Source organism: Pithys albifrons, chromosome 4 (genome assembly GCF_047495875.1).
Source record: "Pithys albifrons albifrons isolate INPA30051 chromosome 4, PitAlb_v1, whole genome shotgun sequence".
Lineage (NCBI taxonomy): Eukaryota > Metazoa > Chordata > Aves > Passeriformes > Thamnophilidae > Pithys > Pithys albifrons.
Genome location: NC_092461.1, coordinates 96462846 through 96607024, shown reverse-complemented (window position 1 = coordinate 96607024; position 144179 = coordinate 96462846). Strand labels below are relative to the sequence as shown.

Sequence of the window (144179 nt, the reverse complement as noted above, 5' to 3'; positions counted from 1 at the left end):
ATGCCCTACCACTGGATCAGAGAGACGAGATCAGCACCTTTCTTCTCTTTACTTCCCCTCCTCGGGAAGCTGTAGAGAGCAATGAGGTCAGCCTTCAGCTTCCTTTTCTCCAAACTGGCAATCCCAATATCTCCAGTGCAGAGAAGCACTCTAACTGGCCACAAATCATCATTGATGGCATTTGTTAAGGATAATGTGCCATATTTTACCAGTTTAGGTAGCCCAAACTGTGCCCAGAAGACAAGCTGACAGGTAACCTTCCTGAAGCAGTACCTTTGGCCATGCACAGCCTTTCCTCTAGAAAATGTCTGCTGAGAAGATTTTGGCACTTCTTCAGGTATCGTGTAACTGGCATAACTTTAATAAGTGCTGTACATCCAAGAGCTGCTATATAGGCAATTTTGCACGTAGACTACCAATTCAAAGAACCTTATTCATGTAAAGTTCTGGAACACACATTGAAGAGATTGTAAGTGGAGAAGTATATCCCACACACAGGAAGAATAAGTCATATTTTTTCTTGACTTCACATTTCATACTTCTAGAGGTTGACAGAATGTAAAGATGCATTGAAAAGTGCTTACAGGTAATTGAGAACTACCTGATAGTAATGAGGAGAGTGAGTCAGTGAATATTTTATTTTTAATCTAAAATATGAATTTTGTAATAATACTAAGGAAACTATAATCTTCTCACTCATATATACTAATATTCTGATGTTGGCAAACTATGTGAAATGTATTTTTGGCAGACAAGGCATAGCAGAGATTCTATGAATGGATGGTTGCAGAAACTGCCTTAGAAGATAATAAATGAATCTAATTTTAAAGAGATGCTGAGATGATCCTAAGTAAGGTACAAGCTTAGCCTACTTCTTCTCTCACATTTTACTTAGAATGCTTTGTACTAGCTAATCAACTGATATTAATCATTCAGGTACCATGAAATACGTACAAGCCCTAGGGGCAGTACTGTTACATTTATCTTATTATGACAGAACTGGTGCAGAACTGCCTTAAGATATCTGTATTCCTACAGTGTGTATAATGTCACCTGGAGCTACCCCATGAACATGTGGCACACTAATCAATTCTGTGAGCTTGCTCCTTCTCTACTAGCTGATGCAGTGACTGTAGAATGGAGACAGGAAGAGAGGAAAAATTATGACTTTAAAGTAAATGTCTCTGGAAGGGCGGAAAAACACAGAGAACTCTCATTTGTGCTGGGACTGTCATATTTCTATTCTATGCCATAAATGAAATGCTATGGCCTGTTCTTTCGTTCTTTTGTTCTTTCTTTTGTTCTTTCTTTGCCTTGCCTTCCCTTTTTTCTTTCTTTTTTTCTTTTCTTTTTCTATTTTTTCGTTTCCTTTTTTTCCTTATTTTTTTCTTTCTACTTCTATTGATCATCAGGGTGTTCCTGTAATTAATTGCGATCTTCTATTTTTTTCCACTTAAGGTCTTTTCATGAAGAACAGGCATTTAATATGGATTGTATTTGCTCAATGAGATTGACAGCAAAAAGATTTCACTATCTGGATAATCCATTTACTATTCTAATTCATTTTATTTGGATAGTCTTTCGCTTCCTATGTATTGATTGCACCAGAGTATGGAAACCACTCCTGAACTACAGTGTCTTAAAATGCACAACCTAACTTGAAATAATGCACATGAAAACTCAATTTTTAGTGGTGTCTTGATATTTGGCTTGTTTGACTGTTCACTCCATTTAATTACTATTCACAATAACAACATGCAAGTACATGGTATTTCCCAGGCTTTTGCCAGATGAAGAGCTATGGCCTTGTTCATATCAATTCTAGGTCGATATTATTCTATTTAGTTCCTGCCAAAATGCTGGTTTATGTGATGTGATCTTCATCAGATGCAACAGTGTTTGAACCCCTCATGAAGGCTGTATGTATTCTGTTCTTTCAGCACAATTTATTGTTTCTCAATGTATTTGTTCATAGACACACATTTTAGTAATTTGCCATCTTTTTCAATTCTCAATACCACTGGAAAACTGAAGATGGATTTATCTGGAGTTTGGTTTTAACATTCATAGCTTTTAAACTCCTATAACCAAAATCTTATATATTCAGCTGGTCAGGTCTGCACTGCTTGCCAGCGCAGTCCTCCTTCAAGGTCCATTAAAGTGTTTTCCCTCACAAGATTACCCAAGATCTGGAATACTGTGAGTTTGCTCTTGCTTGGATTTGGAACAAGACTAGCTTCTACTCATCTTTCTCCTTCACTGCAGCCTTTTCCCTCAACATTTCTGGTTTTAGTCCTACTCTGGATAAGATGGCTAGACACAAATGGTAATCAGAGCTCTGAAAAACAATTTTATTTTTAGTTTTCTGATTGTTTGAGGTGGGGAGGGGGTCGTTTGCTTTATATTTTAATACAGACCTCATAATTTGAAGTATATTATGATGCAATATAGTTGCACAGGTGGAAGTGAAAATGCTTTTTTGTGTGTTAAATGAGTCCAAATGAGTTTATGAAGACTCTAGCCTCTCAAGAGAATGTCACTGATAAGGAACATAAGAAAGATGGCAATATAAATGTCTTCAGACAGAAAGGCAAAGTGCTGAATTACTTGGTGGGTGGTTTTCTTCTGTCTGATTAAATCAAAGCTGTATTTACGAGAGCCTTTTAACTCACAGGGAGAACAAACAAGAAGCCTGAAATACACTCAAAAGTTTATTTATGTAGAAATATTGAAATCATTGCCTAGCAAAAAGGGGCATGGCTAAACAATACAGATGAGTCCATTTAGCAGCTTTCTGACACAAAACACAGAGATTTTATTCTTCTTAAGGTTCTCCTGTGCACTTCCTAAAATTCTGCAACATTCTTCCACCTCCTACATGCCACCTCTGACACTTTGTTTTGGTTTAGCTTGGCAAAATGCCAACTGCCCACTGGTATGTCAGAGTCCCACCACGAGGGAAAGGGGCAGAGGAGGGGAAAAAACTGAAGAAGAAATAAAACAAAACCTGAAATGGTAAGCTTCTTATATTTATACAAAAGAGCAAAAGAGAGACAATTAAAACCAGAATATGATATAAGACACATATATATATATATATATATATATATATATGTATATATATATATATATATATGTATATATATACAAATGTGGAAAACCCAACAACTACTGTGTCGCCCACCCAAACAACACAGGCCTCCACCACTTCAGCCCACAAAAACACTCCAACAAACTCCCCAAAAGGATACCTGGCAAGAGAGGAGAAAACCAATGACAAAAAAAAAAAAGTACTTCCCAAACCAAACAGCTGTGAAGTGGTGATGAAGCCCAATACCCCCAGCAACAGTGATACCAGATCTGCTCAGCACCCAGACATGAGCAACTGGAAAAGAATTAAACAGAAAAGCAAAGATGCTTTGCTTTTGTTGTAGGAAAACCTTCAATAGCAGACAGATTGTGTCTGAGAACAGTCATATTACGATGACTTCAGACCTGAGATAGTAGCTCAGCATAAGATGTAATGCAATGTGTAAATACCCAGTAAATATTTCAGATATGTGTAACAGAATGTGACTCATTAGGAGAAGAAGTAAGCTTTTCAAGAAAAAAGAACCACTAAATTTCTTGAGCTTATTGTATGTTTTTGAGTATTTCATTTTTCTCTCAAAGTGTAGATAGGGCAAAATTTTACCGAAAATATTTAAGCATGAAGAAACTACACAAATTGGAATTATAGCATAGAATGTGGCAGACAGGATTAGGATGCTTTGACTTATTCCAAGCCCCATCAGAAGAATTTGGAGAAGTTTTTGCATGGTTAAGATGTCTGCATCAAGCATTAGAAAACAGTCATTACCCCTTATAAGTCTGGTAGGGACAACTTTTCTTTTGATATGTAGAAAAGTAGCACGTTTTAGCCTTTTGAATGCAGTTCATTTTAAGCATCATCTAATGAACAGCCACACTTTATTTTTAAACTCTGTTTTCATATGTATGCATTCATACAATTTCTTTTTAAATATATCTTAGCATACATGTGTAAGAGAATTCAAATACTCTTCTATATATAGTATTTATACCTTCTGCATTGATGTCACAATTAACTTAGAGGCTTCTTTTTTGTGGTCCGCTCTTCTTTTCCGCTCGACTGATTGCAGGTATTCACTCCACCAAAGAACTCCTTCCTATGTAGTGTAGATCCAAGAACAGCTATGAGATTATTACATGGGAAAGAATCTTCAGTTTTCCACTTAAATACCTTAAATTAACAGCATATAAATATTTCCCAGAGGCATTAATCTGAGTGTGAACAATATGCCTAATTAGAACAGGCAAAAGAGTTTTTAGTTTTCATCTAATTGACACACATTATTTGAGTGAGAATTAATTTTCATTTCCCTATTAAATATATACAATCTTTTTAGCAGTTTAAGACTTTAGTTTCCAGATCTTTAATTGCACAAAGCTAAGTGAGCCAGACTGTATCTTTGTCAGGTTGTTCTTTGAAATGATATCTTATGACTTCAGGTGTGTTCTTGCTTACCCTTAAATTACTGTATGTAAGGATTATTTCTGCTAAAGATAACAATAAAAAAGAACAGTGTAAACCTGTTGCAAAATAAGTCAGTTTCTTTGATTTTTTTCAACTCAGGTTTCATTCTTGTGAACTAGGTCTTAAATTTTTTTTCTTCAAGTTTTTTCTATTACTGTATGAAGCAAGAAAAAAACATAGAAGATATCATAGGTTTGGTTTAGTAGCCAGTGCCAGTGTGAAGAATTTCTGTTGCCTCATAATTTGATGCAATAAGTCCATATTATTCTGACTAACAAATAGGTAAATAAATAAGAGAAGGAGTGTTACAGAACAAAGTAAAGTAATGTAAGTACTTGCCATATGATTTTACAGCCTCAGAGGACAAAGAATGTGTTTTCTCTGTATAGGTTTAGGTTCAGACAGCTTTCTGTATCACCCCACACACACACTTCCTGCATTGTTGTCACCACTCCTCCTCTTGTCTTCCTCAAAGGCATTGTTCTTTGATTAATCATCACTGATGCTCAGACACGGGCATTGTCTCTCCCATGCTGGAACGGCTCTGCCCGAGGTGGTGGGGAGACCCTCCCCCCCACACTGCCATGGTGGCAGCACCCAGAAATTGAATGGAGCTGGAGTGGCTCTGTGCCAGGATCCTCCTGCCTCGTGTCGCCCATGCAGTTTGTGGCGGCATGGCCACAGCTCCTGCCAGCCTCCGCTCCTGTCCTAACCCCATTGGTTATCACATCTGTCTATCCCCAACCCCTGGGTTTCTGTTGGCTCTGGTCCCTTCATTTTTCCCATTTGCTAGTCAGCACCTAAAGCCCTCCCTTCCACTCGATCCTTACCCAATCCAGTCCCAGTCCCAGCACCTTCCCCTCAGGTCCCTATAAAAGCCTTGTGATTTCACAATAAATGAGTTCTTGCCATGTGTTTCCTGAACTGAACAGAGGTCTCTGCCTCTGCACCCACCCTGGCTCAGGAGGGCCGACAGGGACCATCTCTCCTACCCCCCAATGCCACATAATCTTGGGCAGTAATAATGTTTAAATGAAAGTTGTGGCAAAGTGTTTAAGAAAATGCTCTAATTTCATGTGGGATCTGGAGCTGTATGCTTTAATACATCAACTGAAGCACTCTCCTGGTCCACTTATTTATTTGTAGCTCCACCTCTCTGTGTTCAAAGAGCTATAACAAAGAATGTACAGAAAAAATGTGTTTGTCACCAAATCATGTGCAACTGCCTGATGTAGTTGTCTAATTAAAAAAAATAAATTATACTTTTGAACTTCTATTTATCTAATTATGCTGGTAACAGTAGCTTAATCCACATTGTGCTTTTTTAGACAGTGGTGCCTCTATATGAAGAGAAAGTGGAAAAGGTATCTTATGCAATTTTAGACAGTCCCAGCACTCAAAGTAATAATGCTCATCATCCACATGGATTTGGTATGGCACATTATTGCCAAATTTAAAACAGTTATTAATGTTTTATTTCATATTTTCCAGAGATAATTTTAAGAACATTTTAAGATATATTTTTAAGTTGGCATTTGGACAATTTTGAGGATACTGCTTGTGTGCCTGGTCAGTTAGGAGGCAGGCACTTTCCAAAGGTAAACAGGAAAGCACATAAAGTGAAAAACAGAAGCAAAGTATAATGAGCTAAGAAAATTCATAGGGCATGTCAGGATTGTCTTTAGGATCCTCGAGTACAATGTTGTAAGTTAAAAATGAACTAAGACAATTCTGAGACTTAATCCTTGAAGAGATATTTTAGAAGGTTGCAAGTTATCACCATACTTTTTTTTTTTAATGTGAGAAGTACGTGCATGAACTGGCCCATGCACGCTAACTTGCTACATCTGAAAGGAATACCATCACCAAATGGCAGACAAGCTTTGCTTGTAACCCTAAATAGGTAAGTACAGCTCTATCCCTCTCTGCTGAAAGGTTGCTCACAATTGGAAAAGCAGAATGATGTGTAAAGAAGGGTTGGAGAGACAGGAATCACACCTGGAACCTGAACAGTTGGAAGACAACCAAGCTGGACTTGGTCAATTTAATTATGGAGTTACTTATGTTTTATACTTGTGTAAGGTGTATTTTTATCAAGAGTTATCAACAACTTTTTATTAAGTAAAAAACCCAAGGGCAATCATTAAAGATGGAGCATTTTTACTTATAAACAAAACTGAACCATAGAAGCCTTAAGGCTGGAAAATACCTCCAAGATCATTGAGTCTAAATCTTTGACTGAAAATCAGCATGTCAACTAAACCATAGCACTAAGTGACATGTCCAGTCTTTTCCTGAACACCTCCAGCGGTGCTGACCACCATTTCTCTAGGCAGTCTATTCCAGTGCTTAACCACACTTTCAGTGAAGAAATTCTTCCTGATGTCCAACCTGAATCTCCCCTGGAGCAGCTTCAGACCATTTCTTCTTATTCTCTTGCTAGTTTCATGGGAGAATAAACCAACCACCGCCTCACTACAATGTTTTTTCAGGTAGTTGTAGAGACTGGTAAGGTCTTCCCTGAGCCTCTTTTACTCCAGGCTAAACAATGCAACTTCCTCAATAGCTTTGCATAGGACTTACTCTCCACACCCTTCACCAGATTCTTTGATCTTCTCTGGGATACTCTTCAGCATCTCAAGGTCTTTCTTGAACTGAGGGGCCCAGAACTGAACACAACACACAAGGTGAGGCCTCATCAGTGCTCAGTACAGAGGAACAATCACTTTCCTAGTTCTGCTGGCTACACTATTCCTGATACAGGTCAGGATGCCAATGGTCTTCTTGTCTGCCTGGGCTCACTGATGTCTTATGTCCAGCCACAGCCAACGAACACATCCAGGTCCTTTTCCACTAGGCAATATGCCAGCCACTCTTCCCCCAGCCTTCAGTGTTGCATGAGGTTGTTGTGAACCATATGTAGGACCTGGCACTTGGCATTGCTGAACCTCAGTGCCGTTGGCCTCGGTTCAGTGATCCAGCCTGTTGAGATCCCTTGCAGAGCCCTTTTACTTTCCAGCAGATCAACACTGTTGCCCAACTTAGTGACACAAGACTTAATGAGTGCATGAGTACACTGGTGACCCACTCATCTAGATTATCAATAAAGATATTATACAGGACTGGCCTCAGTCCTGAGCCCTGAGGAACAACCACTTGTTTCCAGTCACCAGTTGGATCTAACTCCTATCACCAGTTAGGCTACATCCACAGCCTTTCCTGTATCCACCAGACAGTCATGAAGTTTTGTTTACCCAGATTACAAAGTCTTCAAATATCTGTTCTAAACATTGTCAACTGCAAACAATATGTTGCAAGCAATGTTGCAAGATATATTTTGTGGGAGTTAGTTTGCAATAAATGACCAAGCTGTCTACAGTTTAGAGTCTCAGAACATAATTTGTGCGTAAATAATAATGACCTACGTTTTACATTCCTGTTGTTTCCCTCACACCTCCCACTCCTACCCTGGAAAAACAGGAACAAAGTTAACATGAATCCCATACAATGACAGATGTTTATATGAGGCCTCTGGTCACAAAATATTCCTTGTCCATCAGCTTAGATGACACTGTGTATAATCACAAGTTAAACAAAACCTCTCACAAGAGTATTGTGGTTTGGCAAAAATATGTTTGGAGGAAACATTTTGTGTTTTCATTTATGCTAGCATTGTATGTCTTAGTTTGAGCTGGCAAAACAACAACTGTTCAAAACAGAATGAAAAAGAAAGAAGAGGGAGAGGAAAAAACCCTCCAAACTAGGTTTATGCTTAAACTAGCTACATATATTTACACAGAAAAAAGAAAATTAAGAAAAAACTACAATATAACACACACTTACAAAAGTTATATATAACTATATATAACTGTGGGACTGAAGGCCCACACCAAGACCCTGAATCACCTTGTCCATGAGCTGCTTTTTGCTGATGATGCCGCCCTCGTTGCTCACACAGAAGCAGCTCTGCAGCGCTTCACATCCTGCTTTGCAGAGGCTGCTGAGCTTTTTGGGCTGGAAGTCAGCCTGAAGAAGATGGAAGTTCTCTACCAACCTGCACCTCAAGAAGTCTTCCATCATCCTCACATCATAGGCAATTCAGAGCTTAAGTCAGTTCAGCAGTTCCCCTATCTGGGAAGTATCATTTCCTCAGATGGTAAGATCGACAAAGAAATAGACAACAGGCTGGCAAAGGCATACAGAGCCTTCAGAAAACTCCATAAAAGAGTCTGGTCCAATAAACACCTGAAGAAAAGTACAAAGATCAGTGTCTACAGAGCCATTGTACTGTCTACTCTTTTATATGGGTCTGAATCCTGGGTCATCTACCGCCACCACCTGCAGCTTCTCGAACGCTTCCATCAGCGCTGCCTCCGTTCAATCCTAAACATCCACTGGTCTGATTACGTGACCAATGTGTCTGTTCTTGAACAGGCAGGGGTCACCAGTATCGAGGCCATGCTGATGAGAACGGAGCTGTGCTGGGCAGGGCACATCTCCAGGATGGAGGATCACCCACCGCCTTCCAAAGATTGTGCTCAATGGTGAACTCGCCACCGGCTGCCTCAAGAGAGGAGCCCCAAAGAAGAGATACAAGGACTCCCTGAAACAACACCTCAGCCTTGGCCATATTGACTGCTACCAATTGTCCACTCTGGCCTCCAATCGGGGTCCATGGAGACACACCATTCACGATGCTGCTGCTTCCTTTGAGAATGCACGGAGAGTCAGTCTGGAGGAGAAAAGACAACACAGAAAGAACCGTTTCTTGCCAATGTCACCCAGGGAGACGTTCTGCTGTGCCTTTTGTGACCGGGCCTGCCTATCCCGTATCGGCCTTTTTAGCCACCAGCAGCTTGCAGCAAGCGTGGGTAGTGCCCTTCTCAAATCTTCGTTTGCGAAGCCCAGCCATGATGATGATGACACAAGTTATACATAACAAGAAATAACCTTCCACTACCCAGTTAATACAAAGTCTATTACTCTAGATTCATCAGCTCTCTAAAAGACACCCCACAAGAAAGAGAAGGTATAACAACAAAATATTTCTACTTCCCTGAACTCAAACAAAAGGCAAGTAGCGGCAGCAGCAGGAGCAAGGCCTAGCACGGTAGAAGAGCTGCAGCACGTCCTTCTTTTACTTCAGCCATGGTGGAACTGAGCTAACATCTCCCACTGCTGCACTCATATCTTAGGTTTGTGTCATCTGGTATGAAATATTTCCTTGGTTACCCAGTCAGGTGAGAGCTGTCTCCCAATCCACATAGATTCTCTGATCCTGCTAATTTGAGGCCTAGCTAAAACCACCACGGTATGTTAGTAGATTCCACATGCAGTTTATCACACTGTTCAATTCTTAGGTAAAATCTACGAAATTAGCAAGAGAAAAGGAAAACAGCATGTAGATATTCAAGCCTTGCATGACATCATGCATAGCAGTGAATGTTTCAGGAAGTCAGAGTTCAGGTTTTGACTTTCACAGAGAACTCCTCCCGCAGGGGATGATGTCTTTCACTTTATGGTGCAAACCCTCACACTTTGCTGGGAAAAGAAGAACTGTGAAAAATGTGTGAAATAAATAATTAGCATCAATGTAAGGAGCAGTTCATAGGTATAACATCTTCAGAAATAAACTGCAGAACACTTTTTCAGAAGGGTTATATAAAAATAAAAAAAAAGATCACTGCTTTTCAAGTAAAACTGTTCTTTATTTTTCCCCTACTACTTAGAATTTTGTTAAAAAAGGATATTTAAAGAAAAATATTCTCAAGTTGTTATTTGAAAAAAAGCATGCAAAAACTTGATTCTTTCCTATTAAAATCCCAAAGAACTTAATTGAAATGTACTTACTCTCCTTCAAAATTTGCATGGAGGAATATGAAATCAGTTTCACTGCTATAAATGTTATGAAGGCAGAAGCTGAATTGGCTAAATCAGGTGGTTTATTGCCATGTTTTAGAAAACATTTTAGGAAATATAAGAAGCAATATGAAATTACATTTTTTCTCATCCTGAAAAATATGTGTTCCATAGCTTACAACAGCTGATCTGTCTTCCTTGGAGAACTTATATGGCCTTTTTTTATGACTGTGAATGCCATCATAAAGAATGTCTAACATTTAATAAGAAAAGAGATAAGGCTTCAGGAAAGCTTTGAACACCATTACATCTTCATACCATATTATTTTAAAAAATAACCCCTTATACATTAAGTGAACCTTCACAGAGGTTTTTCCACGACAAGAATGAAATAGTCATAGTCTCAGGAATCAGGCATAGGATCTGGCTGAGCAAGAATATCTCCCAGTTTTGAGCAGGATGACATTACCACCTGAAAAAGAGCTAAACTAATTCTGAGACTTCAACCCAGTAAAGTTGCTAAAGAACCACAATTTTTGGCTATGCCTAAAATTTATGTAAAATATAGTAATATGTTCTTCATAGAATTCACTGAGGGATGCACTATGGGGGTAGGACTTGAGATTTTTTTTAATAAAGATAATATTATTTTAATATTAAGAACAACAATATAAATTTAAGAACATTCTTGCAGATATTTCCTTAGTATGTGAAACCACTTAACAAACATCTGAATTTTTCTAATTCTTCCTAGTATTTTATGTTTTTCATTGATAATGTTACTACAGGACATCCAGTCTTGAGTATTAAATAAAGTCTTAAAATAATGTATTTAATAGAACGTTTATTACTGCAATATAATCTTTCATAGAGAAACAGTTAATGCCATCATTATGTGATTGAGCTCAAAACATTAAGGCGAAAGCAGTTTGGCAGCATTTTTGTGTAATATGCCTTTGCTTGAAACATCACTCCGGATGGGAGATGAAATGAGCTGGGAGGGGGTAAGGCAGATAAAAGGCCCATAAATCAAAATAGGAGGATTTGAAGGCCATTTAAGAAAAGGGGAAAAAAAAGTGTTTTGATTTCTAAATACAGAGCATTAGATTAGGTTGTGATTTTATTCCTTTGCTTTGCTTGGTTTAATCAATTGGCACATCAGTTACACTGAAAAAGACTAGAAATGTTTCACCATGTAGTGATTTGTTATCTTAAAGCAAAACCTCACCAAATTAATTAAAAGTACAATAACAGTTCTTGGATAAGCTAATATATACATATTTTTATACTCAATGTAACTTTTTTTTCTTACATGAAACAGTGTTGAAATAAAATGTTATAATTGGGAAGTTGCTCACCTGGGGATGATGATTACTTTAATTGGTTAATTTGTATTTGTAAAATTATTCTGTCTAGAGAAGATGTTCTGATTCAGAGTTCCTGAGCCATTTCCTATACATCTCTTAGTAAGATAATAGTATGTATGCCATGTGTACTCACAAATCTACATGACATTTTTCTTGAGCTAATCCATCTTAGAGGAATTGATACTTTTCATAAAGGGCTGATATGTGAACTAGATATGCTTCAGTTGAGAGAGATGATCAGAGCCCTCTCTATCACAGAGGGATGATATACCTATATAGTGGAAACGTTATGACATACACTAGTAATTGTGAAAAATAATTTCTTATATTCCTGTACGCTTCTAAAATGTATCTTGCTAAAACATGGAATGTAGTTAACATGGGAGTCAGGAATTTGTCCTAGTTCAGCAGGAGGGACCAGTTGACACTGTGTGGGGGTGATCAAAGCTGTGTATTCTACCCCCTCTATTCATTCCCCAAGGACAATGGACCATTAGCAGCAGCTGCCCAGGGAGCCATTATCACCTTCACACCCAGCCTGAGGGGGCGGAGCTGCAAATGGGCCATCAACAGTTCAATACCCCCTGGCTCCCAGAGTTAATCACCCATTGTGTGAGTCCCCGCCCAGGGGAAGGGACTGGGTGCTCCCTGAGGGTACATAAGTGGTGGGTAAGAAGACTTTGGTAACTTCTCGTTGGATCCAGAGGAGCAGCAGGACCTTGACAGGAGGAGATCACCGCTCTCGCCCAGACCACAGCCCTCGCCTGCACCAACAGGTTTTTCATTTCCTTTTGCTCTGGACTTGGGGGAGCCACAGGGGTCTCAGCACAAGGGCAAACAAACCCCCTTGGGTTTGTGCCCCAGGACACTGGGTTATACTGCTGGGGTTTTTGTGAGTTGAAAGCAATTTCCCTTTTGTGTCAGTGTTTTTATTGTAATATTATTATTAAATTTTAGCTCTGACTTATAATCTCTCTTGTGGTGAGTTCATTTCCCCTGCTGGTTTGCCTTTAAACCAGCACAAATTGAAGTTCTTGACAATATCATAATACCTAACATTTAAGCAGTTTTTTTTTTTCATTTTTTAAAAATATCATTGTTGCTTATTGATTATTTATTTAAGTCTACTCAAAATGATATAATGGAAATATGTTGATATTTGCATTTTCAGGAAAACAGATGATATGTTGTAGAGACAGTAGTGATGACTAAATTCCTGCAAAATTTCTCAAAACAACATTTGCAGAGATAGATAAAGAGGCCTTTTATCGGAAGCTTCCGGGTGCACACCAAAAGTATGTTCATGTGCATCTGTTTGATAGAGTTTTTATGGCTTTTAGTAATTAACATATGTGATACCTATAACCAACTCGTGGTACCCATTTCCCCTGGCACCCACCCTCAGAACTCTTCAGAACTGCCTCTTGGATCCCCTCCAGGGCTCTGAGCTTTCTCTTCTGTTTTGTCTTCAAGCTATTTATTGTCACAGTCAGAATTCTTGCAGGTGCTTCTTCAGAACAAGACATTCTTGGAATGTGTGAGCAAATGTGTAGTGATTTCTAACACCACCTAATATGTGAGCAACCCAGAAAAATCCATTCAACCTACATCATTCTAAAAATCTACAAAATGCACAATAAAATCCTTAGGCATCAGTTTAAATGTAGAATTTCTCACTGAAAGGCAGAAATAATTGGTCATATAGAATGTGTTGTAGACAATTGTATCTTGAATATCTCCTGAGTGGCCTAGGTGATATTTTTGAAATGTACACATTTCAGGAAGAGCACCAGTAGAGACTGAGAAATGGAACAGGTTTGTATTCCTCTTGCCATTTTTTGTAAGTCTTCTGGTTAAGATAATAGCAACTTGTTACCAAATATATTAGAATCAAGTAATAGATGTGGAGTCATATTAGCATATAGATCTGATTCTTAAAGAAATTATGAAATATTAACAGTGACATTTTCCCTGAAATAGGCAGAAAAGAGATATAGGTCCATTTCAGCCATAGTAATGCCAGCTAGAGTTACTGATAATCTTTGGTCTTAGTTTTCTGAGAGTAATAAGTAAAAAATAAGTAAAAAATATTGCTTCTGATTCTTTGTATGAATCAGGGAAGGATCACAGACTTTGGACTTCTATTGTCTTTCCCCTAGTCTTGTTTTTCTCCTTATCCACCTGGAATAGATGCCACTAAAGTAAATGAATGGTGTTTCTCTTCAGAAGTACACCAGGATACAGCAGTAGAACCTACTACTACAGCTTTTCAAACTCAGCCCCCCTCGTGCCCAGAACACAGGTTAGTTTATGCCCTCACTGCTGAAGAAGAGTTAAAAAATCCATAGTCCACTTTTTCTTTTTAAAACTCCTGTTCTTCTGTGTTGAAAAACAAATGATGGAATGGTAGAATTTCAGAATGAATAAACTAGTGGTTTTTTCCTTGTACATGTTGGTTTCTCAGAAACCATTTATTTTAGTATAAAATTTTTTTTATTAATTTGATTTTTTTATTGGCATGTTCTACTTGCTTGATCGTGCATGACAAAACCCACTATAGTTATGAAAGAGATGAAACACTTAGAAGTCATAAAGTATATGGTCCCAAATAACTCAGATTAGATGCTGCTGAAATGATGTAAAAGTAGTCTCGTGACTCAGGACTCTAATTTCTTTAACATCAGCAGTGGAATATCAAGGCATCAGGAGGAACAAGGGCCTAAAAACTTTCAATTATGCTGTGAATGACTCTTTTATCTTTATTAGAACTGAACAGAACCTGTTTGAGGTACATCCACTGGAAGAAATAAAGCCAAAACCAACCAAGGGAATATCAGACATTTTTGGAAGTAGTAAAACAATATTTTACCGGTACATTATTTTAATATTTTTCCTGTAATAACTGCACAAAAATCAGTAAAAATCATTGTTCAGTTTTCACTACTTTAGAAATAGGAATGAACTCATATTCAACCTCCTGTGGCAGCACAAATTGATGTTAATTAATTTCACAACATTTGGCCGTTGGGCAAAAAGAAGAGTGTTTCCATCTCCTGTCTGACATTTTCTTTTTAAACACGAATTCCTTTTTCCTTATTATCTTATGTAAAATAATTGTTTGTGCATTAAATAGCTTAGAAATATATAAATAGCTGACAGTGACCAGGAGGAATTATTTTCAGTAGGCTTAAACAGACTTTATCTGCATGTATGATTGCTGATTACTACTGCTTTTACTTGCATTAATTAAATTAATGGATGTAATCATAGAAAGATTTTGTTTTCATTGAAATGGCAGTGCTGACAAATTGTTACAAAACTGAAAATTAACTGTTAGATACTTGCAAGCTCTGTGAGTTATTTTTTGGTTGTGTGTTGTTTTCTTTTCTTACAAGAAACTTTGAAAAATATTTCCCTTGTTCTTCCTGTTGAAGGTCTTTAAACTTACTCTCAAGTGCCATTTTAGGCACCTTCAATAAAGGTTGCTGGCATGCATTTTAATACTCTTAAGGCATTCTGGAGATATAGATGGGCTTCAGTTGTTTTGTGACATGCTGTACTTGATGCTGTAAGAACTAACATCCTTTTGTAATGACACATAATCAGGTAGCTTTGTAGTTCTGGAACTCCAAAGATTTGAATTTAGAATGCAGATACACTGAGGATGGTTTCTTTGCTGTCTTAAAAAAAATCCTGTTTCAGTTTGTAAGCATGTTTTACAGCTGTAGAAATGTTGAGTCCCGAACCAAGTGGAGAAGACTACAACACTTTATGTGAACAATTGCAAATTAAATATTTAATGTTGTTCCGATAGTTCTTACAAGTAGAGTGAAGGCCTGTGGTATTGGTCAGAACATGCTTGTGAATAAAATGACAACAATAACACATAGTCTTATCTGAGGGTTTCTTATTGTGCTATTAGAAAAGAATAAATACAGCAAATTTTGTAAAACTACTTTTAAGAATACTTAGAATTTATTACTCAATCATGTTTTAACCTATGAACTGGAATTTTATGAAATAGAATTTGCTTTCATATCTCTGCTGATAGGAAGGCTTCCCTTTTTTAATGTTTTATATTTGAAGGTTTGGGGTACTTTTTTTTAATCCTGCTATATGGCAGATTAAAACTCCAGAATCTTATTAATATTAATAGAAGATTCTGTCTTTCAGGAAACAATCATCTGGTAGACCCTTATTTACATGAAACAAAGAAACAAACAAATTTGCCTTACATCAGAAATAAACTACAATTTTTAAGAATCATGAAAGTACAGGGGAATCTTAGACCAGTCACATTTGCAAATCTTGCCTATGAAATGGTCCCTTACACATTATAATACTAGAAAATCTGAACTTCAGAGGAAAAATCTGATTATCACATGCTAATGGCCATCATACTCAAAACCAATATTAGTATAATTAATATTGTAATGGCAAATCAGAAAATGCTGTTATTTAGATTGTGCTTACTTTATTTTATGTGTATGTTATTGGATAAGTTTCAATTGTGTCTTGTTCAGGTTTCTTTTACTAAAAGAAAGCTCACCTGCACTTTGTTAGTAACTATTGTCCTTATTGTTTGGCAATTGATTTAGTCATAAAAATCCTCATGGCTTAAAAGGATTACTCATATGTCTTTTTGCAAATAAATGCTGAAGAAGAACTACTAAAGGAAGAAAACGCCTTCTGTTTGAGATTGTAGCTGTGAATTCTTGGTCTTAACGATTGATGATTTTTGCACAAGCTTGAAGCTCAGAAATTCAAAGCTATATAGGTTATGATTCCTAGTATTTATTCTATTTAAAGACTCCCTAGTTGAAGTAGAAATAGAAAACTTCTGCTTGGAAGTGTTAGTTTGTGTTGGAATATTTTCACTGCAAATTACAATCTCTGTCTGAAATGAGGCAAATCCCTACCCAAAACAGTCATTATACAGTAGCCTCAAACCATTCCCAAAACAAGTCTGCCCAGTGTGTAACTCAGGCAAATAGAGCAAGATGAACTAAGATAGTGGACAGTAGGAGTTACCATAATACTTGGAGTAAATGGAAATTTACAACTAGGAAGAAGCTTTTTCCTCTCTGTCAAGTGCGCTAGTGTGGAAGAAGGCCAGACCAAGCCCTGAGCTACAAAGGACCATTTTTTTTAAAGAACTGGTTTTTTTGTTGGTTTTTTTTTTCCAGATTATATATATAAAGGTCACAAGACAAACTTCATGATTTTCTTTTTTCTGTCTTCCAGCCTCATTTACACCGAGTCTGCTCAGGTCACTGTTTTGAGATGGGGATGCAAGAAGTTTTATATATCCTTGGTGTAATTGTGCATAGTAGTTGTCTGAAGTTTCTCTGCTGGGAGTGTCATTTAGAAAGGTTACTGTGACATTTCCAAAAGTGTGTCTTGTTAATAGGAATGAAACATGTTTGTTTCCCTTTTCCTGCGTGTACATTGTGTACATGTTTGTATATGTTCATTTAGAACACATGTGTATATATATGTGTATATATATGGAATATCTATGTTAGAAATAGTATTTTCTTTAGATTCTATTTTGCCTTGAATGCATCAATAAAGAGTAGCAAGCAAAACAATGCTTCTCAAACATGAATAAGTTTGAACAGAGAGAGATGAACAACAATTTCTTTCCAATAATGGTTTTTATCAGTCTCTGAGTTATGAACCAATTTTACCACCAACTTCTGTTACTAAATAAAGTGACGCTTATGGCAGCTAAATTAGCTATAATATACTTTACTATGTCTGATGGACTTTCATACAGAGTGAAATATTTTAAATGGAAACTTAAATTTAGTTACATTAAATTTAGTGTTTGCTAGCTGTTATGCCAGCAATGTCTTGAAAATATACCCATCAAATTTTCTTTGAATAAATTTGCATTTTGACCCCATTTAAATTAAAGTGAAACTGTAGAGAAGGGAAGGTAAGTTTAGCCAAGTACAGGTAAAGTAGAGTCTGTAAAATAGTGTTTTTCTACCAATACCATGTACCATTTTCTTGCTCTGCCTCTCTTCTGGATACTGTTAAAACTTTTTCGGGATAACAATCCTATGACAATTCAGCAGCTGCAGAGAGAAATTTGAACTTAGAAGCTTGTATGCTCAACCCAGTCTATGCAGAAAGCAGCAAAGCCTGTGTCCTTGAGATAGTTTCAAAAGAAAAGAGACTTGCAGTAAGCAGCAGCAAGCAGAGACCAATTTAATTGTGTTGTAAGGCATGGACACTAACAATTAGCCAATAATGTGCTTGTGTTATTCATGTGCTTTTAGAAGTATGAGATTTTAAGTATGTGTGTGATGAACAATAAATAAGAGCATTGACGATACTTCTGTGAAGGCGACGTCTTTTGACTCTCAGGTCAGACCCTTGGGAGCTCAAAAAATTGACATTTTTTTTACTTTAAGCAGCATTTGCAGATAGGATGTCAAGGATTGTTGATCCATTTTCATTAAGAATTATATTGTGGGATTTGGTTTTGATGGCAGGAGGAATGTCATAAAAATGAGAACGTATTAATCATTGTACCAGAAGGTCGATAGAGCCTGTCTTTGTGAGTGGTTAGGAGTGTAAGCATAAAGTAAGTGTATAGCGATACTTACATATATAAGTTACTTCTATGGTCACTGTCAATGTAAAATTTCAGGGCTTCTTATGATTATAACTTACATGGATGAGCTTTTGAAACATTTCCTTCAGTCCATTTAAACAATTAGCATCTACAAAATCTTGCAGCAAGGAACTCCACAGCCTTAAGTGACTTCTGTATCTGAAAAATAACCTCTTTTTCTTCTTTTTGTACCTGATATTTGTTGTTTTTATTAGAAGATTCCTGATTCTGTTATTGAAAAACACAGTGAACAGTAGATCCTCGGTATCATCCATGTTTTCATAGATATTCTTCTATCTCCTGTCAGGTGGAGAATCGTAGCCTGCCTTATTGTTCCTTGTAAAGAAGCGATTTTCTGGCTTTGATCCTCCCTTATCCTCTTTATCTTTGCTAGAAGGAGAATATCTTGGCTGGGGGAGAATATGCTAATGACAGAAAAGAAACATTCTATATAAGGACATGGCAGTCCGTAGAAAAACTTTTTTTGTTATTTTTCTAATAATCTGTAATCTATTATTTTCTTTATATGCTTAACACTGAGCTAAGGTTTTCCCCAGATTAGCTATTATAAGACCTCATTTGTGAATAACCCTGTTGTATCACTCAATCTCTTCACATTCTTTCAAATAGCCTTTTTATTAACTAGTCTTAATCTCAAATAAGATATCTAACCCCATTATCCATCTCTTTTTCCAGATAAAAAGATCAGATCATGAAGAATTTGACTTTTGCACTTCCTCTACTAGGATTATGAATATTTACTCTAATTGATTTTCTGTATTTTGTTGAGGAGAAGACTTTCCAGTTTAATTTCTTCAAGAGTGTTGCTGGCAGACCTTGTCAAACGCCTCTTGGAAAGATAAGCAGACTGAAATTCCCTCCTCTACATGTAAAAATTCTGATTGTTTTGATTTCTGACATGTAAATGAAACTCCTGTAAGTGGTCAAATCTTCTGACTTTCTGTCCTTGTGAATGCAGAAACCAGCCAAAATTACAAAAGTTAATTACTTCTGTCAATTCTTACTATTATGAAACTCATGTGAGGAGATTAATAGAGACTTACATTATGATGGAGGTATTGTTTATGAACCAATATTAAATACACCAAAGTTCCTCTGTAAATTAAAGTTTGTCAACAGTATTGTGACTTCCCAAACTTTTCAGCCATTACTGATCAATTGATTTCCTCTGTTTGCTGTTCCTTCTGTGCCCATAGAGCTGCAAGTCATGATACGGTGGCATCCTATAACCTGTTTGGAACATAAAAGGAAATTTCTAGATTTATCTGCTGACTTTCCTCTGATCTTTTAGCGAGTATAATAACTTAGACTTTATTCTGATTCCCTCAACAAAGTGTTGCTAAATATTTTCACACACCGATCTAATCATAGATGTAAATGTATTTAGTAAAGGCTTTCCTTCCAATGATTAATCAATAATTAAAATACTGTTTTGCAAACATTTATGGAAATGTACAGAATTATTTTTTCAAAGTTCAAAATATGTATGATCTCTGCTTTGTTGTCAAAAATCAAAGAAGAAATATTTCCTATTTCTTTTCACATAGATTTTTATTTTTTATTTTTCACTAAGGTTGACATCAATTTAAAGACAATGAATTTTCTCAAAAGGTATTTTTTATGGGAAAAAAAGAGAAATTCTCATTCAGAAAAATGTTGGTTTAAAAACTATCATTTTGATTTAATGGTTGACTGTATTCCTTTAAAATGAAAACAAAAATAGCTGTGAAGAAAAACAAACAAAAGCATTAAAACAAAAAATCTGTCTGGGTTATTTTAGCTATGAATTCTCATGTTGTTATTTCTATATTTTGCATCTTCTGTCATGTAGAAATGACTTTTCAGCCAGTTAACCATATTACTATTGAGTTTAAACAAGCCTCTGAAAAACTGGAGAGACAATAGAGAAGCCCAGGATATTTTGCTGAAGAAGAAAAAAAAAAAGAGTAGTCATGTCTCCTTATATTTATTATTATCTCCTTATGTTTACTATTTACATGATGGTTTTGAACATAATAGATAACACTGTCATGAATAAGTGAAATTGTTTTAGCTTGAACATCTATCTGCGCATCTTGCTGTGAAGAGATAACTGCTGTGCTGTTCAAGTAATAGTGTTTGAAGGCTTCTGGTAACCTTTATTGTCAGATGTCTACTTTACTTATTTGACAAAAAAGTAAGGAAACCTAAACTCTATTGTTGATATTTTATATCAGATATATGATACTAACTATCTTCTTTTAAAAGGTTAGTTATTTTTCTTTTCAGTAGTTAGTGATGGACCAAAAGACAGTTTTTACTTTTTCCCAAATGTTGGATAAACCTGGAGGAACAGTCAAAAAATTTATTTCTGATAGTATAAGGGCTAACAAATCTGGAGCAACTTGAATCAATGACTGGATTTAATTTTCTTCTTCATTCATGATGATCCTTGTGGGTCAATTCCAACTCAGAATATTCTGATTCTGTGATTAGTGTAGGGAGCAGCTCTGTAGACAAAACCAATTTTTTTGTATTTAATCCAACAGAAGGAAATTTTAAAGAACAGGTTTGAAGGAGAATAATTTAGCAAATTTCGTTCTCCTTCTTCCAACTTTGTTTGACAGATAGCATAAGAAGGATTTTAAAAAATCATTATGAGAAACTCTGATTCAAAGTTAGTAGAGTCACACTAAACAATGAGTGAGAGGAATGAAGCATAGACTTTTGAGAAACAGTAATATAAATGATAAATAGTTTGTCCTGGAAATAGTATTACATATGATTGAAGGATAAATGGTGGGGATAGGATGCCTTTTAAGAGTGATTTAGTGAAAAGACATCTGCATAGACAGAGCTGGCAGCTGGTGAATATTGACCTGATCATTTGCAATGTCAGGATTTTGTTGGTTCAGGTGTTTTATTCTCTGGGATTTTTAGCTCTGCTTAGAAGGTTCCTACTATCAACCTTTTCCCTGAAGCCCCGATGAAATACTACTATTTTCATTGATGTTTTTAACAGGATCTTGTAAACATCTGCCTCCATAAAATCTGCTTAAAAAAGAAGGGTTTTTTTGCAACAGACTCTAAGAACTCACTGTCTCTTGGGGGGCCAGTGACTGAATTTTTAAACATTCACAATGCTTGTCTTGTAAGTAATTTGTAAGTTCCACCTGAAATACAATATTAAAGTATTTTCTTTGTTTTAGGTGGTCCTATGGCATTTTTGTCTTAAGAGCATGCAGGAAAATTCATTCAGATTAAACAATACCAGGATCTTGTTTACTAAATGTTATTAAGTTTAAATTTCATAAATGTCATGTGGCTAGGCTTAGGATGTACTCCTTGGGAAGCAGGTATCCTATTTTACATTGTCTTCACTTTGAACTGTCTGAGAGTTTCACTTTCCAGTTCTCCACTATTTTAAGGGTGTAAGAAGGCATTGCAGTAGTGCCCTTGATTGCTTTCTCCCTTTCCATGACATTTGATACCGAAAGGCAAATCACGATAGTAGAGTCATATTTGACATTTGCTGGTAATACAAAGAGTGAGGGAGCTGTGTGCTTTTTTGTTTTCTTTTCTGAAAAAAAAACGCAGATATTTTTACTGATTTCTATGTGGAAGTATTGTCTGACCCTGTTTAACCAAAATCTTGGTTTTAGCAGAGTTAAAACCACAGCTGTTTTATAGCCTATTTTATTTTCTGTCCTAGTACATGCTTAGTTAAAATAGCGTGTCACTGATCTCAATGTTGCTGCAGACAGAAAGTAGTTTTGAAATAGTATTTAGTGGTTGAATACTCTTTATTTCTCTCTTCCTATTACATGCTGTTGAAGGTCTAATGGAGATTTGGAAGGAAAAAAAATAGATCCCATTCACTAGATAATTATAAAGCATATCAACTATTTGTATCACCTGTAAGACTTGTACAAAGCTTTGTAATGCTGATATTGTAAGATATTTCTTAATATTCTCAGAATCATTTTAAGAAATATAAAAAATCCTTGGTTAATGAAATTATTATTGAGTGAAATGAAGAAAAATCCATAATATCACAGCTTCTTAATAGATCAAATAGTTTATGTTGATATCAAGTCAATAAAAATTTGCTCTCCATTGCACCAAAATAGCTTGCATAATGGTACTTAATTCAGCTTTCAACTTCATTGGATTTAATCAGTCCATTAAGGAGACTGAAATATCCAACCAAATGGGAATGCAGCATTTCACTTTTCAAGGGACTAATATATTTTCAATATATCTTGTTTTTATGCCAGTAAGCACAGAGAAACAGAGAAGGGATTATCCTTCAGATGTATTTCTCTCACAGTAACTAAGTAAATACAGACCTCATGGCATCCTGCTTTTGCTCTGAAATTATTTAATCTCAGAAATGTTTCAAAATTGAAGCCCTTGTTTCCTACAAAATTTGTGTAACTGAAATATTGAAAGGAAAAAGGGAAAAGAGACATTTGAAAATGTTTTTGGAGACCTCCTTTGGCTTTTGATAGCTAAAGTATAATTTGGTTACAATTGGCTAGTTGGTCAGGTTTCTTTTTACTAGACTTTTCCAAGATATTATAAAGCTCAGGAAATTGAGTGTGGGCTGTGCTACTCTTACTGACACTTTCTCAGTCTTCGTACTGTGAAAGAGATTAGGTGATCCTCAGGTGGTTGCGAGGCAACATGCAGTGGTTTGTCAACAGATTATTTGTCTTTGGAAAAATAGAGCTTAAAAATGATTGATTAAACATATTTTTACCCTTTACCTGCTGCAATTATATATCACCTCTGATGATGCAATTGTGATTCAAAATAAAAAACTATAGAGCAAATACACTGACATTTTAAAACTAATTTTATATATGTGGATAGATTACTTGTACCAGATTTTAGAACTCAAGTTAAGACAAAATTGTAAGTTGTCTTTCTAGACTAGAATATAATTAGTTGAGTGCAAAAATAAAGTAAAAAAAAATCTCTTAAATATTAAACTATAGGAAGTAGCATTTCTAAGCAAGCAAACAAGTCTACAGCTTGACTCTCTCCCAGCACAAGCACTTCACACTGTGTTGTATGTATGGTGAACACTGCCACCCAAAAGTACTAGCACTTGGCTTTGCTATCATAGGAGAAATTCCACGTTCTCTTCAAGCCTGAGATTCATGGCCAGAACAGGCAGGCAAGTAGCAACATAGTTGTAAAAACTGGTTTATTTTTTAAAAATAAATACAAAAATATAAATATAAAACATTGGCAGATAGAATTTGATGAAATGAAGTTGCACAAACTTTTTTTTTTTAAACCAGCTGCATATTACACTTATTAACACCACGTGTACATTTTGTTTTATTTTAATGTACAGAACAGGACATATTGGATTTTTTCTTCTTTGCCATCTTAAAAGCTGCACTTTCAGGGATAGGACATGTACCTAACAGAAGCGGCTTGTACATGAGGTTGCTTAAGGGAATATCACCCTGTTCAAATTTCAGAAGGTAAGATATTGTTTATTTTATTTACTAAAATGAACAACACTGAATTTCCATAGCTTTGGCTCTTGGAAGTTAATTAAATAAAATGCTGTATATTTTCCAAGTGGCATCCTACTAGAAAGAATGAATGACATTAATGGACAAGTTTAAAACAAAGTTTAAAAGGAAACCATTGTGCTGAGTGGCAGGAAAATTTTCCTGAATGTTAAATACTCTTGAGTGCAGAAGGTGTCTGTAAAATTACTTCCGCTCAAAGGAAAAAAAACAACGTAGCTACTGTAGGTTAAGAAGTGTCTTTGTCACTTTCTCCTCCTCCATACATCTCAGCTAGCTTATTAAACCGAGGGCCCCATTCTCGGAGGTAATCATAGTTTTGGTCTCCTTCGGTAGTACCTGACTCCAAGGAGCTCAAAGATTCAGCTATTGAATCATTTCCTTCATAGGCATAGGTTGCAAGCGAGTCATACGGGGGTGCGGAAGGATCAGTATCATGCTCTTTTAGCCTTTGGTTAATGAAATCTCGGACATCTGTGTTGTCTGGTGCCGAAGGAGTCCTCCTTGGTACAAATAATGTTTCAGGGATAATGTCTCGTCGAAGCTTCTTGTCTTCAATAGCTGCAGGATTCCTCAGTGTGCCAATATCAAAGGCTTGTGTGTCTTCCTCTCCACCACCTTCATCATTGTAACTTACAATGTTGTCTCTGATGTCCTCTTTAGAGAGGATCAAAGGCTCCTTCTTTCGTTGCCTCTTCAGAGCAGCAAATAGCACCACTATAACTTAAAGAGAGAAACAAAGAATGGGCAAAGATCTCCATTTAACCATTTCTTAGCAGGAAATTCACCAGGTACAAGAGCTATGTTTCAGCTACATTTCAGCAACTTGTTTCTCTCTGGTAACTGGATAAACTTATCAAAAAATGCCATTTTGCACACACTTTATGTGCTCTGCTTTACAGGACCATGAGCTTGTCTTCATGCTACTTCTGTAACTGTAATGAGTTTTAAAATAGCCACGTCTATTCTGAAGATATTTTTCCTTTTACAAGCTCAAAGTATACTGTTAAAAACTGGGTTTGAGGTGAATTATAGGTCATTAAGTGATATTGTGAACACCATAAATGGAGGTTTCACAAAACTGTTTTTTGGGTTTTTTTTTGTTTGTTTGTTGTTTTTTTTTTGTTTTGTTTGTTTTTGTTTTTTTTTTTTAATTCCAGCACAGAAACTTCTGGACAGACAGTGCTTTAATCTAATAAAAATACTGTTTGCTATCATATTATGTGTGAAATATATAGTGGATGTTGACTTTAGATATTTATATAAAAAAGAGTCATTTCATCCAAAAAAAATTTAAAGACATGAAAGCAATTTTTGATATATTATTCCTCCTCTCTGATCTTTCTCTTTTTGGACAACTTAATGAAAACACATAAATGAGCTTCTGGTTGCACACTGATAGTTTTAACAGTCTGGGTCTTGAATTCTTATTTACAGTGTCCAATTAACAGAAAAACAGGATTAGCCTTTGATTTTCTTCTTTTTATTTTAAGTTGCAGTTAAATTCTTCTTGCAGAATCCATGATCATTGATTTTATCAACCTGCATAAATTTGTGAAATGAATCAGGCCTAAAATATTTTTTCCTGGGTTGGGAAAGACGCATTTCTTTTCTTACCTAGCAGGATAATGATGCAGAGGAGAATGGCAACAAGTGCCCCTGTGCTGAGGCCAGCAGGGAGGAGCAAGGCCTCAGCATTGCAGGACTGCATATTCCCCCGGCTGTCGCAGGCACACACGCGAATGGTCAGCGTGCCCGTGCTGCTCTGGATCGGGTAGTCGTTGTCCGATATCACCACTGGTAGAAGGTAAGTACTTATTTCATGCCGACTAAAGCCATTCCTTCTTGTCAAAATTCTGGCAGTGTTATCTAGATTGATTAAAATATACTGCTGTAGACTATGTGAATATAAAACACATCATTTACAGTAGATGCAAACAACCATATTTTACATTAAGGGTTGCAATTTGAAATAGTTCCTGATATCACAGTGATATCTCTCTTTTTCTAACATTTCCATTTGATCAGAAAGCTAGTTATAATTTTTTAGGTACATCTGGCCTGCTTCTCTGTGCCTCTGCACCACTTTTGCGTGTGATTTGAAAAGAGGATTTTTCAAAGCTTAAAATGTTTTATAGATTAATGCATGTGGTGCATGACACAGTTACAGTTCAGGGCTGAAGCCCTGAAATGCAGCGGCCAACTGAGAAAAAATAACCCTCCACTTCATGCAGTTCAACAAACACTCTGTCCCGGAAGATTCTGTCTATGGATCATCTGTGACAATGCCCGTGGGAATGCTATCTATCAACTCAGTATGCAATTTGCTACACCGAAACCCTTTCCAAACTGTAGAAAAATGAATTATGTACCTTAGCACATGAAGTAGTTTGGGATTTTTTTGGATAGAAATTGTCTTAAGAATTCAGAAAATGTGAAAGATGGTAGGTTTTCCTACACATTTTTGAGAAGTGAACTCACTAAACTGTATCTATAGGAGACAAATCTTAATTGTGTGCAATACACTTCAGCATCAAAAGTTGCTCATTAAGTGGCCAGAGGGAAGGAAAGGAATAGAAGGAATGAATAACAGGGAGACTATTTCTTCCATTGTTAGAGCCACAACACGAGAGTGTCAGCCAACACCAGAGTTGTTAGCTTTTTATTCCAAAAGAGAGAAAATACAGGTTTATTCTCCACTAATAGGACAATTTAATTTTAATTGTATTTTGGATTGCTTGAGCTCTATGGTTAGCCATCTTGACTTCCAGCTTCAGGCTGAAATAAAATAATCCCTGTACAAAAGAAAGAATATAATTGCAGATAGCAAAGGTCTATACCTCTCTGCACCAGGATATAACTTTTGTTTAAAATACTAAATTATGTATTTTTTCATAGACTTCAAAATGTGAAATACAAAGTTTTCCTTTATTGCTTCCCTCCATTGATTTTTTTGTATTTTTATGCTATTTATTTTCAGTCAACATCAAAATTATGCCTCTGATGGACATTTAAATACCTCTCCTGCTGGGGATTTTAAAAGGTACCCAAACCATCTGATTTCAAGTCTTAACTTTCCCTACTGTTAGAATTTTTAATTTCTGGTGTTGTTTGAAGCCTATTACTTCCTGAAATCTTCATCAGGAACAGAGAATTATTCCCATTGCCTTTATGCCTTTAACACATTTGAAGATTTGCGCCATGTTCCCCTTCGTTTGCTTCTTCTGCAATCCAGAGTCCTCTCAATTTGTCGTGCTGATAATGAAAACCAAAATGCATAGTCCTTCCCCAACAGAAGCTTCTGAAAATTTTCTCTGATAAAGACAGATCAAAAGAAAAGCCAAAGTGGCTATGCTCTGAGAACTATTATTTTCATTAATGGTCAGAAAGAAGTAAAACTGAAGGCAAAGGGAGTCAAGACTATGTGACAAGACTAAAGTAAAAAACTCTCAACTTGTCAGCTGAAGACATTTTTGAAAGCTTTTCTTCTGTCAAGCATTTCGTCTATCTGTTACCCCAAGCCAACACTTTTACTGATTTTCTTTATGTTTTAGCACATTTTTACCTCCCTTAAACAGATAAAAATATAGAACTCCTAAACCTCAAACATTCTGGTAGAATATTCTTCTTGCTAGCAGTAACCTTCACAACTTCTCCACATATTGATAGACACCATGATCTAGTAAATGGACTAGAGTTGGACCAAGGGTTGGACTCGATGATCTTGGAGGTCTTTTCCAACCCAATTGATTCTATGATTCTGTGATTCTATGAAAAGCAAATACATTTCAGAAATGTAGCAAGAAAGCAAAGATAAAACTTCTTCCTTGGAACAGGCATGGATTTTACCTTCATTATCCTGAACAGTGAAGTTAGGGTTAACAGCAGCTAAACTGAAGAAAAACTTTTGTCCACCAAGAGGGTCATCTTTGTCTACTGCACTTATGGTTTGAATAAGCTGCAGGGAAAAAAAAGCAATCAAACAAACAACAACAAAAAATATATATCTAGGTTTTTTATGCAGCAACTGATCAAAGAATACAAAAGGAGTTAATATAACAATATTTAAACATATTGACTTAATGTATTAACTGAGCAAATGTTAAACAAGTGCACTATATCAGTTTTTCGTACAAGAACATGGTATCTTTCATGTGGTAGTACACATACACTTATATTTTTGTAACTACATAATGGACAAAACTTACTAAAAATAGTTTTAGCTGTAGCCTAGGTAGTTTTTATTTTTCATCTCTGATTAATAATTTTAAATTCAAATCATAAGACAATAATTCACAGCAAGTTTTCTATTTTTGTGATAAAAGCGGTATTTTATCAAACAAATATTTCTGAAAGGGAAAAGTTTAAAGTTTCAAATTAAATTTAAAAATTAAAAAAAAAGTTTTCTAAACATGATTTTTCTACTTATTAGTATTGCAAAACACAACAACATGATTCCTGAGATGAAAAATGCCAGGTATGTTATATGTATGTCTTTCAACTTTTAAAAAATGTAGCACATCCTAGAGATGCTCCACCTCAGAGTGGGATAAGAATCTGATGTCACAATTCTCATGGTAAGTTGCACCATGTCAGTTCAATACTTGCATTCAGTGCCTTTTGCCTACAAATAATTTGGGATTTTTTTTGGAAAGTAATGGCGAGTGCTTTATCAGCATTTGTTTATCTGTTTGTTAAGTGAGTATGTGGCTTTTTTAACTGAAGTTTCTATATCTTAGTGTGGCAAAATATCATTTCCCAGGCAAAATACATTTTTTGGCATAATTATTGCTTCATTTCAGACTCGGAGTCTTTTTAAAACACAGCAATAAATCTGATTTTATGGCTGGACTTTTGTGCACACATGCTTGAATGTTCAGTTATGTTCTTAAGTTTAACTTCCAGAAGTAGATTAATATTTAGTCTAGATCATTTTTATTCTTCACTTCTTATCCATCATTTTAAATTGCACTGTTTTTTCGACCATGGAATCATATCTAATTTTCAACACTACTCATTCCCAGTGGCATACTTGTTAAACCCTGTTTGTTTTCCCTCTTCCAGTTCTTCCAAATACAGCCATTTCTCTTCATATCACATCTTTTGTCAGGTCTGATCATCTCTAACATCAACAACTGCAATGTACTCTTTTTTGCTTTAAGAAATGCATGATTAACTCCCAACTTCTCTACTGTCCATCCAGAAAACAGCAGTAAATTTCTTCATGGGGCAAGGATCAGATTTCTTTTAATACAGCAGCTTCCTTGCTTTCTTGGCTGGAGTTTTGTCTTTCTCTAAATCTGTTTTCTTACATAATCCTCCAATAACTTACTAAAAGAACAAAACAGATAATACCAGCATAGCAATATTATTTATTTTTAAAGAATGAATATTTTCATTATCCAGTGAGTAATTAGCATATACATCTTCAGACATATTAACAAAATGAAGTCAAGAAAACACTAGTCTACTTTACTCCACAACTAGAGACCATGAATACATGTTAGGCTGATGAAAATCAACTGATTTATTGAGTGTCCGTGTCCATAGTTCAAAAAGAGCATGTGGAATGGAAAGCATTATGTTGCACAGTTTGTTAACTATTTCCTGATAATGTTGGTTATTTTATTAATTTCATATATCCTGGTTTACATGTGGCTTCAAACAGTGTTTTTATCACTTAGGTCTGTCAGTCATAGGAAATCCCTATTTCACCCACTGTAGGTTGTCGCTGCTTGCTAGTAATGCTGCAAAGCAGTAACCACAGGGAAGCCAAGGATGTTACTTTATATGATAACTGTCAGGAAATTAAGTAGTCCTGAAGGTTGTTAGCCACTAAAAGACTGATTACACAGTGGTAAAAAGTTTGCTGTATAGTCTGCTTATTCCGATAAAATTCATCTTTCTGCTTGGCAGGTCATCTTTGAGCATTAGTTCTATCGAATGGCTATGTATTTTTTTTTCTAAAATACACTATATATTTGCTTTTAAAATCAGTGCAATGAGCAGAACAGATAATGTGCTATTAGGACACACACAATCATAAAAAAAAGCAGAATTCCTTAGAAACCCCTGTGTCGATATGCAGTTCAAAAACTTTCTTTTGCCATAGTAAAAAAAAAAAAAGTAAAATTTTGAGAAATTTGTGAAAAAAGTAAGGCAAAAGGAAAATTCTGATGCTAGAAAAACCCCTGGAAGGTATCAGATCAATGGAAATATACTGAAGAACCTATAGTAAGAATAATCAGGGGACCTGGAAAAGAAAGAGGGAAAAAAAAATCAAGTAAATGGATCACAAATTGTAGTGTGTCAAAAGAAAAGAGGGAGAAGCAATAAACAAAGAGTAAATAAGGCTTCAAGATTGAAGGATACAAGAAAGTTCTATAAAAACATGAAAATGGAATGCTAGAAAATGAAACCACATGGAATTTATTTTCAATAAATATAAATTTTAGATATTTTTAGAAAAAACACTTGGTGAATCTAACAAGGAAATTGTTGGAAATATAAGGATACCAAAAGCCATGTTTAAGCAAGGCTATCATGAAAAAAAATCAAACATCCCTGATAAAGATTCTTACATGGGTCTAATGAGTTGATAAGAAGGTGATAAGAAGAGTTGATAAGAAGAGCAACATAAAAAGAATTAGTTCAAGAGACCTAGTGTGTTTATGCAATCTATACTGAAATAAGTTATAGGAAAAAAGAATAAATCATTCATATTTGAAAATGTCTTTAAAAGAGAATCCATTATGAGCTACACCTCTTTATATAACATTGGGACATGTGAGAAGAAGAGAGCACACATATAGATTAAGTAAAGTGAGGGCTAATAACAGTAAGATTGTAACAAGCATGTTGGGAGACACAAAGAGATGGAAATATATCCTTCCTCCTTACTTTCATGGTTTTGAAAGCTGCAGGAAAGGAACAGAAAGGACTGGATTACCATTATGCACCCTCTTTGGTGCAGGTCTGTACATATATACATGCCTGTGTGGTTTGGTATATTTTAGGCATATAACCCCCCAGACACACATGGGGAATAACAATGACCAGTGCAGAAGGTGGTGAATTATCAAAGAGAAGTTAAAGAAAACCTAAGCATTTTCCCATTTAAACATAACAAAATAGTTGTGGCAGGTGCCCTCAAATGGGGCCAGTCCCACTGGCTCCAGCAGCCTGAGAGCAGGGCACGGCTGGGCCCCTCAGCCACGGACCGGTGGGCGAGAGCCCTGGGGAAAGACTGGGCAAGGCAGGGCAAAACACTGCCTGGTAGCCGGGGCTGAGTGAGGGCAACCGGGGCAGAGACAGCCCTGAGAGCACTGAGGGCAGAGTGGGAGGAGAGACCCCAGCTGGGATGGCCCGGTGGGGCAGGGGTTTCCTGGAGGGGATCCCATGTTGCAGGAGATTTATCCTGAAAGACTGACATCAATGGGGAATATTGACATTGGAACAGGGAAAAGTATGAGAAGGAAGGAGTGTCAGAGAAGAGGAGAGGCAGAGCAGTCAGTAGTGAAGGGGTGAAAGTGAACCTGGGAAGAAGGGGGGATGAAGGGAAAATGGTTTTTTTTCTTTTGAATTGGTTTCTCATCATTCTATCCTATTTTTAACTGACTTTTTTGCCAGTGATGGCAATTTTTAAGTCTGTCTTTGTCTCAAGCCATTTCCTTTTTCATATTTTTTACCCCTGTACAGTTGAGGAGGGAGGAAGTGGCTGAGTGGGCATCTTGATGCTGTCCAAGGTTAACTCCTGCCCTCTTTCATTTTGGCAGGTCTTCTAAAAAGACAAACAAAGGATATCTCTTCTGACCATTACTACAGGGAAAATGAATATATAGAAAAAGCATATGCAGCTTAAGTGCAAAAATTGCTCTGAAGCAGGACTGACTCCTGATTTCTACATTGCTTCCTGTCTTTCACACTATAGGATCTTTGGAGGCTGGCTGCTGATCTGCCAGACGTGTGACAGCTGGGAGCTGACAAAACCAGTGGGATTCCATCTGTCCAGATGCCCAGCTTCTGGCTCTTCTCACCTGGGGGTGGAGGACAGCTGAACTTCTTTGGTTACAGGGCTGCAGCAGTCTGAGCATTTTGCTGCTTTCTTTCCCTGAACTCCTACTGAGTCAGCCTTGTACAGCTCACATGAATGCCTGTGTCCTCTTTATGCCATCACACCAAGGCTGTCCTCATTTTCAGAGGGTCAAAAGAACAGCAACCACCAAAATAGCATTCTGCCAGAGGTGCTGCTTGTGTGTAGCTTGAGCTTTTTGAGATAGGATATTCCTACTGTTTGTAAGGTCATGGTACAATCTGACATATCAGCAGTAATGGCAAGCAGGAAAACAAACACAGGCCCTTTGAGTCATTCAGACTACAAAAGTCACATTTCTCTTTTGCTATATATTTGCATGTATATGTATGTGTGTATACATCTATATAAATAAACATCCATAGGTATTTCATGTGGTATGTGTCTATATATGTAAGTGTGTATATATTCTATTTACACTTCTGTAAAAATTAAGTAAATGGAAAACGATAATAGTCATTACAATGTTTGTCTTTAGTAGATAGGAAATATTTAAATGAATGCGAATTTTTCACTAATGAAGCATAATTAGTTTTAGTGACCTAATGGAAGATACAAATTTGATCATGGATCAAAAGTAATTAGGAAGACCTGAAAGGGAAGAAAAATAGCATAAATGTAGGAGGAATCAACTCAGTTTGGATTGGTTAGATTCAGTCTCTCAGGACAGACTGAATTAGAAAAGAGCAAGTCTTATTTATGATCTACCAGTAAACAAGAAGAATGTAATTATACTCAAATAGATTATTCATGTTATCCTGGATTGCATTTTTTCATTTTCTGGGAATTGTTTTCTTTAAGCAATCATTTGCAACTTGAATTTATTAAAAAATATTTGCATTTATGGCCATTTTAGTAAATTTGGCAGGGTTTTTTTCTGATAAAGACACTATTGAACTCTATAAGAATTTAAATGAACATTTGTGGATGCGTATACTTATTTCACTTCTCATTTATTAGTAATAGATGATTAATGCTATTCAACTTTTTAAACTGACAACCTACTCTGAATATAACAGAAAAACAATGTAATGTAGAAAAACCTTTTATATTTACTTTTAAGTTATACTGACCTCAGTGGTCTAGATAGCACAGAAAAAAGTTTCTCAAATACATTTACATGGAAATATAACTGTTCTATTGACATTTCCTGTACCCTCTACTATCAGTAACCTGCGTAAAACAAATTCTGAAACCTCAGATGAGGAATATTTGCGGATTAATGCTTTTAGACAAATTTTTTTTTTAATCCAGGAGGTTTTTTTGGCGAAACTGGAAGAGGAAAATTCAGTGTTCTTTTCCAATTCTTATTCCATATGTCATACTGAAAATTATTAAAATATTATTTCATCTTTTATAGAAGACACTACAACTCTCAAAAATTCTACATTTTTACCCATTGATTTCCCTCTATCTAACAGCATGAATTCCCTTGCAACTGTCACACCAGGCAAATGCCCTTGCTCAGTAGATGTATGCATTATAAATTTGGGGCTTAAATACTTTGTTCTAATTTTCAACTGACATCACTTTGGAAAGAAGAATGGCAACACAAATTTGAAAATTGTAATACAACCTGAATGCTGTACCTGCAGGACTCAAACAGTTAAGACAAACTGGCACTTCTCCCACATTCTATTCAAAGCTACTGAAAGGGTTGCACTGAGGTACTACTGATACCATTTTATTATTGGCTGATTGTGCTCTGGGACATGTAATAGGAAAACATTTCTTTAACAATTCTAATAATCAGCTGTTTATTAGGAATTAGATATAGCAGCACAGTCATTTCACTTAAATTGAAGTACACATTGTGTAGCCTCTAGAAGACAAAACAAAATGTTATGCTACAGGTTCAAAAAAGTATGCTTTGTTTTGTTTTTTTCTTTTCAGAAGTTTTTAGTGCAATAATGAAAGGTAAATGTAACAATGAAAAAAAAAAACCCATAAAAATGTGGCAGATGTAATTGTTTGTAATCCCCATCAGCATGGATTGAAATATATCCAAATTCTGCTATTTGACAGTTATTGAAAATATTGATGAACTTTTTAGCAATTGCATGTAGTGTTTTAATGGCAAATCAAATTATGGCCATCCTGACATATCTGATCAGAATTTAACAGTAGTACAGGGTTAGGTAAAAAAAAGTTGTAATTAACAAACTGATGCTGTTGGTAATACATTGAGATTTCATCTAAACCTCACCTACAAAACTACTTTTTTTCAATTTAACATTTCAGAAGCTATTTCGGATATGATTTCTCCAAATCAACAGGCAAAAATGATCTACAGTTGTGTTCTGTAGCAAAATTAAATAGTGGGAAGTTTTTACCAATATCATACCTGTCCAGCTCTTGCATTTTCACAGACAAAAGTATCATAGAACACAGCAAACTGTGGGGCATTGTCATTAACATCCAAAATTCTTACATAGACTGGAACACGAGTAGTATCTTTGGGGTTGTCTGACAGCAAAAGAGAAAAGAAAAAATAAGATTATTTTCTTACTAAGAGTTTTCTGTTTTCTTCCAAATTTCATAAGCAATATTCATGCAAGAATGGGTTTGAATCTGCTCAGTATTTAGCATACAAACTGGTAGCAAATAAGAATCAGGTTTTCTGAAAAATAAGGAAATTATTTCTTTACAATAGTTTAGTGAACAAATAAGAATTTACATGAAGATAGGGGCTCCAAATGCTAATGTATTCAAATATAGTATATCAAAGTATTCCCATTACTACTATAACATATTTGATTATTTGGTGGGATCAAGGTTTTGTAAGGCTTTGATTTTTAACCTTAAAATAATTTGTTATGTGGTTTGTTTTACAGACAAAATATATTATTTACTTTATGCATTATGTTGAGTTTTGCTGGGATAGAGTAAATTTAGTAGATGACGTGCATGCATATTTTGAAAATTTTTCAAGTGTGACTTTCCTCTATTGTGCCTAAAGAAATTCTAACAAAACAAATGAAAGTAACCCCCCAAAAGCATCTGGCAACGAATTAATTAGTATAAGAGTTTTTATATTTAAATTTCCTTAAAAAATATGAATGTAGATTTTCAGACCTTAGGTTAAGAAACAAGAACAGTAACCACCACCTTGCTAAGTGTCAAACCTGTAGTATTATCTAGGTTAGCTCAAGAATACAAGTGTTCCTGTTCCCATTTGCTGATCTTCCTGCCATATCAAGAGCATGAAAAAAGGCCTGGGTGAAAGGAATAATATCTGTTTCTTGGAATTCTGCTGGATGGTAGCTAAACACTATATGATTTTCCAACATTAAGGGAATGGAATAAGTAACAGTGAAAGGTAATTCGAAAAGACTGATTTCCCCCTCTTTTATTCTGCTTCAAATAAAGTAGTAAATGTTTGTTTAGGAGCAGCTGGAATTTCATTCACTTGTTACCAGTTAACGCCTTTGCTAAAGAGTATGATGCAGATCTTTTTGACATTCTGAATTGTTTAAAATGCCAGGTTTAGGACACAGGTTTTCACAGCCTTTTCCATGTTTGTACTAATGTTGTAGTTTGGGATTATTATGTAAATTCTCTCCCCTGCCACTTAACTGCCCAGGCCAGCGGTTAACAAAAGAAGCAGTTAACTGTTGATCGCTGGGGTGGGGGCAGGTTTGTCTCTTTTGGTTTTTTTTTTGGATATTCTCCCCAGTCTTGGCTCGGCGGAACGGGGGAGTGGGGGCTCGAAGGAGGCAGGCTGCCCTGCTGGTTACTGCTGGGGTTTTCCTGGCTGTCTTGGTGCTGCCTACCTCGGACTACTTTTCGTGCCGCGCTGCTGCTGCTGCCTGCCTTGGATTTGCTGCTGGTTGCTCGTACCTTTCTGCTTCTTGGACGGGGAACACAGGGGGAAGAGACTGAGTCCATCTGAAAGCCCACTGCTCGTCTGTCTCGCTGGAGAGGGACTGAAACTCACTCTGCAGCCAGCCGGGCTGTGACAAGGACACTTAAGTATAACCTTTTTCTCGCGGAGGAAAACCTGCTGGGTTTTGTTGTTGTTTTGTTTTTTTTTTTTCTTTCTCTTGTGGTGTTGGGGAAGTGGGTTGCACTAGTCTGTTTACATAGATAGATAGATAGATAGATAGATAGATAGATAGATATCAGTTATCCTTCTTGTATTAAAATTCCTTTTCTTAAATTTGATAAAGAGTGGTGTGATTATCGTGGAGGAGGCCCCTCCCCTGCTTGTGGGTAAAACATTTTGGTTTTTTCCCCTCAAACCGAGACAACTAACTTTTCAAATAATTACTAACCTTAACACCGCTTTTCCATTGTGTCATGATTCACAGGTAAAAATTTTCAAAGATTTTAAGACCTAAATCTCGGCCTTCATTTATTTCTCCAAAACTGACACACATCTTTGGAGAATGTTAGCTACTCCAAGTATGTCCAGAATGACATTTACTTAAGTTTGCTAACAAGGAAATAAGTTGAGCATTAAGATATAATCATACCAGAATGCAAAGGTTTTCATCATATAAACCTGAAAAGCATTGATTCAACATCGGACAGCACTCTGAAGGATTGCAAGCTCAGGACAGAGCATCACAAGAGAAACAAATGGGTTAAAAAAATCCAAAAAACCAGAAGTACAGGGGGTTTTGGTTGGTTGATTTTTATGTGTAGGGGTTTTGTTTTGGTCTTGGGTTTTTTGTGTGTGTGTTTTTTGGGGGATTTTTTTTTTCAGTGTGTTTAATTAGCAAGACCCAATGTTGCATTTAGTTCTCTGTAGTGTAGCTCTTGACAACCACTGCTGGCCAGACACTGCAGGTTTCGCTGCTGATCAGTACTTTTTTCTCCTTTTTTTCTTTTATTTTAGACTGATACAGAATTAACCCTAAATGATAAGTGACTTTGAAAACAAGTGATTCTCAGTAGTTGATTTCAAAGGTCAGACTTTTATCCCTTTGAAAAGTTTTTGTCCATAGATTAGAGCTAATCTCAATAATGTAGCAGGCTTAGGAAGATCTCTCCTTTTCTCTTTGTGCTCTTAATATGAAAATATCTACAGAAAGATATTTAAATAGCTCAAGAAATACCACAATTTGGGATCAAATTGAAGGGAACTTGTAAGATATATTGATTCCAAGAGCTGTAAATGTAGATTCTGTAGGAAGAGATAATGAAAGTATTTCTAAAGAAATGAATTTTTTTCTTTATTTTTGACTGATACAGAATTAACCCTAAAAGATAAGTGACTTTGAAAACAAGCGATTCTTAGTAGTTGATTTCAAAGGTCAGACTTTTATCCCTTTGAAAAGTTTTTGTCCATAGATTAGAGCTAATCTCAATAATGTAGCAGGCTTAGGAAGATCTCTCCTTTTCTCTTTGTGCTCTTAATATGAAAATATCTACAGAAAGATATTTAAATAGCTCAAGAAATACCACAATTTAGGATCAAATTGAAGGGAACTTGTAAGATAAATTGATTCCAAGAGCTGTAAATGTAGATTCTGTAGGAAGAGATAACGAAAGTATTTCTAAAGAAATGAATAAAACAATAAAGTTGTAGATTACCATCCATAACTCAGTATTTTAACAGCAAAATAAAGTTGCCATCCTAAAGGAAGAAAGCAGAATTACTCGAGTGTTATTATTTAATTGAATAACATTTCAGAAACAACTTGGACAGTAAAGGTCAGTAATGGAAACAGGTGAGAAAAAAAGCAGTAAGGAGACAGCTGTTGTTAGTTCCCTACAATTCACTTTGCCAGAACATCGAGTAGAAAGGGGCAGGTGGTAAGGAAGGGAGGGGTTTTTTTCCTAATGATATTATAGGTGTAACTTTACAGGCTAAGAAAAACTGAAAGGAAAAAGAAAAAACCAAATTGGCTTACTGATCTCAGAGGCTATAACGCTAAGATTGTGCCACTGTGATATTTCACGGTCAAGTGGCTTAGAAGTGTAGATGGACCCGTTTCCAGAATGAATGTTAAATATTCTGTCAAGGTCAGTGTGTCGATCCAGAGAAAACCTAAATATGGTAAAGGAATAAGAAGTGTCAAAATTGTAGAAAATGGAAGAAAGCCTATATTTCACAAGTCAATTCAGGATTTATGTTCTATATGATACATTACAAGGGTTAGTTTTGAAAAGGTTTATATCTGGTTTCTGAAAACACTTCTTAGCTGCATAGAATAAGGAATGAAAATTAGAAGAATTTAAAAAACATGAGACAGTGGTGCAATATTTGATAACTGGAGATTTTAAAGACAGATATGTGAATCATAAAACAAGGGTCAGAATTTCAATCTCATAATTACAGGATTATTTTAATCTTGAAAGGACATTTGTCTTTGATATAGTGTCTTTTCTGACTGAGACTGACAGCTAATTTATGAACTTTTCAAAAGTATTGCTATAAGCTCAACTTCTACACTTCAGGATATAATAATTCACTAGAGATCAAGTTAAAAAAACCTGTATGCAGAACTTTCACTTTCGTGAAGAGACATTAAAGGATTGTCTGTATTGCTATAGTTGTTATACATCTGCAGGCAAAAAGTCTACAATGGCAGTGTCAAACTGATATCAGAAAAGTGCTCTTTCCTCTGTCTTTTTTTTCCTAATATTTAACACTGTTTTCAATTAGGACTGAACCTGTGATGTGGAATTAAATGTAGGATTTTGTCAAATACAGAACATTTATCAAACTATGTAGTAGAATTGGGCAAAATTTAGGAAAAAACCCCAAAACATTAGCTAGTACACTTTTACAGTGCAATAGGACAATTGTTCGTGTTTCTATGAAATTTTATCAGTACTCTACCTAAGTTTTTCAATAGGCAATAACCACTAGCTAACAAAATCTATTCTACATTGTTTCATTAAAACGTGAGATAAGTACATATTTTACCCCATCATATTACATCTAATGGCTTGCAAATGATACCAAAATGATTATTACCAGAAAATATCTTTATATTCATTGAACAGAAATAGAAATTAGTTCAATGGAAAGCTATTTGCACTCAATTTACAGGAAGCCTAACTTACATATAATTTTAATAAATTAATAGAAAATATAAAACCAAAACCTGAATCAACTCCACATCCTGAAGCTTTGATTTTTTAAAAAAAAATAAACATTTAATACAAACTGCTCTAATTTCAACACGTCAGCCTTCAGACAACATTTGTTTAAATGTTAGCTTTTCACTTCTGGGGTAAACACATTGTTCTTTGTATTTGGTATTGATTTTATGGAAAATAAAGTTTGTAAAAACTTATCATATGGAGTTATTGTTTGAATGAATATAAGGGTTGCTTTAAAAGAACAGAACAAATGCTATTAAAATTGTGTTAAAGCTCTTTTTTTCAAGTAGATAACATTAAATGAAGCTACAATTACTGTAGTATGAATAGCAATATCAAAGATATATTTCTTTCCTTTTTTTTCTTTTTTTTTTTTTTTTTGTTCAAGAGAACTAATTCTAGGTTCAATGGTCCCTTTCCACTTTTTAGAAATTTCTTTGCTCTTATAACTGTTGGTTTTCTCCACCTTCCTCTTCTAAATTATTCCCTGTGGGAGAATGAAAAAAAAAATCAACAGGATGTAAAAAAATTATATAAAATAATCTTTAGGTTACTAGTCTGTGGTAAGGGAATGCCTACAACAATTCTTCAATTCAAATTGTGTCAGAAACAAATGAGAAAAAGCTCCAAGTTTTTTTTCTTTTTCAGTCACAATTAATGTAATTACTAAAACTAGAAGTTTTCTCATGTAGGGTTAAAGTAGCACTGCTAAGTTATTTATATATTCCTAAATTTTAAACATCCTGTTATGTCTTACCATTTCTATACACATGAATCACCATAGGAGAAAATAAGATTCAGTTTCATTTCCTAATCCACCTGGGCTTTATGAAGAAATATGTGGCCACTGTCTACAAAGTCAGTAAATAAAGTTCTTTTATCACAATGTAAATTTTGAACTTTTTTTGGTATTTCAGACAGCACACATCGAACTTGGACAGTGTTGTCTTATATTTTTCTTAAAGCTTAAGCATTATAGAAAAATAAACTAATACCCTTCACCCAATAGTTTGCTACAATTAGCTAGATGCAATGTAGCAGATAACATCTAGTAATATAGATAGAAAAGGTCTTTAAATATATTAATATTTTAGTGTCTAATTTCTTAGGGTAATTGAGTACACACAAAGATAATTTTATTCTGCATAGAAATCACTTCAAAAAGGAGGCATCACCCAGAGCATGTTGAGATCAGCACTGCATACTTTCCAGAAATGACCAGAGGAAGCATTTGAAAGCTCTGAGCCCTTCCTGCCTCATAGACTGTCTTGGCACTTTTTCAGTGTGAAGCAAGAAGCAATCCTGAAGAACCTACTTGAAATCAAGGTGTAATTTTTTTAAGTTTTCTGTGAACTGAAGTACTGGAAAATATTTCACATATCTCTTCTGGCTGTTCCTCGATGTGTTTGGAGGTTAGACAGCATCATTCTCAATTCTGTCTACCTATGAGACAAAAACCACTACCATCTTATTCCTGTGCATCATATGTATGTGAAAATTCATGTTGTATTACTATTTACCTTAATGTCTTTATCACATATTATGTTTACAGAGTCTGAAGTATTACCTTATCAGACTTGAGGCTGAATCAGGATCCCGTGCCATTACTGTTCCTATTATTGTCCCCAACTCAATATCTTCATGCACCTCAAAAAGGTAAGAAGATCTGCTGAAAATGGGAGGTTCATCTACATCATCTACAGAGATTTTCACAATAGTTGTATCTTTGAAAGGCCCAAGATAATAGAAGCGTGGATCCACGTGGGTATTCTCAGCTTCTACTTTCAAAGTATAAAGTCGTCTTGTCTCATAGTCCAGAGGCTAAAAATAAAAATTGTGAAATAGTTTATTAAATTACATTTACATACTGATAGATGTTGACCTATCTACATAATGGAAACTGAAGAGGACTCAAGCTTTATCAAGTACTGCCCTGCATTGTGGGAACACCAACACAAGTCCAGTTTTCTCCACCACAGGAATAACTTTGTCTAGTAAGACATTTCCATTTTTTTAGAAGTGTCTCTTCCTAAAAATTAGTTGAATTATCTCAATGCCATTGACAAAATGATTTTCAGTGCAAATAAGTTATTTAGGGAACTTCACAGCTGTTCCACGAATATATGGATTTGAAACAATCATATAAGCATTTAAAATATGTGAAATACAAACTGGAAATTATAACGTTTCAGAAAAGGTATTTAACACTAGTATTTTTCAGGAAACTGTAAAGTCTTGAAAAATAATAATGGCCAGAGTATTCTTATTGTCAAAACTGTGTAGTTGGTCTTAAATATTGGGAATGTTTCAGGTGTCTTTTAAAGAAGGTGTGTCTGTCAAAGATATCTGTATCTAGAGAAACAGTAAGAGTTCAGTCTTGTTCCTTTTTATTTAATTTAGTGAATCCAACACTAGAGTTCTTTTGCAATATAGAGTTGACATTTTTGTCAGCAGTTCCTTTTTAAAATGGCAGGAGGAAGAGTTCTGGGTTATAATTAGAAATCATTTTGGACAGAAAAGAATTCTATTCCTTCAACTTTTTACAGCTGTCATAGATGAAAAATGTTAGCTAATTAATGATTCTGAGGAAATGAGCAAGCTGAGAATTTACCTTTCTGACACAAAGAAGACTTCATTAACTCCCACACAATCTCAGAGAGATATAGAACAGGTGGTTTTCATTCATCAAAATGAGTGGTTGAAGACATTTTTTCCCCCCTGCCTACTGATTTTAAATACCAATTAATGTTAATGAAAGATGCAAAGTGAGATATTTAAATACACTAGTCAAGAGTAGAAACATGCAGTCCAGTGAAGGAATGAGTTTCCTCATCGCCCCAGAGTGGCTTTAAAGTAGTTGTTAGAGGAGATGGGAGAATACGAATACAACTGAGAAATGTGCCATAGTGCTACTATTTAACCTAGATCTTAGACTGTTTGTAAGTCTATAAAGTGTAGCATGCTGCTGTTAAGGGATGCTGGCTTCAAAAAAAACAAAGAATAAATTCTTATTCTTCATGCTTTATTCTAATTAGCTGGTTTAATTTGCCAGAATGTGCACAATGAATACATAAACTTTCTACTACAACATACACATCCAATTTTCCAGCTACATTGCAAAACACAGATATGAAACCTGTGGATTAGACAGGTATTTTAGCACACCAACAGTAATGAACTAAAGTGTTGCCCAAATACATGAAATTGTGGCAAATCAATTACTATGTCTGTGAGAACTTGTAAAGAAAAAATAATATAGAAAAAGTTCTTTTACAGCAGATGTTAAATTCAGACAATAACTTAATGGCTCAGTAAAGGAACACCAGCCATTTGTAGGTATTCGCCACTGCAAAAACAAACTACAATCAATGGGGATAAATAGTAGTAATAAAAGGAATATTTTAATAAATCAATGAACTCAGCATTCTCATGTTATTCCTTGATAGTTAATGTTGTTGTCTATGGTATTGAATAAACTACTTATTCATCAATATGAGAAAATATTCTGAAAATTGCATATTCTGCCAGACTGTTAATGACAAAATCAGAAGATCTTGTTCATCAGTATTTATTAGTGACATTTTTGGAACTGCTGTATTGTAACTTAGGATTTTTTTTAAATGCTTGATTCAGCTACTAGAATATTTTTTCAAGACTCTATTAATTTAATATAATAGTACACTGACCCCAAACTTTGTTCTCTCATGCTTTCCCAGATAAAGTACTACACTGACTATGAACACAGAAGAACATAGGGATAAAAGAGGAACTCTCTTATCTTCTCAGAATTTATCTTTTCCTTGGTTGCCATTATCAAGAGATATGGAGATGTATTTAATACCACTATTTAATTCATTATTCTGTGCTTAAGGAGATTTGTTTGAAAAGCTACATGCTTTATGTTAAAAATGATGCCTGAACTGTTTAGAAGCACATCTCAAAATCCCAAAAATAAGGACCAAGACACTTCTGGAAAGGAACTTGAGGAGCAGGGGAGTGGCATTTCTATATGTGAGATCTTACACTTAGAAAACAAGCATATGAAAGTGCTCTGACAATGGGAGACAGAGGGTAGAACCAAAGCTAGCTCTGAAGCAGGAACACCATTATTATGTACACGCTGCTTATGTGGGAACCATCTGATATTTTGGAAACAAGAACTAAACAGTATAACTTGCAACTCAACTTTCATGACTGTCTGTGTTGTGGCATACACTGGTCACCCAAGTAGATGAGAATCTCACAGATAAAGAAAACCTGTATCTCCCAGTAGTGAGTGAACTGCTGATTGCTTGTTGAAGAAAACAGGTTACTTGAATACAAGAGAAGTCTGCATTTGAAATCACAGAGATAATTAGTGCTAACACTTGGGACTGGTCCATTTTTTCATACTTTCATATTTTTTTCATACAGGTACCAACTTTTATTTCCAGTTCATCTTAAAAGGAAATAGTCCCTTTCAGTCACTGACGGGGGATGCTTGCAAATGTCAAGTAGTTAGCACATATCATCACATGATCTAAGAAATTAATACTCATGACATAACATTAACACAAAAATCATTTAGTGAATGCAGTTAATAGACACCTTTCGCACAGTTATGATGCCTTCCTGTGTGTCTTTCTGTGTCACAATATCAAACATGTCGGTCCCGTCCCCATCTATAATTCTGTACTCTACTTCTGCATTTTTTCCAGTGTCTGCATCTGTGGCTTTAACACTGCCAATGGCTGTCCCAACTGGGGAGGACTCAGGAACACGGAGGTGAATGGTACCTATTAAAGAGACAAAGAGCCATTTAGGATCCCCAAAACCCCCTATACATGAATTAAGTAACATGGTGTCACACAATAGCTGATAACACTTTTTAATGTATATTCTATTCTAGAGAATTTGCCACGTAATACTGAGGCAAGGGACAAAATATGAGGCAGAGAACTATGAAGAGGAAAGCTTCAGATAGAAGAGTACAAACAAAATTGTAGGAAAACAAATTCATTGAAAAATAAGCTTGAGACTTACCTCTATCCTATCTCAAAGAAGAAGCAGCTATGCCTGTACTTTTCTTGCCTTTCTGTTTCTTGTAATTTCTTTTCCTTTTTTGCCCTTTTATTTTTTTTTGTCTTTCCTTCTTGAAACATCATCTGGAAAGACTGCTTTATGTTCTTGTCAGGTTTCACTCTACTTTCCCCCCCTTAATATCTAAGGACAATCTTTTGGATATTTTTTCATGGAAATGATACAAAGAACAAAATTGCTTGACTTCACTGGTCAGTTCTAAGCAGTGGGCTGCATTTCAGCTTTCAAAATTAGATAGATATCATATTAAAAAATTTGACTAACACTAATTTGGAAAGCATATGAATTTGCATAACATAATTAAATGGTAGGGGTTTTAATATTCATAAGTACAAGGTGTGGCTATACTTGTAAAAGTAGTTAATTCGTATTTAAATAGGCTTATGAACATGGAAATTTTAGGCTTTTTTCTACTTTTCTTAGCTCAGCTGTGTTGCTTTATTGTGGTGTCATACAGCTGATAAAACACATAGGAATAAAACTGTCATTATTCAGGCATATTGAGATAAATTGAAATAAATATCTTACCATACATTTTAGTATTCTATAGCCCAGCCTTAGTGTGAAAACTGTAAGTAAGTGTTCATATCTTTAGTCCCATCTGTCAGAATATATGTTAGGAAAACACGTGGGGGACATAATGTGCTATGAAGGATTCCCAGAAATATATTTTAAAATTAATGCAGATACAGTTGTCATTCCAAAGATGAAAGTGAAATCATCAAACCTCTATTGAAAAACATTTTCTTCTCTGGCCTTAGTTAAGCTTTCCAAGATTTGCTGTTCTACTTAAAAACTGCCTAAGTTAAGTAAAGTAAGTCAGAAATATAGTTTAGTTGACAATAAAAATAAAAATGGAAGAGGCAAAGGCCAGAAACCACAATATGAAAAAATTGAACAAGCTACCCAAAACCCAGCACATATATACGTTGTCACAGATAAATAGTACAAAAAAGTCCATAAGTTAGTTTTGTGAGATCAAGAAGAATCATGGGGAGAGAAGAGGCAGGGCTGTACAGGAAAACCACTGAAATATGACTTCATCATATTTTCAGGAAAGCACAGGTGAGTTATGTGAGGATTATTGGTGTATTATAAGCCAGCTACAGAGTGACACTTCCTGAAAAAAAAACTTATATTCATTGGGTCGTTTGTCTTTTTCTGCTTCTACAGACCTAGTGTTTTTTTTTTCTTTTTTGTTCTATTGTATTATTATCTTACCATTTGACAAACCTAAAAAAAAAGCAAATATAAAAAAAAATATATTCACATTAGTTTGCAATTAAATGTTGAATGAAAAATATTGAAATTTAATTTCTTCATATAATTTTATTTAGGCAGCTTTTAATATGAATGTGACATATAGTAGCAGAATGAATACTTTATGGACATGTACACTGCACATTCCATTTAAATGTATTTATCTTTGCTTAGTTACATTTTGGTGTTTAATAGAGTGATTTGTCCTGTATTTGTTCTAACATTTTTGCTACCTTTCTCTAATACCTCAATCTGAATACTTTGCTACATTAGTAGAGAATCTCTCTGTAACCACTTAGTGGTTAAAAAACAAAACAAAAAAAAAAGAAAGAAAAAAGAAAAAAGGAAAAGTAAGAAAAAATAGCCTCAGGACCCATTTAGTTTTTAATTAGTACTATGTGAGACTACAGTGAAAGACTGCTTCCCCCCCACCTCCGTGGAGGAATTTCTTGCAGAGGATGGTCATGTGAATGATCCAAACTTTATAGTGTCTGTGGAATTGAGGCAGCTGCCAGCAGGGAATGGACAGGGGCACAGCTGCTGGTGAGTGGTGGGGAAGGGATCACTCCCCAGGAGTTCGTGCGGCGGCTCCCCAGACTTTCGCACAGGGACTCTTGAGGGTTTCTCACAGGACTCTTGAGATGAAACTGGGAGCCTTTGGGATGTTTTGTCAGGGCACTGGACTTGTGAGATATGGAGAGTAACCAATGGGAGGTGTTGCTTTATGGTGTGAGGATTGCTGTAGCCATATGTACATAGCTTTGACCCTGTATAAACCACTTGCAGTGTGTCAGTGGAGGGCATTCTACCTAAAATCATACTGGTTCATTGTGTGATGTCCTTTGATCCTCCACATTTATCGCTTTACCCCCCCCAGGTAATATTAATAGGTTATAATTATTTTTATGGAATATGAACTATTCCCCACTTTTTTTTTTTCTGGAGTGCTTAAACTACATCCCTCAGCTATGCCTTGTGGACACTACTCGGACTCCTAGTGCAATACCCAAGTCATTAATTTAGTCTACAAAGTAGTGAGAGCTCATATCTTGAATTGCTAACAAGGTAATGAAGAGTGTGAAACTAACCAGAAACCTATCATCTGAAAGACAGTTATAATCTAACCTATCCATTTGTAGAAATCTCCACCATAGTATGAGACACTTCATTTTTTTTTTTTTTTATGTCATGGAAGATATTTAATGCATTAACTCTGTATGGGATGTAGTGCAGCTTTAGACACTGTATCAGAACACAATCTGGGATGGTCCCATGGTGTAATGGAGAGCACTCTGGATTCTGAATCCCAAGGACCTGAGTTCAAGTCTCAGTGGGGACTGTCCCCTGGGCAGTTCAATGCCTCCCTGCCATCCCATCCTGTCAGATCTTGGATGCTCAACAGGGTCAGCCCCGGTTAGTACCAGGTGCTGTGACAGTCCTGAGGACTTCCCTGTCACTGTCCAAGCTCGCTCAGCTGTGGCAGATGGACCCTAGGACTTAAACGGTGGGGTCAGTTCCACACACACTGTGCCTCACCTAAAAAATCCACTGTGCAGGCTGGAAGGGCAACACCCATATGGGGAGAGCCCTTCCCAAATCTTTGTTCGTGAAGTCTGGGCATACAGAACACAAACTACACTGAACTAGAATTGCCCTTGCAAAGCTCTGCTGTCAATCTTATTTCTCTGTTCTCAAGGAAAGTAGTTTACTGTTTGCATTTACTCCAGTGGGTGATGTTTTGTTTTTTCATTTTTGTGTCAGGAAAATGGGAGGATCAAGGAAAGTAAAACTTTTCCATATACTAAGGAGAGTGAAAACCAGCTGAAAGATTAAGGTATACACACTTTGATCTGCAAATATTTCAGTCAGTCATAAAGAATGAAAAATCAATCTTATTCACTCTTGAATAAGCACAGAAGGTAAAGGTAAATATTTTTGTAGAGTACTATAGGCTATTGTCTCACAGGAGACATGGGCTGCCATAATTTAGATACAGAGTTTCAGTCAGACTCAGGCTTCTAAGCCCATAGATCATTGGGTTTTTTTCCTTTTATCATTGGTCAACACTATTTTGATACTTCTGAGAACACTTGGAAATACTACAGTTGAAACAGAGATCCAGTGTCTGAGGTCTTTGATGGCCTTTCTGCAACACCTTGAAAAAGTTTTCATGTTTCCTCAGAAGAAGAGCCACTGCTATCTGCATATCTTTAAGATGAGGAAAATATTATGAAGAATCCTTGCTCCATAATCTAAAAAAAAGAGGAATTAGTAGCTCTTCTAAATTTTTTTAAGTATGATAAAAGTCATTATGTGAATTTTCTAAAATTGTAATACAAGTTTCTTGTGGGAGATGTTTAAGCTGGTATGAAACATTTTGTTGAAACATGTAACCATAATATGCTGAATCCTCTGAAAACATAATGAGCATTTTAATACTTTTCCTGGTAATTCATAAATTTGATATGAATATTATTGTCTCATGAACTTATTACATCTGGGTTTTTTTATTAATGGGACAGAATAAGAACAATTTAACCTAATCAGTTTCAATTCCAGTAGCCTCATTAAACTCTGTTAAAATCATGAATCACTATAATGTCTATTTGCATTTTGAGATTAAATGTAATAATTATTTTAAAGTCAATAGCTATTTTACTTTTATGCATGTCCAGTAAAATGAGTTCTCTTTATAAAGGTTTTAGTTTCCATTTCTGGTGAAACATACATTTATATCTAGCAAAGAAATTGGAAGAGAGAAAGTAGAGAGAGAATTTGAATAACAACAACATTGAAAGCTCAGTGAGAGTAAGACTAACAGTTTCTTTAAAGTAAAGGACATATCTGATTTAAATGGATGTTAAACAAAATGCAGAGATCCTATATCGAGTCCTCATCTCACTCAAATATATCTTGGACTGCCAGATAATTCATGTAAAATGATCTAGAAAATCGATTCCATCATTCTAACTTCTAAATTAACACACTGTTTAAGAAACAAGAAAAAAAAAAGGGAAGATAAAGAAAAGCTTAAATATACATGTTTGAACCTGTCCTAAACTTAGCTGTTTAAATTTTCTTTTCTGTAGGAGTTTAACATGACATCTCTTTGAATAATCTTCCTCAATATGCTCAGAGAGGAGTAATATAGCATTCCTCACCTCCACAGCAATGAAAATACCATAACCTTCAATATTCAAAGGGAAACAATAAAAAAAATAAATAAAAAATTGGAAATACATAGAATACATAAAGCGATAAATTAGCAACAAATTCTGTCCAGAATTGGACCTGTATAGAAATGCACAAAATGTAATTACTTGATTGTTCCTGTTTTTTTGAGTGTGCACATGAAATCACATGCTGATAAAAATCTTAGCTAAACACATATATGTATATATTTACTGCAATACTAAATTGAACAAAATTATGTACTCCATTTGTGCCATGAAGAGCATCATTTGAAGCTGATTCTGTTATTTTGATCCTGAAGAGTACAGCAGTAACTATTGGATTCAGTCGAATTATACAGAGGAAAAAATGTGTAATAAGGATACTCTAAATCCTTTACATATCAAGTAAGTCCAAATCATCTTGCAAATATTGCAACTTCAATTTATGCAAAAGACTTAAAATGTATTTATAATGCTTAACCTTTCCAAGTTTGATGTTACATAGTTTAATATTGCTATATCAGAGAAAGATGAAGAACATTTTTTTTAATTTAGTTTGAGGGTACAAGGTCTTCTGTACTATCAGAATGTAAGAAGCATTATAAAAAGCTTCAGTAAACTTAAGTTTTAAAAATAACAAAAAAATTTAAACATCATTTACTTTGGGAAATTTTCTGTTAGGTTTTGTTGCGCTGCAGCTGAAAAGTGCAAATCTGTTTGATTCCCTGCAAGTAATTTCTTTTCCACGTTCTTCATGATTAAATATTTAAGCATATACTAAAATTCAAACATTTATGCATATCTAGAATTACTACATGTTTTATTCTCCAGTGGCAGAGTATGGAGGATTTAAGCAATAGGTAAGGAAAGAGAAAAACATTGTCCTAATGCTCTTATGAGTCCACCTACCATCTCTTCCCATACTAGTGGGAAGTATTCCAGTTTTGCCCACGTAACTGTTTTCTAACAACCGCTGTAACATTTAATATACTGCTTTAATAATAATAATCAGTACATAAGCCTTTTGTTTATGTGTGCCCCATAATCCAGGTTTACTCTAAATTAAACCAGATGGTGGTTGCTTAACTCTTACAGTACAAGGCAGCTGGTAAATGCAGCTTACTCTGGGGGAATCTCGGCGGATTGTCGTTGACATCAGTCAAAGTGATGTTCACGGTGGTGGTCCCTGATAATCCACCCATCTGGCCTCCCATGTCCTTTGCCTGGATAACTACTTGGTACTGCTCCCTGTTCTCTCTGTTCATGTTCGGCAACGCAGTCCTGATAATGCCTAAAATAAAGAAAGAATTAAAAATAAAATTGTTAATAACCTCTTTATGTTTTATATGCAGCAATCTACTGCATCTTTTTTTTTTGCATTAGTCTTAAAATCTACTTCTAAAATATTCAATTAATGTTTCAAAGTGCAAATTTCCACCCATAAGTTTTATTATAGTCTTTTTATAATAGTCTTCAGTACAAGCTACCTCTTGGTTGAAGACTTAGTTCTACATCACAGCTCCCTTTCCAGTTTTGCTAAAAATTATTCAAGAGATTTATGTACAAGGTTTATGAGTAGAAAGAAGACCAAGTAGAACCGTTAAGAAAAACAGAACATTTTCTAGGACACAAAGCTTTATTCTTGCCTATATCAGAAATGATACTTAGGTCTTAAACTATCAATAGTACCACTGTAAAATTACTTCTACTTCATAGTGTCAGCTGTAATAACTCTGAGTTTTATATATATTACAAAAATTATATATCATGAGAAAAAAGCAAGAAATATTATTTCATTTTGGTTAAGGAGTTGTTAAAATTATTTTTATGTGATCTAAGATCTTTTGAGTGAAAGAAAAAGTTTAACGTTTATGATAAATGAAAACAATGAAAATTTTCCTGACCTGTTTCTGGTTCCACAGAGAAATATGGTTGTCCTTGAAGTATGCTGTAAATTATTCTGGCACTGTTTCCATATGAAGGGTCATCTGCATCAGTAGCTGTAACTTGCACCACAGAAGTACCTGAAATATTCAAAGTCAACTTAGTTTCTCATGGCACTAGATAGAGGTCTAAGGGCATCAGTTTCCATTTCAAGAGACACCAAAGAGAATTTCAACTATGCCAACTGGATTTTCCAAATCTATTTCTGATCTTATAGCCAACTCTGGGTATATTCTTGCCTATTTAAGGGTCTTCTCCTACACAAATTGAATCCAAACTTCTCTAATCTCACAAGTGTGATTAAGATTTAATTAGCAAAGGTAAACCAAAGCTATGGTTGAGCTGAATTCTTATCTTTACCTAGGTACAATAATTTCATGTCCTCACATTCTCTTTTCAGAAGACTTTTTTTTTTTATTACACTGTTTTTTCCATTGCCTAGAACAGGTTTGGAGTGGTTGGTGTTTGGGGTTTTTTTGTTGTTTGTTTGGTTTTGGTTTTGTTGGTTTGTTTTCTTCAGTGATGTCAAGATTATATGAAACTACACACGCAGGAACATGAAAGAAAGATCATTAAATAGGTCATTGGAACTTGTGAAAAACAAGTCATCAGTTCTCCCTGCTTTCTAAGTGTTGCTATACATAGACACTACCAGAAGAAATGTTGCCATGTGAACTTTGAAATCTACTGGTTATTTAAAATATGGAAAATCTTCTAATCTTAAGGGCCATCTCTAAATTCTAGTAGAATATACCCGTCCTTCAAAACATGAATAATTACAATACTTACCTCTGACAAATTTTGCTCAATCAAAATATTTCCTACATCTAGTTCAACTCTTACATCAGAGAAATAAAATATGCACAAGGATCTTCCCTATTCTACCTCCATATATAGGAAATAATTGGGGAAAAAAAAAAACAAAACAGGAAAAACATTCATTATATGCATGTGGCTGGTTAGCCACAGGCTAATCTGAGGATCAGAAGACTTTAAAACTTATTTCTCCTTTTACTCCAATTCTTTCAAAATTTTTTTTCCCTACCAAATACTTCAAAATATTACAAAGTAAAGCATCTGTAAATCCAAGACCCTTGGCACAGCTATTTATCCCCTGTCATAGTTTGACTATACTACATACTTATTCTAACATACATAGAAAGGCGAGTAGAAGTAAATGCCAAGCTTCCTCCATTTATCTGGGATTTCATGACATGATGAAAAATCTCCTTTTTAAAAGTAAATTGTTCAATCCTAGCATCAATATCAAGGAAATGAGCATGTGCCTAATTGTTTAAACAGAGATGAGTTGTCAGAAATGTTCAGTACTCAACTGCTAGAGAACAGAAATACTTGTTTCAGTGAGTCCCTAAAACTACTCACATCTTCATAAAGAAGGTAAAATAGGCAGCTTCCTGGTTATAGTATTCCATATTAAAATGGAATGATTCACAGATCTAACAGAGAAAAGCCCCAAACAAAAAAAAATTAAGTAACATAAAAATTGTTACACAAGTATAATGAAAAGAAAAAAGTTATGAATAGTTTTTACTGTATCAATGATTGCTTTGGTGAGCATCTAGACTATGACTGAACCTGAAAATCTGAATATCTTTTTTAAAAAAGGACGTTGGAGTGATAAATTTGTCCTAAAATCTTTGTCTCTTTATGATTCATGAATGTGTCATGCCTTCAGCCACACTAAACTCCATTTGTATATATGTCTATTTTGTTAAAAGGCACAGTGGCATTTTTGTTGAATGTATTTAAGTTCTGAGGAGTGTTGCCTTGATTTTGAAATGCATTTTTGGACCATCCTACTAGATAACAAACTGGAGTGCTAGAATATATACTACCTATTAAAGAATATTTTCTCTGAATTAGCAGAGAGTTGTGTTAAAGAAAGATAAGACAAATCATGTTCAGCAACTGAAGTGCTTTGAGTTAAAAAAAAGGTTGAAAAGATCAGAGCACAAAGTGCACTGACTAACATGAGATTATCCAAGTTTACAGGTCCTCCATTTCATATCTGTAAAAACAGAAAACTGTCATACTCAAGGCTGTCCCAATAGCACAACCAAAAACATCTACATTGCAAATCCATGAAAGGCAATATTTTGTATCAGTTTAATGTAACTGAATTATTTCCTGTTTCTAATTTTCACATTTTCTTCATATATTCAAACAAGAAGTATTTATTAATAGGTCATTTGTATGAGACTTTTATTCCATGTTAATTAAAAAAAAACAACATGGAGATCAACTTTGAAGGATAATTTGGAAGAAAACTGAAGAATATGTTTAATAGCTTTAAAATAAAATAATTCCAATTGATATGTATCTGATAGTTACTCTGCCTTATTTATGAATGTCATAATGGACATATATTAATTAATACTGTTTTAATACACATGTACATGAAACAGAACAAATTGTATTATCTATTCATCTCTCTAGCTGCAATGAGCATGGCTGCATATATCACACCCCATCAAACCTATCAGACTCTTCTGAAAACTGTACATTTGAACCTGTTTCTTTTAAAGTCCACAGAAAGAGACTTGTGCTCCTTAATTTTGCCACTGTCACACAGTGCAATTTACTTTGTGGGTTGTACTCAGAACAACGTACATGGCCTTACCCAGAAGCACTAAGGATGAACTATACCTTTTAATGTTACCTCAGTTCTTTGGGGTTTATAGGCCAGCCACGGGTTAGGTCCCTGGCAGGAAAAGGACAAGAGCACCACTACATTTCCATGTGTCATTCAGGATTCAGAACTTGCCATTCTTTTCTTGGCTCTTGCTCATCAGAGAAAGAGAGACGTGCTCTCTAAGCTTCCACAGAAGGATCAGTGATTCCTATGAAAAGCCTGACAGAAACTATGCCGAGAAGAGAACAGCAGTACCATTATCAGTGTATCAATTACACTGTGCACATTAGCTGTCAAATCACCAGCTGGTTTTGCTTTGCTTCAGCGCACTGAAGATCACCGATCCTCAATAACACAAATACATTGTACTGGCCTGAAACCTGGATCAAAAATCCAAAGGCATTGAAGATGATCATTTGTGCCGAGGTTTAAAAACTACAGTATGGATATCACTTAGAAAGCACTACTTGGTCTGGGCCCTGGTCTGTCTTTTACATAGGCACAAGTTGCTTCTGATGAAGTTGGTCTTTGGCCCTCAGGATTTAAAGCTTAATCTGAACTCTTGTGGTAGTGCATAAAGGAAAGAGTGATAATATACTGGAAAACTGGAGATGGACTTTTACAAGGGCATGTAGTGATAGGACAATGGGAAGGGGCTTCAAACTGAAAGACCGTAGGTTTAGATTGGATATCAGGAAGAAATTCTTCACTATGAGCATGGTGAGACACTGAAACTGGTTGCCCAGAGAAGTTGTGGATGCCCCATCACTGACAGTGTTCAAGGCCAGGTTGGATGGGGCTCTGTGCAACCTGGTCAAGTGTGTGGCATCCCCTCCCACAGCAGGGTGGGTTGGAACAGAATGGTATTTAACATCCCTTCCAACTCTATGAACTTATGAATATGGCTCTGTCTATGTTATTAATAATAGTAATGAATTCTTTTCTCTTTGCATAACTGCAAATTTTACTACACCATAAACTAGAATTATACAGTGGAAAACTTGGCCCAGAAATAAAGTTTTCCATCAGATTATTGTAGTTCTCAGATGATATATTTTAACATAACTTTAATTATAATATTTGAATTTCCCTAGGGTCTAGGACTATAAAAGTAATTAATATATTTGTCCCTTTTAAAGATATTTGATGCAAACATCTTCAAACACCATACAAGTATTAATGACTTCAAACTCACAATGGATTTATGATGCATACGTATTAATAAGAATCACTGAAGATAATTACTTAGGAAAGGGAACCCACATAGTAATCATTGTAGAGCTGAATTCTAAACTTAGATTTTTGTCTTTTCTTTACTCCCAAATGAGTTATGGGATATTTAACTAGAGCAAGTACCCTCCATAGTAAATTATCCATACAAATAACAGGCCAAATTAACAGAAATTTTCTGCTCTTCCTAGTGAAAAAGAGAGGAAATAATAACATACAATCTCTCCTGAAAGAAGCTATTTAATACTGCAGAATACAGAAAAGAACTTGAATGGATTGCATATTCTGAGAAGTTGATGTCAGAATGGTCTTTGACTGCATGATACTCCTCTAGCTGAGAAAACAAAGTTATAGAAAACACATCTGTGAAAACTTTCCATTCTTTTTAAATGTCCCTTTTAAGGAAAAATAATGTTAATCTTGTACCTTTTCTTTTTGCTTTCTTTTATCTATTTTACTTTTTTTTTAAACTTTTTGTACCATCTCCTTATGGCAGGATTGTGTACAGAGTGAAATCAAACTTTGTAAAAAATCTAAAACGATAATAATTTGATTTTTCAAAATCTATCATTATTAACATGAAATTATAAATAAAAAGATGCAAAAAGTTTGGTGAGATAACTGTACAAGGAAAAAAAAAAAGAAATCTATTTTAATAGGAAACCAGAAGGAACTGCTATAAGATAAATGCCATGTCAGAGAGGACTAAGCCTTGTAAATTGGTGAACAGCACTAATCAGGGAGAATACAAGAAGTCTAGATAGAAAGCTGAGCAGTAGTAGCTGTAACTGCTGTCTGAAGAGAAAAAATAATGAGGGGTACAGATGACATGCTGACTGTAGAATACCTGACCAGTACTTCACATGTAAACACAGTTGGAGGTTATATCTTCTGAAGAATATACAGATATCACCTACTTAAAAGCAGAAAAGATAGAGATAGAAAAAGGATAAGGAATTATTAGGGAACATATCGGTTGTGAAGATAAGAAAAAAATGTCTAAATAGAAAGTTCTGAAATATTTTATAAATATATTAGTAGGCAAAATCCAAGAGAAAATCCATGTAAAGAAAAATAGATTCATCTGCAGTTCTGAGAAGAAACCTTCAAATGAGCAGAAAGAGACATGGGACAAATATGATAGAACAGAAGACTGTTGTCAAATCCATAAAAATATTCTGGGTCATAAACTTTGAAAGTAAGGAAAGGAAAAAGTGAAAAGATAAAATATCCATAATCAGTACAAAGACTTCAGGAGAACAAGTTGTCTTCCAGGATATTGAGCCAAGATCCTCTGTTTGGCCTATTTATGTCTGCCTTTTCTATGTTTAATGAGAAGCAGAAGAAAGATGAACAATACAACAAAGAATTTATGGGTGTTTGTTAAGACACAAAAGTAGCTATTTCTCTGGTTAACACCACACCTGAGGAAGAAATCAAAACTGCTGGGTTTGGTCTGAAAGAAGTTGGTGTCTACATCATGATTTGATACCTAAGGATGGGGGCAGATGGAGTAGATACAGACTTAAGAGCCTTTCTCTTACCTACTGGTCACCTTTGTAGTAAGTCATAGTACATGGTGTTTTAGGATGGAGCAAACCCTGTACTTCAAGGGTGCACATATTACAATTATTTAAAGTTTTTTGCTACTTGTGCAATTCTTTCTTTTCTTAGTATGATATGATACCATTTTTATCTTCTTTCTGGTATTCAGATGAGTGCCTACAGAGTTCATGTGAACAACTCATCACTGTGGCTGCAGTACAAATGTGTATAAATTGACAACACAGTGGCAAAACTGCAGAATTGTTGACTCTTTTTTTTTGACACTTCTTAAAGTAAAGATAAGATTAAACCCATTTGAAACAGTGTTATTCAGTACTGGGATTGAGAGTGCAGGCATCAGAAGATAGCAGAGATTTAGAGAATGCAGTCTCAGAATAACGTAAATCCAAGGAACAAATACAAGTTGTAGGTTACTAATCATATTACAGACTGACCTGGATTTAAAGTATAACAAATGAAAAAAGAACAAATATTTATCATCCATAAGGTATCAAATGTGTGGTTAAAATATGTTTAAAAATGATGACATCATCTACAGGAATTGGAATCAATGGACAAGAAGTTTTCCAGCATTGTCTCTTCCAATAAAAGGCACAACATCTGATCAATGTTACCATCTGTCTGCAGCAGGTCCTCTACCACCTTTGGTAGTGGAAGAGCCATGCCTTTTTATTTGTTATGAATCCTATTTACTATATAGTAACTATGTACTGTATATAGTTGGTTTAAATAAATTGTAATTTGAAAAACACTGTTTTGGTATGTTATCTGACCTTTGTACCTGATAAAATGATTGATAATAAACTACTGAACTTGGAGGTATAGACAGTAGCATTTATAAACATATAGATGCATTTTTAGTGAATAATTCTATAATAGAATGATAATATATACTGAATTAGAAAGCATCAATAAGGACCATCAAGTCCAAATTCCTGCTTTTTACAGGACTAACTAAAACTAAACCTATGACTAAGAGAAGCATCCACAACACTCCTTGAACTCTGACACTTTTCTGGGGAGCCCATTCCAGTGACTGACCAAGTGAAGAACCTTTCCCTAATGTCCAAGGGGAGCCTCTCTTGAAGCTCAGATTTCATTCAATTTCCTTATGTCCTACTGCAAATTAGCAGAGAGGGGAGATCAGCACCCACCCTCAGCCTGTTATGGAAGGGCATCTGGGAAGTGGAGTAGTCACGTAAAAGACACGCCTGCAGGACTAGGCAGGAACTTGTAACCATTCCTCCTTATCCCTTAAGTCACAACATTCAGTGAAGTGGAACAGAGTGAGGGTAGGGAATCTTTCATATCATGCTCTGTCTGCCTGACGGGTCTGTCCATGGCAAGCTGGGTGTGGTTCCAGTAATCTATTTTGTAGGAAAATGCTGAAATGAATTCCAAGGAGAAGCACCTTGAACCTGAGAAGATGCATACTAAGAGACTTGTTGCTGAAGATTTAAAATTATGTCTTTATTTGTTATGAGTTTTGTAGTTTCAAAGTTTATGTATCACCTCTCTGAGCTTGTTACAATCCCATGTGGGGCTGTTACACCACATCCCACCTTGTATTGTATCTACTCCTCCCTGTCTCCTTTGTGTCTCCCGGAGGCTTTTTGTTCCCCAGCATCATCAAAGCTGATGTTGAGCATGTTATTGTTTCTTCCCAGGCTGGACAACAGCCTCCCCTCCCTTGGGGGATCCCTGGGACCAGGACATCACAACAGCCTCCCCCCACAGAAAACCCCTGGGGATCGGAAGGCCCCCCTCTCCTCTCTGCCCTGCTATTCCAAAGTGGGAAGCCCCATGTGTAAGACCCCCATGCCTCCTGGCTGAGAGGGCAGGCTCAGGGCTCCAGCCAGCCCTGCCCTTGTCCTATTTCCATTGGTTAATGGACCTTAGACCCTTCCCCTTCCTAAGTTTTCACCCAGTCCAGTCCCAGATCTGGCATCTTTCCCTGTGGGGGTGAGTGTAAGTGCATCCCTTAAGGAAAGATGTTTGGAGTTCTACCTTAAAGAGAACAGTTACCTGGAGTATGTGTGGTGGCTTGTGACCAATAAGAGGCTGTGGTGTATGTACGGTGAATTGGTTAACCAATTATGTGGTGGCATGTTAGATGGGAGAGCGCATAAAAGGTGTGGACATTACCGCGTGAGAGAGAGATCTACTAGGATGTGAGTCAGATCTAGATCTACTGATGTAATAGGAACTAACTTCTTCTACTGTGAGCTATGAGAACTGTCTGTTAACCTATCTGAATAAACTTCTTAAGTTGTGAGCCTTCTGATCAAGCCTTCTGATGTCTGCTGTGCCGGAGCTCTTCTGACCATCAGTCCACACACAGTTCGGTGTAGGGGGCTCCCCCTATATTCCCCCAGAGATCTTACAAAACCTCAGGGATTTCCCAATAAGCTCTCTCTCTTGCCTGGACTCCTGGACTCCGGTCTTGTCTCCCTTCTCTGCACCCCCTCAGACAAGGGGAAAGCAAAGACCTCTCTTCCCTCCAACACTGCTCACTATCTCTTTCGCAGACTGCCAATAGAGTAATGCCATACTTTGTTGACTATGCTGGATTAGATAATCACGAACAGAAAAGTTAAATGTTCCTATATTCTCACAGAGGTGGTTGCTACAGGAGACATTCAATGTAACAGTATAATTACATTGAAGACTGCAATTTCTTTGTGCATTCCTTCCATCAATAAATTGGACGCTTTTTTAGCCTATGATCACCAGTACCCAACAAGTAATGGGCTACTTGCAAGACTAAAACTAAAAAATAAAAATAAATATAACATGGTGAGAGCAAAATAGAGCAATGCAGGAAATTGCATGATGTGAGAAAAAAATACTGATTTAAAAAGATTTGGTAATTAATTATGTGATAATATTCTATTATACAAATATAAGAAGAATTCTTACATTCTGACTTTACAATTTCTAACTAATTCTATTTGTCTCAAAAGTTGTATGCATCTTATTCTTTTAGTACATTTCTCACCTTCTCTGTTTAATCTTTAGTTTAGATATTACAGAGTAGTTAGGTTTTTGTTGGTTTTTTTTTAAGTTGGAAAATTAAATTAGTGTTATGAAGAAATTAATCACTTAGGAATCATGTCATACCCTCATGGACTACAGATTAACATATACCTCTAGGGATCAGCCATAAAGCTAAAAGTAATAAAGCTAAAAGAAAATTCAACCTATCACTCAATCTGACAGCTGAATGGGCCCATTTATAAAATCTGGAAACATGATAGATTTAAACTGAGTTACAATTCTCTAAATTATGGTAATTTTACTGACAGAAAATGTCTATTTGTTTCAGCACAACTATTTGTGAAAGGTAGAGGGTTAACACTCTAAATGTACTCAAATTTTTTTTTCAGTTTTTTTAGCCAATGGTGGTGTCTGGATAGTTCTCTTATAATCTCTTTTGTCGTTGTTATGATGCAGAAAAAAAAATTGCAGATTCAAAATTTGTATGATCTATGTAGATGTACAGATATACTGGAACCTTGCAGACCAAATACTCTAGAATCATTGAAATAATGCCTTGAATGTTGAGAACATTTGAAGAAAAAGATGATATTTGTGCAATCGAGACTGACAAAATTAGGAATGAGTAGTTAATAGCTGAATAGTAATAGCATAGTGTGTAATGAAAACACTGAATCATGTTTGGAGATCTTCCAATCACATTTTAAACAATGTCTTCTGGAATTTATATAAAGAACATGAGAAGTGAAGTGGAAACTCTAAGACATATATTTTTCAACCCTACTGTAATCTTGCCATATGCTTCTCTAGAAAGTGCAGCAATGTTCTTACAAGTTCCTTTTCCTAAAGCTATATATATATATGTACATATATATATGTATATGGAGAGAGAGAGGGAGAGAGAGAGAGAGAGAACTGACCACTAAATTAGTAAATTGGTATTACATTTTGTTAGATTTAGGGACAATAAAGACAGAAGACTTTTCTATTCTCCTCTTTATGTGGACTAGTTCAGTAAGATTTCAGTACAACCTTATGCTATCCTCTGTCAGATTTTTTTTTAATTTGTTTTCCTTTATAATAAAAACTGCTTGGACAATGTTGACTCCTTTAGAAATTATCAATACAAAAACTAAAAGCTTGAAATATCTTAAGAATAGAAAAGTGTTAGTATTATGCTTCCACATATTGCTGCACAGCTTTGCAGAAGCCATTCTCTTTCAATAATTATGTATTTTCTTGCTGATTTAACATTTTCTGAAGTCTAAAAAGTAAGCACTAAATATTCAATACCTGTATATATAAAATATCTCAAAACACTGTTTGATCTAGTTCAGGCAGTGGTAGTAACTCAAACAGCCAAAAGATGAATTTATTGCTTGTTTTCTGAATATTTACAATTTAATATTATTTTAGCTACAGTTATACAATGAATAAACTATTATTAATTTTTAAAAGAGACCATATAGTTTTTAGTTTTTCAAAATTACTCCAAAAGAGTTGCATGCACTAATTAATAATAGCTCATCTTCCAAAGTATTATTGTTTATAAATTTCACCAGTTGGCATGATCCAGGCCACAATTGTGTAGTTAAGACAGGAACTGCAAATACATTGCAAACAGAAGAAAGATTAACACAAACAACTCTTTTAGATTCTTGAAGCTGCCATCCATGGATGGAGTTAAGAAGGAAGTTAAAGCACAAGATGATTTGTCTATATGTTTAAAAAAAAACCTGAAAGAAAAGAAAATAAAGAGAGTGTCTACCTTCAGACAATGCCTCAACAGCACATGAGTCAATATATAATTTTCCTCAGCCACAGAGAGAGTGAAAGTGGAGACAGCTCTCCCTTCGGTGCTTATTACCACTGGGAATCTCCAATGAAAGAAAAAAAAAATTGAGCTTTGAACTGGCTACTTTAGTCATCACAAGGGCAGTGATCCTTCCCCTGTACTCAGCACTGGTGAGGCCACACCTTGAGTACTGTGTTCAGTTCTGGGCCCCTCAGTTCAGGAAAGATATTGAGGTACTGGAGCGGGTCCAGAGAAGAGCAACAAGGCTGGTGAAAGGACTTGAGCACAAATTCTATGAGGAAAGGCTGAGGGACCTGGATTTGTTTAGCCTGGAGAAGAGGAGGCTCAGAGGAGACCTTATCACTCTCTACAACTACCTGAAAGGATGTTATAGCCAGGTGGGTATTGGTCTCTTCTCTCAAGCAACAAACAGTAGGACAAGAGGGCATGAGTGTAAGCTCTGCCAAGGGAGGTTTAGGTTGGATATCAGGAAGAAGTTTTTTACAGAGAGAGTGGTCAGGCATTGGAATGGCCTGTCCAGGGATGTGGTGGATTCTCCGACCCTGGAGGTTTTTAAGGTGAGACTGGACATGGCACTGAGTGCCATGATCTAATAATCAAAATGGGGTTGGATTAAGGGTTGAACTTGATGATCTCAGAGATCTCTTCCAGCCCAACTGATTCTATGATTCTTATTCTAACAGATCTTAAGGAGGAGGAGGAGGATTCACCATTGCCTACTTTCTCTTTATATTCCAAAGCACTGTAAGCTAATAATTTGAATATTCCAAGTAGAAATAGATCTCAGGTCATAAAAATCCATTTCTGGATGCAATTTCAGTATTTGAACAAATAAACCAGAATGAAAAATACTTTGCTCATCTGGTAGAATTCCACACATGACTTGCTTTTCAGAGGATGGGGAAATAATTTGTCAAGTAACACAGAACTGGCAGCTGGGTCTCAGTATAAAGCACTCACCTACTACTGACATTTCAGGAACACTAGCAGTGTAAATTTCTTCTGGAAATGTTGGTTCATTGTCATTGATGTCATGGATCTTGATGACAAACTCAGATTCAGGTTCCACTGGTCTCAGAGTTCTTCTATTGATAGCTTGGGCACGCAGGGTGTAAAAGGCTTTCTCTTCCCTGTCAATCCTCCGAGTAGCATGAATGTCACCTGTTTTCTCATCAATTATAAAAAGAGTACCAGCCCCATCTCCTGACAAAATGTATTTGAGGGATCCATCTCCCTTATCCTGGTCAGAATGAAGCTGAAAGGGAAGAAGAGAACATTTTTTTTTTTTAGCAATGAAAAGGCTGGGGTGTTTTTAAAAAATCATTACCATATGTTAAATTATTCTGTATGCAACAAATTGGTTTACTACGATGTGCAACAAATAGATTTACTAACAACAAAAGAAAGTACTTTTCAGTCACCACTGACTGACAGACAGTCTTTCCTAACTTACCTCCAAGAATCTTTTAACTTGACTGTTTTGGCAGAGTTTAGTTTTGCAGCAACACCTGTTCTCTGCTAAGAAACCTTTGCACCACAGTTCTTAAAGAAGATTTTTATGTTAATACTGACCTTTTCCTTCCTTGAAGAGATCCCATTAAAAATTCAAACTGCCGTGCTAGGTTTAAATTCACTAAGCAGATAAAGAACATGGCTGAATACAAGACAATTAATGAAATTAGAACAACTAGTTTCATGTCATAATAATTTTGTAAAAATTTAATTTCATATTATTTATATTTCTCCTAAATTGGAGAACATTTCATTTTAAGTCATTATAGCTTTAGACTCCATCAACTAATGTAAATAACTGAAAGGAAAAGAAAAACAAATTTATTAAGCATTCACTATCGGTTTAATACCCATTATGTAAGTAATACAAAGCTTAATTTCAGGTATAAGAATTGCAGTCCTGATTTCCTTTACACACACACACACACACAAAAAAAAATCAATTATGTTGTGTTGTTCAGCATAGTAATGTGGATGGCTCATTTGATCTTTTTGGATACACTTAGTGTAATTTTTCTCATCATCTTGTTGGAAAGTTCCTTCCAATCTCGTTGATTTAATAATTAAATAAACGAATATGGCGTTTGGATTTGTTTTCACCATGAAATGTATTCTTGTCTGTAAGTTTATTTGTGAATTCAGCAGAAGGATCAAATCAAGCAGAAGCTCTAGTTACAAAATTGAAGTGTAAATATAAATATTTTTTTTAAATCACACTCAGGAAATATCAGAATATTCCAAAAACTTTGACAGAACTAGAGCATTTTTTTCTTTCTAAAAATAGTTATATGAACACATATAAACAATATCAATTAGATATTAGTAAGATTATATTCACCCATATGAAGGGGTTTTGTTAATTTAAGCTCACATTTCAGATCATGACAAATGTTATAGATGTAGCTTGGTATAAATATCCCCCTTGGAATGCAGCCCTGAAAATACTTCTTGTTTTTGTCTGTGGTGTCCTTCTATTATCTTCCCTACCACCCATTTGAAGTATTAGAAGTAAAATATTCAAGTAGTAGGGTTTTCAGTATGGCTTTCCTTGCCTTTTGTGCTGAAACCAAGTTTTTGTATTTTCTCCCAGTTTGAAAATAAACCTTGCGAAGCAATGTAAGTATTTAGACCTATTAAACTTTGTTTACATTAAATACGTGTATGTCTATTTCAAAAAATATATATTTTCCTGCAATATGTAAGACAATTTTAATTATACAGTAAATAAAAAAGGGGAAAATCCAACAAACATGAAGAGTAGGAGCGTAGATGTATTCATTTGCAAATAAATATTTTTCTTTCTTTTCCTTTTGTTTCTCTTGCTGACTTCCAAATTGAATGTTTCAAGCCATTCTCACTCCTCTTTTGGGGAATGGATTTTTACTGTGAACTTAAATTCCTTATGTTCCTCTCTTGATGGTCTGTTAAATTTGTGACCTTTCACCCTTCTAATTAACATTTGTTTTAAGGGACTGGACAGTATCTTGCAGGGTGTGGCCCATTTTATAATGTCATTTAGTATAACTAGTGCTTAAGTGTTTTCATCTCCATTTCTTCCTAAGATATCATCCTATCTTCAAAAATGTTTTGGTCCTTGGAAATCACTGCTGGTCCATGGCCACTCGATAAAGTATTGTCACAGCAGAGTGATGAAGAGGCTTGAGCAAGAAAGATGGGGAGCAGGGAAGGAAGAAAAGGGATCTAAAAATGGGCACATTGTAGTTTCCCCATATGCTTTCCAAACTCAGGTTCTGGTATTGTAAATTCTTACAAAAGTTGACAATAGTATGTCTGTGCTGCAGAGTCTGTTCTTTGACTCAGAAATCAGTTAGCAGTCTGGCAAAATCCATTCTAATAAATTATCTCCAGAATAGCTTAACACCATGCAAACAGTTCCCAGCAATAGTATCTGGCCAAATCTAACTCACAAATGATGCATGGAAATTGTTTTGGAGAGCAAGATTTAGCCAAACCATGCCAGGAACTTGTAAAATAATTAGCAATCCCCCAAACCCATATTTTAGTGCTTTAAAATGCTGCCTGGCACTAGAAGCCTGAACTATGTAGTGAACAGAATAGATCAGAAAACCAAGGGAATCCCTGCACTAAAAATTATGAAGCTTTTGAACAACAATATTTAGATCCACTTCAGCCTGTAAAGATCTTTTAACCTACTTATTTTTCTTATAGGTAAGGTGCTATCAATTTTGATGATCCATTGCCTCTCCTGTAGATTCATGTAAGTCTTAGTAACCTGATTTGGAATTTATTTATACACCACACATAAAATCATTAACCTCTTTACCAAATTCAAACTTTATAGTTGGGTGGGTTTCTGTTTGTTTGGGGGGGTGGTATTTTCTTGTTTATTCTTCTTTTGTGATGTGTTTTGTTTTCTTTTTCCTCCCCCCCTCTGCATATATTACATAAAAGTCTGGAAGGGGAGCTGAATTTGAGACACTGAGATATCCACATAAAGGCTTCTAGGGAGTTGCAAGTTGTACATCAGAGTGACATATTTAAAACAAATACCAACCTGCAATGTTGAGAACACTTCAAGCTGTATCCCTTTGTATTCTATAAATAATAATAATAATTTCACTTGGGATGGGTAATCAAATTTAAATTATATGTATACACATATAACTGTCCAGAGTCACTGTATAAAACCTCCAAATTCAGAATGACTTTTCAGAAGATCTTCATGGGTGACCAGGAAAAAGAAAATTATAATGAGCAAGGCTTCCAGATATAATGCAAGAAATGAAAACATGTGCTATATATAAGCAAAGAAAGAGAATACCTCTCATTTAATTTCTTTTAGCTCTTAATTCAATCCAAATGTTATTAGAGCAACCAAGGTGCCTAAAGACTGCCCTGTGTGCTTGGCAGCCTTGAGCAGGGAATCGTTACCCAGCTCTGAAATGCCTGAGCAGTGTGTCAGTCAGCACTGCAAAGCTTTTTCATTTGACTCAAGTACTAAAAAAAATCCACATTCTGGGAAATATTTCTCTGCTACTTTTAGTATAAAGTGTTTCTTATAGTTATTTTGGCTAATGGGCATCTGTGATTCATGTCAGCCAAGCTGAGAAATGGAGAGACATCTGTTTCATTTAGCAGTTTTATTGCACAAAATGATCAGCTGTGAAGATGTGGTTTTGTTTTCATATCTGTCACTGATATTTTGGAAACTCCTGTTTTAGTGAAGTTCTTGCTGTTCTTCCACAGAAACACTTCCCTTTTCAGCTGTCATTCAGCTGTATACATATTTTATATATATTTTTTCTCACTTTATGGAAAGTCGGAATGTCTGTTGGTATTATTTTACATAGCCCTATATTTATCAAAAAGTAATTGTCTTCTGTCTAAATTAGTTGAGCAAACTTTTAAATTCAGAAGTATTTCATATAAATGATAAAAGGAAAATTGTCTTAAACAAAAGATAATATTTACAGAGTGCAAAAAAATGGAGTGTTATGTGACTACTTGAACAAGAAACTGAATAACCAATCCAAGACAGAGACAAAAACAAGTTTTAAAAGATGGACTTACTTTTTCTTCAATTGCAGGAAAAATATGAGGGTTAGTATTTACCTTTTTGTTCAAGGTTAATGCATCCACAAATAAAGCAACTTAATGAAAAGATGCCATAACCAAATTTAACTCAATATCTCTATAAGATCTCTAAAAGACCTTTCCAAAATTACTTCCAGAAGACTTTGGATGAACAACATAATAATTCTGTTTAAAATTATTAGAAAATTGCAGCAATGTTAATTGACTTCCAGTGATTCAAATCAAACCTGTCAATTACAGGATTTGGGGTTTTCCCCTACTCTTTCCCCATGGATGTCACCCAATTCTGAAATCTCCAAACTTAATATAAAGGATGTTGACTTTTTCTCCAATAGCATAAAAAGTGTTATCCTCTTTTTAACAAAAAGTGATAAGATGCTACTGTGAAAAACAGAGAGAGGATTGGGTTAATCAGAGCTATTTTACCATACAAACTATTTCTGGAATTTGAAATTAATTATGATAATGACAGATGAAGACTGTAAGAGTTGTCACACCTATTTCTGTTTGAATTTCAGATTCAGAAGTTCCTCTATGATTTTTCAGTGACTGGTATTTAAATAACTAGAGACAGAATATGACTGTATTAAAAAAACCCCTTTGTTTGAAAACTAATGAATACAGTTCAAATTATTTTTTTTTAAATCTTAGTTTAATATTCTATAATGTACGCTTTCCAATATAGTTCATAGTTTTCGTAGTCTTTACTAAAAGACAATTTCAGTATTAACTTACTAAACCCATTCTTAGCCCCTTACTTTATAGTAGTCATTTTTAACTGTATTATCTAGGAAAAAATTGCTACTTTCTTCTGCAGTGTGTCAGTAATTTGATTTGATCCCAAGAATCACAGTAAACAATGAAATCTCAGTACATTCCCGAATTACGCTATCTTTTAGATTTTATTCAAATAAATTGAATTTTCCCTAATTCTGAGGGCAAATGTCAGGGCAAATTGTAACCTAGTTGCTTTTTTCTAAGTGAGTATATTAGCAATGTGAAACCATTTGCCATTTCACTCAGTTTTTTAGTGCACATCTAATATTAGCACCTTCACTGGACGCGTGGATAATAATGATTGTCTGTCTAACCATAATCACAAGAGTGGCAGATTTTACACGAAATCATCAAAAAATAATTGACATAGGATTCCCACAATGGAGATATTTATTTTAAGCATCATGCACTGAATTATTAAGGCATGCAGTTGTTTAGCTGCACTCACTTGAAAAGATTTTCAGACCAGCCCATATCCTGTGCGGACACATTTTACTCACCAAAGAGGTTCATTTATTTAAATTTATCCTAAAGGTAACATTTTAAGCAACGCCTTTCAGTGATTCTGTAATTTACGGTAAGTTTTATTGAGCAATGTCACCCATTTAATTTTCTCACTCAGTTATATTGTTGGTTTGCAGTGATACTGTGTGTTATTTAAGGAGAGACAAGCAAAGAATGTTTCGTGAGCCTGAGAAAGATAAAGGGCGAGCAAAAGCAAACTAAAATGGAAGCATAACAAGTAATGCAAGATGAGGAGTACTCTGAAATTCTTTTGCAACAAGAAGAAATCAAAAACTCCAGTCTGCAGTGCATTTTCAGATTATATTTATTTAAATTTATTCATTTTCCAAAAGAAAGATAAAAATCTATTCCACCATTTTTGTTGATAAAGATTACAGTAGTTCCTTCCTGTTCAAAATTTATGTTTGTTCTTACCAATGTTTTAAAATTTTAAGAGAAAAATTATAATTATTAATATTTTTAGCACTTTTTTTCCACATCCCTGCTGAAGTAATATCTATCACAGTATTAGAAATGCTATTTTCACAGCTCTCTGCAATCTTTGCTACTGATATCATCTGCAAGATTCTCAATTTCCAGAAACTAACCATACAGAAAAGGTATTTTTTCATAATTAGATTAGCATCTTTCCCCCATTGCTGTAGCTTATTTGAAAGGGAAGATTCAAAGTATGGGGAAGATAAATGGTCTTTTCACTGACAAAATCTTTTAGGACTTCAGCTGAGAAAAGCAGATTTTTTTTTTTTAAAGGCATCATATGAGCAGCAGGAAAGAGTCAACATGCCAATACTCAAACTCCTTTCTAAAGCCAAGGTCTTTAGCTGATGTTCAGAGTTAGAACAAGAAAGTTTTAGCTTCATAGGCTGTTGCAGCTTCTATTTCAGAAGACACACAAGCATGGAGCTAAGATGAATTAGAGGCTAATTGAATTTCATACTCAAAATGTTTTTCCATGAGCCAATATGAATGTTCTCTTCCATTTTTAATGTATTAAATATAGTCTATACATCAGGTGAAGACAGAAAGTAGAGAATTGTCAGTGAGCCTGAAGTGCCCTTGCTTTCCAGCAGCTTGACTTAATACCTCCAATAGGTGATTGGGTATTAATAAACAGAAGGGAATTCTTCTGTTAAAGGAAACAAACAAACAAACAAAAAAATCCTGACCCATGGCTGTCTTTCTCAGACTTGGCTGGATTTTTTTTTAACATCTACATTATTTATGTTTTATATTGTTTGTCTGGTTCTTGACTATAATGAAAATCTACACTAAATATTGTGTAAAGGATTAAATAGTTTTCAGAAAAAAATCTCCCTGTTCCACCAAGGAATAGCCTAGGAAGGCAAATATGCTAAAATAATTTATACCTTTCATTTACTGAATTCAGAACAGCTTTCATGTATTTGAAAGCTTTGGGGTTTGTCTATTAGTTCTGGGGTTTTTTAAAGGAAAATTCACTACTTATCCTTACATCCTCTGCATTAATCACAAGAAAGAAGTTGCAAGAAGCAATTGCAAGTTTTGGGGGATTTTTAACAAGAATTATATTAATATAGCTCATATATGCTTTCCTAAATTCTCCTAACAAAATAACCATTAAAACAGCTTAGTTTTTATATATACTTATGCATAATTTGCACTATACATATAAAACATAGCATTTTTCAAAACAAAAACAGAACACATTTAGAGTATTGATGCTTAGTTTATTTGACATACTGTTGGAGACATATTAAACGAAACTGTCTTTTTTCCCATCTGAAATAATTGTAACATAAATTTCTAAAAGCTGTGAAGATTTTCTACCTTTATGATGTGTGCATTTTCTCTTCATGTATACTCTATATGTATCTTTGTAAGAGGTGAACTTAAAGGCAATAATAAATTTACCAGGAGCTGGATAGCAGTGTCTGACAATCCAGGAAGTGGAAAACGTGAACTAAAGTGGAGGAAATATATCAAAATAAAGGAATAAAAAACATGAAGGGAATATTTTATTAATCTCCAAAACAATTATATCTATGATAATATTATTGTTAAACTCAATCCCAAGGAAAGGAAGAGAGGGAAAGAGAGAAAGTTGACATATTTTTTATATGTCAAGGAGACTACTGATGAATGCAACTGATGCTATATCTAATATAGCATTTAAGACAAGGGGGAATAAAGATATCCTGGATCAATACTGACTTCATTTAAATCATAGTGAAATCAGTGGGAATATTCATCCAGGAAAGATATATTGATAACTTAAAACCCTAGAGGAGTAATCAAGGTAATAAATGTGGACCAGTGACAGAAGAGAGGTAGAATGTGTAGACTCTTTAATGCTCCTCACATTTTATTTTTCCATTAAATTTATCTCTTTGTCTAGTAAATTATGAAATCCATTACTCTAGGTAAAGCATTCTCAAGAAAAAATCTATATATCAATTAATAAACAATGAAGTTGTAATTTAAATAACTGTATAATTACATTACAGAATGGTTGTGGTTGGAAGGAACCTCTGACTGTCATCTTGTCCAACCCAGCTTTGCTCAAGATAGGTCAGTTGCCCAGGACCATGCCTAGGAAGCTTTTGAATGTGTCCAAGAATTGAGATGCCACAATCATCTGCACAGCTGTTCTCAGTCACCCATACAGGACAAAAGTGTTTCTTGATGTTCAGAAGAATTCTTGCATTTTGATTTGTCCTCATTGTCTCTGGTTCTGTCACTGGGCAACTCAGAAAAGAGCCTGGCTCCGTCATCTTTGCACCCCCCTTCACGTATTTGTGTGCATTGACAAGATCCTCCTGTGTCTTCTCTCCTCTAGTGCAAAGAATTGCAGTTCTCTCAGCCTCTGCTCATATGTGAGGTGCTCCAGTCACTTAATCATTATTTGCTGAACTCTCTCCAATATGTCCATGTCTCTTTTGTACAGGAGAACTGGACAAGACTCCAGGTGTGCCCTTATCAGTGTTGAGCAGAGCAGAAGGATCCCCTCCCTCGACCTGTTGGCAGTATTTTGTCTAATGCAGCCTTTGCAGAAAGGCCACACTGCTGGCTCATATTCAGCCTGGTGTCCAGTAGAAGAACCAGGTCCTTTTCTGCCACGCTGCTTTCCAACTGGTCAGCCCCCAGCATATACTGGTGCCTGGGGTTGTTGCTTCCCAGATGCAGGACTTTGCACTTACCTTGCTGAACTTCATGAGGTCCGTGACAGCCATTTCTCCAGTCCTCCTCACTGTCTGCTTATCCAGCCTATACATCAGCAGGAGGAGCTTATGGAGTCCTGTGTCAAAGGCCTTACTGAAATCCAGGTAAACAAACATTCACTGTTCTCCCTTAATTTCCCAGTCCGGTAGCTTCATCAGAGGTTATCAAGTTGGTCAAGCATTACTTCCCCTTAGTGAAGCTATGTTGAATACTTCAGATAATTTTCTTGTCTTTATTGTGCCTGGAAATGATTTCCAGGGCTAGCTACTCCATCACCTTGGATGAGTATGGATCAAGGTAAGGCTGACTGGCCTGTAGTTCTCTATGTTCTCCTTCTTGTACTTCTTGAAGATAGGGGTGACATTTGATTTCCTTCAGCCTTCAGGTGCTTCTTATAGTCACCATGACCAGTAAAACATTACCAAGAGTGGCTTTGCAATGAATCAGCCACCTCCCCCAGCACTAATTGGGTGCATCCCATAAGAGCCCATAAACTTGCGAAGGTCCGCTTTGCTCAAGTATTCCCTGGATTGATTCTCTTCTACCAAGGACAACTACTCCTGAAGATTATACCTAGGATTCCTGAAGACTGTTCTTGGTAGCAAAGACTAAGGCCAAGAAGGCATTTGGTACGTAGGTGTTTTCCATGTCCTGTGCATCCCAGTCCTCTGTCCTGCTGAGCAATCAGCCCACATTTTTGTCCTCTATGTGCTTATAAAAGTCCTTCTCATTGCTTTTGACATCCCTGGTCAGATTCAATGCCACTGGGGCTTTAGCTTTCCTATCTTCAACCCTGAAGGCTTGGATAGTGTTTCTGTATTCCTCCCAAGTTACCAGTCCATGCTTCCACCTTCTGTATGCTTCCTTTTAGCATTTCAAAGGAGCTCCTTGTTCACCTACATAGGCCTTCTGACATTTTTACCTTGTTGGGAGAGGCTTGGCCTCAGCCCCTGCATTTGCCCAACCCCACGTTAGGCTGGCAAGGACAGCCTGACCTTGGAACAGCCAGAAGGAGAAGTAAACAACCTCAGCCCCTTGGTAAACAGCGACAAAGTGTCGCCAGAGGTGGGCTGCCCAGCGCGTGGAGACCTCGTGAAGCTGGCCTTCAGCCAATGGGAAAAGCCCCTCAGGTCGTGATCAAAGCCCTTAGACCTATCCCAAGCCACCCCGGTTCACGTGTACCCTCTCAAAACCCTATATAACCTGTTTACCCCCCCAATAAAGTTATGCTGAATGTTCTTTTAACCAATTTGGATCCTGGACCATCTCTCTGTGAGAAATCATCCAGGTATCCGGACGCTGAAACCTGGGGTCATGTCGGGGTTGGGCAGGCTGGGACAAAAAAACCTCTCGCTACAGCAAAATACAGAAGCTTTTTCCCAATATTACCTGATACCTTATTCCTTGGGATCAAGGTCCCTTGAGCTTGGAGAAGGTGATTGTTCAATATTTACCAGCTTTTGTGGGAATATTATTTTCTCTCTTGGGCCTTATCCTATGAGACTCCTCTGAGCAGATCTTTGAAGAGGACAAAGTCTGCTCTCCTGAATTCCAGGACTGTGAGACTGCTTTTCACTTTTGCTCCCTCCTCCTGGCATTCTGATCCCCACCATCTCACGGTGATTGCAACAAGGCTACTTTTGATCCTCACATCCTCAACAAGATCATTCTGTTTGGTGAGTATGAGATCCAGCAAAGCGCATCTCCATGTTTGCTCCTCAGCCACTTGGAGGAAGAAGTTATTATCAATACTCTCCAGGAATCTTCTGGATTGCTTGTGTCCTGCTCTGTAATTTTTCCAAAATATAATGGCGTGTTTGAAATCCCCCATGAGAACCAGGGCCTCAGAATGTGAGGCTCTTTCTGTCTAGTTTGACAGGGCTTCATCCACTTTTTCTTCCTGGTCAGGTGGCCTATACCAAACACTCATTATAATGTCACCTTTGCCTGTCCTCTGTTTAATCCTCACCCGTAAACTCTCTATTGCCTCCTCTTCCATCCCCAAGCAGAACTCCATGCACTCTAGCTTCTCTGTCACATAAAGAGCAACTCCACCTCTTTGTTTCCCCTTCATGTCTTTTCTAAAGAGTTTGTACCCCTCCATTGCAACACTGCAGTCAAGAGAGGCATCCGCCAAATATCCATAATCCCAACAAGATCACAGTCCTGCAGCTGAATGCAGGTCTCTAACTAATTGTATTTATTCCCATAGCACATGCATTACTATAGAGGCCTTCAAGAAGGGAATTCCAGCATGTTGAATTTCTGGAGGCAGTTTGGGGATTTATCCACAATGGTGCCTTGTAGACACCTTGGGGGTACATCAATTACCTGGGGAATTACAATCACATACTGAAATTTAACTACATTTAATCTTGTTTGTATTAACACTGGGTAGGTAACAATAATTAAAATTTCAATTAAAACTTCTCCTACCAAACCAGCATATTTTATTCCTCTATCAGACTGTAAAACACCAAAATAACCAGATGTGGATGTAAATTTTGGCACAAATCATCCAGAGCATTGCATGTTACATGGGTATACATAAAAGACAACATCATCAGTCCAGTTGAAAAACAGTCCACAGATACTTTTATTGGGAACAAAAAGCCCATCCCGATCTTCAATGCTAAAATTAAAAACTGTATTGCACACTAATTACTTCCCCTTGCAATGTTAATTGTTGATTTCAAAAATTGTGTACTACCTCACTGATGAAAAATTATTTCTAACTTATGTGAACTCTGGTAATCAGCTGATAGACCCAGTCAATATTTTCATAAAGCTTCTGTGACATTTGCTGGCATTTGTGAGAGATCAGGAGCACCTTCTGTCTAATCTTCCTTTTCCTAATTACTAATAAAATATACTATATTAATTATGCTGCTGTTGTTAAATTTCCTTTGCATTTTTAATGTCTCTACTGCCTTATCATTTATACCAAAACCCTCCATTCTTTTCGTTTTGTCTATAGAAGGAAATCTTTTACATTCCCTTTTTTCCTCCAGAGTTAATTTCTTTTCATGAAGCTTTAGTGCTTGCCTTGTTCACTATCAGCCCCTACTTTCTTATTTTGACAGTAAAAAGAATGCTGCACTATCCCTAAAAATCTTCCTAATTCTCTTTATGGTACACAGTCTTACATGGAACTTGAAATGCTATTCCTCACTCCTTTAATGACTTTGTTTTGTATAGAATGTCATTATCCCTTCCTGGGAAATACATCAGTGTTATTGAAATATCTTCCATTATTCTTAAATGGTAAGCCTTGATTAATCCTATGCAGCTCTTTTCAGTGTCACAGCCCTCAGTAGCCCTCTAGATATTACATTTATTTTGCTTGGCTTTTACTAGACAAAATGCCACACTTGACACATAGAGAATGCTCTGTCACATAACCTGACCTAACTAAAGAGATAATTAAGCAATCAATTTCCTTATCTTCCAGCTGTATTATTTATATAGCAGTCTCATTATCCTTTCTGAATGACCTAAGACATCTTGCTGATTGCTGATTTCTAAGTCCTCTGTGGCATCTACAGTAACAACACTGGAAAAATGTGGCCATATTTCTGCACAGTAGTTTTTCCAAGGGACAAGTATTTTTAAAGTACAATATGAATGGAGAATTCTGTGAAATTTTACAAGTAAAACGATTTAAATCCATTTACAAAAGCCCTGTATATTTTCTGGTTCTATTGCCTCATAGACGTATTTATTTCCTATATGGCTATGCCCATTTGGCCTCTCCTGAAGCCCACATACTCTGTCACATTAATTTCACATTTTACAACTACTTCCACTTCATTAAAGGTTTCTTAAACTTTAGTAACATGGCCTAGGACACTGTCTCTTTCTACATATCTTTTTGATTTCCTTCCTCAAAATAGATTATTTCAATACATTTCTTCAAAAAGAAAATCTCTTGTTTAAAAGAATATTAAAAAAAATAGAATTTTTTTTTCTCCATTTACTTCACCTCTTACACAGTTACACTAGTCAATTTTCTCACTGCCAAAATTCAAAATATCAATATAATTTTATAGTTTATTACTAAGATAGATATTTTATAACCAAGACTGCCTGGCAAGTAATAGTTATTATATTCACTCCAAAATAATATTTCTTAAATATTTCTAATTTCTAAAGATCCATTTGTAATGCAATTAACAAGCATAAATATGCAGACTCAGAAATTTGAACAGATGCATATTTTACAGGAAATGTCATATCTCAAAAAAGGATATGAAAAAATTGTCATTAGAAGATGTTTATATAGAAGACAGAAATCTATATCACTACTTCATTTTTCTGCATATCAAGTGTAATTTATTGTACTAATCCCTATATTGTAATTATGTACTTCTAAATTATATATAATTACCCAAAAAATTTAAAACATTTTAGGTATCAAACCAAGAAAAGCATTTCCATAACATAAACAAGTTTCTTAACTCAGTGGTAGGAAAAAGAAGTTGCATCTTTACTTAAGTGTTTTTGGATGAGGAAGGGACAAGTATTCTGCATGCTCATCTGTAATGTATCTTGCAATCTTCCAAGGCTTTCTTTAAAGTACGGGGGTTTGTGCAGTTTTCTTTGTTTGTATTTGTTTATTTTTTTGTCTTTTTCTCACCATAGTTTCACCCTGAAATATTTCAAACCATCAAGTCCAACCTCTATTTCCTGTTGTGCTAATAAATGTCATTTGCTTGATAATTGTTAAGAAAGGATATTCTCTGGGGGAAAAAATAAAATAAAATAAAATCAGGCTTCACCAAGATATTGACAGTGAAGGACAGCATGATTACTCCTAACTTTACACCAAGAGCAAACTTAATATGCTCATGTCTTCCTCCCACTGCTTTGAGCTATATACTTAGGCAAGTTGAAAGGAAAGGCAAGACTGAAGGAATAAAAGCTCAGAAGCAGAGAGAGATTATATGCACTACTGCCTAAATAAAAATGACCCCAGAAAAGTTAATTTGGTATGGGTCTGCACTGCATGTAAGATAATAATGCTAAATCCAGGCAGCATAACTGGTCTGAAGATCACAGATCTAGGAAACAGAAAAAAGGTACAGAATATCTGTGCAAGCCAATACAAAGAAGCAAGGCTTTTCTACAACTTGGATAAGGGGAACAGAAATGATGAACATAATTGCAGTTGAGCACCAAGGTTTTCTTGCGTTGTTACATATTGTTGAAAGTATTCAGAATATTTTCCCACAGAATTTTTGCATGCTCAGTCATCTGACCCTTCCAGTGCAGGCAGCAATCTCTGCAACTCTGTAGTTTTAAAAGTATAATAACATGAATATCTCAGCTCATAATCTTCATTCAAATCATATTTTCCATCTAGCTCCTGGCATACAGTCTGTTTGGACATGTGTTTTTAGCATGCCAAAGCACCTAATTATTCATTAGCAATTTTCTAAGCTCTTAAGTGTGTTCAGATGCATAAAATACCTTTTACACCCGCATTTCAGACAATTGGATGGTCTGGGAACTGAAACTCTGAAACGAAAACAAGAAAGCTTCTCTTCCCAGACTTGAGTGTAGGAACTCATCTAGGGTTGTACACTTAAAATTGCTACAGACCCAAGTATTGTCAAATTAGAAGACTTTTTTTTCCCCTCAGTGGTTCAGTCCTCCCTTAACACTCTGAGATAAATAGCTATTAAAATACTCAAGAAACAGAAATTGTTTAAGGACGTAACACTGATTAATTGGACCATAATGTTTGTTTACTCCAAAAATTACTCCTACTCTGTCAGGGACTTCAGCTACATTGTACAGCTACTCACTGTCTCAAACCAGAAGGTATTAGAGTTTGAAAGAACTTGCCATTGCAGTTCTTTTGCTTCAGCATACTTTTAATTATCTTCAAAGACAAAACCACTGATAAATACAAGGAAAACCTTCTAGCAGGACGACATTTTAAATGGGTAAATATCAACTTCTAACTTCTTAGAACTCTCTCCCTCATGGATATTTTGTTGCAAGTCACCAATTTTTCCTCAGTTTTACTCTGGGCTCTTCCTTGTTATCTGTGTATACAGGATATTGAAAAGGTCATCTGCATCTGATTAAAAAAAAAAAAGGGAGGGAAAAAAAAGTCCCTGAGGGGCATCGGCCTTTGAATTGCTGCTGAAACTATTGGCTATTTATATATTTATAACTTCAAAAAAGGTGTAGGTCAAACATTTCTAAAGCTCCTTTTTCTATTATGCTTTTTAATCCCTTGAGTGAATGAATGTACTGTGATGAAGAAGACTCTGCTTTTCCTGAGTTGTGGCTTTGAATATAAATCATTTCAGTTTTATCAGCTCTTTCCTATTTGGGCTATGTTTTTATGACAAGGAGATGCAATTTTAAAATTGAAAGATAAATTTAACTGAAAGGAACTGGAGAGTTCAGACAAAACTATTTTGCAGTTTCTTGTACTATTTTTGAAGCATGATGCCATTTTAAGTAGAATGCATAATCAGATACTAACTCTGAATGAAAACTACTCAAGAGAACTACAGCTCTTCTTCATAAAGGAAGCAAAATGCATCTTATTGGTGACTTTACACCTTCTGGAGGGGTGCCCATAATTTAGGCTATCTTCCCTCTGAAAATTCTTGACAACTAATAGATATTATTGCTTATAGACATTTGTGCTTACACAGATTAGAATTGTTTCTTTGAGAAATTAGTTTCAAAATGGTAGATTATTGCTCCTGGGATTACTAGGAAAAATAAAAATCAAACATTTTAAAATAGTTTTCTCAGAGACTGAGAAAGAAGGTGGCAAGAAACCTAGCCCAGTGACTAGCAGAACCATACAGACCACTCGGTCTCATTTATCACTTAACTTCTGATCAAGCTGATAAATGACTGGCAATCAAGTATCGATGTGCAAAAGAAATAAAATGGAGAAATTAAATAATCTTCTTCATCACTCTTGTATCAAAATTAGCTGGCTTTCATTAAACCATTTAATTAAAGCAAGCCTCATTTAAAATCAAGAAACATTTGGTCAGTTCTCTCGGACACATGGTTTGATTCTTGGGGTTGTGCTGTGCAAGCCCAGGAGTTGGACTCAATGATCCTTGTGAGTCCCTTCCCACTCAGGAGATTCTGTGGCTCCATGATTCATATGTTCCAGTACTTGGCATTTACCATGCTGCCTTGTAGAACTTAGTATCTTTAGATGTTTAGGTTCCATTTACTTGACAGAAAAAGAAGGACTTGTCTCTCCTCATATTGCATTAGTTTATGAGTAACTTGAAAAGTATTTGCATGTGAGAACAGCATTTGAAAGCAATTAGATGGATGGATGTGGAAAAACATGAAGCGAAAACCCCATACTGTTCTGTAAAGTGTTGTGACGCACTTATAGCAGATTAAAGCTAAGTATGGACATAGTGTGTAATTTTACAATATTGAGAACTATTGACACAAGGGCAAGTAAATAATAAAAACTCTATTTCAATATACATGGGCTAAGTATGTTGTCATATAGGGCACACGTGCCTAATTCGTGGAGGCAGCTCTGGTGCTGTACCGGGGCTGCCCCGCCTGGACACAGCCGGTCCCAGCGGCTCCAGCGCAGGGCACAGCTGAGCCCCTCAGCCACAGGTGGGCAGGTGAGAGCCCCAGGGAAAGCCTGGGCAAGGCAGAGTAAAATGCTGCCTGTGCCATATGACAGCAAATAAGAAATGTGTTTTAGTGTTTTACCTCACAAGTTAAACACACCACTTGTAGTATGCAAAAGCCGTGCTTGAAACAGAAAACTTTTAAATGCCTGCAAAGGGTTATTTTGGTGAGGAAGAACTATTAAGTTCATTTAATTTTCAACTGATTAATAACTTTGTTTAGCAGAATTTAAAATTTCAGTGAGTATCTTCCTCTACTTTGCACCTCCTACATGCAGTTTTAGTTTGTTTAAGGTATCCTTATGGGGACAAAAATTATTAAAACCACCTTGTATTTGTCTATTGCAACTTCTAATTAAAGACAATTTAAAGTGTTAAACTTACTAAGTGTAATACTTATTGTCCAATAGACACCAAGAAGAAATCAGAACAGACTATAAAATTAGTATTTGCTTGAAAGCTGAGCAAATACAATTTTTAGAGATGATATCCCACTTCTTTCACTGTAAATATTTCAGTTATCCGGACCGTTAAAATTATGCAAACTATGTCCAAAACTATCCACAGAAGTGAAAAAGGTCCTATACAAGCTCTTTAACTTCAAGCTATTGTTTACAAAAACATTTATATGTGCCTACCTAAGATATAGATATGACTACCTAAGCAATTTAGTGTCTTACTGTACTTCTTTTTTTTTTTTTTTAATGTGTTTTGCCTTGCTTCTCTTTTTGGAATCTTGTAATCTCAAGATGTGGCTTACACCTTCTTGGGACTGTGATTCACTTTATTCACCAGTGCATCACTTGTCACAAGTGTGTGTCCTAATTCAGCAAGCTGGAACCAGTTTATCACTGTGTGGGTGTGACCAAAGTCTGTATATTCTAAACCCTCTATAGCATTTCCCAAGAACTGTTAACAATGGACCATTTGCAGTAGCTGCCCAGGGCACACACAACTCCTCGGGATTTTAGCTGGGTGTGAAAGACACCTGTGAGATTGGAGCTGGGATAACTCCCCTCCAGGAAGTCGTTAGCACCTCCATACCCAGACTGAGGTGTTGTATCTGTTAATGGGCTATCAATGATTCCAAATACCCTATGACTCACAGAGTGAGATCAGCCATTATGTAATTCCCCGCCCTGAGGGAGGTACTGGGTGGTCACACCTGGACCTGAGGGGATATAATCTTGGGGTCTGGGGATTTGGGGAACCACTCATCAGATCCAGAGGAGGACCAGAACCTTGACAGGAGGAGACCACCACTCTTGACCCGACTGCAACCACCACTCTCGAGCAGACTGCGACCATCAACTGCACCAACAGGTTTCTTGCTTCCTTTTACTTTGGACTTGAGGGAACCACGTGGGGTTCAGCACAGGGGCTACAAATCCCTTTGTGTTTGTGCCCCAGGGTGCTGGGTTACATTTCTGGGTTTTGTGGGTTAAAACCAATTTCTTTTTGTGCCATTGCATTTATTGTAACATTTTTATTAAATTGTAACTCTAATTTATAATCTCTTTTGCATTGGGTTAATTTCTCCTGCTGGTTTACCTTTAAACCAGCACAGTGTAACATGTGGTCCTCTGGAAACTGGGTATGTAGGGATATGTGATGTGAACCTGAAACTCATTGCCAGGCACAAACTTCACTGCCAGTGGAGATTTGATGCAACTGCAAACCTAGACACACAGTGGTCCCCTCTTTTCATTATACAATTTGGTAAAGAAGGCATATCTATTTGATTAGAACTAGATCAACACTGTCATAGCTACCAGTATCTTATGATGCCCCAGAGGTTTTATGAAACATGTCTTTTGCGATGCTAGGTGGTTCTGGTTTCACCAGTTCTATTGACTTTACCATTTCAGAGAAAAAGTACACTCCAAGTAATCTTCCTGTTAAGATTTTTAAGGACAAATTAGAAGCAGAGAGACACATCCAGCACTTCTCTTTAAAAGAACAAATATTGACAGTATTAAAGGACAGTAATCCATTCCAATAAAATTTCACTGAGAAACACTGGAGTTCCATTGTAGGCCTCTGTGCTCCCCCATATTTTCCAAGATTTTACCAGTGTTAAGAGCTCACGTAGGTCTTTCATTTGCACATCTAATGAAAATTATCATCAGGTAATTTGGACACAGGGGATCATCACCTTAATCAATTGGATAAAGTATGCCCTCACTATGCCCTACTCAAATGGCTTAACCACTCTTTCCTTCTGACCAGAGAACACTTTAAAGAAACTTACTTGTACAAACATCTGTCCAGCACTGGGAATCCACAGTCTTTGAGTTACCTGTGTGTCTTCTGGTGTTCACTAAAAGACTAGTGGATACTACAAAGCCTTTACATTCCTCAACAACTGTCTGTTAATTCCATCCTGTGTAATCCAGCAAAACCCAGTGTCTTGTAGGGATACATCTTGTACAGTAGCTAACAATTTGTTACTTATGAAAATAAAACCTTACTATGCAGCACAATCAGCTCTTGGTCTCCAGGGCCTTATGCTGCTGTTTCATAAAGCAAGAAGTCAGAGCCTCCAACATACACTGATGTTTCCAAAAGGGATAGTCCTTTTGCAAACAGAAAGTATCAACCCTCTGCACACTTCAATTTAGAGTAAATGATGAATCTAAGCAGTTACAGTAGTAAACTCGCTCCAAGGCTGAGTCCCAACAGACTTTGAGAATTAATTTTTTCTCAGCACTCACTGAGAATCAAATAGCCTTCAGGACAATCCTACAGGAAGCTTCAGATACCTCTGATATTATGGAAAAAAACAATATTTCTCTCTGATGCTCTTGACCTGCGCTGAAATATCTATGAGGCCACATGTGTTCACCAAAAGCAAGCTTTCATATACTTGAAATGAATTGGTGCCTTAAATAACCCTCTTCACAGTCTATGCTTTAAGTCTTGCTGAGAAAGAAATAAATTTCTAAATGTTATTTTCTCTCAAGTGTCAATTCACCCCACTGCAGTATCTTCAATGAGGTAAAATTTTTGAAGATACACAGCTGTGAGTAACTTGGTTTTTCCTTCCAGCAGAGTTACACTAAAAACACCTCACGTGGAAGCTGTTAAAGGACTAGCTGCCCTCCTTCACCTTGACAGATTCATTTACTCAGTCTGCAAAATTATCTTCCCTCACTTTCCATTCTTCGTTATTGATCCCTGTCTCACAAATCTTCTCTTGCTAAAAATTCAACCTCCGCAAACTTCAGTGCCACGGAGCTGATTTCCTTCACCTGAAAGGAAAGGCATTTTATGCCTCTCAGTCAGATCTTCACACCAAATATTAAACCTGCCTAGGAGCACTTGCAATTCAAAATCCTACTCTTTAGCTCTTGTAGCACCGAAGATCTTTACAAAAGAAAGAACTCTTCAGGAATCAAAATACAGAAATTCTTGAAAGGGTTTGGTAAGTCTTTATCTTATCACTACAACAGAAATACTTTGTTGGGACCATTTTTGTATGTGTTGCACTTGATGGTGAATCCTTTGTGAATCAAAACATGCTCTTTTGTAATATCCTCCCCAAACCCAGTACTTTTGGTAGCTGCTTCTTCAGAAAAAAAAAAAAAAAGGTTCAGAATTCCTGCCCAGAGTGGTTTCTGTCTGTCATTTCTTTCAGGAAATAATTTTGTTTAATCTTTCCTTAAAACTGACTGTTTCTCCAGCAGCGACAACCCTGTACATATCTGATCCTATCTCATCTTTCTCCTTTTGTGTTGACAGAAAATGAATTTTCAGGAAAATTTGTCCTTTAACTTCTTATGTTGCCATATTCTATGTAAAATATTTTTCATTGGATTATGGACTATATAGAGCAATACTATTCAACATGAAGGAACGGTAGGAATAGTAATTTAGAACAGTATATTTAATTCCAATACTAATACACTTGAGAACAAGCTAAGTCTTCCCTGCCTTACATCTTCATTGCTGTTACATGTTGTCTCATCCACAGCATCGACAGACACTTACTAAAACTGTAACTGCTGTTCTTGAAACTATGTCATGTATGCATAGCTTGCTAAATCTTTTTCTCAGAATCATGTCTGTGTTGGGATTTTGAAAGTGAAAGGTAGTAAGTGAGGTTGACATGTTCTGCTCTTTACACCATCAAAGATAAAGACTGCACTTACAAGCATGCAATAGTGAATACTGGCAAGATAATCCTTTTTGGTAGCAGTCTTAATATGACACACACAAAATTTTATATAAATTTATGTGCAAGACTGATAAATTATCTTTTGAGATAGAAAAAGACACTGCAGTGTGACTAAGGACTTCAGTCTCTCAAAGTACTGAAAAATTTCTGTCAGTTGATCTTTTATGCAATAGAACCCCTGTACTGAAAGAATAAGGCACTACCTATGTCAGAAAGCAAAGTGAGGAAAATATCTGAACAATAAACAAATTACAATATCCTTGAAATTATAAGGAAAATTACCTTGAATGTGGATAAAGAATTTATTTGTAATCTTTTTTTTTTGTGAATGACTGTGGACTAATATTGTTGGCACACAGTAGTGATTCCTTTAGATGACAACTACTAGAAATTAAGATTTACATTTAAAAGATTTTTTTATTAATATACTCAAAGCAAATTAAAGCTTTCATAACAAATTTGAAAATGCATAATGGGCCTTGAATCTGTATATTAAGAAAAAGATATAAAAATTATGAATCAGCTTTCCATAGAACAGACATAGAATTTCTGAAGAGAAAGAGAAGAGGTATTAACAATAATTCTAACCTCAAATATTAATCAAATAGGGTTTGTGATGTATGGTTTAAACTTCTTTTTGACTATTCCTGCATTGTTTATCTGAAATTGTGAGAAGCCTTTTTTTTTTCAGCATTCTGCCTTGTACTATATTTTAGAAAAGATACCTCAAGGATAAATCATGTAATATATAGACAGATTTATTTTTTCACACTGTTTTTTGATGACTTCAGCCTTTAACAGAAATACACTTTGAGGTTCTCTATATACAAAAATTCACTTAGATAATTTTGATTTCTACTCTCAAGATCCTGTGTATTACATTAAGGAAAGGATAATCATCTTCAATCTTATAATATTAATAAATATTGACCTGAAGCAACCAGAAAATATATATAACCAGTCAGTTTGTACTTTCCCAGAATTTCAAAAGGATAGCTGACTTAAAGAAGGAATACTTCAGTTGTTATGGGATATTGTATGCCATTAATTCATTAAACCTCTTTTCCATGAAATTTTTCTAGGTAAACATTCTCAAAATGATCTAAACAGTGAATTAATGAATGCATAAATTGCATTGTGAATTGTAGATGCTTGTTGCAATAGAGTGTGATAGTCAGTTGTTTTCATGTTTCCCTGACAGATCTAGAGATGGAAGCCAAGAAGAAAAAAAAAATATATCAGTCTTGAGCTCAGACAGCAATCAGATATAAACTACAAATCCAGATGAATATTGTAGTTCAGCTTTGGAAGTTCTGGTGATGAAATGTTAGTCTCCTAACTATTATTGTCAATTTTAAAAATCACCCTTAGTACTAGTTTTTGTCTGAAACATCTCCATGACAAAAATTCTGTCCTAGTCCTTGACCACAAATTATTGAGTTCTAACTTGTCCTCTTACTACCTCATAAAAATTCCAAACACCATCTCCAAATAGTTGCAGAGAAATGAACAAGAAAGTATCATCTTATGTCCACAAAACTATCCAAATAATTTTGTCTCTGGATGAAATCAGACAAAAGTAAAAATCCAGAATCTTTCGACTCTGTAACAGGGATGGCCCTTGGAATGGTGAATGCAACATCAGGAAAAAGAGATAGATACTGTAAAGTTTATGGACAATAGTATTAGTCAAAATTTTTTTTTTTACCTAACAAATTCAGAATTTGGACTATCAGACTAAAACATTAGTGTAACAATCAATTTTTAATTACATATATATCTCTTTATTTGCTTCTTTTATGAAAAACTCTGCCTAAGCAAGTACAATGCTATGATACTCTTCATTTTGTACCTGTTTTCTAGCATTTTTCCAACTTGTCAGCAAATTACTATAGAGCAACTTTATATATTCAGATTAATTTTAAATTTACTTGCTGAAACTAACAACTCCTTTACTCTAAGCAGAGCAAAATAGATGAAAGTGGAGTCTTAGCTACTCCTCAAGTTTCTTATCAGTTCCGTGACTGAGAAGAATGACTATTAATCTGTCATTTTACTTATCTTTATTTATTATCTCATATTTGCAAAGACTTATTTTCCCTCAGCCAAAGTAGCTCCCTTTTTATCAACATCTTTCTCTTTTTTTAATGCAAATGAGTTAACCTACCAAATGTTAACCCTTTCCCCTCTAAAGACTCTTTCTTCCCTTATTTAGTACTGAAAGAAAATTATTAAGTAACACCACTCAAATTTATGGTCTAGAACCATAAATATTCAAAAATTATGCAATATAAAAAAACCCAACTTATCTGACTTTTGAAAGAACCTAAATAATTGGAAATTCAGAGTGTTGTGGAAAGCTATTTATTTCCTAGGAATTCTGTGAGCAATAAATTTTCAATTCAGTAGCATAGTGTTTTGATACAGTTCCTCTTTATTTTGTGGGCAAGGTCAACTTTCATAAGCCATCAGCCTGATCTGAACTGAGGAACTGCCCTACTTACTTCAGAACACCTAGAAGGCATGACTACACTTGAGAAGTGTAGGAAATAAATTTAGGGACTATTTACAAGACTCTCAACGTGATTTGGAAGTGGTAATATTATTCAAATGCAAGTGCTAATATTATAGACTCAAAGGAAAAAATAAAAATGGAAACAAAAAGGCAATTTATTCGTAAGCTTGCACTCTTAAATTTTTACTTAGTATTTAAATTTCATAAATTTTGAAAAGCATTTCCTTTCACAAATCTTAATTCTTTCAAGAAACATTTTATAATAATCCCACATACCAGTACAAGCTGGGGCCCAGCTGGCTGGATAGCAGTTTTTTGGACTGCCCCTGGTGGGTTTTTTGACAGAAAGCTGATCAGGAGCCAGAAATGTGCCCTTGCAGCAAACGTCATGAGCAACCTGGGCTCCATTAGAAAGAGCATCACCTGGAGATCAAGAGACATGATCCTTCCTCTCTCCTCTACCTTGGTGTGATATGTCTGTAGTTCTGTGACAAGATCTGGGCTCTCCAGGTAAAAAGAGACATAGAACTACAAAAGGGAGTCCAGCAAATAGCCAGTAAATTGACCAAGGGACTAGAGCATGTTTCATATGGGGAGATGCTGAGAGAGCTGAAACTGTTCAGCCTGGAGAAGAGAAGGCTCATCAGGGGTCTTATTAATGGGTATCCAAACTTGGAAAGGTATGAGTGGCCAGGCCCAGTTTATTTTCAGTGGTGCTCAGTGACTCAGTGACATGACAAGAAGCAATAGGCACAAACTGAAGTATAAAAATTTCCCTTTAAATATAGGAAAAAAATTTTACTGTGTGGGTGTTCAAACACTTGAACAGTTTGCCCAGTGAGATTGTGGAGTCTTTAACTTTGGAGATATTTTAAATTTGATAGGACGTAGTCCTGAAAATGCTCTAGCTTACCCTACTTTGAGAATGTGGGTTGGACTAGATGATCTCCAGAGATACCTTACAATCTCAGATGTTCTGTTATTCTGTGATTTTCAAAAAGTCAGTATTTCACCACAGCATATTTCAAGTTCAAAACCATATAAAAAATGAAAATCTGGTTTATAGAAAATTGAACTTCTGTGTTTTGAACCAACCTTTTGTGTTAACTCGTATCCACTTGTGCTGACAGCAACTTTCCTTTCAAGCAAATTACCATTTTTCATTAATTTCTTGTTCCTGTTTGAATATTACTGTGGAATTATACATTATATGGTTTTCAAAAAATCACACACAAAAAATAAGCCTCAACAGAAAATAATTTAAAGGACACTTTTAATGTCCTTTATATATATCTCTAGCATGCTATGCACTCACATGGGCTGTTCTGCTGACTTCTGTTGTAGTTCAGTTCTTAACCACACCATTTCTATCACGTTTGTTAATGAACTTTACTCACTGGAATTTAGTGAAATTCAGGGAGAGTGAAACAGGAAGAATATATTTTCTTCAAAATAGGTTGCTTTCTTCAAATGTAAGTATGGAAAAGAGAATGCAATATTTTGTATGAAACATGAAAGATTCAGAATTGAAAAAATATTTTATGATGATTTGTAAAATAATATGTTTTGATAAAGAAAACATACTGAGTGGGCTGCTGGTAGGAATAATGTGCTGAAACAAACAAATCTATCAAAGATATCTGCATTTGTTTCATTCAAATATCTCTGAATAGCTCTAACTAGCAACATTAATTTAGTGATTATAGCAGTAGAAACAATATACAGTTGCCTGGAAATCTGCTTCTTACACATTAGAATATAACATAGAAACTTAGGCTCTGTAGAAAGAGAAGCAAACTTGACAATTATACAGAAAACATAATGGCAAACCTACCTTGCCTACATACTGATAATCGGATCCTGTGTATTCCTCTAAAAGAAAAAACTGATTCCACATCCACCCTCGCTTCTGGCGGTGAATTGCTTTCCCATCATTCCCTGATGCACGTCCTCCAAAGCTTTTAGGTCTGAGATCAGGAGTCCTTCTGAACAGCATTTCAGTATGACAGGGATGTGGCAGCCACATCCAGAGCAGCAGAAGTAATAGGACTTGTCGTACTGTCATTGTTCTCCACTGCTGATGCTCTTCAAGCAGGTCGGCAATGGAGCCTACAGTTTTGTTTTGCTTGACTTTTTATGTCTCTAGTTGCTAATGCAGACAAGCAGTTCCCAGCAATTCATCTCTGAACGGTATGTATTAACCAAATCCTGAAAGTAAACAGAGAAGAGAAAATGTAAGTGGAAGTGCACTCACTCCCTAGAGTCCAACATCCCTGCTACTGTACCCTGCAGATTCAAAGCATGATGACATAGAAAACAACCTGGTTAGAAATATAAAGGTTATTCATATAGGGAGAACACTGTGAATATGTTAGGTAGCTGCTGTCAAAACACTTCATAAGAAAAAGTAAGAGTGCCATTTAAAAACCTTTCAATTTATAAACTTCTAGGTGTTCTTTATTTAGACTGGTGGATTAATATTGCTGAAAGTCACACATTAAATATGCTGCCTTGGCTTTAAATGTTTTCCACCCAATTTGATTTACAAGAATTCCAGTGTTTTATTAATCTTACTGTCAAGAGACTTGAAACCCTAGCACGAAGTAGTTTTAGAAATTACGAAATGGTAAAACGCAAGTTCTCCGGGGTATTTTAAATGGTAAAAGGGAACATCATATGCATCAGAAGAACTGTAACATGACAAGAAGAAAACTTTTAAACAGAAAGTGTTCTTAGGATGGTCTTGCAGCGTGGAGAGATGTAAGCTTAACTTTAAAATGCAGGATGTATTTAAAAAAAATAAGGGCCTGTTTCCCTGGTATCCTGAAAAACTGAACTTATTCTCATTGTGGGACGTGATATTTCAGAAAGAAGACAAGCCTCTCCCAACTCACCTTTGTTTTGTCTCCACTTCTATTTTTTTGCTTTGCATTATTTTCTTACATTTTTTCCTTCTTCCAACGGAACCGTGTTATTTTAGCAAGACAAATTTAGCCAGATCCTCTTCACTTTACTTCTATTCCAACATTTGAAGAGTAACACTATTATTTTAGTGAGATCATTTGGTAATTGTTTCCTCCAATAAATCAAAAAATCTATGTTTTGTCATCTTAACAATGTATAGTTTCTGCAAATTTTAATCAGAGTGTTTTGCATGCCCATAGAAAACAAAGTGCATGGATGATTGTTGCATTTCCTTGCATATTTTTCCACATGTGGCCCAAAACTCAGGCAGTAAAAAGCTTGGGTGTTTTTTTCTACTCTTTTCTGAGTTTCTTTTTATTGTACACAGCAATACCATATGTCCTTCTTCAATAACATTAAACTATGGTTCAATATCATCTAAAATATTTTTATTTTTTTCAAAGAAGATATAAAAAATTCAGAAATTATTCCTGTGTTTCAATTTGATAATCATGTACTACTTAAGCTGTTTCCAGTAAGACTGTGTTTATTAGAAGAGCTTGTGGCAAAATGTCAGGAGTTTAAAGGGAACAGACTATTAAATACAGTGATATAGTTAAAAGTCTGTGTGCAGGTGTGTGTGTGTTAATAACTGAACAGATTCTTTTCAGGAACCAGCTGTTGTCTTCAGATCACCCAGGAGAACATTTTCTTCTCTCTCCCAACACTTAGAAGACTAAGTAACTTCATAAAGCCAGTGCCATTAAGGACTTTAGCCCCAAGCCTGTTCACAGTAACTCACAAACATCCATTTCCATTTGTCTAAACCAAAACAAAGTTATGTATTATTTCATTTACTACTTCTTCCTTTCTATTAAATTTTTAAAATTTATTTGATTTGTGAAGTTTGATTACTATCTTGAACAATCTGTTCTAATATAAACTACTAGTAACATGTACTGAACTCTAGGAGCATGCAAAAACTGGAAATGTGGTCCTCCACCTTGGAAATTATTTATCACAACTCATATTTGTGTTCTTTTGAGTAAAAGGTATACTGAGTGAGAGAGGAGGACTATGATTTATTCTCAGTTAGAAATGTTTCTTCTCAAAGACCACGGGAAATTCAAAGCTGAAATTAGCTCTTCAGGATATTATGAGTTTCCCTAAAATTTGGAAAACTATTGTGTATGTTTTTTGTAAAGAGCATATAGTATTTTCTTCTTTCTTTTTTGTGTGGGTTTTGGGTTTTAGTTATTTTTTCTTTTTTTTCCCACTTTCTTGTTGCCATTAGTATACATATTCCATTATCCACACATTATTATTTGATGTAGAAGAGTTGTCAAATATCTCTTGGGAAACAATGCTTCAATATTAGGGGTTGTTATTGAATTTCCTTCTTGTTAAATTAGGTCAGCAGAATGAATGCTCAGATGAAATTTGTTAAACTTAAAAAAGTAGCTAATGCACATGGACTTGGCAAGCATAGCTGCTTAATGGATGTACATACCAGCAAGGCCTTTTCCCTCCTGTGAGACTCCTGTTGGAGTTCAGTTTTCTGCTTTAAATGTAATGAGTTTGGTAGTAGCACACGTGAAAGCAATAACATTTACCTTTAAAAAAAAGGAGAACAAACAAGAAAAAGTGGACTAAACTAATAAAGGCACTGAATAAAGTTTGAAGAGGATTAGATTAAAGGAACCTATAACTAGAGAAACTAGAGAGATACACTTTTCAACTATTTGGGGTTTTGGGAGGTTTTGTTTGTTTAGTTGGTTGGGTTTGGTTTTTGTTGCAGTTTTGGGGGGTTGTTTGTTGGCTTGTTGTTGTTGTTTCCTGGAGAAGTAGGTGGAAAACTCTCTAAATTTTGAAAAAAAAAAAGTTGTTTTGGAGGAAGGTCTGAGAATTCAAAGGAATTTTAATGGTTTTCCTGGCGTCAAGTATTTTTTAGAAGATTTGAAACAGTTTAAAATAGCGTTAAATAAGTTTTAATGAAACTGTTTTATCAGTTTTTTCTCCACAAATCTCTCTCAAGCTCTTCTTCCAGAAGATCACTTCTTGAACTTTTCCCAAAATTGAAAGGAAACAAGTGTGTGTGTGTGTGTGTGGGGGGGGGGGGGGGGGGGAGGGGAAATAAGCTTTTTAAAATTTATCAGATTTGTTCAAAGTTCCATATTTCTGTGTAATATCCTTCTAAATAACATTAAACTTACTACAGAGGAACATTGTGCCCAACTGTGTTCATTTATGCAGGTTTTTGTATTATTTTTAATGAGTTTTCTTAGAATCATAGAATCATAGAATTGATTGGGTCAAAAAAGACCTCCGAGATCATCAAGTCCAACCCTTGGTCCAACTCCAGTCCATTTATTAGATCATGGCACTCAGTGCCACGTCCAATCTGCGTTTAAAAATCTCCAGGGATGGTGAATCCACCACCTCTCTGGGCAGCCCATTCCAATGCCTGATTACTCTCTCTGGAAAGAATTTTTTCCTGATATCCAACTTAAATTTCCCCTGGCAGAGCTTAAGCCCGTGCCCCCTTGTCCTATTGCTGAGTGCCTGGGAGAAGAGACCAGCCCCCACCTGGCTAGAACTTCCCTTCAGGTAGTTCTAGACAGTGATGAGGTCACCTCTGAGCCTCCTCTTCTCCAGGCTAAACAACCCCAGCTCCCTCAGCCTCTCCCCATATGACTTATGCTCCAGTCCCTTACACAGCCTTGTTGCTCTTCTCTGGACTCGCTCCAGCACCTCAATATCCTTTCTGAACTGAGGGGCCCAGAACTGAACACAGTACTCAAGGTGTGGCCTCACCAACGCAGAGTACAGGGGAAGGATCACTGCCCTGGTCCTGCTGGCCACGCTATTTTTGATACAGGACAGGATCCCATTGGCCTTCTTGGCCACCTGGGCACACTGTTGGCTCATGTTGAGCTTCCTGTCAATTAGTACTCCAAGGTCCCTTTCTGCCTGGCTGCTTTCCAGCCACTCTGTGCCCAGCCTGTAGCGCTGCAGGGGGTTGTTGTGGCCAAAGTGTAGGACCCGGCACTTGGCCTTGTTGAACTTCATCCCATTGGAATCAGCCCATCTCTCAAGTCTATGTAGAACACTTCTTGACAAAACATACTTAAAAACTATGTCAGGGGAAATAATCAATATGCAGAAAAGCACTTGTAATACCTACCTCAATAATATGAAGAGGAACTCTTCTCTACAAGAACACTCCTCTGAAGAACTAGATAACTGAATTCTTTTGTTTGTTTGTTTGTTTTTGTGTTAGTTTTGGTTTGGTTTTTTCTCCCATAATGTAATAAATTTCACACACCATGTTGTGTGCTTTTCTAAGGAATACCTGAGTGGAAATGAAATCAGCAACCACTTTATACTGGAAATGAACTTGCATGGCTAACTGGTCAAGGGCTACATAGAGGTGCCACAAGAGGCACTTTTTTTTTCCAAAACTGTTATTTTATCTTTCCTGATTTTGAAGGAAAATAAGAAAATACTTTCAAAGATAACCTGGAACAGAACTTCAAAACTTATCTGGAAGCAAAACCCGATGAAGTCAAATGAGTTTTTGTTTTTACTGACATTATATTCTCTCTCCATCCCCTTTTAACTTCTGTGTTCAGGTTATAAACTAATTAAATCTCTGTCTTCTTTGAGAGCTAAATATCTCATGTTAATCTCTACAGTCTATCTCATTGGTTGCAACTATATACGTGTATATACATTCTTTCCTTACAGAGTTAATGCAATTGATAGGTATGTAATTAAAAGTAGAGAAACTTTTAAATTTCTGTATATAATCCACTTTTTCTATTTCAGATCCAAAAAAGGGTCCAGTGAACCTGAAAGAAAGTTTTGTTTAGTTTTGTGGTTTCCTTTTTTCCAAATACAGCAGACAAGCTAGTAAAATATTTTGATGTCATTAAAAAAGTTATACCTCATCTGTAATTTCTTGGATCATTACAGTTACAGCAACACTAGCCATCTTTATAGCATTAATTACTGCTTCATCTATGATGAAGAGAAGGAACATAGTCTTTTCTATTACTCTACAGAATACAATAATAAAATATTATTCTATTGCTGTAGATCACCTAGGATTGCAAAGCAGATACGTGACAAGCAAGAAGGCAAACTGCATCTTTTGAAGTCTCAGGGTACATACTGAGTAGTCTTTCATTTATCCTCTTCTGAAAGGCTTCTATTCTGTATCCCATATATGAATAGTCATGGATTTACTATTAGTCAAGTTAAATCATTTGGTTGCTCAATAAGGAGAATGTGTGGTAGACAAGAAAACAATAGGAAGCTTCTGCCTGTAGGATAAATCTGTGCTCTGAAGAGCTACAAATACGCTGAATTTATTGGACCTGCATAACTCAAATAAAAGAGCATTGACAAAATTGAGGGTGGCCTGATGGATGAGCAACTACGAAATGTAATAACAAGCAGAATCTTCTTAGTCCATAGAAAGACTATCTGCTTTGCTGCCCCAAATGAAGAAACCTGTGTCAGATGAGATGTTGAGTGAAGCTATGTGGGTAAGTATGAGTAGCCCATCTTCAAAAGATGTAAGGTAAATTTAGGACATTTGTAATTAGTGCATGAGTGGTTGCATCCTGAAGGTCTAAACATAGTCCACAGTGTCTGGAGAATCAATAGTTAAGCAATGCACATATTGACAAAAAGGACAAAGTGGAGGGTGAGAAGGAAAAAAAAAAAGATTGTAGAAAATCATCACCCTGGATCTCCTTTCCCAGGCCCAAACCTTGCTTAGCAGAAAGTAAGGAAGTCATCCATAGTGTAAAGCATGAAGATATTCCAGAGTAATGACATTTGCAAGGAGAGGGACCAAATAGCAAGGAAAAAAATTCTGACTCGGTAAAAATTGAAAGGAATTATTATCCCACAGTGATATGTGTACGTATTTATTTGTTTCACCTTGGAAAGTAAAGATCTTCCAGCATAACTGAAAGTGAACTGCCACAGTGACTTGACTTATGAAAGACTGGAATAATCCCATATAATTATAGATAAACTTGTTCTTTAAAGAGCTGTAAAGGGAAGAAAACAAGAGAATGGCTGGGAAATTCCCCAGAGCTTGGCATTAATCTGAAATGTGTTTCCGTGGTCTATAGAGACCGGCTGAAAGGGAAAAAGATCACAGACAGACCCCTAAGAAAAGATCTGAGGTGTTGAATTTAAGTTTAGAATTTATTGTTACGGCCAAGAATGCATTAAAAACAAACATACACACACACTCAAACCAAAATAAACAAACAAAAAACCCTCCTCACCTACAGTTGTGGTATTAAATTTTCTTTTCCCCCTGTTTGACTTATATCATGGCACTAGGACATGGTAAATGATTGTAAAATGCAAACTTTGAAAATATAATACAGTATATAAATATATATAAAATGAATAGAATAGAATAGAATAGAATAGAATAGAATAGAATAGAATAGAATGGAATAGAATAAGCAGGATTTATTTCAAAAAGTAGGATTTTTCTTTTATATTCATAGAATCATAGAATCGATTGGGTTGGAAAAGACCTCCAAGATCATCGAGTCCAACCCTTGGTCCAACTCTAGTCCATTTACTAGATCATGGCACTCAGCGCCACGTCCAATCTGCGTTTAAAAATCCCCTCCCAGAATGTTTTTTTTCCTCCAAAATATAATTTATTAACTCCAAAATCATTCTCAAACTCAGTATAGATGGCAGCTAATCAGTCAGAGAGGTTAACTGAAGCTATTTCTCTCTAGAAGACTTTTCTGATCACCAAGTCTTAGGATCTCTCACCGCCTTTCTCACTGAAATTGTTCAACACTGTAGAGATTTTTTTCATAGCAGATGAAACAGAAAAAAAGGTAAGAGGGAATGAAAGCTACCCAGTAGCCATGTCATTCAAGAAGGACTCAGAAGAAGAAAAATCAAAGCCAGGTAGAATATTGTATTATAGTTGTTATATTCTGACAATGTTGCATTTTGGCAATCTCTCCACACTCTTGCCTTCTCTTTGCAATATCAATTAGTATCTCTAGGAACCACACAAAAAAATTAAATAAATGAGGTTTCCTCAACAATTTCCAAGGTGCTAACACATTTTGAAGACATGTTTTGAAACTTGCAAGACCTAAGTTTTTATGTAACAAACAAAAAAGGTCCAACTGAATTTCAGGCTAACCTCTTTGTTTTATATAGTGACTTGAAGACTGAAATGTTCCAAACTTCTGGACATCTGAATGGGTTTCCTTTTGACAGAAACCACCATCCTTCTAAGTTTCCCCATCCCCAATGACCACTGTTACTGCTCTGAAACAGTCAGTCTGAAGCAATCAAGCAACAGACTCATAAAAAAAATCCTAAAAGAATATAAGATACAGTAGGTATCATTTTTAAGTATTCTGTTTATTTTTTGGTGGGTGACAGAATGACATAAAGTAACATTTGAAGAGCAAATTAACTTATTTTATGATACACTGTAGTAAAAAGAGTGAGGTTTCAATCTCATTTGCAGATAAGAAATTTTGTACACAATTTCTTTACTACAGGCAATTCGGACAATAAAAGGACTTTTTTACCTTGTTTTGGCTTTTCTTGCTTATAAAATAATGATTTGGAAGTGAGAACTCAGGCAAGGTTTACTTTGGTGACATGTTACCTTTTTGAAACCCGACAGGTTTTGGCCAACCAGACTTCTAAGTTGGAACACTGGAATTGGCAGTTGGCAGGTGACATACAGCACCTCCAGTGCATATCAGTGTATTGAAAATGAGCATCTGATGGAGAGTTTTCATCCTTTTCAGTAAAGAGAAAGGAGAAATCCTTGATAAAACAAAGATCTGAGGAAATGAAGTAAATAGTCATATAAACAAAATAATGGCCTGTAATTATTTGTTAAAATGATCAGGAACTAGGAATAACATAAAAAGGTCAAAGCAAAAAAAAAAAATTCAGGAGTACAAAAATCATTAAATTTCTTTATGGTTTTTTAGTGTTAGCTGGTTTCTTTATCTGAATTCTGTGAGATAATTTCATGAAAGGCTTTGGAACTGGGATTACATAAATGGACCTCTTCAGACAGTAAAGGCTTTATTGCAAGTGCTATCTGAGAGGTGGTTGGCTAGCTTATAAAATTTAATGTTATCCAGTTGAGCGTGCAATTGCTTATTTGGTTTTTTTCTGTGTACATATGTATGTGTGCAAGCATATAGTTGTTGGAATATTATATGAAGATAGAAAAACACTGTGGTCTGCAGGGTAACAAAGAGAAAACTTAAAAAAATCAATGCCTTGTTTTGATTTTTGACCTATATTTTATTTTTTATTCTGTTCAATATTGTATTTATATTCTGTTTCTCTGATAAATCCTGTCTAATCAATTAGACTTTCTTTTTCTTTTCTCTTTTAATTTCTCTTTTCTCTTCTCTTTTATTTTCTCTTTTCTCTTCTATTTTCTTTTCTCTTTTTTCTCTTTTTTCTCTTTTTTCTCTTTTTTCTCTTTTCTTTTCTTTCTTTTCTTTTCTTTTCTTTTCTTTTTTCTTTTCTTTTCTTTTATCTTTTCTTTTATCTTTTCTCTTTCCTTTTTCCTCTCCTCTCCTCTCCTTCCTTACCTTCCTTACCTTCCTTCCTTCCTTCCTTCCTTCCTTCCTTCCTTCCTTCCTTCCTTCCTTCCTTCCTTCCTTCCTTCCTTCCTTCCTTCCTTCCTTCCTTCCTTCCCTTCCCTTCCCTTCCCTTCCCTTCCCTTCCCTTCCCTTCCCTTCCCTTCCCTTCCCTTCCCTTCCCTTCCCTTCCCTTCCCTTCCCTTCCCTTCCCTTCCCTTCCCTTCCCTTCCCTTCCCTTCCCTTCCCTTCCCTTCCCTTCCCTTCCCTTCCCTTCCCTTCCCTTCCCTTCCCTTCCCTTCCCTTCCCTTCCCTTCCCTTCCCTTCCCTTCCCTTCCCTTCCCTTCCCTTCCCTTCCCTTCCCTTCCCTTCCCTTCCCTTCCCTTCCCTTCCCTTCCTTTCCTTTCCTTTCCTTTCCTTTCCTTTCCTTTCCTTTCCTTTCCTTTCCTTTCCTTTCCTTTCCTTTCCTTTCCTTTCCTTTCCTTTCCTTTCCTTTCCTCTTTCTTTTATTTCTTTAATTTTTTTCTTTCTTTTCTTTCTTCATTTTTTTTCTTTCCTTTATTTATTTTCTTGCCCTACCACTGCATTCAGAGGTTTCTTTTACATGGCTGTTGGACATTCATAAACTAGTAACCAATATTAGCTATTCAACCAATATTGACCAGCCCTGCATGGCCCTTGTCCCATCAGGCAAGAAGATCTTTTGTCTAACAGCTCTTTAGTCAAAACTGACAATGCAAAGCTGCAAGAGGTTCTATCAAATAGAGTATTTGCCTATATGCAAAGTGACAATGAATCTTGCTATTTCACCCTAATGTTTCTCCAAGTGTACCAACAGCCAGAAAACAAAATGCACACAGTGCACATCTTGTCACAGCTGCCTAGCAAACAGACAACTAAAACAGGCTGCTTGACAGCTTCAGAATACTGTATTACAATAGCAAGGTAGCTGTCATGGTTAAACTGAAAATGAAATCATATTTCATAGATTTATTCAATTACTTCCTTTGTTAACCAAAAAATGTATCTAATTAAAATGATATATTTTCACAAATACCATTAGCTAGGAAATCAATACCAGTGTAGGATTGTGTTTATCCCAGTAAAACTATGATTTATAGCAATATTCCTCTTGCACATTGAATTCTATGGGTTTAAATAAGTAATTATTTTATGTTCATGCAGTATTTACATTTTACAAGTACCTCTTCCCCCCCCCCTCCCCATCTTGAATCAAAGATGAATAAATTACTATCATTATTGGAAACCAAATGTTTATAGTTTAATTCTGATCAAAAGTCAATTAGGAGTCAAAACATATTTCTGTGTGAAAAAATATCATTTGAATTTACTGTGACTGAATAAAAATTGTACAAGAGAAATACAAGGCATGTAGAATAGTTCTACCACACCAATCTAGTCTCTGTTTTGGATTTTTGTTGATGTTGGGTTTTTTGGTTAGTTTGGGGTTTTGTTGTTGTTGTCGTTGGTTGGTTGTTTTTTAATTTTTTTTAATAACAAGGGACTGTTTCATTAATAATTTAACTTAAGGGGTTTTCTAAACAACAGTCTTGTTTTCAAACTGAAAGTAATTACCAGTGATAAATGATGTATTGATCTTTGCAGCTTAAAGACTATTAGAACTCTCAGAGTGTGTACAAGGGCTTATTCCTACCTTGTATTGTATTATATGCAAAATTTTAATATAATTTCTGAATGAGTGATGCTGTCCTAGGCAATATATACACATTTTTCTCTACGCTATATTCTTCTGTAAACTTACCAAATGTCTAAATCAGCAAGGGAAATCTCCCTTGTAAAGATCACAAATGGGTAACCACGATGATGCAGCAAAAAATAATTCTCTAATTCCAATTCTTTGAATCAACAATGTACTCAGACTGCCTGCTCAGTTATAAACAGATTCCCATCCTATTCTATCCCCATAAATGAAAAGATAATGATGTATATACCACCCAGATCCCTGAGAAAGCTATCCTGAGAAAATGTGGTCTTCTTAGGAAAACAGGAATCTGATACTTCTGCATATTTAAAAGCAAACCCTTTCAAATCTGTATATGTGAAACATATAGAGATATATGCAACATATCACTGAAATATTTTATATAGAGTTTCTTGACACTATGATAGCTTGGACAAACACAAAATACTTCTGAAAAATAATTAATACTTTAAAACTTTTACTTAGCTATGGCAAAAAGAAAACTCTCTTAATCCCACTAAAAGCATAACATACTAGATACCCTCAATTCATTTTTTGTTTTCTCTATTAAACTTTCTTCATGAGCTTTCTCATTTTTACCCTTCCCTCTCTCCCTCATCCCACAGCAAATGATGTGAGGAAGCAGCTGTGTGGTCCTCAGCTGCCTACCAGGGTTAAACCAGAATATCCATCCACCTTTTATTGTTTTTCTTACAGAAAATTATCTCAAATAAAGGTACTCTTTTGGGATCACAAGAACCAGATGATCAGTGCATTTTTACCAGCAGATTTATTCAAGTCTCTTGCAGGGAGGGAAACACTACAGAAGATCACAAAAGTGTATGTGATGGACTCTCCTTACAATTCTCAGGTTACAAAATAATCAGAGAAATCTGAATTTCATATCTTCTGCTAACACCACTGTCTAAAAGCTGGCTAGGAAGTCCATAAATATAGAGCTACAAGGGCACACATACTACTGTGTATTCAGACACTTGGAGAGGGGGAGGGAGGTGGAAATTTAGGAAGTGTCAATATAGGAAATGCTGACCATCTGTTATCCAAATCACTCCAGGGCAAGTAAATCTATTTCCATCCAAAGCATACCATGACTTAACTAGTAGCTAAAGAATTACTGTTTTATCCAATCTGCCCAGATATTTTTCCAGGACAGCATCCAGCTTTTCACTTCTGGAAGGTTTATCAGACTGGATCTCTGTCATACTGCTACAGACATTATTTGTTGCACCTGCCAAGAAAAATGAATCGACCTAATGCTAATGTCAGCATGGGAAGAAGCAATGCTGAGCATTTAAAACTTCCTGTTCTCATTTATAGCTTGCTTTACAGTTAAGCAAGCAATTACAAAAAGGTTAGGACTTTAGACAAACATATTAGGAAGGTTACTTGAGGTCCTACATCAATTTATTAAGGTCCACCAGATCAATGGCTCCAAATAGAAAGTAAAAGTGATTCTTAACAGGCTGTAAAGGTCACATAAATTAAATGGCAATACATCCCATTCACTTTTCCCAATTCCATCCAGTGTCACTCACCAGTTACTTGTTCTAGCCTACATTTTTAACATCAATTTCCAGTGGCATGTTGACAGCTATCCTTTCTTCTCCCAACATTTTCATTTTATCCCTGGTGTTTCTTTTACTCCTCTTCCAAACACTTGCTTGAGAAAGGCAGACTAGCACAAGAATGTAATGTCAATGACAGTGTTATCTTTATATTACTACAAGAATGTCAAGGATTTGTTCTCAGTTTCAGCAACAAAAAGCCAACTACTTTGGTGACTGAAGTATGCTTGCTGAAGATATTCACTGCTGCCACTCAGAGAAAAGTGTGAGATATTTTTAAAAGTTATATTATGACACTGACAGAAACTATGGGGATTTATTCCTCAGTGATGAGAAGCACAGAACTGCAATGCTATGAAATATATATATAAACACAGCAGCAAAACTTAAGAGGAAATATCAAGCAACCATTTCCTCTGTTTTCTTTAGACATTATTTGAGAGTAAAAGGGATGTCTCATTTGTACTATTATATGAGTGAAGTTTTAAGAACTCAAATGAAATTTCTTTTTGCTCCTATGAACAAACCTTCCAATTTTCAATCCCTTGTTCACCAGTGCAACTCTAAGACAGACAGCTTTATGTTAGTAAAGAAAATAAATATCAAATCCACAAAAAGTATAAATAGCAAAACCAGATTTGAGAGAGACAGGTGTTTAAAAATGTCCATAACCTTGAATATGACATAAAGTCACACTCACCCTGTTCAAAGTTTTGCACTTCTCTGGCTACTTGTGAGGTAAGACATCAAACACTACCTGACAGACAATGAGGTCAGCAAGAAGCCATGTCACAGAGCAAGCAGATCACAGCAGCAGCATTGCTCCTGTCATTTCTATCCTCAGCCCTGACAGGTGCTGCATGTGTGTGTCTTCTTTTCTGCAATTGGACAGCAGCCTCTTCAATGCCTCTGTGCGCTGGTGTTTTTCCAAATCCTCTTCCATAACCTTTTCCAATTTAATTTCCCTTCCAAAATCTTTATTTCTGCAAATTGCTGAGGGCTGCTATAAATGCTCATCTATGCCAAGGTATGCAAGCTTTTTCCACAATATCAAAATATCTGTAACAACATCTTACTCTTTATATTAATAAGCTCATTTTATTTCTTATAGCGAACCTCCTCATAAGGAAAACCTTTAGTTCCATAGAACAATATTCTGGAAATAAATTCATAATTGAAAGCATCACCTGGACTGCTTTGTTGTCCTGATGTAGGGTACATTTTTTCACTGAGGTATTAAACAAAGATGAATTCTTTCTTATGGGACCTGGCAGGGAATAAGGACAAAAGAATAAGGCACTAACTTAGTAAAAAAGATTCTAAAGATCAAACATAGGTATGCTAACACAAACATGTAAGTTACATATAAATAGGAAATAGGAAACCAGTCTAAGAGCAAGAAAGATGAAAAGAACAGGTGACAGCAAGTCAGAAATGATGAAGTAGGTACTGCATTAGGCATCTCTCAAATGTCTTTGACATCTGTGCATTAATAAAGAAAGCACAGTGAGCAAACCTAGAAAATCTTGCAGATTTTTGTTTCAAAAGATGAAAATCATATGATAAGAATAATAGAGAGCTGGTGCAGTATCCCATAGGACTGGGATATCATGATAATATTATGTGCGGGAAAGACAAGAAAACCAAAGGAGAAGGCAGTTTTTGAAAGAAACTATGACACAAACCAAAGCTTTTTCAGTACAAAACCAGTAAAGGAATGCAGTAAAGAATAGACTTTGGCTAAGCCACCATCATTTCATTCAAAACATAGGCAAGCAAGCACCAGAATATATGTAATGCACTGTATTGTTAAATACAAGTATAAAAGAGTAGCGGACAAAGAAAGAGGTAAAATAGACAAAATCAATGCACAAAAAGAAAAGTCAGAGACATCTAGGATGAAATATTTCTGTAAGAGAATTAAAACCAGGGGCAAAACTGAAAATTTTCATTCAATACTCAGTGGAGGAGTAATGTTTTCCAGATAGAATGAATGAAGTCAGAGAATGCAGTGTGTTCTCACAGTGGCATTGCTTCTAGAAGTAATTATAGGACAGTTAGCTAATACAATTAATATTGGCAAGAAGATGTTATGATATCTGCATTAAACAGGACAGAATAATTGAAGAACTTAGATGTGAATGGCCATGCTTTGCAATCCTATTATCTGTATAATAATATGAGCTTACAACCCAGACTGTCTAGAGAACTCTCCCTGAAGGGGGTGGAACAACACTGCACAAAGTGTGCAGCTGTAAGCAATGCAACTGTTAAGTTATGGGGTTAACAAGTGACAAGATATTCAGAAAACCCAGCTACCCAGTAGCAGCACATTAATATGTTGATAAAATAAAACGACCTCAGCACAGAAATCAGAAATGCTCAAGGACCACATGCTGTTCACTGCAATTTACAGGTTTTAAAAGCCCTGGTCCTAATGAATTTGCTATTACTATAGAACATGAATTGGCTGAAGCAGTTTCAGAATAATTAGTCATTCTTTGATTAGAAATATATATTTTCCACTCTAATTCCTCTCTAAATTCATCCAATCCTCTCTAAATTCATCCAATGATTGAATAATTATCATGCCTTGTGGACAGAGAAAACTTACTAAATGTCAACCATCTTAATGTTTGTGAGACAAACAGATCACTGAATATGATTTAATAACACCATGTGGATTAAAAAAAGAAACATGTATAAGGAGGTTTACAACCTATACGAAAAATAAAGTATATCTTTATATCTATATCTATATCTATATCTATATCTATACCTTTATCTATATCTAGATCTAGATAGATAGATAGATAGATAGATAGATAGATAGATAGATAGATAGATAGATAGATAGATCAGGCAGTAATGGGAAGGGCTCAGCTACAATAATGGATCCATTTTGAACACCACACCTTAAGAGAGGTGCAAAGAAGTCAGAGTAAAAGAGGAACTATCTTGACTATCCTGGCACAGGTGAACATACTGGTGCCATTAGGTTATAAAAAACCAAGCTGTGTGAGAGGGAAGAATAAGTTACAACTTAGAAATATGAAAGGTTTCACTAAATGGGACAGGAGATAATCTCTTATCCGTATCTAATGAACTTGCAAGAAGTAATGGTTGAGGTGATTTGTAGCTGAGAAAAAATCCACAAAACCCAGCCCAGTGATTTAATTCTTTTTTTCATAATTTAATGATAATTACATCTACAGACAGAACTAGCACACATTAACATAGTACAGTTCATCTCTTAAGACTCTCTTGGAGATTAAATTCCTTTTCCTCCTCTATCCATCCTTAATCTTGTAAATGCTACATGCAGAAGACCAAACCTGAACTTAATTTTATTTGAACTGAAAAAAATAATAAAAGGCTATTATGTAACGCATATTTTCAGATATCTTTCAATTCTGCACAGTAACCAAACAAAGTAGGAAAACCAAGATTTTTGAGCCAATCTTAGTCATTCAGACCCTATTTTGTGAAATCTAAAATAATAAAATGTTCAGTTAACCTAGATTCAACACAAGTAATATTTGCAGGCTGGCTTCCACAGCCCTCTAGGGATATAAACATAATTTGAAAACCTAAATGCCTACTCATATTTTGTTTAATAGTAGCCCACCAACCATTTTTGCTTTTTTAGTGTTGTCACTTTAGACTACTGAATTTTCAGATGTACCTTATAACATCACTGGAAACAGGAAACAGCCCAAGGGCCTGAACACAAAAGTGGTTAATACTTATATACTTGCTGCTTCTTCAAGGAAAGAAAGATGGAATGATTCCAAGTGTGCAGAAAAAATGCTGTCTGAAAGAGGAAAAACAGTATGAAAACTGTAATCACATTGCTATTAAGGATGACCTGTCTCCAATATAATGTTTGATTTTTTTAGATATTTCAACCATTTCACATCACACTTAGGTCTAATTCGAGATGTCATTTATCATCAAACACGAAATATTACATTTCGAAAGAGACTGCAGAGGAAAGAAGCAGAGGAAGCAGATGAAGCAGAGGAAACAAATCAATATTGCTTTAAAGAAAAAAAAAATCAACATTTTATTAAATTGGCAAACTACTTCCTCATCAGACTTGGAAGTTCCCAGCTTTATTTTATCCTGCATTGCATGCTTTTTCACTTAAGCATACAAATAGGATACATAGCCAGTGGATAGGGATGAATCTGAGTTAGGACAGGTTATTGCAAAACTGTGAGCTATTCTCCCTTCTTGTCCACTTAGTTTATAAATGCCCTATAACTGTGACAGTCTAACTGGCCACAACATTTCCAATCAAAGAACTCAGTGCAAAGACTTCCAGAAGTGCAAGAAAGTTCAAGTAGCCAGACAACACTAGATTAGTTTACACAGGTCTTGCTCAATGCTGGAAGCCTCAAAACACTATAGACAGATGTCTTTGCTTTTCACTCCTGCATAGTGTTAAGTGGGTAAAGCTGCACACCTTCAGAGTACCACGCATTATGTGTACCCCGGGTTATGTGTTTCAGCTCCCAGTAAATGCTTTAGACATCCTGGTTCTTCTCTCCCCCATAAACACAATTTTTTTCTCAATCCTTCCAGAAGCAAGGATGGCACAAGACCTCAAGTCAGATGGATGATTTAGACATCCTGGTTCTTCTCTCCCCCATAAAGATGAAGCTCTGCAGTGATTCTGAAGTCTTTGCTATCCTGCAAACAATGAAGCAATGCACAAATAGATGAGGTCCATGCCTATGCAAAAAAACCTGCTGCAACTCACTAAGCCCCATTGCTTCACATACCTATTAGTAGCTAGTAAGTGATATATGATCAAAACTGAATTTTCTTTATTGTTAATTACATCTTCATAAATATTAGCCTTTATATACTGAAAATTATCCAGGAACTATAGCTGTACACCATGAACATTGCAGATGACATTGAATATTCTTAAAAGTACCAGAGTACACAACAAAATCAATGTTTAAAACTGAGTAAAAACTGAATAAACACTAAAAATATAGTTACAAGCATATATAAGTATCATAGCATCTCCGGAATTTTCTGAATGTGTGTACTGATACCTAGAGTTAGCCTTTTCTTATGGAGAGATGTAAGGGACTTATCTCATAATTGTTGATGTCTGAATAATTTTTCATTGTTTCCTCTTGCTACTGTGCCACATGGCCTCTTATGTGGTTTCAGGGCATTGTTACTTAAATTAGGTTTATTCAAATTTAACAAATTTTTGTGGATCCTGGCTATATAGCCCAGGAAGAGTATAACTGGAAAAGATATGACAGCACTTAGCAACCCACTAGAAGAAATTTTGTATGCCTAGCCAGAATTCATATACTTTGATATAAAAATAAAAAAAAGAAAAAAATAAAAAAGAAAAAAATTATGTTTCAGCTACATAATAAAATTTCTTACAAATGAGTTCAGGTTCTATTTAGTCTGTCACAGTAAACCATTTATTAACAAGAACCAGGATTTCAAAGCATTCAATTTTTAATTTCTTTTATTGCATCCTAAAGATGAAAGTCAAGCATCCATAGATGGCAGGAAATATGAAAGAAGAAGCAATGAACATAAATGTAAAAGGAACTTCACCATACCAGAACCCCCACAGCTCAGAAAGAAAGATGATGATCAGGTTCTGAGTAATAGTTGGGCAACATTAGAATATAAGAAATGTTACAAAAACGTTGCTTATCAGTTTGGAAATTTTGTGAACAGAAACACATTAAGGATGACACAAGAACCACTACAATTTTAGGAACAAAAGCTTATATGGAAAAAGCACATAAATGAAAGTTTGTAATTTGATTTCCCTTATAATTTTATGTTATAGTCTTATGTGAAACATTTGATAACACTAAAATATTTGTCAGTGTAGTATTTCAGTGAGATAACTTATTCTGTTTTGATAAATATATAATTCTATTTAATGCTTTTGATGTAAAAATTTCTGCTCAATGCACCCTAAGGTAAAAGTGCAATTAAGCACCTCCCAGATACTAAGAATTATCAGCTTAGCGTAGGTCCTTATTTTACACTTCTCTTCAGGACAAGCTCATGTGTGTTCTATGTAAAATTCGTTCATTCCAACTGTCCATTTCATTCCTAAAGCAGAATGCACATTGTGCTCCTTAAATCAATTAAATCAACTACCTGACAAATACTTATTGGACATTGAAAGGTTATGCAAAAAGTCACTGCCCTTTCAGAATTGCATGAGATATTAAAATTACTGCTTCATTGAAAACAAGGTGGAAACAATGAATGTCTGAAAAAGTTCTATGTCCCAGTACTACTAAGCATCAACTGAGACGAATATGGAAGTCTGATGTCTAACTGGAAGCCAGAAAATGTTAACGCCAGAATTACAGAGCTGTTTTATTCTTACTTTCTGCTAGAAAATTAATCTAAAAACAAGGCATATGAGTACATATCTGCACAGTGTTAATATAAAAATCAAATGTGCTAAAATTTGTATATCTGACCAAATCCTATGCCGAAAGGGTTTTTTAATTTTTCAATTTTCATATTTTGTAGATTTTAGGAACACAGTAGATGTAATGCTGTAGATTTTAGTGAATTAATATTTAGCAGCTTGTAGCATAAAGTCCTTCTATCTCTACCCCTGCTCCAGAACAGGCAGCTGAGATCTGCCAGCTATTTAGTCTCTTCCTCAAGGTACCTGATTAAAGCATATCAGAGAGAACATAAACATGGAGCAGCGTGACCCAAAGCCCTGGAGAGCGTCCAGAGAACCTTTGTGTGTTGAAGAAGAGGAGGTGGATGAAGACAGAGGGTCCCAACGACCCCAGCCCCAATTCAACAGGGGTGGGAACTGGGAGGGGACAGAGGTGGAACTGGACATGTGGACAGTAGTGATTGGATAGGTTATGTTATAAAAGCTATAGAACTTAGAGCTTGTACACGTGCGTCGATGTATTCCTGGATGAGCGGGGTTGCTCATTAAAGTGCCTGCCCATTATCTTGTCTCCTACAAAACTTGGCTCGGAGTCTTTTTTACAGACTTTTACAGCAACAATAGTAAGGGAAATTAAACACAAGCTTAAGTAATTTTCAAAATGCTTGGGTCTGTCCTGCACATGAGTTTCTCAGCACACACTGGCCCTCAAACTTCTGCAGTTTTCTTTGTTTCAAGTTTGCAGTATGTAGTAGGAGGTGACTTTAATCCTTCCTGGAGGCAAACTTTCTCTCTAATTACAAAGAGGGCAGCAGAAATCCACAGACAATGAGGAGCTTCCACTGTGCTGTCCAGCCCTGAATCTCCTGGTTCTTCACATGCATGACACTTCTGCCTGAAAAAGCACTCAGTACTTCAAGCATGGCCTAATTGACAAGAGCACCTGACTGCTGCTGTTAACCAAAATGCCTTTCACAGCAAGTACCAAAACACACAGAAAGAGGCTGTGTAGGTTAACTCTTATTTACTCTCCATCAGGATTATTTTTTTAAATGAGTAGTAAGAAGGACTCTAATACAGTCTTTTCAAAGTAAAAAAACTGTGAACTAACAAAGAGAAAGCAGGAGAGCTGATCATTGTCACCATTCCTTTCACATGTAAATCAGTTGTCACAAACTCTGAGGAGCTCAAAAAGAATTGTAGCCTGGTCTAAGAGTATCATAAGACTAATGGAATATCTGGAGGTCAGGTTTTTTTGTCTTTGGATGAGGAGAACTTGATTGAACCCTGTTGGAGGGACAGTTCTAGACACATAACGGTTTAGTTTCACTGAAAATGTTTCTGTTCTGCTCAAGACATTATGAAGTTATTAAAAAATATTGTTAAATTTTTTAAAATTTTTTTAAGGCAGGATATTTTTGTACCCTTTTTTAAGGAACTTCCATATCTTTTAAATTTTATTGGCTCAGTTGGTTAGAATATGGTGCTACTAATGCCAACATTGTGGTTTCAATCCCCATAGGGGCCATTCACTTAAGACTTGGACTTGATCAGGCATTGGAATGGGCTGCCCAAGAAGGTGGTGGATTCTCCATCCATGGAGGTTTTTAAGATGAGATTAGATGTGCCACTTAGTGCCATGGTCTAGTAACCGTGGTGGTAGTAGATCAAAGGTTGGACTTGATGATGTCAGAGGTCTTTTCCAGCCCTGCTGAGTCTATGATTCTATGATCTTTGTGGGTCCCTTGCAACTCAGAATATTCTGTAAATTCCACTGACTCTTTATGTACTAAAAAAATGACAGCTATCTCCATGACATTGTTTCACAGTGCTTTACATGAGACAAGATGGATATAAATCCATTGCAAGAAAACAGTTTTATTCTGAAGCATGTTGACTTCATTTCATCAGTTCAATAAGAGATTTCTTTTTTGGTCATATTTCTATATTTAAACATCAAAGATTAAATTATTTCTACACTGTAAAAGGTAGGGAAGGAAAAAAGGGCTTCATTTGCAGCTAATATATACCTAGGCTTTTCTGTCCCTCTTTGTGAGGAAACAACCAACTTCACTTTGACAAAGGAAAGATCTTTTAACCTGATGTCAAAAAATACATATCAGTGTCACTACTCTTAATTTAGCAGTTCTCTTTTCGATTTAAATAGCCCTTCCCAGTTTGTCCTGAGTATTGCAATCTCCAAAGGACAAAGTCATAGTAGCAAACTTTCAGACTGTTTCTGCAGATGTCTGAAAAGATGGTGCACCTGTGTTTTGTATGCAAGAACAGCACCCATGGTGGTTGGGAACTGGTGCTTTTGTGACTTTTTTGTCTTGTTTAGAATTTCTCTAGGCATGCAAGCCCTGAGACATGTCAGTTATACACTACTGCAGTTGTATAACAGGATGATATCTTCTCTTTCACAGCCACAGCCTAGGTACATGTTGCTTAAACTAGATAGTTGTCACACTAGATATAAATAATTTTGACAGCCAGGAGTACACACTAAATACACAAGTTCCACAGATCAGCAATCAACTTTATCTGACAGACTAACCCCAGAAACAGTTTTAAAAAGCATTTTTTCCTTTTGATCATCTAGACAAGTTGGGTGACAGACAATTTTCAGTCTCTCCTTTATGTACAGGATCTAACGATTTCCAGCATAAATAATGTATTTACTCACCTACCTAAAATTCTAACTAAATTATGCACACTGGGATTGAAAGAGAAAATCTACTGTTCAACAGGTGTAATTTTCAGAGAGGGCATGCAAGGGATTTTACAACAGAGATGAGGCTATTCTAGCAATTTCACTTCTTTAAAAAACATTCTGAAATGGCCCTATACATATTTCCAGGCTTTCCTGAATATAATCACAAAATCACAAACTTCTGTTTTCTTTTCACCTCCAAATGCTCCACAAACAGGAACAATCTCCTTAATTGACCATGTTACCTCTTCCCTCTCTAACTTCACTGAAGACATTGGTAGGTTGAATTATTTTATCTTTCCAATACACTTTCTTATCTATCCACAGTCTTTTTATCCTTTCAACTTATTTTACTTGTCTTACCCACATAACACTGTCTCAAATTCTCTTAATTTCATGTTGAATTTATTTCTTCTCTAATCCTTAGCCAAACTATTATTTTTTTTTCTATCTGAGTATCATGCTTCTTTTGCATATGGCCTTGTCCTTCATTTATTGAAGGATGGAGCAGTGCATTTTCATGCAACCTTTACAACACTTTCTAAATTTCAAAGCTCTTCTGTTCAGGAAATCAAGTGAATACTTATTTGAATTGCTTCAGGTATGCATATCAATCAATCCAAGGACCTCTCTGTTCCTCCACAAAGTCAACTGACTTGCCACAGTTGTATTTCTGCTTTTTTTGCACTACGTGAACACAAATACATCTCACTAGAGACTTTCCTTTGGTAATTTATGACATACTACATCATCTTTCCGTACCTATGCTTGATATTTTGTCTGCCTCTTTCTGTGTTCCAGGTGAAGCATGTTTCCTGCCTTAGTCAAAGCTTTTATAAGTGAATACATTTTAAGCAACCCTTAAACTATACGTTAAACCCCCTCCGAAACATTCTACTTTTTACCTCTTGAATATTCTTTAAAATATTCTGTACTCGGTTTGCATCAAATGTAACGATATGAAAATTACATTGACATTTATACACACGTCATTAATCCAGAACAAGATGTTAAGAAGTAGCAACGTTGGTAAATAACTTTCTAAAAAACTTTTAAAGATTTCATTTGTGAAGGCTTAAGCTTCACACCTTTCTATCCATGTTTCTATCAAAACTGTGACACACATTTAGATTTGTCTTCCTTGTAAGGGAATTCACACTATGTCAATTCACTGGAATGAGAAACTCTTTCTTTTGTTAATTAATTTAATTTTGTAGGCAAAGAGTACTACCAGAGGCAGATGTAGAAAGACATGTGGCAATGCATTCTCAATATAAGGCATGGAGGATGTCGTGGGCTGATGAAGAAAATCCACCAGTTATTGAGAATGCTTTAACAACTGATGTTTTTAATGTGGTTTGAATGTACTAAATATAAAAACTGCATCGTCATTGCTTCTTCTTCCCAGAATACACTGCCAGGCCAGGGGGCTGGGGGAAGATTGTGACCTCATGTTACCTGAAACCCTTTCCCATTGAATGTAAATCCCCTTACTCCTACTGACCCAAAGCCAGACTTCCCCCTTGTCCCTTATTGGTGAGTTTGTATCCCTCCAAAGTCCATATAAAGCCGTTCCCCTGAATAAACTTCCTCTTTGTTCCTGTCCTGACCAGTGGTCCCTGTGTGCCCTTTCTGGGGGGCTCTCAGTGACCACGTGGCCAGGGTTGGCAGAGAGCACACACTTCTCCTGGGTTAATGGACTGATAATCCAGGATCAGGAGAAGGACCATATCATTGCAGATTTCCTTCAGCACACAGCATCAACGAGGCTACAAGAAACCCCCAGTCGCAGATGGTGCCCAGTGTCCCACACTCACAAAGACAGAGAAGCATTTGAGTATGTTAGTTGTTAAGAGAATTTTACTGGGATGAGTTAAAAATCACAGTATCACATAGATGTACAAAGCTGTTGAGATCCTGTATCTTATTACATTACTTTCATTTTTCTTTTCTTCATTCTTGTTGATAGGCAATAGAGCATTTTCTCTAGCTAACCCAGCTAACCCTAATCAGAGAAATCATATAATCTCTAACCATCCAAAAGGAGTGCTTCAGCTATTGACTGATTCATCACAGTCATGAGCTGGCACAGCATACAACTGTACCTCGGCTAGTGATTGCTTATTAAAAATCACACTCCAGTGACTAACATTTTAATATATAACATCTAATTTATAGAGTATATCTTTCATTGCTAGTCGTATAATATTTTTATTTTCTGTACAAATTTAGTAAGCATATAATACAAAACAAGGCAGCACTGGTCAAGTGTACAGAAAGTAATGGAATCTTCTGACATTACAAAATATTCAATTAGAACACTACTTTTTTTTCAAAGGTGAGATCTTAGTGTACTCGTTTAGTACTAATTTTTATTGGTATTATAATAACTCACAAAGAAATAATTTGCAATTGATTTTCAATGACTGCAGCATATTTCCACATTATTTGAACCAGACTATAATAAACATCTTAAAAAAATCCGAAGAAACCCACAACAATCAAAGAAAATTAGCCCCTCCTCCCCCCAAAACAAAAACCCCAAACCCACAACAAAACAAAAACCCATCCTTACTTTTGAAAGAATGAGAACCCCTGACTTAAAAACTTAGGTAAAAGTAGGAGTGGCATCTTGATTTTTTTCGCATCTTTTTATAGAGAGTAGTATTTTTGCATCTAGAAAGTTTAATCAGACTGGACATTAGTGCTAAGTAAGTAAACACAGACTATCACATAGAAAACTCCTTCAAAAATTGAGCATAAAATGTTATCTGTACTGATTTCAGATACCTACAAGCATTATTTTCAAAAAAACCCAAGGTATTAAACCACTCTTGATTTGGCACAGAACCAAACCCACTAATTTTAATGAACTCTAATGAAAATACCAGGAAAATATATCACATTTTTGCTCTGTTATTGCTTTTTTGAATGCAGGCTGCTATGAATTTTCCCAAGCCAAAACTAGAAAATAAAATGAAAAACAAGAATGCTATCACAGGTCTTGGTTTTCTGTTAAACATTACAGAATGCTGAAGTGGATATTGCCTTGAGCTAGCTAAGCATTAAAGTATTCTACAGAGATATAATGCACTAATACAATAAAAGTCCATTGACAGTTGCCTCGAACCAGTTAAGTATTTAAGTATTCCACAGAGATCTAATGCAACAGACTAAAAATCTATTTTTATGTGGTAATGACAGTCAATTTTTGTGAGATTTTTCAAATCGATATTTATAGGCACTTGCAAAGAAAAAAAAATAAAATACCAAAGAGATTTTGGTCCTGTGCATGAATTGGTTTGCTATTTCACAGTCACTATTAAAATTCATACATACATATCTATCACCAAAGCAAGGTATTTTGCTGGTAGGCATAGAAACTGTGAGCAAGAAAAGACTATCTCCTTGTTTCATATAATTATGCTCTTGCCACGAGATGGCACCAAAAGATTAAAAATATCTGCATTCCTAAGGTTCCCATCTGAACAAATGAACAGACTTTTCAGGGAATTGAACAAGAAATGCCTTCAGTATTTGACTTTCCATTTGATTTGCAAGTTATGAATACCATTCTGCTTACTTTGCCAAAGCACTGAAATATGGAAACTTCCCATAGAGTTAATGCATATGGTGAAAAAAATTGTTTTACTAAAGCTTAAATTTACTACAAATTACAAATGAACAAGCAGTGGACTTTTAGAATTAGGTATTTCCTCTTTAGGGTAGGAAAGTAAGAACATATTCAGTATGTTAATAAAAACTGAACAGACTCAAGAAAAAAGTCCATCAAAAATGTATAGCTTTCTCTAACGAAAATGTATCAAAATTCAACAGCTTATGCATTAGGAATTATTATTTTACTCAATTTTCCTTCCCAATTGCAATTAAAAAAAAAAAAAAGAAAAAATTGGTCACAAATTTGGTGAGCTCTTTAAAAAGCTCTATGGTACATACTATGAAAAATACTGAAAATACGGAAGAAACTATATTTCCAGCTTATAGGATATCAGCCTGTCACGTGAATGTTTTTCTATTCCCACAGCAACACCTCATCCCTCAGAAAGAGTAGTACTCTATGACACAAACAGCTCAGAATGGACTAACTGAAACCAAACTGAAACAAAACCCCAAAGCTTCATTTGGGACAAAAAAACCCAATCAAACCATAGTCACTTCACTGAAAATTATTTCATGTAGCACATTTCATGTATCTATTAAAAAATCCAATGAAATAACTACAAAAAAATGGTTCATAGCCTTCGACAGAAAGAAACCAAGCACCTCAGAAAATAAAACTAATTAAAGAGCAGTGTTATTTAAGTCACTATAGCTTTTTAGTTTGAAGAAAAAAGACACTGAAAAATACTAAGATTATAAAAGAATTATGTTTGTGTCAGTATCACCCTGATCTTCACTGCCAGTATTTTTGATTATACACAAACATATTAAGCTACCTTCAAACGTTTTTTTCTGCATATCACTTCATTTTAGTTCATATATTTCAAAGCACTAATGGATCGCTCTTGAGAAGACAGCATTTCATTAAACATTAGAATCATTGAGATGAATTCTGTTTACTTAGATAGAATTGCATTTAATTCTTTAGAGCATTTTTTCCTATTATCATGCCATTATTACACTACAGTTTTTTCATGTTATTTTCCTGCTAACAAATAGTCCAGCTTCAATTCACTATAATGATAACAAAATAGCTTCTAAGCTACTTTTTTTGTGCCAAGACATCATGATTTTCCTTGTAGTGGTCCTTCTTTTTAATTGAAAAGAAGGTTTTTAATATGCTAGAGGTAGAAAGGGACTCCAGCCCGCATACCCTGAACAACAAGGACCAGACGTCACTAAAATCTAAAATGACGCAATAGTCATAGATACCTCTAAGTCAAGACTGGGTGCTTTTCCAGAGATACAGCTGGAAGGATTTAACTGGAAGCTGTGGGTGTGATCCACCTAGGCTGCTTTTTTCCTGTTAGACCTGATTTTCACAACCCGTCCAAGTGACAAAACAACTTCAGACTCTACATACCTAAGCACTTACTGGTTGGATCTTGATGGCTGCAGCCATGGAGAAAGGAAAGGGTGAGTATTTTCTCTCATGAATATACATGATCCAAAATTTAAAAATAAAACACTGTGTCTAAACACAGGGTTTATGGTCCTGTAATTTAGAAGACTGAAATACTTAGATCTTTATCATTTGTGTTTAAATCTAGCTAATTGGTTGCTGTTAGAAGTGAAAATTTGAAACGTCCCTTCCATATGGCTGTTTGTAAGTTCTATTCTAAAACACAACACAATAAATATCATTTAAACCCCTGAATGTGGTGAAATGTAATTACACTGCTACTTAAAAAAAATAATCTAATTTTAGAACTTAAATAATTGATTTCTCCTTCTTTGTCACAAAATTTTAGGTATCCAGGCTAGAATAACTCAAGCCTAGTGACCTTTCTTAGTCACGCTGGAGATTCCTAAATTCTCTTAAAGATTTATGCCCATCAAAATTTTAATGGGATTATTACCAAGACACACTATGTCTTAGTTCTTCTTTCCTTTGTAATTCTCATTATTCTGACCTCAAATAAAAAGCTAGAGGAAACCAAGCCACAAGTAGGATATATTCACAAGTAGCAAAAGTATTTCAGAGTGGTTCAGATGCCTTATTAATCATGGACAGAAAGGAGAACAAATGTATAATTTCATCTTAATTTTCCATCCTGTACATATATTCCACACACAAATTTTGGAGAAGAGATCAGTTTCTTCTGGTCATCAGAATGATTAAAGACTGTTTAAATAATACAAACAAACAAAGTAATACATTTCCACCTTAAGAAAGATTTTCTCAAAATAATTATTCAAATCAGAGAACTACTTCATTTGAAAACACTTCAGAATGGAAATCTGAAGGAATTGTAAAACAAGAAAAAGGTACACATTTTATAAAATAGTATTATTACAGAGGAAAATCCATGTGTGTCTGTCCATGAGCCATTCAGTTTTAACTACCAGAAAAAAACAAAAAGTAGATTCAGTCACACATATCACAATTGTTTTAACATCTTAATCAGAAATTTAATAAAATGTCCCCAAGTTATAGAGAGAAGCAAATGTACCTAATATACCTCGGGCTCTCTTCACTCATTTTAATCAAGATGTCATCTTCAGTGAGACCTTTACCATGAGCACCATACCCTTACTCAAGGGAAAGGGCACATCTCAGCACATTAATGACAGGGAAAACTTTGTACAGTGAAGGGGAGAAACAAAATTGCAGTTCCCAAAACGGTTCTCAGGATAGTGTTCTACATCCTACTTTTTTATGGGCACTACAGATTTCTGCCAAAAGTGGAAAATATCCTAAAGGAAAATAGAATTAGGACACAAAAATATCATTTAAAACTTGGCCATGGGAAGTGGAGAGCAGTAGCATATTTAGGGAACTTGGATTTAATATACTTAAGCTAATCTTAGAAGCAAGTCATTTTTTTCATTTGGCTGCAGAATAATTATGTGTACTCCAGTAAGTCATTCAGTAATTGAGGTCTACACTATTATTTACCTTTTAATAAAAGACTACTTTTATTATACACTGCTTTTGGTTTTGGTTAATTTTTTTTTCAGCAGAAAGTCATGAAGACAGGCTAGTAGTTCTATATACCTTATGTCACAGGATCAAAATTATAATGCAAGAAAAAATAATATAGCAGACAACAATATTGTTTTGTAAATATCCTCTCCCTTGTCAATGAAATAACAAACAAAAAGATACTTTTACTCATCATGAAAATATGATCTATAACATGATATAAACTTTTAGTGAAAGGTTATTTGCAAAATTGGCTATTAAAATTTATTCTTCCAAGTGGAAAGGAAATAAGAATGAAGTACTGTCATTTTCTTACTTCAGTTCATTGTGTTTGTGGATTTTTTTGTTTTAACACATTCTGCTTTTTTTTCCTCTTTTTTTATATTTCTTTTTCTAAAAATTCATCTTCTAAATAACTCCAACCTAAAAAACCCACCCAAAATTATGAATCTAAGTAGCACTTGAAAACTTCTAGTAAAAGTTATTACTTATAATTTTCATGATGTAGTGAATCGATGACATTTTATCAGAGTTATAGGAAGGGTTGAATTGGAAGGGACCTGAAGGACCTTTAGTTCCAATCCCCTTCTGCCATAAGCATCGATGCCACCCATTAGACCAGGTTACTCAGAGCTCCATCCAGACTTGCCTTGAGCATTTCCAAGGACAGGGCATCCATAACTTCTCTGGGCATCGTGTTCATGTGACTCATGACCCTCTGAGTAAATTTCTTCCTAACATCTAATCTAAATGTCTAACACACCAATAAAATTGAGGTGCATTTGTGTTTCCTAGTTCCATTCACCATGGGAAAAAAAACAACAGGGAAATGAACAGGTTACTATTTGCAAGAGAAAGGAATTTATACATTTAAGGGATTACTTTTTTTTAACTCTTGGAAGCAGAATAAACTTGACCATCCTGCCTTTACCCTGAATATTAACTCCAAATAATTGCACATATTTTGGGTTCTTATATATTTTCTCACCCTCATTGAAAACTCAAAGATATTCTCCATGTATTTTGCCTTATGTGTATAAAATGTGTTCAAAGCTCTCCCTGATGCCAGTTGAAGTAAGAATTGGCTGTGATACTTAGAGGAACCAATGACAGAATGAACAGCATCTAAGTTTCCTAGACACAGGTATATCTGGTTTATTTGTGCTTCCTATTAGGATAGAATAAAAATAAGATAATTTTTGCATTCATTAGACAGGTGTAAATATCATTTGAACTACTATAGTGTGGTAGATACATGCACACAATAACAGTTCAATTATATATATATATATTCATTTGATATTAGTTTGGATAAGAAAAATTAACAGTACTCTTGGAGACTGCATTTTGAGCCTTGCTCATAGTGCTACAAATTACATTGATATCTATTCTTTGTGTCCTAAAAATCTGGATATTATAGCATTGTAGAGTCCATGAGGAGTCCATCAGGCATGGGAATGGGCTGCCCAGAGAGGTGGTGGATTCACCATCCCTAGAGATTTTTAAACACAGATTGGACGTGGCGCTGGGTGCCATGATCTGGTAAATGGACTAGAGTTGGACCAAGGGTTGGACTCGACGATCTCGGAGGTCTTTTCCAACCCAATCGATTCTATGATTCTATGATTGCACTCATCTTTGAGGACTGTGGTCTGATCTGGCTACATGATGGTATGTCATATGCTTTATGTTGTACTGCAAAATACTGCAATAGGATAATACAAAAAATCCAACCTGTAATGTAGAAGTTGATGGAATATTGAAAATAAAATCATGAAAGACACATGCACATACATCCAGATAGGTCATATTATATGCAGTTCTTCATGAGAAAATATTTGGAGAGGGTTTTATTTTTTTAAGACAGAAGAACACATTTGTAACTTTTGAGCAATAGACCTCTGGAAGCATCTTTTTTTCAATTAATATTTTTAATCATTACTTTTACATAAACACACACATGTCCTCTTCTTCACATGATTTCCACTACTGGAATATGATTCAGCATTCACTTTGAGCTACAATTAAGAAGTGCTATAATGAAGTTAAAGTCACTATGTGAAGAATGAAGTACATGTGGGAATAATGTTAAAAAGGACACCTGCCATGTTACTTTTCATTGTATCCAGTTAACTTCTAAAATCTTTGTATTCCCCAGATGCAGCCTGTTGGTACAGACATTAGTAGACTTGAGTTTACATCCCAGAGCAGATGCCCTGTGACAGTACAAGCTGCAGAGTACCTCTGAGATGCTGCTAGAGCTTTACATCTCCTGCTGGACACATTCTTTTTTTTAAAAGTGATAAATGTTATCTATTTCGTATAAGTTAATAAAAGAAACAGAAGTGGGAGCTTACAGAAAAAGTAAGGTAATAAAATGCTGAGATAAATTAAGAAATGAACTTTACAGTATTTTGCTTGCTAGAATGCAATCCCTGTACAAGCTAAAGGTTGTCCCTGTTTGACCTCTATTGTACACACACACACACACACTCATTTGAGGTAATTGTCTCTGACATTTAATAATTAGGAAGATTGCATGTAAAAAGAAATGTCTTTAAAGGTTCAGCTGGCAGATTTTTGGCAGATCCTCCACATATTAAAAAATAGACTGATAAGACAGTAGAGAGAACATACAAGCTCAATAGCCTTTAGTTGGGTGGTGTTCTGCTTCCCACAGGATGAAAATGGAGCAAGGAAAAAACAGTCCTCAGGTCCAGCTGATTATTTTTTTCTCCTGTGTGCAGTAATGCAACCTGATAACTATAACATGTTTAGCCCCCCAGAGATAATGATTTTTCCTCTTGCTCTATTGTAGAGTTGCTACCCCATGGAAACAGACATGTTACGAAATTCACTATGCCAAGGATTGAAAGCTGAAGATCTGTAAATCCAGGGAGCAAAAAGCAAACAAATTAAAGTTTTGAGGTTTTTATGTTTGGTTTTTGGTTTTTGTTTTTTTAATTTTTTTCTTTCAAATTTTTCCAGAAGTTGTACAATAGAGGAAGTATTGTTTGGTTTAATTTGATTTGGTTTGGGTTGGGTTGTTTTGTTTTGTTTTGTTCTTGCAAAAGACGAATGTTCAATTTAGTAGATTTGAAGTACAAGATGTGCACACTCAACCAATGTTTCAGTGAACTTTAGCTTCTATATTTTATTGGTAGCTCCATACTATTCAGAGCAATTGAAAGTGTGTGCAGTGAAGTCACCTTTCATAATGTTCTACTCAAGCATATTTTAAACTGCTCATAGCAAAACAGTTTCTATATTTTATTTCAATTTCCCTCCTTTACAATAAATTATGCATCAAATATTATGCTATTAAAATACTAATAGCAAAATATTTCTTAAACCCTTATTTTCTGCCCACATAATCAGTACTTTTTTTTTCTGTCTGCCACATGAAAAGAGCTAAGAATTAACTATACAACAGATTATTTTTCAAATCTATAATGGACATATTGCGGAGTCCAGTTAAAGCAAATGATTTCAAGTGACAATAATGAATCAATTATCATAAGCCCATATTCACCTCATTACTACTATTCAACAATATTTCATTCTTAGTTTGACTCCTTCTACTAGTGCTGCAACCTAGTGGTGTGATAGGATACAACATCATCCTACTTTGACCTGTAATCTGCCTGTAAATATGGTTAACAGATCCAGCAACTAAGTCACCTGCACATATTTATCCAGATAAGACAGGCTCTATTTCATTCACTTGTTTCCTTGGGAAATCACGTTGCGATCAGGAGATTGTTGTCTCAGAATCAGAGGAAGATAGCATTTTCAAATTAATGTTTTCCCACTTTTACATTCAATTATTTAACAAGGAAAAACCCCTTACATTACTTATCTGAAATCTGTATACTGCTTTGCATTTATAGGTGTGTATTTTATGAATATCTCTCTAAACTCAATTAGATTAGTGTTTGTTTGCTTTCACATGTAATATTATTTTTGTCTGTTTTTCAGCTGCAGCTAGGCACAGAAAAGAACAGTAACCACAGTGTCTACTGTGAGCACATTCAGTATTTCATCAGTGTTTACACAGATTCTTTGTCTACTGGGGACATGCAAGTATGAAGTTTTAGCCTATCTACACTCATTTACTGTAATGAAAACCCAAGAAAGCTGTTTATGAATATATAAGATTCAACATACAGACTCTTTAGGATGTATTTTCCTTTTTTTTTTTACAATGAACTGTTACAAAGCATTACAAATATAAACAGTAGGCAAGGCAAGCTGCCAAGACATATTTTCCAATGCTATCCAAAGTAACAAAAAATGAAATAATCAGGAGCAGTTTCAAGCTTAAATATATGCATTAGAGTCAACACTCTCCAGACATTTTAAAGTTACTGCTTAAGTGTACAAAATTGCCTTGACACCACACACAAAAACACAGACATAAATCTAAACTAAAATTAACAGAAACTGCTAAAGAAATGACCCCACTCTTCATTCAAACTTTTATGTAACACAGTATATAAAACGATGAGAAGACTCCCTTAGGCACAAATTAGATTAACAGTTTATAATCCGAGAAGTAGTCCTTACTTGACATAAACCCATACTGACTCTAAAAAGCTGATTTTCAACTCTTGAGGAAGATATCGTGTGTTTTCCTTCTTGCTTTTCTTAGTTCCCTAAGTTCCTTCTTTCTTTCCATCCTCTCAAACAGCATAGCCTACTATTAAATTTAAAAAGTAAGCAATTAACATAAAAGTTTGAGTAAATGGAAACATTTCCATAAATCCTTATACCAGACTCATAATATCCCAGTAAATGGCATATTTTGAATAGATTTAGAGATTCAGAAGTGTGTTTCAGTTTCCCACTCCCTGCTTTTTCCCTCCAGGAACATCAGCATGTAAATTTTAAGCCTACTAGCTTTAAAATTAATAAGAAAGGACACGATTTATTAAAAACCTCCTTTTGCACATTGTACATATACTCACATGTTCATATTTGCATAGACACAAACACGCACAACAAGTTGTATAATTCAAAAAATACCTTAAAAGCAATGGGAATGCAGTTGGGATAATAAAGAGGCTTTTACTGAAATGAAAGATGAAGATTACAGGCAACAGCTCCATTTGTGTGGAAGCAACAGAGATGATAGGTCAGATTTAAAATGCTGGTTGCTACTTGTCACTGACTGCACGTGCAGACGCATCCTCCTAAGCTGAAGGACTGTAAGATTTTTACAGCTGCAAGTAGTCTCATGTACAGTATTAGCCTATTGAAATTTCCTAACGCAGCTGACAATGCCATCAATAGTAGTTGGGAGCATGGATTTAGACTTGTATTGTGCTGCATTAATTTAACACCACATCAAATATGGATTTTATTGCAGCAGTGACAATAAATGCTCACACAGGTGCGGACTAAATTTTTCCTTCCTCCACCTCTTCTTTCCCCTCCACCCCCCACCCCCTCCTCCTTTTCCCTTCTCCCTCCACTCCTCCTTTACTGAAATGTCAAACCAGGCAATATTTTCCTCATTTGTGCACACATAGCTCTGTACAGATATTTGAAATATTGCCTGTATTCACTCTGCTATCCCTCCCCACAAGGATTTCCTTCATAAGAAGCATTTGCTGTGAGTGTGGCTAATTATTCTGAAATTCAATTGAGGGCAGAATGAACAGTGAAGGCTGCAACAGACTTACACAGGTATACAGAAAGTGAGGGCACATACGTGTATGTTTCATGCTGTGTTCTTATCTATTACACTATGAAACACTGCTTTCTTCAATTCAATTACTATTATTCCCCCCACACTGAATTTGCAAGAACTGAATACAGATGGAAACTGCTACTTAAAAGAGAGTCTACTTACTAGGAGGAAAAAAATATAAAATGCTTAGTGTTTCAATCTTGAACACATATGATACTGGTTTAATTTGAAGAAAGAATGCACAGCAGTTATTTCCTATTCCTTGTCTCATTACCCCTAACACATATTTATAAAATGCAAAAAGTTGTATATAGTAGAACAAACATATGAAATGCATTAAACACCATGCTATAGCTCATGCTATAATAATTATAAAAAATATCAACATAAAGAAAATAAGAAAGGTTCCTACCTTTTATTCTGCTTCTGAGAAAGTGATGTCCACCCCAACCAAATGAAAAATTAGCTATTAGAGTCCTTTTTTTTGGGGGGGTCTGTTTTCTCCTGTTATTTTTTAAGACTGATCCTACTTGGATCTAACTCAGTCTTTTTCTCCCAGCATCACTTAACTCTGGACAGTCGGGAACCAAAGCTAAGGGGGAGCTCTCCCTCCGACTGGCTTTCATTCAGAGCTCCTGACTAGGAAAAAAAAAAAAGACACACCACCATCACACACACGCAGCGTGCACGGATACTCACACACAAAAACACACACACACACACACTCGCTCTTCCTCCGAGGAGGGGAGCGGGAGAGAGAGGCGCTGCTGACAGAACCGCAGCACTTACCCTGGGAAGGTTGGAGATCGGGGAAGTGCAGGGTTTTCCGAGCACACAGTGATTTGCAAGTGAATGCGGTGGGAGGGTACAGCAAACGGAAAGCTTTTTTTGTTAAAGCCTGTAGCCCTCCCTTAGCTGCCAGAATGGGTCTCTGGTTTTGAAGTCTAAGCCTCATCTGCTTAGCTTGTCGCAATAATGAATACTGAAAACACCTCCACTTTTTATGATGTGTATTTCTTGATTAAATATAACCACTTTACTGTATCAACAGTGATCTTACAGCAATGATTATTAAATATATATACATATATATACACACACATGTACATATATATGTGTGTATATATATATATATATATAAAATACGGTGCTGCTAAGTTAAATGAAAACCCTGGAGGGCTCAGATGAAACCAGAGAGTCATTTTCTTTATTGGACTGATTTTCCTATTAGATTTGAAACATTTTGTGATTCTGAGATTTTTCCTCGTACTTCACTATTTTGCATTATGTTTAATACAAAACAAGAGATGTTCATATAAAATGATGTATTTTTTCATTTCATAAGGTTATAAGAAAATTTAAGCATCAGTACTAGTTCCCCATTAATAATTTCCCCCTTTTGATATTTCTGATGCCTGTTTTTATTTCAATCATTATATTTGTGGATTTTGCTTTTCAAAATGTGTTTCTTTTCATCGAGTTAATCTGTGTCGGTTTCATGTTTCTAATACAGCAAATTGGACTTAGCACAATCCTTGGATCATTTCAAGTTCAATCCTTTCATTGTGATACTGCAGAGGGTTATGTGTACATTAGAAGAGATTTAACAAATAGTCACATAAGATTAAACCAATGGATGTCAGTATTGCTCTATCTAAGAATTGCCATAAAGGACTTTCTCTGGTTGTAGAAAAGTCTTCCAATCAACCCAAAACATACCAAATTCTCTTAAAATAGGAGCTGAAAAATGTTTTATTTGGGAGTGAGGAAGAAAGTAACAATGAAAACTATTTCATTATTAGAAAATCTAATGCTGAAATAGATCACTGACTGTTTTTAGGCTGCTCAGTGTTACCTATTCTGCTTGTTCACAGCTGCTGTCAGTAGAAAAGACAACAAAAACAGAAAGGCAAGATCTGTATCAGGACTAGTATCACTTCCTAATATAACCACCTGCTGTTTCTTTCCCTTATTTGTAATCATTAGGAGGAATAGAAATGACCAGTCACCTAAGCACAACCTTTTGGCAGCTGATCAAGTCAGCATTTGAGCAACTTGCTATACTAATACATGAAGACATCATCTGGGAATAAAGAGAAACACATAAAGCAGCAAAATTGCAAGGGATGGAGCAGGGGGAATATATTTTTACTGCCACGTATGAAATGATTTATTTTTGAAAAATTTATCTACGGTGGCAGGTTTTTAATCTTTCAGGGAAACAATTAAATTCATTGGCTTTCACTCTATTTGGTCACAAAAATACACAGTGCCTCTGTTAAAAAAAAAAAAAAGTTCTTTTCTTCTCTCTTTCTCATTGTTGTACCAATATAAAAATCAGAACTGCTGTGTGTCCATCTGCTCCTGGTTTCCAATGATTTTCATTCTCAGTCCTTTCACAGGAAAGGAAAAGGCTGCAGAAGACTCAAGCTTCCTAGTCATTGCCACCATCTGACATTACACTATGTTAGCAATTCCCAGTAATCCCTTCGGAATGGACAAAATTGAGATGTCTGTGGCAACTTCCAAGTTTACCTGTTTATTTGAACAAAACTCTAAACATAAGATTTTTTTATTTGGGACAATTCCTCTCACATTGATCTGAAGGTAAAGTTCATGGAGCTTTCTTTTCTGACTTTAGTAACTATGTTACTGTCTCCCAAAATATTAGATTTAGGCTTTGATCCTATAGTAGAAAGCTGGGGATTGTCTTAGAATAAAAATTTCCCTTTTAGTTTGGTAATACCAACACATTAAATTATGATGAAAGGAGACACAAATACATGGAAAGGTGGGGAAATATGAAACATAGTTGGGAAATAGATTTATAAAGCTGGACTGCTTTGTGGACGACAAACAGAATAATGCATTTAATATTAAGTTAAAACCTTCAGTTCGTTTTAATGTTTTCTCTTCTGACATTTAAGCTACAACCATAAAGTGGGTGATAAATGAAAATTTATGTCTATGCACAAAAGTCTATTCTACACATGCACACACACATGTACAGAGAACTATGCCACATTCTAAAGTCAGAGGAAACAAATGGTCTAATGGAATTACTCAGGAACAAGAAGGTCAGAGACCTTAAATGTGTGCTTGCTCCATTTTCTGCAAAATATTTTGATACATTTCTTCTAGAGTTTTATTCAGCTGGAGTGAACCTATCTCTTTCCTGGAGATATATGAATTTATTCAGGCACAGTTACTGCAAGTCACACTCGTACCTTTAAACTGGACAGACTTTGGAAGTTAAGGTTTAACTCTAGAAAAGCTGTACTTTTTCACAAACTCCTGTTTCTGTTGGTATGGTAAACTGTTTAAAATCCAGTGTCTATGTATACTGATAGCATATGGACATCTAAAGCAAAAGAGTTAGTCAACCATATACTTATTCATATACATGACAGTAACTTTAAAACAAGGTGGCATTATAACCTATTTTTAACACTGCCTAATACTTTCCACTATAAGAGTCCTTTTAGAGTTGCTTATAAATCTTGTGAAACAATATTATTTAGGATTAAATTGTCTACCCTGATAGTCTGCCTTGGGCAGAAATCATTTAAAAACATTTCAGCCAAAATGATGCTGAAATTTCAAAGAATCAGGAAAAATTATAGAGCTGAAATTTTCTCACAGGAATGAAACAACCTTCATGCTTTGAAGGCAGAATGTGAAACTCCACAGGGTACAGCTGGCCTTTGAGTCAGAGAAGTTACCAATGGGGACAGATTAGGTCAAGGAGCATTAAAGTAAAGAAACAGTAGCAGGAGCAGAAGGAGTGGAGGCTGGAGGATGCATTATTCCTGGCCAGCTGTAATGGAAAAGAAAACCAACCAAACAAACAAAAACCAAACCCACAACATATTTATCGTAAAGAAATGGGAAGGAACAAAAGTGGCAGAATAGGGGGAAAGAGATAAATTCATGGAGACTGAACAAGGAAACCTGCGGGGGAAGGGTAGGGAGGAAGGGCAAAAAAAGCAGCACACAAGATAAAAGTCAGAGAGATTAAGACCTTACCAAGGACTGTAGCATTGCTTTTTGGTATCTCTGTCTTCAAGGTAGGCAGTTTTATCCTCTGAAATCACATATCTAGTATGACACCTACTCAGACTACAGTGGAGATGCTTTCCTTGCTTTTCATTTCTGATTACAATCTTGGCAGGGATCCCATAAGCCAACAGTTGCTTTTTTAGGAAGATAGAAAGGTATAAGAAGGATGAGAAAGAAAATATCTGGAATTAGACCCAGCGTTTTCCTCAGTATTGCTACTTGCAAATGTCTGTAAAACCTACTGAAATTCTCTCCAGTCAGTGTTGGCTCACATGGAGCATGAGAGCTGATCAGTTGTCTTATGAGATCATGAAATAGTGATAAATGTAGTGCTTGCAAAGACTCCAAACCTAGCAATGAGCTGTATGTAACCTGATGATCCTATTTCTCCTTGCTTTTATTCCACGTTTGATATATTTTTAACCTCTGTAAAATTGTACACAGAAACTTAACTATAACACTCAAGTACTCCAAAATTAACAAAAAGGCCAGAATTGTTTGTTATGCATAAAGGAAATAAACAAACAAAAGAAGTCAATTTATTACACATATCTTCTAATTATTTTCCACCTCCTCTCACAAACTCTCAAAAGTATCCTTCCTTGATGAACTGGTCTATAGGTAAGTCACAACATGGAAAGAGTTGTCTAGAAAATGTCTCTTATAATGTAGAAGCCAGAAAAATTGCTGTGAACAAAGCTGAAGAGATGGGAAAATAGAACTTTTCACAATGAAAATCTTTAAATGCGACCATATATAATCCTCTGCCACTTATACCTGTTTGATGCTGAGCATGTTACCTGAACCAGGTATCTTTCCTGCCCCTTTGGCATCACTGTTATGGCCTATTATTTCCAAGTTTCTGACTGCAGTGCTGGGTCTGATATAAAGAAGTGCTGAACACTCAGTTTGATATGCTATACTAACAGTAAAAATTGTGAAAATAAAGTCTGATCCTCTGTGTCTTATCACAAGCCAGCCAGTATTTCTGGCCATGGTGTCTCCTGTGTCTCAGATTCTATATTTTTTAGAGAAGGTTCGGCATCATGACCCCATGTCAAACACTTAATAAGAGGACAAGCTAATGCTTGGAAAACATTATAATGTTGAAAACTACAAAACTCCTTATGAAATATATAAAAAAAGCAAATTTTGAAAAGTATGCCCTAAACAAAGCCATGAACTACACTACTTAATGGCATTGAAGCAGAATTTTTATTAAAAAAATGTGCCATTATAATAATAATACAGCAAGATATTATTATTTTTATGCACCACATTAGTTGCAGGATAAGCAAATAATTTTAACATTTCCCTAAATTCTGCAAGTTTGAATCTGAAGTCTTAGTAGTGTTCTCTTACAATGACTGCATGCACAATGGTAAATGAAATGCTTACTTTTTTTTTAATTACTATGAATGTACTGTGTACTTAAGTATGAAATCTACTTGAAGGTCACTATCTAGTGGTATATCCCAGGGAGAAATATCAGGTACAATAATATGAAACATTTTCATTAATTATCTGAATGATGGGGCAGAGAGTACCCTCAGCCAGTTTGCTGCTGACACCAAATTGGGAGGAGTGGCTGATGGGTCATGCCACCATTCAGAGGAACCTGAACAGACTGGAGAAGTGGCTGACAGGAGCTCATGAATTTCAACTAAGTAAAGTGCAAAGCCCTGCATCTGGGAAGCAACAACCCCAGGCACCAGTATATGCTGGGGGCTGACCAGTTGGAAAGCAGCGTGGCAGAAAAGGACCTGGTTCTTCTACTGGACACCAGGCTGAATATGAGCCAACAGTGTGGCCTTTCTGTAAAGGCTGCATTAGACAAAATACTGCCAGAAGATCAAGGGAAGGGATCCTTCTGCTCTGCTCAACACTGATAAGGGCACACCTGGAGTCTTGTCCAGTTCTCCTGTACAAAAGAGACATGGACATATTGGAGAGAGTCGAGCAAATAATGATTAAGTGACTGGAGTACCTCACATAGGAGCAGAGGCTGAGCAAACTTCAATTCTTTGCACTAGAGGAGAGAAAGGTGCAGGAGGATCTTGTTAATTCACACAAATACATGAAAGGAGGGTGTAAAGATGACGGAGCCAGGCTCTTTTCTGAGTTGCCCAGTGACAGAACCAGAGACGATGGGCACAAACCAAAATGCAAGAGGTTCCTTTGAACAGGAGGAAACACTTTTGTCCTGTGAGGGTGACTGAGCAGTGGCACAGGTTGTGCAAGTGGTTCTGGAGTCTCCATCTTTGGAGATATTCAAAAGCTGTCTAGATGCAATCTTTCTTGATCAGGACCTGGTTGGACAATATGATACCCAGAGGACAGTTAAAACCAAAACTGTTCAGAGATACTGTGAGAATACACAGAAAGAAATACGGGGAAAGAGTAACAATAAATAGTAGAGACAGGTGATGGTAATAAAGGAGCAGAGGTTCCCATGTCAAACAGTCTGAATACTGTGGAGGAACATATTGATGATACCAGGAACAAAAGGCCACTCATAAAGGAAGGAAGAAAAAGATATTTCACAGTACATACATCAAGAAATAAAAGTATCCAACAGGGCAGTACCCAGTGCAAAATGTTATTTGTCCAAAACTAACATTACCTCTCCATTCCATTCAGTAGTGTTCGTACCAGCTCCTGCTCTGACAGTACCACCATTTCCTTTTATTCTCCATGCAGTCTCAGCAATGTCTTGCAATAGCCTGACTTCTGTTATATATCCACTTTGACCTATTGTGATAAGAAAGAACCTAAGAAAGTTGTTTGACATCTTTGAGAATCTAGTATCTCATTTTAATCAAAACATTTATATATTTATTGATTTATTTATTGATTGATTTATTTATTTCAGTTTTTGCAAGCCAGTTATATCCTGGTTATTCTAGTTATATCTTAGTATGTGCCAAAACTCTTTTGTTTTTATGAATCATCTGCCCTCCAGCTTCTCTGTCTTAGAGTCCATATATTCTGATGTTACATGTGAATTTCAGGAGAATAAATTAAAAAAATTTGGTTACCTAGAAACATCCATAAACATGGTTATGTTCCATTTATAACAAGAACATAATTCATAGAAAAGACTACACACAGAAAATATTAAATTACTACGAAGGATGTAAAAAATCTATATTGCATCAAAAAGCTTGTCTATGGTATACTTAATGATAATGGAAAAAACTTTTTTAACAACAATAGAGACAAATCTTTACGGATTATTGGTAGAATTCTTCAGATTGCCCATCATTTCCTTAGCATTTGGGACAGAGTGCTTTTATTAAATAATGATGTATTAATACAAGCGAGGAGAAGTCTTTTGATAGAACAGATACCCTCTGATTTGGACAAAAATTATTTTTGTATAATACTATGAAAATAAATATAACAAAGATATTTTTACTTCACTAAAATTATTCTGTGGATTTCCTCTTTTCAAGTGAGCCAATTGTTCATTATTTTTCTGTTACTACTGGTTTGTGCACTGTTAAATTGCAGATAGAAGAAGTTACATTATGTAAACACAACACTGCAATGTAAGATGTCCTCAGTAATAGTTACGTGGAGATTACTAGATCTCTCTGTTCCTTGATCTTTCCATTTCTTCATTTCCATTCAACTGCACCAGAAGTGTTGAAAACAAATCCAAAAACTTGTTGTTTGATTCCCAACTAACATTAATATGTCTCTTAGCATTCATAAGTAAATGATATTTTTATACTTTGGTCTTATTCAGATGTTTGATTTAGCTGGATGATTTTGATTTTACTATCATATGCCAATGTTGTTATACATATATCTGTCTCTTCAGGTTTATAAGGAGGTTTAGTGTCATTCCATTACAGTTAAATAAGAATGTGAATGTATATGCAATAGCAAATAAATGAACAAATATGCAAGGATATTCCCCCTTGATAACATATCTGGAAGAAGACAGATTAAATGTATAAATTTTGCATTTAGCAAGTGTGATGGTGATGTGTTAAGAACTGTTAGTCTGCTAAACAGCTTTAGATCAATTGCTCACACGTGAAAGAAGCTGTATTTTCACAGAGAACAAAATCAAATTAAGTATACATTTTCAGTCTAAATAATAACAGGAATTACATTTGTAGACAAAAGCAGACAGTAAAGCCTAACCCTGTTAAGAAAAAAAGACAAAATTACAAGAAATTGCTCCATTTCAACATGTGTTTAACATTGTGGTTATATTATATTTGAATTCAAATACTTAGGGGTATTTTAAGCTCCTTATTCTTTGAAATACTCATATACAATTAGAAGGATCCACTTTGACTTTTTTCAGCTTTACCAGATTATGAAATGTTCTACTCTTGTTCTATTCTTTACTTGCCAAGAGTTACACTTTCGGGCATATAAAAAGTGATATAAAGGAAGGACCTGTTCTTTCTTATGCTGTCCCTCATATGAATCAAACTTCCAATGTACAAAGCAGTACACCTGAGAAAATGGTTTTTTTTCCACAGAACCTATCTCAAAGAGAATGACAAATAGAGAATGACAAGTTAGACAAAGAAAAAATGCAAACTTCCCCATCCCCCCTCCAAACAAAAAAACCCTAAACAACAACAACAACAAAAAAACCTCTCAACAACAAAAACAATCCCTTTGGCTTCAATTCTTACAAGAGTTGCAGTTATCAAGTCCAGCTGCAACCAGAAGTTCTGAAAGTATTCTTTCCTATTCCTTCTAAGTTTTCACCTACAGATTGTCCTAACAGGAAGCAGCCACATACTTGTACTCCAGATTTACTTTAAAACATCTCCTTTATAGAGTTTGTACTAGGGACTGGATGAGAATTCATGTTCTGACTGACAATACAAAACTATATAATGGCAGAGATTGTGAAATTTCTTTTTTTATTAGAACTGATTCAAGTATCTGTTCTTTCAGGGACTCTATCTACAAGACCATGTAGTAACAAGACAAGGGGGAATGGCTTCAAACTGAAAGCGTGCAGTTTTAGATTAGACATTTGGAGAAAATTCTTAATGGTAAGGATGGTGAGGCACCTGAACAGGTTGTCCAGAGAGGCTGTGGATGTCCTATCCCTGGCAGCATGCAAGACCAGGTTGGATGGAGCCCTTTGCAGCTAGGTCTAGTGGATGATGTTCCTGCCCATGGCAGGGCAGTTGGAACTAGATGATCTTTAAGATCCCTTCCCAACCCAAACCATTCTATGATTCTTGATTTGCAAGTCTAAGCATATTCAATGTCTTCTTTGGTACCTTTAATTGCACAAGGATAAACTTAATAGGAAGAGAGAACGTAATTGTATAACAATTGAAAAGTGATGTGGAATTGAATGTTTCATAACCTACAAAAAATAGCAGTAATGATAAGTCCTCAGTTGAAGATCAACCTGGGTTCTTCCAAATAATTCAAACAATATTTCTATCTATTCTAGATAATATGGACAATAATCTAGTCTACTTTTGAGAATAGGAAGAGGGAGACTTACTGCGTAATTTCTTACTCAGTATCAAAACTCAAAGGAAAAACAGAAGTTTCAATTCAAACACTTAAAATACATGCATTTAAATACTACATATGTATCTATGGTCTTTACCAAAAAGCAAATCAGATTAACAGCATGTAAATCAAATATTTCTGGATTCTGGTTACAACTATTTCATGCAAGTACAATATCATATATAGTACAATATCCAGGTGTAAGAACTAAGATATTGGCAGTAAAATGACATACTTATCTTCACCTCCTGATGAAGTCTGCATAGCTAAAAGTAGAAATAGATAAAAACTTAACTAGAATATGGCTATGAACAGCAAATATAATTTTCTCTTAATTTGGGGAAGGTTGAATCCTTTCAATTATTACCATTATTATTGAAGGTTCAGGGGTTTTTAAATTTATTTAGCAGTCACATATTGCATATGGTCGACGGTATAGGCATGAATTCCAAAAATGCCAGGTTGAAAGTCAAAAAAATTTGGTAAAAATTCAAGCAACAACAATTTGCACATGCACCAAGCATAAATCAAATTGTGATGTTGTAGAACTTCAACAATTTTTCTTTTTTTTTAAATACCTTTTACTCAAGTACATGAAAACAGCATGCAAATCTCTTAGAGCACAATATGACAGTAGTAATTGTGCAAATATAGTCTTATTGACAGTGTCAGAATTCTCCTAGACCTCACATGATCTGACCCAATGCATTAACAAAAGGGTTAAAAACGCAGGACTGCTGCATATTGAAAATCCTTTTTTTTTCTTTCAGTGTGAAATCTTATTCTCTGGAATATGATGTTAAGTATTTGGAGGCTGTCAAGATGCTCAATAGGAATGCATTTTTATTACTAGAAATTTTTATCTCTGCTTTGATGCCGAAAGGGTTTTTTTAATTTTTCAATTTTCATATCTTGTAGATTTTAGGAACACAGTAGATGTAATGCTGTAGATTTTAGTGAATTAATATTTAGCAGCTTGTAGCATAAAGTCCTTCTATCTCTACCCCTGCTCCAGAACAGGCAGCTGAGATCTGCCAGCTGTTTAGTCTCTTCCTCAAGGTACCAGATTAAAGCATATCAGAAGAGAACATAAACATGGAGCAGCGTGACCCGAAGCCCTGGAGAGCGTCCAAGAGACCTTTGTGTGCTGAAGAAGAGGAGGTGGATGAAGACAGAGGGTCCCAACGACCCCAGCCCCAATTCAACAGGGGTGAGAACTGGGGGGGGACGGAGGTGGAACTGGACATGTGGACAGTAGTGATTGGATAGGTTATATTGTAAAAGCTATAGAACTTAGAGCTTGCACACGCGTCGATGTATTCCTGGATGAGCGGGGTTGCTCATTAAAGTGCCTGCCCATTACCTTATCTCCTACAAAACTTGGCTTGGAGTCTTTTTTACAGACTTTTACAGCAGCAGCTTAAAGCGTACCTCTAGGAAGCAGTAAGTATCAGTAACAATTGACTTTTTTTGTTTTAATCATAATTATGTCAAAACAAAACTAGCTAATATATCACAGAGTTATGTTCCTCTTTCCTATTTGAAGTCAAATACAGGTTTTATACATTTGGCTCCATTAAACTCCAATATTCTGTCATAATGCAAACTATTTCTTGGTCTGATATTTTAGTTGTCCCTCATTAGAAGTCTTGGAGCAGATCTTCCATCTCCATCCACCAAATGTTCCCACTGTGACCTATTACGTCTTAATAAAATGCCTTTCCCATCCAGGACAATATTTACTGACTTTATCATCAGAAGCTTTTGAGTGGCTTATATGTTGACAGAGACCTCAAGAAGCTATTGCACAACTTTGTGAGACTTCAAATATAATCAGATAGTCTGCAAAGAAACAAGGCAGACAACAGGTGAAAAAAATATATAAAATTGGTTTACAATTTAAATTGGGATTAAAATTAAAAATTTCTTTTGCCTAGGCTGATGCAATTTGGCAATACAGTGGCTTCATCCTGAACTGAAAGGCTGCAATGCTCTTCTTCCTTTCTGCTTGGACTATCCTGTAATCAGGCTTTTTCACATGTAATGACAAATTTTTTCTCAGAAGGATATCCCTAAGGACATTACTGTGCCTGCTGGTTTCAAGACCACTTAGGTTAGACCATGGCAGTATGGGGAAGAGTCTTATAAGTCCTATCAGGCTGATAGAACTGTCCTCTAGAAATACTTCTCTTGGTTTTCCTGTGCACTAACAGGATAAATAATTCTAGAAAAGTAGTGCTTGCAATAGAGACTAATTAATTATGTTTCTAATTCAATATATGAGGATAATATCTCAGAATAAATAGAAATAAATAGAAGCATTACAGAACAATAAATATCATAAAAGCAGAAAACTTGTGAGGGTGGTGAATGCTGGAAAGAGAAGAGTAAAATCATGTGTAACTGACATATTTTAGAAAAGAAAAAGATGAGAAAAAATAAAGTGCCACTGTAAACAAAACAAAACAAAAAATACCTTCTATAGATGGATGTTAAAGGACATGTAAAAAGCAGCAGATGGCAGTTTTAGTATTTTTCTAGTAAAGGAACAAGGCATCAAAATAAAAAAAGTTAGCACTTGACTTCCCAATCACAGAGATGAATCTCTTACCTGTGTGATTTATATTGAATTAAGGGGGAAAAGCTCAGCAACAGGCTGCCATAAAATAGAAGAATTATACTTTTAAAAAACCCAAAAAACTCCACAAACAAGCAAAAAAACCCAACCAACAAACAAACCCCTCCAAAAGAAATCAAACACAAAAACTCAGCAGATAACTCAATGAAGCTATGCATCTGTGCTAAAACAATGTAGCTGTTGCACAACCTTGCACACAGTACTCATTATTATTATCAATTATTAATTAATTAATTATTGCTATTCAGTTTATTTCCCCCCTGGTATTAACATGTCTTAAACTTGCTCAACTTTGCTGCAGGAATAGCAATATCTTTAATGAGGAAGAGGCAAAAAGACAAGGTCAAATCACTCATTGTAGTTTGCACACCCATCACCAATATCTGTTTTCTAACATCTGTATTTATATGTATTACTTTTTTTTTTCTTTTGGAAAATTTAGTGAAATCATCACCTGCTCTATTCTAAATAAAATATCAGAGACAGATCAGTCAGGGGACTTGCTGAGATTTAGATTTTAAATAGCATCCTAGGTTAGATTTCATGCTTTTAATATTTCAGTGGGATGCAAAAGAGATGCAGAACTCCAGTCTGCAGAAGAATGCCTGTACTCACGTGACAGAGTGCAAGTACATGCTCAACTCTAATCCCAGGGGCAAGTTATCTGAAGTCAGCAAATGTTCCTACCCATGTTTGGATGACACAATTGCTCCTCCTCAAACCTTGAAATCTGATCTTTCTCTACTGAGAAAAGAATACCACTGAAGTGTCACCAAAAGAAAGTCTCATTTTCAAGTCAGTCTGCCCTTAACTGATTACAGGTCAAAGATCAGCAGTTACATTGTATGCAGAGGTATCATCATTAAGGTCTCTGAAAGAGATGTTAATAGTCAAAAGGCAAGTTTAAGCCACAACATACTCAATTGCAACTCAAAACCATGTGACAGCTACAGGCAAACGTCCTTTGAGAAAGGAATGTTTCCAGAGTAGACAAATAGGATACTAAGTGAAGAAATGCCTATGCAGGTACCTTATACTAAAACCAAGTCTACGCTTAATACAAGAAATCTTCATCATTTAATGTCCAGTTAGTGGTTTAAATAAAATCTCTTTATTGCTTGGATAATCACCCAACAAATATGTGTGTGGCTCGGCTTCACGAACGAAGATTTGGGCAGGGCTGTCCCCACGTGGGTGGGCCCTTCCAGCCTGCGCAGTGGATTTTAGGTGAGGCTCAGCATGCGCAGAACTGGCCCCACCGTTTAAGTCCTGAGGTTCATCTGCCATGGCCGAGCGAGCTTGGACAGTGCCAGTGAAGTCCTCAGGACTAGAACCTACAGCACCCGGCATTTCCCAGGAGTCTCCCATCCAAGTACTAATCCGGGGCTGACCCTGCTGAGCTTCCGAGATCTGACGGGATCGGATGTCAGGGAGGCATTTAACTGCCCACAACAAATACGTACCCACATCATTAATATTGCACACATAAAACTCTCTATCAGTATTCATTAGGGTAGCAACCTTGTTGGCAGATTGAGCAGAGAGGGAGAGGAGATTTGCTTAGGTGACAGCATAACATCTGATGCCAAAATAAAAATGAATGAACAAACTTTAGCACAGAAAACTGTCCACGGAGTCACATGAGTCTAAAAACAATCAGTTACATTTGATTATTCCAAAAGCTAATGAAAGCTAATATACAGAGTGTGTCGCTTCCTTGCTGGCTTCATGGCTTAATTGAAATAAGACAAGGGAAATTTCTTGTAAACAGTATAAAACACAGTTTAACCAATACGTTAAAGTCACTGCATGTACCCTCGTGTGCAGCTTTATGCTTCTTTCTGTAAAATTGCCTGCTTCCTGGCATAAGCAAAAATGAAAGTGTTATTTTTACGTTTTGTTAGATATTTTGATAGCAACAGATGTGAACTATTTTCATCACGACTTGCAATTTAGAAATTGTTACATTGATATTATTCCAAATGTAGATGTAAACTTTTCTGAGGTTTATACATATATTGTTACCCCAATGTTATTACCAACTGTTTCCTCTCTTTTGAAAAATATACTGATACATAAAAGGGAATATACTAGATAAGATTAAATAGATACCTTTCTAGAAACATATTCTTCTTTGACAAGATGTTTTTATACAAAAGTGAGGAAGTGACCTAAAAGTTGTAGAGAACTCTGACCCTTCATCATTTCAGCACAATATGGCCTTTACTAACATAATAACATAATAGTGTCATAAACCTCTAAACAACGAGTCACAGTTCAGTCATTTTATGCTTTCTCTTTTTGTTCAAGAATGTCACAACATAGAATGAAATGAATTTTTCATACAGCTTTCTAAAAAACCATAATACTTTAGCCTCAGGACAATAGCATTACAACAGGGAAAAGAAACCAAACCAAACCAAACCAGAATGAAACAAAAAATCAAATAAACAAACAAACTATCACAAAAAACCCGAAAGAGACAACATCCTTGAACAGCTTAGTTTCAGATTGGCCATCAGACAAGAAGCTTGGGTATACTCTGTTGTTAGACCATTTATTGTTCTACATTCTGATCCCCAAAAAGCAAGTATTCAAGAGTTTCAACTTCTGGCATTTTTAATTATGCTTCTGTGCAGTCTAATATGAAGTTATAAGGTATAATGAAGACCTATGGGAGACTATTAACACAGGCTTTTTTGGACCTAGCAAATAATTTTTAATATTCATTTTGTCATAAATGCCATATGCAGAACTAGTAATTAGGAGACACAGAAGAACAAAACCTGAAAAACACAGTATCATTGTTTAACATTTTTGACATAGTACTGCCCTTGATTAGTTTCTTAAGTGCAAAGAAAAAAAAAAGACGGAAATTTCTTTAAAATGTCACAGGTCTTTTAGGTCTCAGTACAGTTAAGTTGTACAGAAAATAAAGTGCACAGTGCACTCAGAGAGAACACCAAGACAGCCTCCTAGGGTTCATTGTGAAGAAAAGAACACTCTTGAATTTTTGAAAAATTGGCATCACTTAAATGAATCAAAAAAATGTAAATTTTAGCACTTGACTATGAAAGCTATAAGATGATGTATGGGTGTTATGGGTTCACCTAGGTGGGCCTAGATTTGGGCCCTGAAGTCTGGACTAGGCCGGAGCTGTCAGCTGACTTGAGCTGGGCTGAGCTAACAGCTGACCTCTTCTAGCCAGTAATTTTGTATTCTATACCACATTATGACATCATCTCCAGGGAAGTAGGAACCAGTGTGGGAGTGGTTAAGGCAGTCGCTTCTCAGCCCTCCTCTTGGGAGGACACACGATGCTGTCCCAGGGGGGATGGAGAGGACCAGGCCCACCACTGGCTCACAGGGTATCTCAGGAAAGTAAAATGTGTTGTTCTGGGTCTCTCCTTTCTGCTTGGGTTTGTCTCCCTGGGGAATAAGCTTCTTCTTAAGTAATGTGTAGTTAGGACAGTAGAATTTGTGTGTTCGTTATGAAGTTGAGGTGGGGAACTTGTTGTTGTAGACTTGTGTGAGTGAATATTTGTACTCTCTTCTAATTGTCTCTTTCTTTCTGTGAAAAATATATGTAGATTTAGTATAAATGCAGTTTGAAGTGTTTTTTTTTTCTTTCCCCTCTCTTTTCCTCCCTTTCCCTGGTGTTAGGAGGGAGGCTTTTCTCTCTGTGCTTGGGGGGGTTGGCAGTTGCTTATCTCAAACCAAGACAATGGGATATAACTCTCTATTAATGGGTACTAGAAAGAAGTTGATACCTGCAGAAAATCCTTTCTATAGATATTATACAATAGCTTATAAGCTATAAATGCTGTCTAGTCTAACAGCAACTACACATGGCAAGTTCTGGAGATAATAACACTCATTACATCTTCATCATAAATGCCTTTTGTGAATTTTCACCAATCACTTATCTAGGTTCATCACTATGATGGAGAGATTAATTACAGAATGAATATATTTCACCTTCAATTTGCAATTTGCTCATGCAAAGCTTATGGTTTCCTTGCATTTCTTCTGCATAATTAATCATTTAATTCTCAGCTGACAATTTTTTTTCCACTGAAACTCAGGCAATGCAGGCAGTTTTTTCTTGAAACATGTATGATATCGTGGTTTGGAGGTTTTTTCCTAATTGTCTAAGCCTAGATTTTAAACAATTGAAATTCTGTTACCAGCCACAAAAAAATTGTCAGAAATGTAAGGGGAAATAATGTCTCAGTTGGCATTAAACAACATGAAATAGTAATTGTATTTATTGAATCTATATTTACTGGCTTTCCCAATAACTGTAAGAAGTATCATACTAGTGTTCATACCATGTTATTAGGAATGCAACTGGAAGTTAAAAACAATAGCAATAAAATTAATTATTATGGTGGCAATATGCTTTCTACAAAGGGTATTAAAAACCTTACATTTTTATAATAATACTTTGGCATTTTTGTTTTATTTGGATCTGGAAGAGCAATCCTAAGATTTTCAGTAAATTTGACAAATTTGAAAGATCATCACTCCCACTGAAATGTCAAAAGATTTTCCTCAGAACCCAGGAATGTTTTAAGCACATTTTACTACCCAGTGAGAACCAAGACAGAGAGAGATGGAAATAGTGCCTGTAGAGAGCAGCAGTTAATATTTTACAATGTCAAGAAATGTTTAGGTAGATAATACTTGCCAAAAGAAAAAAAATAACCAAAATATTCTGACTTACAGAGTTGAGGTCACTGCAAAGTTAGGATTAGACAACCCTCTATGGATCACCAGAAAGGAGAAAAAAAAAATCAAAGACAACTGTTATGTTCACTAAAAATATGCTGCTTTTCTCAAAATGACATTCTTTCTGGGTCAAGCTTACAGAAAGCCAGGTTTTTCTGGTGAACACAATATCCTTTGTTGGTGTAATCTTCACATCAAAAAGGCAAGATAAAATGATGTAATTTCATAACAGCATGCTATATTTCAAAGATATTTTGGATTTAAAACCTTATTTCTCATTTTAAATGCAGAAATAAGAGAGAGAAAATAATCTTATTAAAATACACAGAATATCAACAGCAACACTATGAGATTACAGTCATATTCTGAAGTCCTTTTAGAATAAGGTTTTGGGGTTTGTTTTGTTTTGTTTGTTTGGGTTTTTTTATTTTCAAGGTATAAATTAGGAATGTCCTTTCAGATTCAGAGAAAACTGAGAAGAAAGAACATTGTGCTTTATTATAAGAAGACAGGTATTGCTACAGAGTTAGCCTTGCAGTACTCTTTGTCATATGACAGAGATACTACATTTGGGTCATGTACCTACTGACATTCCTTCAGATATGTTGCAAATATGCAGGGAAGTGAATAGATATATCAAGATCTTCTTTGTTTCATTGTTTAGCTTTCTGTGCATCTCTAATGTGGAATATTTCTTAAATATAACTCCTTTACTTTGAGTGGAAGCATTCAGAAAAGAATCTTGAAGATACTGTGATGGAAAACAAAATTAAACAGCACTTCATTTAAACAGTAATTTATGTACCATGATTTAATTTCAAAATACATTGATCTCAGACTTATGTGTAAACCCTAAAAATTTGCATTTAGCTTTATTTTCAAGCAGAAATCATCCTTTAACATTCTTTGGCTTTGAATAGGTCTTCACAAAACAGTTTCAAGCTAATCCTTAAAAAAAGGCTATTTGTTATCTACTTACCTTGAGTGTGAGCAGCTCTGTTCCATGAATTCATTTCTGAAGAACCATCATCCAGTTTCTGCTTCATAGCTGCTGTTGGATTTCTATTTTCCTATGGAGAAGAATAGAAAAGAGGGTAAGAGAATGAAACTACATTACAATAAAAGTGTTTGTTAAAAGATGTGAGGGTCAACTTTTGACATATTAAATTCAGGGAAAGCCTTCATCTAAGTCACACACTGACTTAAAAAAAAAAATAGAGCTGCTCTAATCTAACCAGATTTACAGAAATCATTCTGTTTCTCTTAAACAATGCATAAGCAAATCAATTAGTAACTCGGGAATACAAGTTTAACTTTTTTTTGTGTGAGTGAAGAGCCATTCAGGACAACAGCAGGGTGTTTCTAATTTTAGTTGCTGTTACTTTTTCATATGAATCAAAACAGAGTTTCTGTATGGCAAAAGAAGTTAGAAACTTATAAAATTATTTGTGTTAAGCTATTATAGTTGTGACATTTTCTCTAGCATTAATTCTCTAATTATTATTCCCAGAGCCCTAAGTAGCTAAGTCACCATACAATATGGTACATATGCCCCAAAGCCAAAGCCTCTTCCATTTCAGAGTAAGGTGAAAAAAGTCTGTTCTTATAGCAGTGTGTTCTGCAGAAAACCAATACTAGCACTGTATCTCTTGTTTTTGTATTAAGATGGTGTGTAAGATGGTGTGTAACATTGGGGTTTTTTTCTGTCAAGAATGGAAAAGGAAGCAATTGCATGTGAGAGGGACTTTGAATTTTTTTCATGCTTATCAAGTTTCTTCTTATCCATCTCCTTCAAGCCTGTGCAGTGCATTTTTAGTTGAAGCACAGCGTGCACGGAACTGGCCACACCCTTTTTTACTCCTAAGGTTCATCTGCCATGGCCAACTGAGCTTAGACCCTGACTCCTGATACCATCAGATCTCGGAAGCTAAGGAGGGTCAGGCCCAGTTAGTACTTGGATGAGAGACCTCTTGGGAATACTGGGGGCTGTAGGTTCTAGTCCTGAGGAGTTCACTGTCACCATCCAAGTTCGCTTGGCCATGGCAGATGAACCTTCGGAGTTAGAGGGTGGGGCCAGTTCCACGCACGCTGTGCCTCACCTAGAAAATCCACTGTGCAGGCTCAAAGGACACACCCACGTGGGTAGAGCCCTTCTCAGATTTTCATTCATGAAGCCTAGCCACGATGATGAAGGTACTATCAATGCCTTATACTTCTGTACTCTTGGTAAAGGACATATTATATGTTATCTACCAAGAAGCCTATATTATTATTGAAAAAACACATGGGCTTACTGCACATTCAATAACCTATCCATCTGAATGTCAGCAGATTTTAGGATGGAGAAGTAGGAAGCTATGTGATTTGCATTTTAGATTAAAATAAACAAATAAATTCCTACAGGAATTAAGACATACGTGGATTATGCAAAAGGTGATTAATACTAAACATTTTTATACCATGAAAAAATATTAGTCTATGCATCAAAAACCTAAAGAAGAGTGAGAGACGTAGCAGCTATTGACAGTGGGAGTGTACACCTCTGATTGTGTAGCAAGATATGCTGATCAAGACTTGGTGACATTTGTATCATTCCTCCAGAATGAGAATTTTCTTGTATCTAATGAAGGGTGTGTATGCACTAAATCTTTAGTATAATTTAGTTTAAAAGTCAGCCAACAAGAAGAAACAAATGCACTGGAAATTAGTCTCCTACAAGCTCATAGATTTTCCAATAACTCAGAGAACTGTTACAGGAAAAAAAAATTTAATTTACTTGATCATCATACACATATTTTCTTGTTTCTATTGTTTATGTGAGTACAACATCTAGGTGACCAGTTCACTGGCTCCCTGAAATCAAATTCTATGATCAATATATCATTCTTGACCCATAAACATCTTATTTTATTTGCGTTCTGAGGATAAGTTCCGAAGAAAAATAATGACTAAAGGAATAAACTATATTCTTTTCCCTGGCAGATGCACAGCTTTGCTTCAAGACCATTAACAGGTTAAGAGATCGTGAGTATTTATCTCAGTCTACTTTAGAACACTGAGCCATTAGTTACAATAAGCTTTACTGTATTACAACAACTGAGATGAAGTAGGGAAGTGGCACCTACAACATTTGTCAATTTGGTTCCATAATTTCAGAGAAAACTTCCAGAAATAAATACATCACTTTGTCCAGGGGGGAAAAAATCCACAAAACACAGTTGGCAGGAGTCATTATTATCAGGATATCCATTCAGTAATGACATAAAAAACTCTATTAGTTGGCAGCCCAGGAGACATCTTCAAATGATAATGGTAGCGTGCCAATTTTTTATTCAAGTTGAATTTTTGGTAAATGTATATATAATAGCAGCATAATAGTTAAATAAAAGCTAGAAAGGTTTGGACACTGATATACATCACTAGTTGTTACTTGTCTCTAACCATAGTTTGGATTTGTGTGGCATACTGTTAGATTACCATCCAGAGTAAACAGGTTGATTTTAAAGTGGCTTTAATGATCATGTAATGAGAGGAAACACAATATTTGAACCTTGGTTGCATTATTAAAAAAGATCAAAAGCTTGTTTCACCTCTTCCTAAGGAAAAACTTGGTTTAATTAAGTTAAAGGCAAAATTTTTGATTGCAACATAATTTATCAAATGTCATCAAGTCCCTATCTCTGGAAGCAGTCGCTTTTTCATTAGGACAGCAAGCATTTTTTCATTGTCATGCTGAACTTCCATCTGAACATGAGGAAGAACTTCTTTACTATGCAGGTGACTATCTTCTGCATCCAAGGTACATGGTTACTTAAGTCTACTTGGACAAGTCAACGGTTTCTATACTTGAAGCTACTTGGAAAGGCTGCTGTCAGTATTCAGCTTCTCTTTCAAACTGTTGAAGTCCCTTGAGAAACATATTTTATAATTGGGGGGGGGTAGGGGGGGGAGCGGGAGAAGTCAGTCAGGACAGAAACAGAACTGATACCAGCAAGTTATTAATTATTTCATAATGCAGACAATCTTCATCTGTAAACAAGTGGGAATATATTTATGCTGTTACTGACATATTTTCTTCTCTTATTCTTCCTAGAAACTTCTAATCTCTTCATTAACAAGAGTTAAAATGAATTTCAGCATTAGGTATCATAAAAAAAATAATTCATTAATTTGCTACTGACTTAAGTTAGGAGGATACACAGAGTAGTTAATTCCTTGCCTAACTTATCTTGGAAAGGTGTTGTAAAAGTGTTTGTCTAGTTAGCCTTGTGGATTTGGAAATAAAATTAAATAATGCTGTTTAATAAGTACACTTTTATACACTCATATATAAAGTGGACAACATAAAAATTGTATATATTACTAGGGAGAAAAATATTTCAAAAAACATTGCAATTATATTAGTTTTTGTCTTTTCCAAGTGACAGTTTGCAAGAATATGATACCTTTCATTTTATATCTCCATGGTCTACACATGGTCTACAATTGTTTGAGTCATTCACCATTAACATTTCAGTCTCACATCTAGGACAACTAAAAACTGCTGAAACTGAAAAATTATTACTGGAAAGCAAAGGAAGAAACATTCACAAGTAGGAGAAATCCTGTGATTTTTTTACCCCAATACTGAATCTCCAAAATTAAGTACTTGATGTAATTATTTCAGACCATTTAATAAAGATAACTTTAAGATATGATTTCCAATTCAAACTGTGAGATTTTATTATCTAACCAAATGCATAACAGTGTTCAGTATTCCCAGCTTTCAATAAAACTAATCTAAAGCATGTTAAAAAAATAGCAAGCATTTCAGATATTTCTAAGTGTCCGAAGGAAAGGATTGGTTTAAAAGCATTTAAATAACAAAATAAATGTGATATTTCTTCATTATTATGATGTAAAACGTTGAAAACCAGAAATTTGCAGTAAATAATAAGAGGAGAAATGACAGAAAGAGGACTTTCAGATGCAAAAGTCTTTCAAATAAATGTTGATATTACCTTTTAAACTTGATAGAGATTAACAGAAATTGATGTATTGTTAACATAAATTGATGTCCCAGTTCAGTAACAGGCACTTACAAGACCACATATGGAAACTGAATCCAGTTTTAGACTCCCCTGTACAAGTGATTCAAGCAAAGGGCCACAAAAGTAAGGAAGAGTTTCACTTTAGGAAGAGAAAGTGTAAGGGTGATTTAATTGCTATCTACATCTACCTTGAAGGGAGACATGGAGGGTTTACCATTACTAGTGGCCAGATGCCCGTCCAGCCATTCTCTCACTCCCATTTACAGCAGATCAAGAAGAAAAAAGGATGATGTACTGGTTTAAAGACGAACCAGCAGGGGAAATGAACTCACCACGAGAGAGATTATAAGTCAGAGCTAAAATTTAATAATAATATTACAATAAAAACACTGACACAAAAGGGAAATTGTTTTCAACTCACAAAAACCCAGCAGTATAACCCAGTGTCCTGGGGCACAAACCCAAGGGGGTTTGTTTGCCCTTGTGCTGAGACCCCTGTGGTTCCCCCAAGTCCAGAGCAAAAGGAAAAGAAAAACCTGTTGGTGCAGGCGAGGGCTGTGGTCTGGGTGAGAGCGGTGATCTCCTCCTGTCGAGGTCCTGCTGCTCTTCTGGATCTGACGAGAAGTTACCAAAGTCTTCTTACCCACCACTTATGTACCCTCAGGGAGCACCCAGTCCCTCCCCCTGGGCGGGGACTCACACAATGGGTGATTAACTCTGGGAGCCAGGGGGTATTGAACTGTTGATGGCCCATTAGCAGCTCTGCCCCCCTCAGGCTGAGTGTGAAGGTGATAATGGCTCCCTGGGCAGCTGCTGCTAATGGTCCATTGTCCTTGGGGAATGAATAGAGGGGGTAGAATACACAGCTTTGATCACCCCCACACAGGGTTAGCTGGTCCCTCCTGCTGAACTAGGACAGATGAAAAGGCTCATGGATTGAGAAAAGACAGGGGCATCTCTAACAAATTACCATCAAAGGGGGAAAACTAAATAATTGCCAAATAAAAGAGATTTGAGTAGTGTGCATCTCTGCAGAGCAGTCCTGGCCACTCCACACAAGGACAAGCAACATCTTGTGAGTAAACCCATATCCAGATTCTCAATCTCTTAAAGCCCTGTCCCTTAGGTGCTACACAACATGATGTTGTTGGACTTGCTGTGAGCATAGATTGGACTGATAGACCCCTAGATGTCTTGAAAATTAGTGAGTTGCAGGTCAACATATTTATTTATAAGTTATACAGACCAATTTTTAAATGTTCACTTGGAGCTGTTTATAATGCTAGAAGTCACTATATGAAATGAACCACTGGATGGTCAGCATACTTCTGCCCTCTGGCAAACTCAGAGCTTGGGAACAATGTCAAGTACTACTGAGGTTTTCAAAGAGCCCAAAATTCTTCTCTTGTTTGTAGATGTAAAACTAAAGCTGAAGTATCAGTAGGAAACATATATGATAGATTTTACATCAATAAGTTTATTTTTCTGTAAAATGGAATGTAATCAGGCATTGGAATGGGCTGCCCAGAGAGGTGGTGGATTCACCATCCCTAGAGATTTTTAAACACAGATTGGACGTGGCGCTGGGTGCCATGATCTAGTAAATGAACTAGAGTTGGACCAAGGGTTGGACTCGATGATCTTGGAGGTCTTTTCCAACCCAATCGATTCTATGATTCTATGATTCTATGAAATAATAATAAATGCATTGCTGGTTTCAAGATCGGTGACATTTCAAGAAACTCAAAAGCTTAACAGCCCGGTAAGAGAGAGCTTTATCTTCTTCCTAGTCCAGATATATTTGAGATTCTTTATGAACTTTTGACTCAAATTGCTTCAGCGCAACTTTTCATTTTTTCCCAGCAGCTTGAGGGTCTTTAACAGGCCATTAATTGTCCTATGGCCTCAAACATAGCCTTCCTTCTGACACATCTTTCCACATGAATGTTTCACTTAGGCACTGCTGTCTAAACTAAGACCTATTGTGTTGTTTTCTAGAAAAACTACGTAGGGACTAAATACAACACTTTTCTCTGTTCATAGGAAAAAGAAAACCCTTTATAACTAAGACATTTTATATTTTATATTTGCAGCTTGCAAAACAAAACAAAACAAACAAACCCACTATCAAACAAACAAACCAAAAAAAATCCACCAAAAGACCTGATGACAGTCCCCAAGCACTCTACACAAAAAATCAA

At 35.7% G+C, this 144179-nt stretch overlaps 1 protein-coding gene across 4 annotated transcripts; it reads right to left on the bottom strand.

Annotated features, from left to right (window-relative positions):
• Nucleotides 1-23634: 23634 nt before the first annotated feature.
• Nucleotides 23635-120855, bottom strand: CDH10 (cadherin 10). 4 transcript variants are annotated; one of them, XM_071555015.1, is made up of 13 exons: nt 120425-120444; nt 99764-99843; nt 86579-86952; nt 61782-62076; nt 50520-50639; nt 49739-49906; nt 43691-43878; nt 40671-40924; nt 37906-38042; nt 34392-34513; nt 27805-27913; nt 25573-25824; nt 23635-24678 (listed from the first exon to the last, which is right to left on the bottom strand). In XM_071555015.1, the coding sequence occupies exons 3-13, from the start codon at nt 86807-86809 to the stop codon at nt 24185-24187; spliced, it is 2370 nt and encodes a 789-aa protein (XP_071411116.1). In that variant the 5' UTR covers nt 86810-86952; nt 99764-99843; nt 120425-120444; the 3' UTR covers nt 23635-24184. The 4 variants fall into 4 exon arrangements, with proteins under 4 accessions (XP_071411116.1, XP_071411115.1, XP_071411113.1 ...); XM_071555014.1 differs by lacking the exons at nt 99764-99843; nt 120425-120444 and adding an exon at nt 120802-120855; XM_071555012.1 differs by lacking the exon at nt 99764-99843 and having other exon boundaries at nt 120425-120642.
• Nucleotides 120856-144179: the final 23324 nt, after the last annotated feature.

Excerpts from the sequence above, each read along its gene's own strand:
- CDH10 (XM_071555014.1), bottom strand. The coding sequence starts at position 86,809 with ATGACAGTACGACAAGTCCTATTACTTCTGCTGCTCTGGATGTGGCTG. Across the intron at positions 38,043-40,670 it reads TCAGCCTCAAGTCTGATAAG|GTTTTCTCTGGATCGACACA; the intron begins GTAATACTTCAG and ends TACCATATTTAG. Across the intron at positions 27,914-34,391 it reads AAAATGCAAGAGCTGGACAG|CTTATTCAAACCATAAGTGC; the intron begins GTATGATATTGG and ends TTTTCCCTGCAG.